Source organism: Mytilus trossulus, chromosome 4 (genome assembly GCF_036588685.1).
Source record: "Mytilus trossulus isolate FHL-02 chromosome 4, PNRI_Mtr1.1.1.hap1, whole genome shotgun sequence".
Taxonomy (NCBI): Eukaryota; Metazoa; Mollusca; class Bivalvia; order Mytilida; family Mytilidae; genus Mytilus; species Mytilus trossulus.
This window is the reverse complement of record NC_086376.1, coordinates 32213868-32320950: the sequence shown is the minus strand read 5'-3', so window position 1 is coordinate 32320950 and position 107083 is coordinate 32213868. Positions and strand designations below refer to the sequence as shown.

At 31.0% G+C, this 107083-nt stretch overlaps 1 protein-coding gene across 8 annotated transcripts; it reads right to left on the bottom strand.

Annotated features, from left to right (window-relative positions):
- Nucleotides 1-9282: 9282 nt before the first annotated feature.
- Nucleotides 9283-91731, bottom strand: LOC134715124 (semaphorin-1A-like). 8 transcript variants are annotated; one of them, XM_063577056.1, is made up of 20 exons: nucleotides 91553-91731; nucleotides 62836-62950; nucleotides 50181-50250; nucleotides 43869-43894; nucleotides 40451-40489; nucleotides 37324-37440; nucleotides 25927-26023; nucleotides 24581-24629; nucleotides 23301-23363; nucleotides 19545-19655; nucleotides 18709-18796; nucleotides 18230-18346; nucleotides 17833-17921; nucleotides 17402-17543; nucleotides 16735-17098; nucleotides 16365-16447; nucleotides 14966-15292; nucleotides 14567-14716; nucleotides 14119-14196; nucleotides 9283-12919 (listed from the first exon to the last, which is right to left on the bottom strand). In XM_063577056.1, the coding sequence occupies exons 6-20, from the start codon at nucleotides 37418-37420 to the stop codon at nucleotides 12531-12533; spliced, it is 2244 nt and encodes a 747-aa protein (XP_063433126.1). In that variant the 5' UTR covers nucleotides 37421-37440; nucleotides 40451-40489; nucleotides 43869-43894; nucleotides 50181-50250; nucleotides 62836-62950; nucleotides 91553-91731; the 3' UTR covers nucleotides 9283-12530. The 8 variants fall into 8 exon arrangements, with proteins under 8 accessions (XP_063433126.1, XP_063433130.1, XP_063433131.1 ...); XM_063577060.1 differs by lacking the exon at nucleotides 91553-91731 and adding an exon at nucleotides 78450-78473; XM_063577061.1 differs by lacking the exon at nucleotides 91553-91731 and adding an exon at nucleotides 65845-65865.
- Between the last annotated feature and the right edge of the window lie 15352 nt (nucleotides 91732-107083).

Genomic DNA, 107083 nt, shown 5'->3' with positions numbered 1-107083 from the left:
TATGTATCAGGTTTCATAAAAGCAATATATGTTATCATTGGAGATACATAAGCCTTAAGTAAAACATCTAGGTTCATAAGTGAAAACGTTAATTTGGGCGTGAATATAAAATTTCAATCCTGGTATCTATGATGAGTTTATTTACAACTACTGGGTCGATGCCACTCCTAGTGGAGATTTATCTCCCCGAGCGTATCCCCAGCCCAGTAGTCAGCACTTCTGTTATCATTGGTATGTACATAATTATAAATTAACTGTTAACAAAACTTTGAATTTTTGAAATACTAAGGCTTTTCTATCTCAGGAATAGATTACCTTAGCTGTATTTGGAAAAAAAATTAAGAATTGATGGTCCTAAATGCTCTTCAACTTTGCACTTTATTTTTACCTTTTTAACATTTTTTATTCGAGCGTCACTGATGAGTCTTTTGTAGACAAAAACGTGTGTCTGGTGTTAATATAAAATTTCAATCCTGGTATCTATGATGAATTTATTTTCCAAAAGTTAACGCTCTGTTTCGTAGATCTTTCTGGACTTCTAGCATTTGTTTTGCTGTGAAATGGCAGTTGCATTTCTCTAGCTCAGTCTTCTTATATTAGGGACTTATCATTATTTATCTGGGAGAGGGGCTGGTCAAAATACAGGGGGGATCAAGTTTATTTCTGTGTGTGGAAAAGGGGGGGGGTTCATTTATTTTTTCATAAATTCAAAGTGGGGGGATCAATATTTTTTACACATGGAAATAAGTATTTCACACACTTCAAAAGACAACATGTCAAGAAGAACATTGCAACAGTCAAATCGAAATATATTTTTAGCACCATTCATATACAGTTAAGTAAGACATCACACGAATTTGGTGATGTAGGTGCTTCATAATCCAAATAATTCAGTCGTTATACATGTATTTCACTCACTTTGATCACTTAATTAACAAGCATTACTGCCAAGTTTTGTTTTAATCAACTAAATAGTTTGAGAGAAAAAGAGTATATTAAATTAAAGCAAAATCTACAGCGATTTGTGCAAAATTTTGTCCAAAAATACAAAGCATTCCGCTTCATGAAAAAATATAGTGTAGAGTAATAAATTCTCCGATAAATGATTAAATATTCATCTTAGAATCTGCATACAGACAGTTGAATATTGAATACAAAATTATTTTGAGATGAAGAACACCACTAATGTAACTTTGTTTTCATTACAAGATCTCTTTGGGTCCATTTATACCTCTAACTCCCGCAATTTTTTTTACTTTTAGGCTAATAAATCAAAATTTTAAGCTACATGTACTATCACACATTCATGAATGAAATGTGACAATAAATGAGTAACTTAATTGTCAGTCAAGCTGAAAGCATGAACTATCTCCATATAAAAGTTTTGCGACTCAATTGACTGATTTTAATAAGGCCTTACATAAAACTTAAGTTTAAGCAGTGTTCAAGAGAAGGACATGCATATACTAGATTCCTCTGAGAAAATAATGTGTTGTTACTGTTTCAAAAAAAGTAATTTTTTAGATTTCCTTAAGATCAAGTTTTCTTAAATAGCACAATACTGGAAATTATAAAAAAAAAGTCAGAAAAAAATTACTCAAAACACTGGCCTTTTTTTCATGAATGAATTTATTTATTTGCAAAAAGTATTTACATGCTATGGCAATCAAAACATACATACTAGTATATGACACAATAATAAACAGCAGAAAACAACACATCATACAAAGTAAAGTAAGAATTTGACTTGCTACCCACTTATATTCATGGAAAAGGCCTCATTGAAGAGTCCTATTTCAAGACAATTTTCCCTCAAATATGTTTTTTGACTTAATCCACTGAGAATATATCATTTTCAATATTTTCGTGAAATAACATGATAAGTGTTTTGCATGTTAAAATTCTGACATGTTTTATAGAGGGGGGGATCAAATTTTTTAAATGTTTTTACTGGAGGAATCAAATAATAGTGAAATATTATAGGGGGATCAAGAAATTTTATATGTTTGATTTCAAAATGACCTTAAAAAAAACCAACAACATTACAATAGATGTAATGATAGTTTGGAAGATGCCTATCTATCTTGGTAGTACATTGGGTCCAAATAAACCTCCCTATTTATTTAAATTATGATAACTCCTTATATAATAACAGATGCATGCCATGTGCATATGAGAGATTATATATATAAGATTACAATTTGATAGTTCTTTATGTAATGAAATTTCCCAAAGGCAAAAACTTGAGATATGATACAATGTCTTTAGAAATTTTGAATTATCTTTCTTTAACCGTTGAGCAAATTGTGTACATATATGTGGATATCTATTTTTCTTTTTTTCTTTTTGGGCTACTTGTTTGTTATCTATATCAACCACACTTGCAATAAAATGCATTAGTATTAAAAAAAAACATACTATAGATTCTTTATCTACGTATTCTTTAAGAACTTAAATAGTTCTCGTTTAACTTCTTTTTTTTTTTTTTTTTATCTCATTGTTTGTATTGTATTATGAAAAAAATTATTGATGTTGTAATGTTTATGCCCTTTGGGGCCCATAATTGGAAAATAAAATATCTTATCTTATCTTATCTTATCTTATATTGTTCGGATAAGCTGTCCACCAGTCGTCATAGATGTGACGACTGCAGTCATTGGCGATAGATTTAGTGTCAAACAGGGTAAAATAAGTAATCTAATTTCGATTCAATGAAAGTTAGTTATAGTTTTTATTATCATAATGACAAATTAGATATCCACCACAGACGAAACATGACAACGTGAATCGTTGATTTACAGTTTTCATTAATGATCCCCGTGATAAACTGATAGCAGTATCGTCTTCTTATGAACTATTTAGCCATTCCCATTGGATAAACATTGCTGTGAGAGGTAATTCTCGGTAATGAAAGGACAATTTATACTATTTTTTTGTAAAACTTTAAAAAAAAAAGAACCTTTGTTTTCAAGAAGTTTCAGTTGCATACTAAAAAATACAGGAAAGCAAATATTACCACATACGTTCACATGATGACATTTATTGACACATAGGTTCGCATGATGGCAATTATTACCACATAAGTTCTTTTATGGAAATATTTACAATATGTTCACATGGTGACAATCATTACCACACACTAATTGGTTCTTATGATGGAAAAAATTACAACATTAGTTTACATGATGGCAAAAATAACCACATAGGTAATTATTATGGCAATAACTATCAAATACGTTCACATGTTGCCATTAATTACCACATAAATTCACATGATGACAAAAATTACCACATATGTTCACATGATGGCAATAATTATCACATATGTTCACATGATGGCATATTTACCACATATGTTCAAATGATGGCAATAATTACCACATATGATCACATGTTGACAATTATTACCTCATAGGTTCACATGCTGGTAATAATTACCACATATGTTCACATATGGCCATTAATTTCCTCATAGTTTCACATGATAGCAATAATTACCACATATGTGCACATGATGCCAATAATAACCTCATAGGTTCACATGATGACAACTAATTACCACATAGGTTTTTATAATGGCAATAATTACCACATAGATTCTAATGATGGCAATAATTACCACATAGTTTCTTATGATGGCAATAATTACTACATAGGTTCTTATAATGGCAATAATTACCACAAAGGTTCACATGATGGCAATAGTTACCTCATACTTCACATGATGACAATAATTACCATATATGTTCACATGATAGCAATATTTACCACATATGTTCACATGATGGCAATATATATACCACACATGTTCACATGAAGGAAATAAGTACCACATAGGAACTTGTGATGGCAACAATTGCCACATAGGTTTTTATATTGGCAATACTTACCATATAGATTCTAATGATGACAATGATTACCACATAGGTTCATATGATGGCAATAATTACCACATAGGTTCTTACGATGGCCATAATTACCACATAGGTTCTTATAATGGCAATAATTACCACATAGGTTCTAATAATGGCAATAATTGACACATAAATTCACATGATGACTAAAATTACCACATATGTTCACATGATGGCAATAATTACCACATTTGTTCACATGATGGCAATATTTACCATATATGTTCACATGTTGACAATTATTACCTCATGGGTTCAAATGATGGCAAAAATTACCACATATGATCACATGTTGACAATTATTACCTCATAGGTTCACATGTTGGCAATAATTACCACATATGTTCACATGTTGACAATTATTACCTCATGGGTTCAAATGATGGCAATAATTACCACATATGATCACATGTTGACAATTATTACCTCATAGGTTCACATGATGACAACATATTACCACATAGGTTTTTATAATGGCAATAATTACCACATAGATTCTAATGATGGCAATAATTACCACATAGTTTCTTATGATGGCATAATTACCACATAGGTTCTTATAATGGTAATAATTACTACATAGGTTCTTATAATGGCAATAATTACCACATAGATTATAATGATGGCAATAATTATCACATAGTTTCTTATGATTGCAATAATTACCACATAGGTTCTTATAATGGCAATAATTACTACATAGGTTCTTATAATGGCAACAATTACCACATAGGTTCACATGATGGCAATAGTTACCACATACTTCACATGATGACAATAATTACCATATATGTTCACATGATGGCAATATTTACCACATATGTTCACATGATGGCAATATATACCACATATGTTCACATGAAGGTAATAAGTATCACATAGGAACTTGTGATGGCAATAATTGCCACATAGGTTTTTATGATGGCAATAATTACCATATATAGTAGATTCTAATGATGGCAATAATTACCATATAGATTTTAATTATGGCAATGATTACCACATAGGTTCTTACGATGGCCATAATTACCACATAGGTTCTTATAATGGCAATTATTACCACATAGGTTCTAATAATGGCAATAATTGACCACATACTTCACATGATGGCAATAATTACCTCATAGGTTCACATGTTGGCAATAGTTGGCACATATGTTCACATGATGGCAATAATTACCACATATGTTCACATGATGCTGCTTATTCTCGATATTAACATGAACCGTCGTACTTTTGACAAATTCTTAATTCATCGAATCACAAACTTAACATATTCTTCAACAACAAAACAATTCAGAAAAAGAAAACTTTAAAGGTTGAAGGAGTACGCATATATACATACACACTTAATTAAAGATTAGTTGATATATATACAAGTTTACGCACATCTTGTTTTTTGTTTGTTTAAAAAAAATACATTTCTTTATTATCAACAGTAGGTATACATTAGTATGCCAACCTGGCTTTCTGTGGTGTACAGAGAAGTCCCTATGTGTTTATCAATTGACATGAAGAACGTTAAATGGAGGAACATACAGGATATGGCATATACAGATATAATATATGATCGTTGAGCGAAAAACCAACATTCGAAAAGGAAGCGTGTGGAATTAAAATTACTTTCAAATAAAAGTGATTAAATAGGACTTTTGCCAATATTTACTGTAATCACAACAAAACTACTTGTATTGCTTTAACACCATTAAATCTGAGAGTAACTGAAGCGTATGACAACGTCAGTCGGCGATCCTTTCAATTTAATACGTATAACTTACATTAAAATAGATAATGTAAAAGAAATGTATAGCTACTTCGTGGATAAGAAAGTCAACAACCCTTGTAAACAGTATACATCAACAATCGGGTTTTTCGAAAATAAAAATAAAATAACACCGGTTTCTCTAGTTTCAATGAAATTTACAAGGTTAGTTCTTTCCATATCTATTTAACAAGGCAGTATCTTGATAAAGTCTGGTTCTAGGGAACATTTCAACGTTCTTGTGCCATGCTCCCGATACGTCAAGGAACCTTGGAAAATCTCTGTGATGGGGTGTATCGCCTATCAGTATCCAAGATAACGTTCATTTCAGTAGCCATAGTAGCATTTCGAATTACTTGTCCTTCATTTCGGTTGGCCTACATTACAGAGCATGTCAATTGTCTGGATAAGTGTTTGGGGTTTTTTTTTTTGGGGGGGGAGGGGGGGAGGAAATTTTGGTAGGGGTTGCAGTCAATTTTATTTTTTTAATTATTATTTGAAAAGACAGTATTATGACACTCTACCACGCTTAACATGTTTGTCTAAAAGAGTTAAACAGTATGATAATTTCTAAAACTCGAACTAAACCTATTGTAAATAATCCTGTACAGTGGGGTTGATAGACCACAAGACAGCATGACAAACTTTCTATAAATCTTCCTGTTATTATATCTCTCGTCTGATCTATATTCGAGATATCAGATAATAAAGATTTCTATAGCCTCACTGATATCTCTCCCATGGGGTCTACCCCCTAAACACGAAAACTGACACAGGGTAAGCTCTGGGTTACTTAGTTAATTTCTCCCTTTTTAAAAGTAAATCTTTCAAAAGATCATAACTTTGAGGACATATTTTGGTTGTCTTTTATATTAGTTGATTTAAGCATTAAATATGACATATACATATTGCTAAAAACCGAGTAAACAAAACTGTTTTGTTACTGCATAATAAGGACAATTTGCGTTATGCTTTTGTAAGTGTTGTCACTGGCTGAAACATACAGTCGTGGTCTGTGATATTTGATTCGTTTTCGACGCAGGTGCAATATAGATAATATGCATTTTGTATAAGCACATTATTTAATTTTGAATCAAACGGTTGCGTTACAATGGATTTCATATTGAAAAGGATAACTAACATTTATGTAATCAAAAATATGGAATAGCGCCAATGTTAAATTATTTGCTAAAATAGTTGTGTCTAGTATGCTTTAAAGCTGTCGCTCATCCTGATGTGTTATCTTGCGATTGGCTTATGCTAGATTTGTACTTCATCAAAATGCAAGTTTACAAAATTCAGCCGAAGCTACAAGTAGTTTTGTCTTTAATGCTCAAAGCTTTCGCTCACCCTGAAATTTAGTCCTGTGATGGGCTTATGATATTTTTGCCCTAAATCAATAATGAAAGTGTTCATGTCTTTCCTTGAATTTCAGCCGAACATACAACATCCGTGTTCCTTCATGTCTTTCATTAAATTTCAGCCGAACCTACAACCTCCGTGTTCCTACGTGTCGGAGATCTTGTTTTTTATACTTATTTTGGTCGCTAGAATACGTTTTTTCCATTTCAGTTTCCATCTTTAGAGTTTGTTTGTTTTATTCGTTCTTGCGTTACACTGAGTATCGCTGACATATGCCTTAGATCTCGTAGTCAACTAACTGATCCTGTTTTTCATTTCTGTAATTGAGTATTAGCTCTTTCTATTGTAAGTGCACGGCATAAATTTCGGAACAAAACATCAAGGAGATTAGAACAAAAATAATGTGCGCTGTTTGAACTATTGTCCTCCTTCTGATTGTGGCATGAATATGTAACACATTTGTTTTAGTTCATTATTTTATACATAAATTAGGCAGTCAGTTTTTTTATGTGAATTGTCAAATACATTTCAGGTCATACTAGCTGTCTATGCGCCATGGGCTTTGCTGGTTGTTGGAGTTTGTACTGGTCAACATACGGTTACCAAGAGTAGTTGATTTTTCTGTCATTTGGTCTGTTGTTTAAATTGTCTTATTGGCAATAAAACACATCTACTTTTTATAATAAAGAAAACTAAGGGATACTTAAAAATCGTTCTCAAAGGGGAATAACTCATAAAAGGAGTCTTCTTGCATTTTTGTTAGCTCTTAACATTCATCTAAAGTGAATTTCCCATTTTGATTCCAATTGGCCAGTTAAAGGATTCCAAATGATGAACAAAGCTCTCCTTTTGGGTCAGGTGAGCTAAATATCGACATTGTTTAAGTGTGATATGCATTTGGTTTTATGAGTGTATCACATCAATACGTTTTGGCTGAGACTACTATGTTTTGGTAATGAAAACAGTTGATACATTCATTTAATATCACAAGATAGCTCCTAGTAATATATAAGTCTTAATCCAGTTCAATGAACACTACATCGGTTCTATTTTTCCAGTTTTAATATTTGTCCCATTTTGAGGAAGACTTCAAATTATTGCAATTTTAAAGGGGTTACAAATAAAATCAAAATGTGTACTAGTTTTTATTTTTTGTGTTTATTTCATATAACTTCCTTGTTGTTGATGGTAGTATATCCATGTAGTGACCTATAATTGCTTTTATGTTGATCATTTAGACTCTTTTTCTTATTGGCAATCGTACCAAACCTATATGTTTATAATAAATACAATATAGTCTCAGTTATGTCCCATCTAAGTCCACACATGTAAATATTGTACAATTCTTAATGAGACATGTGTATATAGGTCTCTGGTTATAATTAGAATCATTATTTTTCTGTCTTTTTGATGTACCTTATTTTTTGCAAAGAAGGACAACAATGAAAAAGAATGTTTTGAATATGTAATGTTTATCTTATGGCTATACCTTAATGTAATATATGAAAGAGGCCTATGGTAATTTGTGTGTTCTGTATAAGGTTATGTTGTCACAAGTTGTTTTGACTATGCTGAAACTGATATCTACACTAGGGTTCTGATTCAAGGGATTTTGGTGTAGATTTTCTCCACTTTAAGCATACATTGTTTTTTCTTTCGTTTGTTTTTAAATTGTACTCTTGTCTTACATTAATATTTAAAGATAACTAATTCATTTTCTTTGGAAGTGTGTTAAATACTTTTTTTTGGAAGAAAAATGGAAACAAGGAGTTTTTATCATTAATCCAATGTTTATTTTTTGGGTTGTTATAATTAGCATTCTTAAATCCTTGCACCAATTTCATTGAATATCAACCCATTCTTCATACCTTTGTGTAACAGAATGAATAGAATAATAAACAAATTTGTTGTTTTATTATTATTTTTAATATTTTTTAAATTCTTTTTTCATTCATTTTCATATCTTTCTGTTGTAATAATATAATACATAATATATATATATTCGTTTAAGACAAATCTAAACTCATGATGATAAAGCAAATGGTATAACAACTCTTTGTCTCAAACCAAAACTAACAAGAAATGAAAGAAAGAATACTTATAGTTTAGAACAAACAAAAAACCCTGTTGTTCACTCCAAAATGTCTGGATAGATAACTCTTTCCAATTTAGACAAAATGTCAGGATAGATAACTCTGTCCAATTAAGACACATGAAGGATTTTTTCTTATAGTTTTTGGTGTAAAAAGCACCTTGGAAAATTCAATTCATTCAACTAATATAACATGGTTGTTCAGAAATCACTCTGGTTTGCAAAGTTTGAAATTAAATTCTTCTAAGATACTGGCCAAAATATATTTAAATAAATGTGTTAAATAGTTGTGCATTTAAATAAAAAAAAAAATAAAAAAAAGATTTTTATTTAACTACACAATCTGTAAATCTTTGCCACTCTTTTCTTCATTTCTTGAAGCTTGTGTAAATACTGTTATACAAAAAAACAATAAAATTTTCAACAACAGAACAGGCATTTACACTATATATATAAAAATAAAACGTTCATAACAAGTTTCCATGACTATAACAATAAATGATATGAGGCTGCATGGAAATATATGACTTTATTAAATGAAATGATTCAACTTCTAGTTGAAATGACACAAAATGTAAATAGTTAAAAAAAAAAAAAAATCCATTTCTATGGAAATTATGAAAGAATTTCCCATTAAAAAAACAGGAGTTAAAAATGTAGCCCCAGCATAAAATTTAAAATTAAATAAGTTTAGAAAACTGTTTATCTAACAAGTTTGGTAGTTGGGATCAAAATTTTTCAATAAAAATTATTATTTCGTTTATAAAACTATGAGATTTCAATTAAATTTGATTTATATTTAACTTTAAGAAAAAGACTTTAAAATAATATTTTTTATTTCCTGAAGTGGGAATCCAATGACAAAATACATTTGTTTTTCATAATCCAAACACTTATGGAAGAAATTTTGAAATTTCAATTCCTGTCATATATTTATATACATGAAAAAATTGGAAAAACTTACAAATGACCAAAAAGGAGAATTATAAAATGTTTTTTAATTCAATGGAGAATGGATGAGAGTAAAAGCAAATTAAAATCTTATTGATGAAATTTGAATACGTGATCTTTTGATGGAATTAACTAATCGTGATATATACTGAATCGATGTGCAAAAGTTTTAACTCTGCGTGATTCTATGTAATATAGATGATTAAATGTGAAACTGTATGACCGCTATTATAAGGTGGGAAATTAATTCCAAGTCTGCCAATATATTAAGTAGATAATTATTTCACTTTAATGAAACAAAATACTATATTCTTTCAACTATTTTACGTTCATTCTTGTCATTGAATGGGTAATAACTAGGAATACCTAAAAAATCGAAGGCTATGCAAAATTGCAAATAAAATATAGGTTATCAAAGCCTTTGAAAAACAATTGTACGTTTATATTAACACTTGAATGTTGTATACCATAAAACAATTAACATTAAGACTTCTTCTAAAATCTTTTGGTAAAATATTCGGCAAAAGCTTTCTTTTTAAATAAATATAATTAAATATCTCAGAATGAAAATATACACATCTCAATAAGTTTACTTATATAATATGACAACCTAATTGTCCATAGCTCATTAATTCACTGATTTCCCGATAGTATCACAACCTTTCATTCTTTCAATTTCTTCTGTTCTTTTCCAAAATATAATTATCTTTTTTCCCTGTATCTTTTCAGCATTAAATTTGATTGTTTGAATTCTTATTGTCAATTTGTTTACTCAAATTTGAAAATAATGTTAAAAGTTCATGCTTGGAAGTGAAAATCAGTAAACTAAAGCCATGTCAACATAGGACAAAACAATACATAAAGTTCTGTCAACAGATGAAACATAACATATGATCAAGGTGTATTGTATATTACATATACATGTGATAAAAACATTCATTGGCAGTTTACTTTTTAAAAATATACATATTTACAAACAAGGCTACTACAAGTTTCCTTCATGTTAATAAAATCAAAATCATTATGCCCGATTAGTGACTTTCTACTTTGCTACATTGGGTTATTTATTTTTTTTCTTCATTTTTTCTCTCTTTTCTTTTTTCTATTTTTTGTCTCCTGTTGTACTATCTTCCACAGATGTTTCCCCACTACAGGTCTACTGTGCAACACAAATGGTAGAATCTGTTGGGATCATAAGCTTTTTATTCTTCCAGTATTTATTATGTCTAACTTATCTAAACAGCTTTTTACATTGAACCAAAAAAGTTAAAGGAAAATTTCACAAATTTAAATCGTTTTTTTGCATTCATAGCATGTTGAATGTAAAAAATTGTTAACATAAATATTCAGATTGTGAAAAAAATTTAATAACATTTTCTGTTTCTAAAGTTGAACCCCCAATTAGGCTGCTGAAGTGAATTTAGTGGAAGATATACATTTTTTTTTAAAAATCTACTAAAACTAATTCTACAATAACCTAACTAAATCTTCTAACCAGGCAATGTCGTTCAAACCAAGGGAAACTACTCTGTTATTGGGGTCTATCCCTTTTTTATGTTAATCTGATCACACCAGAAACTTGTTTTATTGTCACCATGACAACTTGTGATTTAGGAAACTTGTATGCCTATTCTACGAGATCATTTATATAGATTAAATGGCTTTTCTTTTGAGTATAATTGAAAACTTCAATGTACCATTAGTTTTGTTTATTTAGTCCATGTTTGCTTGGCCATTATCCTGTATGCATCAGATTTGATGTTTGTTTCTTCTTCTTTTAAACAGGGAAAGGTTCGATAAAAGAACTGGCTTATGTTTAAAAATGCAAAATACTGCCTTTCTATATATATATAAAATTTATCTACATTTTCATTTTACATAGCAATTGCTGCCCTATAAATAATATGTATTCGAACATTAGTTTATTTTTAAATTGGAAGGTTTTGCATATCATTGTTCTAGATATAAAAACATCTTCCAATCCAAGTTTCGTATAACATCACAGGATCTAGTTTATAATCTTTGGCAACATCATCTCCTTATCTTATATAACGTTGTCCTCATATTTTTGGCCCATGTGTCATTGATTTGCACAATTTTATTATCTCATAGATATGATTGTTGGATATCCTCGAAAGTTCAATCCCTATTTTACGTCATACCATTAATGACTGTTTTTTTGGCATACTGGTCTGTATGTACATATTATGAACAAGTGTATGTACAAATTGATAGCACTATAAATCTGGCAGTAAAACATTTGGAATGTGTAGTTCAGTCTCCGTATCACAAGTAATGAACACAGTCAGTAATTTGTTCAGGCTTAAAATAGTTCATGAACTGGCCTTCTTTTCCCTGGTCCCGGAATTACTTGGAACATGACGTTAGTATCACAGCACTATGTGTGTAATAAAGAACAATTAAAAAATCCTATAAATACACAAGACTACTACACGTATGTTCGGTCTGGAAGTGGTTGCGTTAAGTTAACTACTGTCTTTGCAGGTGCCCCTCCATTGGGAAGGTTTGAGCCCTTAGGCTGAATGTTCACAAGTAAATTTAATTGTTTTACTGAGTTATTTCGCTCAAGGTCTGAATGATTAACATATCTTGGTTCTTTATTGTCCAGAAGTTTATTTGTATGATTTTTCGTTAGAGTGCCATAAATTTCTCCTGGGTTTGCAGTCATTTGATCTCCCTTTCTACAGGAATGTACTTTGTAACCAGCGATGAAACTGATGATTGAAGACAATACTATAGCACAAACAATTCCAATTGCAGTGTCGGCTGCTGAAATTGACGATTCTTTTTTCTCTGTCATTTCTTCTTTTCTAGGAACTGTAAGAAAAATGAAAGACATTAATTATTGCAAACAAAAAATTATAATGAAAATTTCATCAAAGTTGTAAACAACCAATAAAATCTTTGAACCAATCAAGTTTTTTTTTAAATAGAGGTTAAATGTTAAGTCAATTTGAGACAAAAGCTGTCAAGATGCATCATTCAACTGGTTTTTGAAGACTATAAAATACAGCTAATGAACTGTTTTATTCCATCATTCCATGCTTTTAGTATTTCTTATTTTAGGTTCCGAACAAAGGTTCAGAAAAGACAACTAAAACCAAAATATATAACAAATAATAGCAAATTAACGCAAACAAACTAATAGGAGAAACTATAAGATGCAAATTAATTCATTCAATAAAATAAAACTCATTCAAAATTAAAAAATTTAAAAAAATAATGCAAAGAAAATTAAATAAGCTATATAAATTATAATCTGGTTAGATAATGTATATACTGATTATATGACGTAAAATCAAAGCAAGATACAAAACATGTATTCTGTTTCATAAGAAATAAGTACAAAGCTCAGGAGATTATAATAATATGTTCACTACTTTGCTATCTTTCTTTTTAACATTTCACTTAAAATATAATAATCCAAAAACTTTAATTACATGAAATAAGAATTTGAATATTTTTCCAATTTTCCAATTTGATTTCTTGGTTGAAGATTGAAAAGCTATGTCATTATGACAAATGTTTGAATGTTATGTAGTATTTTTTTGTGCAAAACAATAAACAAGTCATTTAAATTTAGTAAAAAAATACCAAAATAAAATTAAAACAAAAGAAGTAAATCAACAAAAACATATACACAAAAGAACTTGAGGTCAAGTCTTCTGATTTTTTTCCAGAATTTCTTCCTTGAGCTTTGTAACCATTTCAAAAGAAAATATACATTGTAATGCTAGTATATGATACAGCACATAATTATTGAGGAATTTACATAGATAAGCAGGTATGAATGACTTGTATGAAAAGCAGCTAATGACTAGTTAGAAAAGCAACTAATACACTACAGCAGAGAGACAAGTTAGAATAACAACACATGAGTACAGGAAGTGACAAAAGCAAGAGACTGGCGGATAACCAGTCACAAAAAGATTTCTGGTTTTAGGCAGGAAATGAGCTGATGTAATGAAGTGCTTTTGCAGCTGAAGTGACATATAAGAAATTGTGCGAATCCTTACCAAGAGGTTTTTTGTCCCCATGAGATGGTTCCTCAGTGGGGTACAAGGGTTCATCACTTAAGAGGGAACCTTCATTTCCTAAAAAAATAAAGTCTTTCTTGAGGAAAAATGGACTTATAGATGGACAAGCGAAATATTTGGGGAAAATAAAATCTTTGAGTTAGATTAAAAAAAAAACGAACTTAAATTCAAAGAAATAAAATAAATGTTTAAATAATATGTCATGCAATAATAAAAGATAACAGAAAGAGATTAATTCACATAAAATACAACAACAATCAAGAAGCACATATACAAATATATGCATATAATTTAAATAACAGAAATAAGAAGTATTATGTTTATATTTACGATATATATCTTTCTAAGTTAAATAGATAATATATGTATATTTCAGCATGGAAAAGGAACGGAAACAGTTGTAGCATATTTTATAATCTCCACTAACCATTTTCTTCAGAATTGTCTGGAACATTGTGTCCTGACTGTAGACCATCCTTTTTGGGGGATTCACACTTGCACTCGCAAGGCTTCTGACTAGTTGTGGGAGGGGCTAATGTAGTGGTAGTAGTTGACTTGGTAGGTACAGTCGTGGTGTCTGTGACAGAAGGGAAAACAAAAACAAATATAAAAACCAAACTCCACATGTACTACATCAAACCAAAACATGCTTAAGAATTTCACTCAAATAGAAAATTCAAAGAATAAATAATAATCAAACAAATGTTTAAAAGCAGAACATATAAAGGAAATAAAATGAAATGATACATTATAAAAATCACCATTGTAACTTTGATAATGATAAAAAAAATAACCAAAATAATAATTCCCTACAACTCATACCAACCTTCAACTCCACAATTCTCATGATGACCGGTCAGGATGCCCTCAAATCCTCGGTCACTTGCCACACACTCATTATTACTCCAAGAGCAGTATGGGTCCTGGAGTCCAATACAAGTTCTACAAGTTTTCATCGTTGCACATCTTTGGAGGGGGATAGAAGCTACATTTGAGTTAGACAAAACAATAAGTTTCTTTACACCCTTCTGGTTGAAGATTTTCATGCTTGTGACTGGTGCTTTGTTCTCAAAGACTTGAATGTCCTCTATGATAACAGATTCGACCTTGGCTCCGTGTCCTTTATTTATTGACTTCAGAACTCTTCCGTCATCTGAGAAAAAAAGCAAGAATCAAAATTACATATTTATACATACAATTAAATAAAATAGAGGATTTGTATCAATCAGTGTTTTATTACATATCTATGTCTACACATGTTAAAACCAGGACAGATGGTCCTTAAAAAACCCTGTACATTGTCATAATAATGGTAGCATGACATCAATTTGTACAAGAGAAAATAATGTTTATAGAATTAATTTAAACTGTTTAAAGGACATTTACAATTCAAATGTTATCATAGCTGACCATTTAAATTTACTTTTGGCGTACCGAATAATTGCATGTTTACAACAGGAAATTAGACCTAATTATTTCCAATTAAACTAAAATAATTTTCAAAAACAGTCCATGTAAATGTTGAATTAATATATTACACTTCGTGTTGTTATTCTTTTGCAAGGAAAAGAAAAGTGAACTTATTTGTAAGGATCAATGCATGATTATGGATAAATCCGATTAGCCCAAGTTTTGTTTTAAAGATTGTTTTTCAATATTTTTCTAACTAGTGAACTTTTTAAAACCTGTTTGACCCATTTAATGCTCTTTTATAAAAAAATATTGGCAAGCAGTTTATTATCTAATTAATAATTATAAACATTATTATGAAATCGTTTAGCTTTGCAAACAATTAATATTGGATAAATTCCAATAAAAAAGTTCAATAACATTTTTTCCTGGCTTCAGTCCAACAAAAATAAAACTTCTAAATCAGTGACAATTTTTTTCCTTAAGTGCTACAATAAATATTCAGAAAGGTTTCATCTTTTACGTAATAAGCATAAATTATAGAAATATGTTTACCTCTAAACACATTACATGCTTATTCTACATTGATATATATATTCTATATCTTAATAATGGGCACTTATCTTGCATTGAAAGAATTTTTTAAATAAAAAAGAAATTTGACACACCTGTTTAGCTAAAAACTTCTTTTCACTATTCAAATTTGGTCTATAAATCATTTTCCTAAATTATGGATAATAATTCAAATTCAAATAAAATATGGTGATTTTTTTTCAATTACATGAGGGGTCTCAACAAACTACTAAAAACCTTACCTGTGCCTATAAAGATGATATCATAGTATCTTCTGTCGGCTGCATGGACCTGCCAATCAACAGCCAAAGCAGTAAACAGGGCACTAAAAAAAAGTCAAAAATGCAAATGAATGGATGTTTTATAAGGCAATAATTTATACTTTTTCAATTAAATTCAATAAAAAGTGAAAATTTTAATGTTGTACCTGAATAAATCAAATTTATATAAAAAAATAATAAGTTATTATAACCCTGAAACTTGTTTAATCAACATTGTTATTTGAATATAGACATTTATTTTATATAAACTATATTTCTTAGAATTTGAAATAAAACTTACTTAATTCCATGCATTGTTACAATATTTCTTAGAATTTGAAATTCAACTTACTTAATTCCATGCATTGTTACAATGGGGGCGCCACCAGCGGCAGGCACAGCTTTATCCATTAATGTATGACTCTTGATGAAATTCAAAGCCTTATCTCCTAATTGATGAGTATCATTGGAGCACTGCTCTGGGTGAGGTACTGGTGTCTCTTGTTGTGGAACAGCCAACCAGTTGTGGGACGGAGATGATTGACCTTTGAACTTTCCTTGGAATGTTTTGACAATGTCGGAATAGCGGAATGCACAAACAGCTGAACCTCGTACACTGTTAGGATGTGTTTGGAAAACAGCATATACCATATCAGTTCTATTAGCACTATGAGTTGTAGACATAGGATTTCCCTGGCCAAGGTCAGATGTTGATTCTGAAAGTCAAAACAATATGTATTTTAAACTGAGAAACTAAGAATTCACATATTTATACCAGACATAAATACAAATCAATTGAATTTTAAATGCTGAAATTTTCAAAAACATGGATGCCAATTTTCTTTCATGACATCAATATTTAATCTCCAATTATCGGAAAATCAATCTTAATTAATCCCCAGTCTATTGATAAAGTTATAAACAAACAGAAGAGACAATATAGATATGTCTTCTTATATTATTTTTCATAAAGAAGATACAATCGCATTTAAATACAGGCTACAAATTATTAAACTTACGAATCAGGTCAAAATGGAATGGATATTCCCCTGGTATAGAACAGTTCAATCTAGCCTTGAAAAATGATGTCCATAAATTCTTCATCAGGTAGTTGCCTCCCTTGTCGTTCTTACAAACTCTAGCCACTCGGGAAAACACAGCCTAAAATATAAGGTCTAAAATGAACTAAGTTGTCAGTAAATTAACATATAATTCATAAGTTTGTTTTGACCAAGACTATGAACACTTAAATGTTAATCAAAACCAAAGAAGGTATCATTTTGAAATGAAAAATAATTTATTATTAAAAAAACTTTAGGTTTATAAACTTTATTTCTAATAATTTTGTTCTACTCTTTATACATCTATCATCAAGATGATTAGTAAGTTTTATATTCAGGATGATTCAACTTTCCCAAAATAATTTTAATGTCATGTCTCGATATCTTACCTTTCCACAGTTGATATGTTCTACGGCAGTCTCTCTAAAGAAGAAGTAAACTTTATCCCCAATGTCAAACGAACTCACGAAGTCTGGATCTAAAGAAAAAGAAATATACACCGTTATTCAACATATAATTTCCCGTAGAAATAAAGTAAACTTATCATGATAATCAGTGAAGATGAGAAATATTAAATCGGTGACTGAATTTTATACAAAAGCATGATATTTAAGTCAGGACACTTAATTATATTAAATGTCCTTTAGAATGAGAGAAAACCGGCTTATTTATTTATAAATTAACAATATCATATGAAATACATAAATCATAAATGTTAATGAGGGCCGCAAAGACATAAATGGTCAATAAATCTAAAAAAAAAATCTGCTGCGGCATAAAACTCACCATTGACTACTTTGGAGTCATGTTGCACTGTTCGTACCATTGAACCCTGGTGTATTTTTAGGATTAATGGATCTCTCTCTGATGCATCAGCGACTGTCCCAGAAAATAACATACCATCTATAAATAGTGAAATAAGAGAATGAAATACAAAATTAAACAAAAAAGAGTAAGTTTTCAGATTGATTACCGGAAGTCAAATGATACTACATTTGTTATCTAATATCTGATATAGATTTACATAATGAGCTAATTTATAATGATTTAAAGTTTTAGGCTTTTATTGATATAGAAGTTATGGTAGTGTGTCAGTTGGACCCCTCTTTACACTTCATGTTTTTTTATGGATACTTCTGACAATCACATAAGAATTAGTACAACAAGTTTCTTGAAAAAACTTTCTCAAGTCATAAGCTCAATCCATCCCCAGAAATTGGGGGATTTACCCATAACCTATATTTAGATTTGTTCTCATTATGTACCTGTATAAACAGCTGTACTATTCTGCATAGGATCAAATGGACTTTTACCAACACCGTCTTCCTCGGTCACCATCTTAAAGGAATCGTCCTAAAAATATCATATATATTTGTTGTTACGACAGAAAGATTTACTTACATCTAATTGACAGTCAAAAAATGACAAGATTATAGATTTTTCTAAGTAGTATTGATCCCATTTCATTTTTTCGGATAAAATATCTCCCCTGCACATTCTTATCAATTCCCAATGAGGCCCACTTAATTTTTTTGTGTAAATAAAGTATTTTCATAATAATCCCCCCAATATATGTTTTATCAGATAAACTGTCGGTATGAATTTTGACCTTTAAACAGTTTCAAACAATCATTTTACTGTCAGGTGTCAAAACAAATTCAAATGTCACATTTATCAAAGGTAGTAATCAGTAAATATACTACTGTGGGTTATTATTAAACCAAGTTGATGCAGTTCAAAATTTATTAGGACTTGATTTTAATTCAATTCAAACTTTTTCATGCAAACTCATCATGAGTGATTCAAACTTCGATACTATTTTTTTTTCTTTGGTATTAAAACTGGAACACAACACAGAACTACATGTCAGTTTTCACGTAGTCTTATTCTAACCCATTTTTGTACATGCACTATAGTTAAGAACGTTAGATCCACATACTATTTTGAACTTTTGTATTCAAATAAATACATACAAATTTGTATTTCAAATAAATGAAAGTTTTTTTTAACCAAGCAGTCTTTTTCTTATACATGTAACTGTTTGCAAATTGTTGCATGATACTCTGAAGTCGCTTTCTTCAAGGTTGTGTATGATACTAACCGGTTGTTTTTTGTAAACTCGACACCTTGGTTTAAATGCATTGGTCCCACAGAGATAGACATCACCGTTATCCTTCTTTCCATATAATCTGATGTAGTTCTGACATTGATCCTGCAAGTAAAAGGAATTCATTTAATTCTGTTGCAAACATTCATAAAATTCTAAGATGAGTTGTTATTTTATTGTATTAGATGCTAAATGCCACAAAATAAGTAAAAAAGATGGAAATCTACCCAGACAGATAAACAAGACTATAGCCTTAAAAAAGACTAAAAAAAAAACAAATCCACAAACCACAATACAAAAAAACTTGAAATCCAGGACTAGATATACCAGATGTACTTTGTCTACAGAATGATTCAACAACTTTTTTTTAAACAGAAGGCCAAAAAAGGCTAAAATATGCATATAGCACATATTTTAATATAATGGGAAGATTCATATTGTATTGTGGACCTGTAATTGTTTTGTAACAAGTTCATTTGTCTTCAAATATTTTAAATACCTAACAGTAAAACATGCCTAACTTCTAATGAGTCGTAAGAGATTGATCAAAACCCATCCATTTAACTATTGTTTTGTAAATATCCTTTGGTCTTTTTAGGGGAATTTCAAAGTCATAATGAATAAAATATAAATTTTGAGCTACATGTAGTCTGCCCTTACAATGTCCAGAATAAAGGTCTAATCGTACTTTATCATAGTTACGTCAAATAGATACCAAGTCCGAGGCATATTTGAGTGTAACAGATAGAAATATGTGGCTTATATCAGGTGTTACTTCAGGTGCGTCACCTTTGATTATCACGACAGACCAGTTAATCCTTTTATCAAAATATGATAGTTGTGTATCTTGTCCATATTCAAATTCAACAAACTTTTATAAATATTTTTGGGCAGTTTCTTTTTGAAGGCGTATTGATTTGTTTTCGGCAATGACTGTTTAACCTCTAAAGTAATTGTTAATTTATAGGAAGCTTGGAGAAGATTGATTCTGGTAATGACTGTTCAATTATTCTCTAGCAAATAAATCAGTGACGGAAAACGTATAAATCAAGAAATGAAAATGTAGTTTCCGACATGATCCAGGATATCAGACATCCCTACTTGTCCTATTACGAGAGGAAGAGCCTTATTCTGTTGACACCAATGGTAATCAATGCAGACATTTTCTTCTCATTTCATATAATGAATCCTGCACTAGAGACAATTCTTAATGACTGAGATCCTGCAGAGAACATAGACTAAAAGTTATGTTGATTGGAAACCATTTCCCAGTTTAGTCAAAGATCAATATCGACAAATACTTTATACGGTTATTAAAATATTTCTTGCCTTGACAAATTGGTAGTATGCAGCTACGATAATGTTTAATAAATCATATAATATAAGCTCTGCAAGTTCAGACAAATTGGTCATAAATTGGGGCTGTTGATGGAAGATATCATTTTTTTTAAACTAATTCTGATATTTTTTTCTGTTTTAAAACTGCATAAGATGAAATACAATAAATGGGAGATTTAAATTTATTTTTCAGAATCTGTATGTAGTGAGACACATTTTGTATTTACCATCATCGAATTCCCTACATTGAGCCCCAAGATTCTCCTGTTAAGAAAAAGGAAATGTATTGGTGTCCCATAACAGCAATCATTGCCATAAATTCTATTTTCCTTTCCTCTAATACCATCTTTATTGCATGTAATGACAAAACTTTTCAATGCTTAAAACAAAGCTGAACCCATTAATGGATTAAAACACATCAACCATCGCTTAAATCTTTTTTTTCAAAACTAGGAACAATTATCCACATAAAAACCATATTAAGAACCATTAATTAAACTGTGACTTTTGATGAAATGACTTTATATTCCTTGATAATTATACATCGATCTGGCCGTGACACAGGTGGTTTGATATCCCATTACAGGTACTGCCACGCCACTTCAAGGTACAGGTGTCACTGCTTTCGTGTCATACCCTCATAAAACGGACAAATTGATTTTTACACCTCTGACAAAATCTGACATTTTTATTCCTGGGTCAGTCAACAATGGATATTGCACATGTAAAATGGTGACCATTGTTTGTTGTTGGCTCTAAAGACTTATTAAACTTGATTATAAGTACAGGATTTAAAAGGACTTTTTGTATGAAGTAAAGGTTACGAGAACTCCAATGAGCGCAGTTAATGAACAAGTATAAATCAGTGTTGTTTTTCAAGGTTTTTTTTCCCCTTTTTTTTTTGTCCTTATAGTTCTGCTAGCTCAATACTTTTCCATGAATTAGAATTTGTTTAAGGAAACTGTGCTTAAAACCAAGTTCGGAATGAGTAAAGTAATGATTCCAAGATGTACTTTTCACGATCATGGAAGATTTATGTATTTGCTTGCTCATCTCTATAACAGCTGCTGTGTTGTACAAATGGATCCCTTCAAATATTACATAATCTACTAATTGAACATGTCAGAAACAGCCTCTCATAACCATCATTATCAATCAGAAAAATGTCACAATCAGCCCTCCATACATGACATGAATAGAAAAGTCATCAGAGTCAAATCTTGTATTATTTGAATTGGTTTTCGCAAGAAATTGTTTTATCTGATCAATAACTTTATATTAGGAAATGACACAGACAGATTAAATTTTATGATATTTCAAGAAATTTGAAAATCAGAAACCCTAACACCAGCAAAAAAATATCTTAACAGCAAAAAAATGTGAGTCAAGCAATGATTAATACAACTTGACCTTTCGTGTTCCTTAAGCTTGAGATAACATTGAGGACGTGTGGCAAAATGTAAATCTAATTTAACATGTAACCAGTGTGTACATGAAATATTAAAGCAAATTTTCTTTTTGACGTTGAACGTAAATTTCCCCGATAAAAACTGTCAGACAAAACAAAGTGCAGTTTACCTAAAAAACATCTGGTATCTCTTTCATAGTTTTTTAAGTTACTATATACTATATTATTATGTAATCTGAGTAAAAGGTTGGTTAACATCTGTGGGGAACAAAATAGGGAGAATTCAACTTTGACATTGCACAGATTTTTAATTTAAGAAAACTTTTGTTTAAGGTCGACCTTGTTGTTTTTAATACCAAATAAATAGACTGAGGAGTCAAAATTCAAAACATCAAATAAAGATTATGTTAAAACCATCACATCAGCCTCTGGTGTACCTATATAACTGGTATAGATTGGTAAATGATCTCAATTTTGGCATATCATTACCAATACACATTACTGACACAATGTTGCATAACAAAGCACATCAGATTAAATAGATGCAAAACAAAATCCCATCTATTATTACGCAATGTATAGGTAATAAAGGACAGTTTATATAAATATGCCACCCAGGAATAGATGACATCATACTATGACTTTAATACTTTGCTTAGTGCAACAGTACATTGATAAATCTTACGAATTCAATTATACGTAAGAAGAGAGCGTTTCTGTGAGTAATTCTTTTCTAACAATAATGGAATAAGATTTTTTGCATATCATGGCAGCTTTTGTTGCAGAAAATCCTTACTTAAGCACCTTCATACTCATGGTTTGAGGGGCTAAAATATTGCTTGACCATACTTTACTTATTTTTTTAAACATTTTCAATTACGATCCTTAAATGCATACTTAAGCAGACTTCTTATAGTACTCATATGATCATTAAAAGTCTGAGGAAAACATATGTAATTATTATTTTGACTCCACACAAAGATATCGCCATCACCGTGACTCACCTCTGAATTTCTCCTCATTAAACAATATTCTTTATCGTATTGTCTTGGATCCCATTCAATTCTCTGTAAAACATAAGAAAATATGATCTTTCTATGTGCTGATTAACGCTGTTTGAAGTTCTGTTATATTATACGGTGATGTTGTTTTTATAGACAACAAATGTCTTCAATTTCATGTTCTGTAGGAAGTAACCTTTCATTTTTTCACTTCTCTAGACATTTTAATACAGCTTATTGCATGTTAGTTTTTGTTTCATCATAATTATGAAGCATTTACTGTGTTGTTCTGTTAATTACTGCATATCTTTCTGTACTTTGGTTCAAATGCTCTTACATATTATTGGCGAAAAATCTATCAGAAAATGTTGATGTGGTGAAAGAAAAGAGGCTTACTTCAAAAGTGCTTGGAGTGTTTTCATATTTTTGAAAATGAAGTTTAGTACTTTACCAGTAGCCAAATTTCCAGTACAGATAATTTACATTAAAACAAAAGATACTATGGCGGGCAATAAAAAATGATAAAAACATATAAGTTAACACTGTGACCAAAAAGATAACAAAAATCAGACAACCAACAAAAAGCCATAATCAAGATTGAGCAATGACATATTCATCTTCACCTTTAAAAGAGGCAGGATTTATTAATAGTATTATCTGGTTCATCAGAAAGAAAGACAATAATTCATGTCAGACGTATAGTGCAGACATCACCCAGAGAAACCCTATTACTTTTTTCCAATTAGCCAACATTAAATCATAAGACTTTGATTGATGAATCTGTATAGAGATATGACAAGTAAAGTCATCCATAGGTTTTGTTATTGTGTCTGTTTCATTGTTTTTGTTTGATAGACCTACACAGTATGAAATGAACATCATAATGAATGTACTCCATATGTAAACCCCACCCATGATGTGATTCTTTATACTTTTTTGCCTGTAAATTAATTAGAAGTTACCAGATGGAGTTAAGATGTTTCTTAAATGAAGATGGTATTTGTAGCTAGAAAGCCCCTGCTGAATTAATCATATGCACTTCTGGAGAGCATACTTTGAACATCTGTCTCCATAGCATACATCAATTTCAAATTCTGGGACTCTACTTCGAGTGACCTAAATTTGTGTTAGTTTACATGTGCCTTATGATGCTTCTTAAAAAATAACTTTCAGATTTTGACATCAATAGATTTCTTTTGCTATGATGCTTATTTATTGGAAAACCAATATTTTCTTCAATTGAGGCCAATTGTAATTCTCTTCCATTATTTTCTAATAATTACCTGCAATTCTTCAGTTAAAGTGTTCATACTCAGATTGTAAACTTTGTTTCTGAAAATTTAAATAAAATGTGCTGTTATAATCACTAAAAAACGTACTAAATAAGCGAGAAAATCATGTGTGCATGCAACTGCACTAAGACCTGCTTTTAAAATTCTAAATGGGTAAAACAGAGCCAATCATGTCAAATTACTTTACATGCACCTTGCATTTACTTTCAGTCATAAACCTTTATTGAACAGAAGACCTGCTGTTGAGCAAAATAATCTTCAGACTTCTTATCATAGTTTTCACATGCTAGGTGCAGTCATACTTAAATCATATTAGTGATAAAATGTGTATGAATACAGATTCTGTAAATCTAGTTTTACTTGAATGCACTTTTATTTTAGTACCAATAAATTGAAGGAAATATGTCTTTTGTCTATTTTATGATCTAGTCTTATACATTGGAAGGGCACAAGCTATATCATACTCAAAAGACAGTTTGCCAAATTTGATGTTTTGGCACTCGTTCACCATCCTACTGAAGTTTTGGAGCGTTACTGATTTGAAAGATGGTCAATGAACAAACAAAACAATATATTTACCACATTTATTTATATTTTATGATGATATTTGTCTAATGGGTTATTACATTATGTGTTTCACACCTTTTTAATTTCCAGCTATAAGGAGACACAGGAGGTGATATATATGACGCCATACATGTCATTATGACAAATACATTTATTTACATTTAAGTATTGCAATTTATAACTTCATTATACTTATTGTGTTTGTCAATTTCTTTCAAAATAAATTCAATTATAGACAGTTTGTATTGTATATGAAAGGTTCTTTCAAAGCTTTTAGATGGGCCAAGGATATCTGTATTTGATCAGGGTTTTACCATGTCTCCAATTGATTTAAAATCACCAGCACAAGTGTTTTTTGTATAGTATGCACTTTAATCTCTACAATCTTTTGCATTTTTATCAAAAGATCATTTCTAATTCTACTTCATTTCTCATGTAATATTTTCACAACTTTATCATTGTTAAAAGGGGCAGAATATACCAAGGAGACATGCTTGGCTAACAATTGGATCTTGCAGGTTTTACTGACCCACTTTTAAGTATGAAAGATTTTTAGTCTCAGAAGTTATACTGTTCGAAACTGTTGATCTGTACCTCCTGGTGAAGGTTTTTTCATGATCTAAGCAGAATGTTCACAGTTTTAACACCTAAACATTATAAAAGTAAAGCTCCTCTTAAATTTTTCTGATGCTTGATATTTTTGATATTTTATGGATCTTACGCATGATTTCTTAGGTTTGTATTGTTTTATTGTCTTGCATGATACATACCTTCCCCCTAATAACATCCATTCTCCATTAGTATCTAACACTTTAAAATGGTCAAGAAAATCTTGATCTCCTTCAAATATCTGCTTTCCATCCACATCTGAAAACATAAAAAAAAATATTCAGATATAATTGTTGTAGTACAAAGTTATGAAACGGATTTTACAAGTATAAAATACACAAATATCTTAAAGAAGGGATAGGTAGTATGTATTATAATGCAGTTACTTGACACTCAAACTGTTATATTAAACATAAAAAAAAGAAATATTGCCCTCGATCAAAAGACAAAATATTTGTGGACACACTTTGGTTACATAAAGCCAGAGGCAAAGCATCTCTAGTTGTGACCGCATAACTGATAAAAAATATCTTATTACTAGAAATTCACATTCCAATAATTTTTACATAAATTTGATCAATATGATATTTTTTCATTCTTTTTTTGGGGGGTGTTCAATTCAAAGACATTATTGTTTTTTTGAAAACTGAATATCCACGTAAAACAAGAATGGCCTCTTAATATCCTGCTTCAGATCTAGTTTAAACACTCCTTACAAAATATGATAAACTTCATGAATAGATTTATCATTTCTTATAAAGATTTCATTTTATATCACTTAAAAACAAGTTGAAGCACAGGTAATGCAATAGATCTTCATAAGGACACAGATCACGTATGTGACCTAAAAGGAATAGCGACACACTACATTGGCAAACTTCCAAACCTAATAAAGAAAAAACCAGCTGAATCTTTTTACAAAAGTGAGGTCAACCTGTTTTCTGCATTATTCATGACGTTCTTAAGAAAACCTATCGGCAGAAAATCAAATTCGATGAGTTTCTCGTAAACATCTGTGGGTCCTTTATAAAGTTTTATCCCGAAATCTAATCAAAGTATTAAACTTCTACACCAACTTGTCCTTTAATCGACCAAAAGTGTGCATTTATCCAATTTATAATACAGTTGGATTTTAATGTGGGAAAAAACGAGGAACTGACACAAAATTACTACAGTTGACACGATGTCGTTTGATACTGACCTTCGACAAAGGGAAATTGTTTAAAGATGCTACACACTGTAATAACAAATTTGTTACATCTTGTGCTTATTACCAGTAAAAGTGAACAAGTGTATATAGCCAATATTTTGTAACACAAGATTAAATTTGTAGGTGAATTTAAACTCTAAACATGTCTAAGTGGGGGTGCAATTAAATTGATTAATAAAGAAAAATTTATGAGATAATTTTACACCATTTTTGAAGATGATAAAGCAGCTTTCAATATCGCATGACTACATAAACAGTTTTTTTTTCTTTTTAAATTTTCCAATGACACAGCAAATGTATTTAAAGTCATCACTTTATCTTTCAATATTGATAATTTATTCAAATTACGCCTTTAAAATCTTTAAAATTAGGTTGATTTTTTGACATTCTATCGTTTATTAATAGATGAATATGTACATATTTCATTGAGGATTGAAATCTTAATGTGAGTTTGTAGTAGTGTCACTGAACATCCTGTCTCTTTGAGAGACAGAAAAAAAACCAAGGTGGTCTAAAATTAGAATTTTGTCTCGTAATAATTCTTTCATTTATTGATAAAGCGTAAATTAAGAAAGTTGTTTTTTGTTTTGTTTTGATTTCAATGTACATGTATGAACATTGACAACCACCTAAATTCATAACACGCCAAATGAATTGATGTTCCTCTCTAACAACGTGGATACAAAACTATGCTGAGTTCATTTGGTTTCTGCGCACTTTAATCTTTTATTTTTACATCATAATAACTTGCCTGATATAATTTTTTATTTACTTTTCATTTTTAATATTTGTTTTCATCTTATTTACACTGTAAACTCTTTACACTATGCAAAGCCTACAAAGCTATGCTACGTGAACTTGTAAGAAATTACGTCAGCGACTTAAAACCCAATAGTCTCTGCTCACGTCAATGGATATATAGCCCTAGATATCGACTTTTTTAAAGTGTTGACTAACTCATGATTCCCTGACCACATAATAATATGATTTTAAGCTACTTGTAGTTTGATAAAAGATTAACTATAAGACTTTGACAACACAAATCTATACACACCTTTCACATATTTATAAACAGTAAATGTATTTAGCAAAAATCTATGAAACATATACATTTTAATTCCTGAAGAAACCATAGGTGGGGAAAAGCTTGCCAAATTTTCAACGAAAAACATTTTGTATAACACTGTTTTCTTATTTTCTTTCCCACTTTTCAATATCATGACTGGTTAAATTTTATTGACTATAAGATAAAAAATAATGGCATCTTTTGTTAAACTTTTTAATGTTTTTTTCCTTAACTTATTACCTACAATAATAAAATTATATAATATTCTGACATTTCCTACATGTTAACTGTGTTAACTATTTCCTTTCAGCTGTCTCAGCACTTTTTACAGGCTTTTATTCAATCAAATTTTACATGCAGACAAAAAAGTGGAAGCTATAAAGATCTGAAATAGTATCACTTATATGTTTTGACCTTTTTACTGTTTCTTTATAACAAAAGTTTGAATCATGCAAAACACTTTTTCATTTAAGACACATGCACAGTATAATTTTCTCACATGTAAATATACATGTTAATTTTCCATGTTACAGTTTCAATTCAAATAGAAACATCAAAGACATAACGACCTAGTGAAGATGTATTTTCTAATTACTAGAGTGTTACACCTGGCCTAAGGCATAACGATCTATAACAGGAGTTACTTCCCTTGGGGCACCTGTCTTGTTTGATGTTCTCTCATCAATATTAAAGTTCATTATCCAAGGAGGGATTAATGTTTTTATCTCAATTATCATATTTCATATAATTATCATATTAATTCTATACAACTACCTTATTAACAATAGGTCGGCCATGGGCCAGGTAAATCAATCCTATTGTTTTCCTATTTATCTATTATAAAAGAGCTTCTCTTTGAAGTTTTCTGGTTTGAAACCAGATGTGCATGATTTTGATAAGGATTTTGGCCATTATTTCAAATATGATACATTTGTGTACATAATGATGTTGCGCTTTAATGATTATGATTTTTATCAAATAGGGGTTTTTGTTAATCCACCCAGCTTTTCAAAGGTGTTGATTAATCGTTACTAACCCTGAACCTTTAATTCATTCAAACCACAAACCTATCTAAATATAGTAAATTCACATTGAAAAATCACCTGATTAAGAATAAATTGAAATGACTCATTAGATTAATGGAAAATTAAAGATTCAAAACATTTCCAACCACTCATGCACTTTGAGACCCTCATTATGATTAACAGTTCCGTCGCACTATCAGTAGAGTACTGTCCAACAAGTCAACAAAGCAGAAGTCAGAAATACCATACTCTCTAACAAAAATACCATAGTCTCTAACAACTAGCAAGTATTATTGGTAGTTCTATATATTGATATAAGGAACAAACACCAAAACTCTCAACTTTATCTATCATATTCAGTCTGTCATAAATGTCCTAATACTTGTCCCCCATATAGACCATAACTACACAAATAAATATAGGTGTTATTTACAAGAAAGTGTATTGTAGTAAAAGTTTCTTTATTTATGTACAAACTAGAGTAATGAAAAATTCCAGAAAGAGTTATATTCATCATTAATGGCCAAAAAGTAAAAATAACCAAATAAAAAAACATGTTTTTTGGTCCAAACAAATTATCTTATAAAAAAAAAGGTAGAACTCGTGTATTGGCATCTAGCATCCATTTAATTGTTAGTATGTAAATGTGCATTATGGTTTATAGGCATTTCATTTTTGTTCATAATATCTTATGTTCTTGCACAGGAAACAAATTATTAACATACAAAATGCATAAAAATGGGAGATATTTGTATCTTCAAAGTCTAGAAGTCATAAGTCAATTACTATTAATAAAATTAATAGTCTGCTAAAGATATTATTTATGTAATAACGCATAATCACTAACAGTATCTTACTTATAATATCAATAAAATATGCACATTTAATGATAATTTTTTCTACTATCAAACATTTCATATGCCATAATTACTCTAGTAACCAACCTAAAGTAGACTGTAATATTTTATCAATTTGTAGGTTACTATATCTGATAAGACTACACAGCATTACCGACTCTTTCATAACTTTACAAGACCATCTTACAAAGAAAACAAACACATGCATCTTGTTTATTATTTTGCTACCAGATTATTTGTTGCAATACAATGCACCAGAGACTTTATAAATGGCATATGCACAGTTTTATTGCAATGTAATTGTATTTTAGATAGAAAAGCTGTGGAAATCTGCATCTTAAAGATTCTGACATCTGCTTTATTTTTGACATGCATCTAAAATAGTGTATTTTAAATCTTGCAGTTGCTGAAACATTTTTTATGTCTTTATTCTACAAAACTGAAAAGTTTCATTGATTTTCAAATTAATTTAAAGCTATGTTATTCATTTTAAACGTCCCATTTCTTCATGTGATTTTTGTACTAAATGTTAAGCTATGTTATTCATTCTAAATGTCACATTTTCTAACATCTGGAGCTATTAATACATTGGAATAAAATTGTATTGTTGACGATCTTTGTTGCGGTAACAAGATGTCGATTGAACTTTCTTACAACTTCCTTCTTAACGAGAAAACTAGGTATCTTTATTTAAAGCTTTTATCAGATAATTAGAAAATCTTTACAATTCTGGGTAAGAGAAATGTTCAGAGCTTTACTCCAGGTAGCTTGTCCTTAAGATTTTATTTTAAACTTTAACGTGAATCGGCACAAAGCTACGGCTTTAACTACATCTACAGTAATCCTTTCTAACAATCATTTGACCTAGATACAACCATTCAAGTTGAGTGTAAGCAGGTTTATAAAAGATTGTTTAAAAAAGGGGGATATTCAGATTATACGGTTGTTTGTCCTTGATCATGAACTTTTAAAATTTAAATCAAAACTATCATTTGCAAACCCATACACATCATTACATATTTCAAGTGCAAACCATGTTTTATCTGAGATAAGGTGTATGCATGTTTTTTGCTATAAAAGATGAAAAATCAAAAGAAATCTGATGTCTGGAGTCTTGAGTCGTTTGACAAATGTCAAAATTACCGTAATTTATGATGGTCTTAAGGTATAAAATATCAGTTGTATCAGCAAATCTTCATACTTCGTAGACATTATCTATTTATCTACCTTAAATCACCACAGAAAACCCTTCTTTAACCACAATGGACAATTTTCTGATCAACATGTAAAATATGGTCATTTGTAAATCAATTTACTTACAAGATTTCCTCTAATACTATAGAAATAATTTTCTAATTAAAAGTATAATTCCCTCCACTTAGTATACCGGAGAGGTGCAATTTGTGTGTAATGATCTATTTCCTTTATTATTCTTTATTTCCCTTAACAATCTAATTTATACGGATGTTCCTACTTCATTTTGACGATCTTTTCAATTTTTAGCCATATATGAGATTGTATTGACAAAAGCTGTTTCAAAAACTTTTCAAAATTTTAACCACAATCACAAACACGGACAATTCATGAGGTTTTTGTGTATTCTGACAAATCAAAGGGAGAGCTTCGACTATTATCATTTTCACAACTTTACCTATATTTCAACTTTTCGATCATTTGTAAAAAACAATTTTATAATTACATAATCACATTTCAAAAGAGGTGTTTGAAGAATAAAGTAATTTTACAAGTTAATAAATTATAATAAACACAACTAAATAGTGTGTTGATAAGTATATTTTTAATTGAAGTCAATATCCCTTCCTTAGAAAAGTGCCGATATTTGTGTTCTTGTGTCATTAAATAAAGTAGAAAGCAAATATTACCTTACAATATACCTATTAACATGGGTATTGATTAATTGATAATTTACCTGTTCAGGTGTGTTAAAGGCACCTGCCAGTCTTTATGTGCTGCAATTTGTATTACACTATTGACTTCTGCAGTTGCTTACCAGAGGGAGGCATAAATTAGTTTTAAATAGTTTTATGGACAATTTAATGAGCGAACATAATTAAAAATTAATTAAGCTTTAGCTCTGCTGGTTTTTTTAATCAATAGATCATTCAGACTTATAAGAGAGGCAACATATTATTGAACAATGAACTGTATGCTGAATGGGGTTCTATAAGTTTAAGAACTTAGTCAAGGCAGCCCCACAGGATATGGATTGATTGATAATTATATTCTCTATGTCCAGTGGGAAATACTTCATGTGAACAGAAAATGTTAGATCTGTGTCTAAAGGAAGCTATCGAGAACAAATTTCTTATAATTGATGAAAATTGTACTGAAAGAATGAAACATGAATTTTTCATAAAAAATTTAACCAGGATATATCCATGTTGTAATTTTCCTGAATTGCATAATTTCACAAAATCATTCTTCATAAAAGTTTTATCAACCAGTCCTGTCTACGAATAGACAACAAAAAACCGACATATCACCTGATTTTATTGTTCTGTACTTTACATGTATTACCTACTAAATATATATTGCATGGATTAATTATGCACACATAAATCAAAATAGCTACTTGTCATATGAAATGTCAAGCAACTTGATGACAATGACTACTGATTGTCCTCGATTTGCCGATAGACTAACGGTGCCAGTGATCATATGCTTCACTGCTGTTGACAAAAACATTTCATTGCACTCACTTTTACCGATCTCAATCAGAGCTTTGAGCAAGGCCATCTACACACGATCTTATGAATAATTAAATGGCGCTCTTGTTAGCATTCAAAATCAAATTAATCTATACAACTACACAGTACTTAATTTCCCTTCAACCAAAGGACGATCTTTCAATGACAATTCTTGTGGCTTCCGTCAAACTGGGGCCAGTTAATAGCTATGAACCCCAAGAACAGGAGACTTGTCACAGTGGCACTGAGTGGTCAATCCTTACTTAGTGTAGGTAGACTTAATTGCAAACCTTTCCAATGTCAGTTCTACACCACACGTCAAGTCATACGATATTCATGTACTTTTAAATGTGCCTTATGAATATCTGATCATAAATTAATGTAAAATTATTGAATTTATTGTGAAAAATTTGATTGAAATTTAAAATCAATCATTATTTTTATGTATCACCTTCATTAACCTTGAGAATATTTATTTCTTCCCCCCTTTTTAATATTCATATTATTCATTCTCTTATTCCTTCCTTTAAATCAAATTTTAACATGCACAATCTTGATCGGAATATATTATTAAAATTTCAAAATGGAAACTTTAAATTAAAATTGAATGTCAAATTCACAGCATGATATTTAAGTGGATAGAAAAAAAACAACTTTAAATCAGTCGATTTGGACCAGTGACACTTGGACAATATCGTGTCCTAAGGAGTACAGACCATCTGACACTGAAACTGACAATTCTGACGCCTGGTGGTGACATATATTACACTATATATTAGCTTTCTGTTAGTGTCAGCTGAACTTGTAGCCTTCAAATTGCCTAAGATTTTATAACTGTAGACTTTTCAAATTAAGAGTGACAGCCATTTTGTCTATTTCAATTGACAGATGACAATACACAACAAGATTGTAGCGGATATAATCCAAACATGAGAAAAGGGGATTTTTTTTTACAAAACGTCCGCCATGCAAACATTACATGTATTAAAAGGTACATGTATATTAGTTTTTACCATGTTTGTTATAAACTTAAACATTTATTTATTTCTAGACTTAACTGGAAAACCAATTATTCAGGAATAAGACAATACTTTTTTCCCCACCTCTACTATCAATTCTGGTTACTCTAATTCTGTGAATATTTGAAAAAGATGATTGATTTTTGTAAGCTTAATGTCCAGTGGCTAATTTTTATCCACATTCAGGACAATTTTTGTTAATCTAGAGAACAGACTGTCATTAGAATATGATGGCATGAAAACAAAGAACTATTTTTTGATGGATTACTTTTTCATTGGCATCAATTAGTCTGTGTGTAATTAATCTTTAATCCCAGTATGTAATCAGGATGTAACAGATAATCATAGATTACAGTGCCAATATACCTATCCTAGATAACTTTTTTATCAAGTAATGAAGCTCTTTATCAGTGAGGTTCTCGAGGGAAGGGATTATAATAAATGTTGTACAAAACATATGTTAAACCATAACAATGTTTATAGAATGACGAAAGAATGAGTAAATATAAGGTGAGAAAGGAAGAAAGAATGTTTAAAGAAAGCTGTCACAACATTTTTTTCAGCTTTTATTCAATAATACAAACCAGTTATAAATATGAATAAATTAAATGCTATATGTCTTTCTAATTCACACTGTTGACCCATTCCAAGGAGCAAATATGGATTATCTAATTTTATCGCTATTTTGTGCATTTTTCGTTTGATCTTTTTTTGTGATAATTTTCATATCATGCTTCTCGCTTGAGATGAAAAAATTATCACTAGAAACTAAGGAGGCCATGTGGCGTTGCTTACGAAATTGACATTGAAATTGACAACGTTGTCATAGGTAAAATAGCGATAAACAGATTATCATTGGTCATCTCAACTCGATTGCTTTTCTCGCTTTCGCTGTTCCAGCTCAAGCGAGAAAATCAATCTCGTTGAGATAATCGACGATAATCTATAAGTATACATGTTATTATTCTATGTTTTACAAAATTAAAGAATATCAAAAAGGTAGATAAGATTCTACCCATTTTGGCCAGTTGTCAGACTGATTATTTGACTAATTAATCCGTGTAATGACTTCCCATCCTTCAGGCTTCATACATTCCATGGTTGATGAAGATATTCATATGGGTCAGCTAAGATGGTGATAATTTACATTCCCTCCTGCCAAAAATTACACCAACACAACTCTATAGCTACATTTGTAGCAGAGAATCACTTAATTCTTTCCAGAATTTGATCTTGACCAATGGTTCTTAGTTGTTTAACCAAAAAATGAACTTTAGTTACCTTTTAGAAATTTAAGGTGTTCAGAAAAATATACATTTGTAAGACAAGATAAGAATTTCATAAAATACTAGGTTTATTTTTGTCAACATGACTGCATTCTAAAAATTACAACAGTAAGATCAGGACTTCCCCCTCCAGATAATTTGTGGCTAGATATAAAGATACATGTAAGTGCACATTCATATTTTTTGGCCAGTGGTCAAATGATGATTTACAATTAGATTATTGATAATTAGACCAGAATATACCCCCTGTCCAATTCTAGTATATAGATGTAGTGGTGATTTACTTGATTTTGGCCACTGGTCAAACAATGACATAGAATTAGATTGACCATAATTAAACCTGATGATAGTGCACCACAGGATTCACACTTTATGATCTTATCAACAAATTACATGGTCAGTTAGTGGTCACTATAGACTTATCTCTGCTGTAATGAGGATTTGATGGCCAGTCAGTGGTCAGGGAATCTGCTTTATCACTTTAGATTAGAGGTCATTGTTTACATAAACCCCCTGAAACTATATCTTACTTAGCACTAGGATAATGAATGGGCTAAGCAGGGGGTAACATATGCCCTCAATGTACAAATATCCATGGTTTGCATTCCAAAATAGAATCCTGCATTTCTGAAGTAATGGGTACTGTACCGGTACATCTTTTAAAAAATTTAGGAAAACAACTTTTATGTATTCATTTGCTCCCACTCAAACAATTTTCAATCTCATTCAATTTTTAATTTCACAAATGATGTAAGTTACAATGATTTAAAATGACGATTTTATGTTTTAAAATGGTCTGATCTGATGATGAGTGTCTGATAACTAAACAAGTAGATAAAACTGCATGAAAACTTGAAGACTGATGCATTTTGTTTGATATTAGATCACATCTGTCTCATAGCTACCATCCCTATAGTGTATGAATAAAACACAAAACATATGCAAAAACATGTCAGTTTTATGAAAATGACAAATGTTCTATTTTGTCAGAATGTCAGAAAAGAAAAAAAATCTTCTTATATTACAGTAAGCTGGTTAGAAAAGGTGTAAAATTTGGTAATATATTATATGGTAAAATGCAAATGAGGTAAGGTGAAAAATAACAAATAAGATATTTATCAAGCCTATCCTAGTGATACGGAGAACCGAATCATAATAGCGTAAGATGTAACACTTTAAAATTCATCCTTCACTTCATGCATCAATGGCCTTGAGTCTAAAATTTAACCAAGTTGGTTACAATATTTAAGATCTCCTTTTCACTTGAAGTAGAGATTTGTGACTAGGCAATCAGAGATCCCTCAATTCATGACTTAAAACTTTGAAACCAATTTAAGGTGACATTTGATCAACTGACACTAATATTGCTTTTAGTAAAAGCTTATTACTTTTTGGGATATACATGTATATCTCAAGATTGATTTTTCCTTCTGAGACATGTTAATTAGAAATAAGTTTTAATCCTTAATCTCATTTATATTTCTTTTCAATTAGGTTATTATGCAAGATCCCAAGCTGACAAAATTTTGTTTCGAGATTACTTTTACTCTTATGAAAAAATAAATTCTGGAAATTTGACATATTCTGAAAACATGATATAATATTATTTTGAATTTCGTGATGACAATGATTTTTTTTATCGTAAATGAATTTCCCAATATTTAGTTTATTTCTTTTTCCTGTTATGCAAATTTGCAATCTTTTTATCAGTAAAAAAAACAAAACATCCTGTATCATTTTCATTAACTAATCATCCTTTTTAAAGAAATATATCCTTAAAAATAATGTAAAAAGTGAATAACCGTCCAATTAACTGATCGACCTATAACGGATCACTAGTGCCATCTAAGTTTTATTGAACTTTCTATTGATATAACATGTCAACTTTCAAGTGCTTTTATCTAAGGAAAGTTCAAGTAGTTAGGCCAATCCACACCTGTGTCATCAAAATCACTACCCTCAAATATAATGGTCCTAACTTTCAATTGCTATCATAAAATTTTATGCTCCAGTTTTATTTGTTTTGATGAGTTCATATCCCCAATAACTTTTATCAAGTGTGCAAAATATACTATTCTCTTTTCAATAGCAAAAAATCTTCCACTCAATATTTTAAGATTTTAGTGTTCATGTTGTTCAATCTTGTACTTTTCTGTGTAAATATTTACAGAACATTGTATGTCGTCCTATGAACATTTTGATCTAACCTTTATCTTTTTCTCGAAAAAATTGAATAATTCATAAAAGTTTTACTATTTTTCTACAAGATGTTAGTATTTAGTAAGCTATACAAACGTTTTCAGTGAAACACATATATATGTTTAAGATTCAGAATCACAGCAGTTACTGCTATTTTTTAAAATATTTTATAATCGATATAAACTTACCAGTTGTTTTTAATATCAGGTTCGCTGAATTGTCAAAAAATGCTACAGATAGTCCCAGGATAGCTAATAATACTGTTAATTCTCCTAATAAATCCATCCTGTTTTGGCACTTAAAAGCTGTAAAAAGATGTTATTTTGTTAACCTTAATATCTTTAGACTAAAATCAATATTTTCTCACTAAATATATGTTGTATAAGTAAAATCCAAATTGTACAATATGAAATATAGAAAACACACTGTTTATGTGACACAGATGTTGGTATCAAAGGTTTCCACTGTTCAGGTAAATGTATGAAGATAAAAATTCACTGAATGTCAAATGTTTTACTTGTCAATGCATAATCCATGAATCTACAATATTTGACATTTCTTTTTACAATTATCAAAATCCTTCTGGTAACAAATATTTCCAGTATATAAAAAAACAAGTTATAACTCTAGGGCCATGTGTGATGATTATAAATCTGTTGATAGTAAACTGTTGTTGTATAGTGTAAACCTGAACTACTCTCTGATTGGCTGACTGTCAAATCATTCCATGGGGCATTCAATGGGGTTAATCAAGCAGAAAAATAATTACACACACTATAAAACAAAACAATAGCTTTGTGACAAAGCAAAATCAATTATCTTTTTAATTAGATCATTCTTTGTTTGTAGAAACAGTTAAAATAATTACTTATCATATTTTAATATTGTCTATTGATTTTTATATAACCTTAGGTACCCTCTTTTCCCTTTGATTGACAGCCTTAATATGGGGTTTTGTAAACATAAGTTAGTATAATACTTTATACAAAAGTAAACTATTGAAAAACATTTGCCTCAATCAAATCCTTTTTAGCAACTATCACTTCATGTTTATTTAGTGACCGAAAAGAAAATGTATTTGTTCAAACTTGATAAACAAATGGTTTCAAGAAAGCAAAGGGTCTTTTTCGCTTTAGTCTTTACTCCAAATTTCTTTTTAAATTTTTAATCCCCCATTTCAACAAATCTTTTAAAAACTATTGTCAACATTAAAATGGTAAATTAGTCGGAGCTTTTAGTTTGTAATGAATTTTGGAAGTATATCACGCCATATTGAGGTCGACAGTGCTGGGGGTTCAGATTTCACCGCAGGGGACATAACAAGTTTCCTAATGTTTACATACAGAATTACACAAACAATTAGATTTATTTCACTTTCATTGTCTTAAGTGTATACACCAAAACAAAGAGTGGAGACACAAGGAGAAGGTTTTGTAATTGATCCCTTCCCCTAGAACAATAGCGTTACTAAGTTAAGCACACTCTATAATTAACACTTAATTCTATAGAAACTGTTTAATTGTATTAGTAACTTACACCTTGGTAATTAAACAAATTAGATGAAACTCAATTTGAAAAAGACTTTGATCTAGAGTTCAAAATGTGTATTTGTTCTGGTTAAACTGTTCGTTTCAACCTTAAAAGTCATAGTAAATAAATAATGCATCAATTTTTTATGTAAAACAAATATTAAAATAAGTCAGTAAAACTGAAATTGATTAATTTAGAATAAATTCTAATTGACTACAGAATTAAGGAGTTTAAGAATATCAATATTCTGTTCAAGTACAATAGATTTTTCTAATGAACTTAAAGTTATTTAAATAATTTAACAACAAAATACGAAAGAAGCAAGATAGTTAAAAAAAAAAGGTGAGGAAAACCAGTTACTCTTTTACTTTTCAATATTGTTCTTAGTAAAATTATTTTAGATTTATATGTTTGTGTCTTGGGGTTTTATTAATATAGTGTATTCTATTAAATTTGGTTAAGAAATTAAAATTTGATATCTAAAATAAAGTTCAAATGAAACTTTAAAAAGTCCTGTTCAATCAGCTGTTTAAATAATTGAGAAAAAACACTGTTGTTGAAATCGTAACAGTGATTACTTCGCACTGCACCCGATATTTCCAAATGTACGAGTGTCATTTAATTTACCCAATATTACACAAAAGTGTGAGGATTGATAAGTCAACATTTAGGTAGATAACCACCCGTACACACAGGTAAAAAGGGAAGCACTATGAGTCACGATAGCGTATATTTGCTTACCGGGAAAGCAATACTCAAAACTGATCAAGGTCACAGGGACTTTGATCGGTGGTGTAAAACCCTCTGTACGTCTTTAAATACACTTCCTTCAAAATCAAAGAAAAGATAAAAGGTGTCAAAAGTAAGCGAGCCTAAATGATAACAATGTACTTTAATTTTTGTTTCTATTTGCTGCAAGCAAAGTCAAAAAATAAAAACCTACAAAAGGTGATCAAAAATGGTTACTTTGTTATAGTCAATCAAATCTTTTTAAATCGCTCTTTGTGTAAAAAAGTGGTGTTGATGCCCTAGGTTCTTAACGACTGTGAAATAATGACTGTAGTAATTATATATTTATATTTGGCTTTGTAAAGGCATTCTATTATTAATATATATATATTGACTAATATGCTAGCCTAGATCAAAAGGCACACATACAAACATGCATTACAAGTCAACCATACAGCCTTACAGAATACATGATATAATGTGTGTTATTCAAATTTCGGTCCATATTCAGAACTGAAAGTATATAGAGAATAAGCAAAGATCCATGTGAGAGAACTTAATAAAACATCTAAATGCCAATACCAATCTTAATCATATTTGATACAGATATTAAGTTCCTGAATTTAAAGGTAAATTGACTTTGCTATCTTATAAACTGCCAGCAAAACTAAGAAGGTTAAATGTTGTTTGTTAAATGACTGGTCCACTAAGTAAAACGTGCAGATGTGCATATCATTCAAAAATTCTAGCCTCTTATAATTTTGACAATATAGAGTCTTTTTCCTTTCGGCCAAATAAAGACCTATTACATACAGACTAAGCTTTACTGATAATTTGTACATAAGTGTGTAAGTGAGAGTTTTTCTTTAAGTGATGGTCTGTATTATGCATCGACAAAATAGTGACAACTTTCCAAAGTTGTATTACCAAGCATTGTACATAAATGTGATAGTAAGGATCGTGCATACAAGCTATGATTAGAATTTCATATTTTGTCATTTAGCAAAATGTGACAACAATTAACTTCACATTTAAAAACAACAAAACAAAACTTACCAGTATTCAAGTTGACATTAACTATTGTTCAGATAGCACCTAGAATGAAAAAAATATCTTTAATGTTTCTTTTGTTACTTGAAAGGTACTGAAAGCTTAAATACTGTAACAGCAGTCAGACCTATACAAGGAATAGTTTACAATAACTTACAAACCTCAGGAGCAGCCAGGGCTCACATTACCAGATGACAAGAGAGGAGATCTTACTTCCCTAATCTTTCACTTAGTTTTTCAACAGTGCTAAAAGTGAAAACAAGTCTCCCGTTATAGTTCAAACTTCAACCCCAGGTTGGACTATAAATATATACTCAGTTTTAAGTGCTTGGTGAAAATTGTAATTTTGCTTGCAGGACCTATTGCGTATTGATATTCAGATGACCATTGTAATAAGCTTGGCAAATATCAAGTGAGAGTTGACGGCTTGATATTAGTACAGATGCATGACACTTTATTAAATAAGCAAATTTAGAGAAAATGTACCTTTCCAGGATCACTCAACAATAAAGCCAGATGAACAAGGATTTACACTTAGCTTAAGTATCACTGTTCAACGTAATATGAAAATTTAAAGGAAAGTTGGGAAACCCAAGTGTACCTCAATGAAACAACACCACAATGACACAAAAAATAAAACACATCTACAGGTTAACATATAAGTCTTCAATAATAGTCTTAGTATGTGTCTATGAACAATATCTCTAAATTGCAACCCTGTATATTGAACACCTTTCGCACAGTGCAGAAATCAGAAAAAATAGACTTTTTCCAACATGATCGAAATACAAAACAAATATAATATATATAAGAGAAGTTTGTAAAATGAATGAATTAGATATGTTAGATATAGGTCCGAATTCTCATTTTTAGTGAAAAGCTATTTTTGCAAGTCACAGCACCTTAAGCTAAAGGCTTAACTTATAATTGCTACAACTATTACATCATTCTTACTACAGCTTCAAAATATTGCATCAGCAACAGGATGTTAAACTATAGGCGTAAGTCGTTAATGCAGCTATTCTGGTTTTTATGTAAGTCGTTAATGCTGCTATTTTAGTTCATGTTATATTATGTGCGCTCTATTTATCATCTTGACGTTTGATCAATTTTTTGCACAGCACTAGGACTTGCGGCATGTTCAATTAAGATTTGTGAAAAGAAACCAATCGCCAATCAATTTTTCCCATTACGTCGTCAAGTTTTCAATCTGGTGCATCATGCATAAACCCTTTAATCCTTTCTTTACATGCAACATGTTGTATCATGGTTATTAATGCCTGCACTTGATGGCATCCACATGCATTAGCAGGTTACATGCAATAATAGTGTGCAGGTATGTAATTATCAAGGGACAGGTAAACAATCTAATGAACCTGATTACAGGTAAAAAGGAAGCTTACAGCGTACACCTGTAATCAATTGTTAAGAAAACAGGTTCACCTGTACGAACACGTAATGCTACAAAGTTTCTATTATTAATGCATATAAGTTACTTTAACCTTACTGTACCTTTTTTTTGTCACAAAAATTTATGCAAAATTGTTTAACTCCTATATTTCCAGATTTGTTTTTTCTTGCACAAACTTAAGTAAACATTATAGTATTCTTGATAGTAAACAATTAGGAGGGAATCAGCCAATGGAAATAGCTGGGCTCATTTTCTCCCATAATCCACTTGTTCCCAAACTTCGATGCGATAATGTTTTATAAATCCGATCTTCCTCTCACCTGGATAAGTGTTGATTAAATTTTTACAGGTGAACGAGATTTGATGATTTAGGACGGGTCAAGTTGTCCAACTGTGCTTGACCACAGGGCTATTTTTTACAATTTTTTGGCTATGTCATTATTACAAATCAAACAAAGATTTTTATCCAGTCTATCGCCTGATCTAATGAAAATAATAGCCGATTTTAGGAGATGAAATCTTTCACTGATCATTTAACAAACATTATAACATATTTTATAAGAAGTTATAACATTTTAAAGCAAAACTGAATAAGTGGATAGAAATGAAATTATATACGTCTTAATCTAAACAAAATGTAGGACTGTTAACTTAAATCAAAAAGGCTTAGCAAAATTATATATATGTTTTAATAAGGGAATAATTGGAACTAATTTTTTTCCAAACTAACAACCTATGTTAAAATTACAGTCATTTTTGCCCACAAGACCGACAAAAGCTAACTTTCTGGAATCAAATGGCGGCAGACATCCATGACACCTATTTGTGGTATTGTTAAGGATTGGAGATGTATTCATAGTCATCAGTGACATAAAATATTTATTTCTTAAATGATCTTTTGAGGTCTACCTTCAATAAAAATAAATATTCATGTGCACACTATTCTGTAAAATACAAACAACATCTGCAGGTCTACATGTATGCATTAATCATTGGTGTATACTAGGGAAATGTATTTTTGACATGCATGTTTTATTGCAGTAAGTGTCTTTGGTCACACAGTACATAATTAGTACTTTCTTACAGGTACAGGTTCTTAGTACAGATTTAATTGCTCAAAATGCAATCACACTGCACAGTTTTAACCTTGACTGAAAAATGGGTTACTATAAATTAAAGGTCAAGTTCAGATCGACCTGATCATAGGTTTCAAAATGAAGCACTTTTCGTAGTTACTTCCAACATGGTTTAATCTCCAGATCAAGTTTGACTTAATTTATAGAAAGGATTAATTTTGTTACAAAAATTTATACAATGATGGACTAAGACAGCTAAGATTATCACAGTAAAATTACAAATTTTAGGCTTTAAATGTGTGTTTTCAATATGCATTCAACAGTGAAATATTTAAAGTGGTGGTGGTCATTTCAAATTTTTTGATTGCTGCTCATACCACAGTTTAGGGAACCAGTCTTATCATCATTTCTGCAATATATAACCTACGCTAGGTTTTCGTAGAAGATGCTTTTAGCATGAATTCCCCATCCTGTTATGTACAAATTTTAAACAGTAACAGCCATGCTAAATTTCAGAATTGCAACCAAACCACAATGTTTTTTAAAAATATGACCATACATCATCATCTCTGTATAATACATGTATTAATCAATGTCACTTTTCAATTTATTCACAACTTTTCTAGAGGAGGAGATTTAGGACTTTATTTATCAAACAGACAGTCACACTTTGTTTCCTTCTTTTTTTTTGGTGTTATTTTACTTTTACATTGACAAATACTTTGTTTTAGTCAAAGTACGTAATCCATTGTTGAGAACCATATGTTGTCCTCTGGTTCTTTTTGGTTCTTTGTTGGGTTCCGAAAAATATACACCTAACAACTCACTTAAGTGGTATCCAAAAAAATCTTGACTGACCTATTGTGAAGAAAGTTGATTGAACTTTCCAATAAAAGTCACCTCTTTCTTGACCTTAAATGACAAACAAAAGACTTACCATAAATGGTCTTGTCATTTTTCTCCCTAAAATAGAATATAATATTCTGTACAAATCTTCATATACAAAATTTTAATGTAATCACAAATTAATAGTCTTTTATCGTAAAGAACATTAATACAAAAATGAAAAATTAAGTAGTCTTTTTCAACAAAATGAAAAATGAAGTAGTCTTTTTTCTTAAAAGTCTCAACAATTATACCACCACAGAGTATGGGACATAATATATCAGAGGTAACTCTACCTTCAGCCATGTATTAATTCATGTGAATGTTGTCTTGACCTAAGGTAAAAGAAGGGAAAGAAGAATGTTCTCATATCTACTGAGGATCTTACAAAAAAGCATGTCTTGGATTTGCCGTGAGGTGTGGGAGTCACCTCATTCTTGACAACCATGTATTGACATTTGTGATCCTACACATAAGCATGAGAAAAAGGTAAAATGCAGTTCTGGTATAAATAATTGAGCTAACAATAACCTGGCAGCACAATAAAAACAGAAAAGACATGTAAAGGTAAAATTTCATACAATAGACCATAGTCTTCAGGGGGGAGGACTAGAGGAATTAAACCCGTGTCTTCTTTGATGATTTCACCTCACTGATCTATTTCCTTGAAACCTTTTAATGAATCTCTGGAGTCTTTAGAGAAATGAAAAAAAAATCATAGAGGCTTTTACGCCATAAACACCGATTTTTAAAGGACATAAGCACTACCATCAATAATATATGAACAAAGACTACATATATATCTTAAGAGGTTACTAAATAACTATGCTTTATATTTTGGTGTCTTTCCAGCTCAGTTTTAGATCTTTTAGATAAACAATCTAAATCATTGCCAATTTGATCTATAACTAAAAATGCTTAAAAAACCTCAAGATAATGAACATACATAGACACCAATAAACAATTGCAATTTTAGTCCAAAGTTTCCATCATTATTGTGAAATAAGGGTTAGAATAAGTAAAAGTTTAGACTCAGTCACTTCTAACACATATTTCATCTTTTGAGAATGCAACAAGTTCTTGACCAAAATCATTTTGCAAAAAATCTGTAATAATTACATTAGATGTAAGTTTCATTATAATACGTTATTCTGATTGGCTAACATGTTATTCCGTGGACAATTGCATCAGACAATAACATTTATCATGCATGATGACAAGAGGTCCCACAAAAAAGTGCACAGGTCAATTAAATAAAACTGGATAAAAATCGTGTTTTCATGATTTAAGCTAAAAAAATGTAATTATAAGTATTGAATACTTCTTTTTGAAACTTTATAGGGTTGTAAAAGCGTTGACCGTGCGTACATTTTTAGAATGAAGCGCTTCCGCGCTTCATACAAAATGTACTTCGGTCAACGCTTTTACCACCCAATAAATTTACAAAAAGAAGCATTCAATTCTTAATTAAAAAAAAAATTAAGATTAAATTAGGCAATACATGCACTATATACACAGATATTTATAATCATGCAGATGACTACATGTATTTTGGACCTTTAAAAAAGTATCTTCTTATTTAGGTCTAGAATTTTTACGAATGTGCTTTGACAAAATAAACAAGACTTAATTAGATGCATAAATATCATGTAAGAAGACAAAATATCTATATTCAGTTCACTGGTATTTGACCTATATAATAAATGCAAATTTAGTGTCCAGTTGATCATCTTGATTTGCCAATTAGTTTTCTGGCAGACAACATGTAATTACAACTCATCATAAAATATAATGCTATGATTACCACAAATATGATATCGATTTGTTTTTGTCAAATTTTTGATGGTGTCGTTAAAATATGATTAGTTATCTATATTCCAATCTGTCAAAGCCTGACATGGTGTTGTTGTTATATATGTCCGAACTATAATGATTTTTCCCCGTCATAAAAGAACTGATGTATATCTTTCCAGGGGTATGACATCAAGATCATAATACGATGGTCCATAAAACTTGGCTGTGGTGTCAAATGACTTTGACCTGAACAGGAAGTGGACTGGGCTAGAAATTGTCAACAGCAGACGACACGTCCAGGGACAAGCAAATATGGAAAGTCATAAAGATGACCACTGATTGCCAAATATCTGGAAGGTTTTTGCAGATATTTTGCCCCACACTGCATGATTTGCGTCACTACCTGGTTAATATAAACCTTCCTTGATCCCTCCAATAAATTATGGAAATTTTATAAATGTTTAAATTTCAATTCACTTGCTTTGATAAGAGTTTCTTTATCAAAACTTAGATGATTTTGATGTCATCATAAAGGGTTAAAGTCATAATTCATCCAAGGTTGAAATTTTATATTCCTATGCAGTGGTCTCTATTTACTATCAGTAAGGTAAACTATCTTTTTTTAATAAAACAAACAAAACTGTACTTAAATCTTGTGGAAAAAATAGTCCAGTTAACTTGTCAGAAATTGCCTCGAGGCCTTGAATCTGAGGTCTTAGTATACATGCATTCATCTATGACAACAAGACAGCTGACAACAATTTACAAATTTATAACTGTACTTTAAAATCTTTATAAAATTTATCATTTTTCTCCTTTCCTAAATAATTAGATGACGTCATATTATACCAACAGAGACAGAATGATATAGTGTTGAATGGATGGCCCTACAATCTGTATAGTAAATCAGCCTTCAGTCCTATTTCAGGGTTGCTCGTGTTCTGATTTCAACCATATACTGACCTCAAAAACAATGAATGAATGATAACAGAACTGTGATCTCATTTTCATATGACAGTCCATGATATAACTTTATCCTTGAACAGCTCATGGTTTCACTTATGGCCATTGGAATCTGCTATATATAAAATTTTACAGAAGAAAAATCCATTCTAGCAATCATTTGTTTTGCAAGGCCACTGATAGAACTTCCCATGATTTCTTAAAATCTTAATTTTCAGGACAAAAAGTTTGATAAGAATTCAATGTTAATTTTTCATTTGGCAAACAAAAATTGAAACAAGATGGTAAGATCTCCTACCAGTATTTCAATTCCTAATCAAGATCTGTGTTGCCATACATTTCATCAGAGTGTTATGTTTATACATTATTTTAATAAACATGTCACTCTAAGCAATTCCAACTGTATACAGAATCCAGGTAGATTTGAAGATAAATTGAGGTATAATTTTGTGACACCAACATGGGGCCTGCTCCATTCTTCGTTATGAGTATGTTATGTGCAACTCATGTTAGAACATTGTGTTACATTAGGGAAGAAAAGGACTCCTTAAGCATCATTTGAGAGGGGGGGATAGGACTTTTATCGGGACTCCGGGATCAGATGTTTTTAAGCTCGGGATTTTGGGATTGACCCTTTCCGGATCCGGGAATTTTTTTTTCGAATTTCGGGACTTCGAGATTACGTGTTTTTAAGCTCGGGATTTTGTGATCAGGACCCTCCTACCCTCCATCATTTGAGAAAAGAAGGCTCATTCCACATGCATGTCAGGGCTTAATTTTCTACTCTACCCAGATCTCAATATCCTTCATTTTGCTATCTCATCCAAACTCCATTTGAATTTGCATTTAATATTCATTTTTTTTTTTTTTATTTAACCCATGTCTATTCCTTGGGGTTTCTATGCCAATATTTTAAATCAATCTTTGGGTTTTGAATTTAATAACTATACAGGTCAGGTTGACATTGCAAATTCATTTCCCTCTTCACTCTATGAACACCCATTCTCAAATGAAATTGAAAACAATAATCAAGAAATCATCATCTATTTCTTAAAAATTTGTTCACATATTCAAAGCTTTAGAATGTTCCATCAAATTTTATTTTAACATGTTTCTTGTCAGTTTCTACTTCAAAAACCTCTCAACTATATAACAAACATTGATCTAAAATTAAATTTAACTACAGAACTTCAATCCAGTTTTCTCTTTGCTGTCTCTCCATAAATTTGATTACCAGTGAAACATCATTGAACCAAGAATGGTATTCCAATACAAGTAATTGAATTACAAAACAATAAACCTCTTTTTTATTTCTGTCGGAACTTTCAGAGAGAGAAATCATCTGAAGAAATCGAGAGTTTTTCTCACACAAAAGAACATTTCCGAAGCAGTAATTATACTAGGGAGTTTATTATGTGTTATTTCAGACATCAGTAAGTGGTAAAAGTTCCGGCACTGTAATTTTTGCCAACATTTGACAAGAAAACAGCCATATGAATTGATATAATTTTACATGCAACTGTTAATTTTAAGTATTAGCCAAGAAATACTCATTTTATTGTAAAGTTGTGGTGAAGCGATAATTGGTTTGAAAAATCAATACAAAAAAATCAGAATTAAACTATTATATATCATATATAAAATCTCCATGAGATCTACACCTGGCTTTAAACATATTCCCAAGTGTAAAGAAATTTAACATCCACAATATATATTTTGTAATATTGTGTAAAAGTCTTTTGTACGACAATTAATGGAGGGATTTTAAGATTAAATCACGTTTACCAACATGTTTAATACAAATTGGATAGGATTAAGCGTGGATCTTACAATATGGTTTTCTATCTGCTAGATTTGTACTTACTTAACTATATACATTATATTGACAAGGATGAACAAAACGGGATCATCATTATTATAAAGATTAGTAAAAGTTACGCCAAAGGCATTTTGCATATTTGATCACTTGGAAAACAAAAATTCTTAAGAAACTACGGCTGGTTACCATTATTTTTAAGATGCTTAATATTTATTACAAAATCAATGTGGTATATTTCAGCTTTTTCTTACTGTTATGAACAATACTTCTGATCCTGAATTATTTCCCACTGAAAACTTTAAAATAGGCCTAATTTACCACAGGGAATAGTTGAACAAATGTCAAACAAGTTCTAAAACTATTTTGTTAAAAGATTTTGAAAGAATATCGCTCAGGCTTTTTTTAAAGCAACATTAATGTACATGTAAACAAAACTCAATGTTTCCAAAGTCTATAGATGAGATTCTTCCCTAGAAGGCATGTAGCTTGCCACAGGAAGGGACAAAGCCATGTGCTGACTGAAAGAAAAGCAGAAAGGTAGATGAATTGATATCAGAGTCTGCGCCAAAAACTTTTTTAACTACTATTCCGAAGACCAATATCCTGACATTTTTCTTATTGGTCCAAACAAAGTTTTGCAAAAACTTACTAGTCTGAATGAATTAGTCTGGGGCATGGGACTAGTGGCTAACCTTGCAGACTAGTTACCTTCTGTAGAAATGATGTACCAGACTTTACTTGTAATGGTCGAAGTGAAGTGTGATATTAGACAGTGTAGAAGCATCAAGAGGAAAGACACTCAGTGACCTCTCAGTTTCAACTGTTGTTTATACTGCTATCTTGAACAATATTAAGCAACAGAATGAATCATGACTATTCCAATAATCTATAAGAGCAAGTTTAACCACAAATCTCCTTGATTTTAATAAAATGTAGAGTTTTTAACAAAGATAAATGCATTATGTTTTAGCAACTCATAGTGTGAATATTTGGGTTTTTTAAAAATGCCGACTGATTACCATAAAATCTGCTCTTTGGTTGGGTTGTTGTCTCTTTGACATATTTCCATTTCCATTCTTAATTCTATGATTCTATGTTCATTCTATTTGTTTTCAGTATGTGCTAAGTTCAAAACTTTCAAAGATTAAGATTTAACACAGAAGAAAATATGTTTTGAACTAACATATATTGAAATGAGCAGATTTAAAAGTTGATCGACATATTACAAATGTACCTAATTTGAAACTAAATGCAATTCCAACTCAAATGTCCTATTTCATTGTTCAATTAGGGTTCAAAATAATCTAAATATCAATGAATTAATAAGCCAACGTAATGTGTCAGGTAGCTTGGGCACTCTAAACTGTGTAAATAACAACCAAATTGTTTTTACAATAATTTGTTATATTTTTCTTGAAACAGCTTACATGTGAAGAAAAAATGTGAAGAGAAAAAGAAAAGAATCCACACCTTCCAAAAAAGAAGTAAAACTGACCTTTCTGTCATAAAATTGGTTATTTGGGGAATATTGATTTTATTTTTAATTCGACGAACTCTCATCGATATTTAGAGAGTTGATAGCTAAGGTCTTTTGGTCTAACAAGTTATAAATTAAAGTGTATATTTGTAACTCAATAAAATGAAACCTAAAAAATACAAAAAATAAAAATAAAGGGTCAAAGTGACCTCTACAATGTCAAAATTATCCTTGGTCAATTTTTAAAAACACTTTAAAAACAGTCACTTGAAAAATTAAAGAATTTCACACCTAAATTCAAAATAACATACCAGAAAATGGCATGCCCCCAGTAAACATGAACATATATGGCCACAGGCTTAATTCAGAGTCTCCTTCACCCTGCAAGTAGAAAAATAATACAATATCCTGACGAAGCAGATTTAAAATGTCCACTCAACCAACTAACCAGCTTAATTAGTGAAAAGGAATATAATATCACCTGTTTTAAGGATTACATCTTACTTAACTATCTGTAATCATTCTCTTAGTCCACAACAAGATTACTTAATCCATTGTCGTCACTGTATTGCCCCCTTTTTAATTTCTTTGTATGTCAAGATGGGTTTAAATTCTTTACAATAAATTCTGATTATATCTTTGTTTTGTTTTCATTTGACACTTGCACCCCTTCTCTCTGCAATGTTTCAAAAAACAAACTGAAGAGTTTATACAAATTTCAAATATTGTTTATTATTTCTGTTCAGTAAGAAATAAATAACCCAATTTCTTGCTGTGCAGTTTGAAATAACAAACGATAAAAACATTTAAAGTGTTTAGACTAAAAACATTATAAACCTTTCTATACTCTCTGCAGTAACAACAACACACGAGCAAGCCTGTAAACAGCCATCCATGTTAATTATTAGCAGGTAAAGCCTGAGTGTTGAGTATGACTGCAGCAGAAAATGCAGGATAGTTGTTTGGGTAAGATAACATTAAAAAAAATTGAAATAAGTCAGGAATCTGATGTTCAGTGGTTGTTGTCTGTTTATGTGACTCATAAGTGTTTTTAATTTTTTGTTTTTATATAGATTAGACCCATAGTTTTCCTGTTTGAATGGTTTAACACTTGTAATTTTTGCCTTTATAGCTTGTTGTTCAGTTTGAGCCAAGGCCTCATGTTGAAGGCTGTATCTTAACCTATTATGGTTTACTTTTATAAATTGTAACATGGATGGGGAGTTGTCTCATTGGCACAACTGTCCATTCAAGTCACAATTTATAAAAGTAAACCATTATAGGTACAGTCTCTAAGGCTCACGGTCCAGCAGCAAGCTATAAAGGGCCATAAAAAAGACTAGTGTAAAACCATTCCAATAGGAAAACCAAAGGTCTAATCTTTACAAAAACAAGAAACGAGCACTTATAAACCACATCAACAAACAAGAACTATCTTTAAAAAAGATATCCGACGTATTTAAATATTTGAGTATATTCACCAAAACCATGGGGAAATCTCACATGCGTAGGTGCGTTCTAAAAGTCATGTACGTTCGTACAACAAAGTTTACATATAATTGTCCCGAACACAGCTGTCATGGATGCAAAGAGCTATTGGAGAAACAATTATTTTAATAAAAATATAAATCTTTGTAAGATCAAGTTGAAATATTTATAGTTTTTCATTTTCTTTCCATCACAATATAATTAACGAGACGTTTTTTTAAACACAACCAAATCACCCACCATGACAGCATTTTGTCCAATCACAGAAAGAATTTTCAAGCATGCATATATATTCTGTTGCCATAGTTAAGCGTCCTTAAGTTCAAAGGGCACAAACCGAAACTATAACAGCCACTGAACATCAGATTCAATAAATCATGTTTCAAGTTTGAAAACTAACTTGACCAAAAAATTTAGTATATTACAGGATAGAAGAAAGAATACAGTGACAGACTTTCAGACCAGAAAACATAATACCATTTACACAATCTTATGTAGAGGCGGGATAATTAAATTTCATGTTTATATACATTTATTAAAAAAAATTCTTAAACTAATACATTGGGTGTTTCTAATTGATTTTAACCAATTAATGCATATAAAATATGTTTTTGTCTGATATTTTGGCGTCACTTCTCACAACATGTAAATTATCATAAATAAGTGACAGGATAACACTTTAGTATATTTTTATAATTTTGTATAATTTTAACCAAGACATGTGTTTTCTTACTGTGGCTTTAGAAAATGAACTGAATAACTTTTTCATAAAGGATATAAAAAAAACCTACTATAGTACACATCATAAAGTTTTGATATTAACATCACTATAAACACGAGTCTATGAACCATATATAGACATTTTATTTCTTTACACATTTATAGTTGTTTTGGTTTGATATGACACATCTTCATTGCTAGTCCACCTACTACTATTGGTGTTCGACACACAAAAATACACGTAAAAATCACATTTAATAAAATTAACATTGATATCCTTGGTACAAAGTTGTTAGTATTCACAATCAAGACACATGAATTCAAAATAGAAAGTCGTGGGGATTTATATATATCATTTCTCAAAGTCTTAGTAACTTAGTATTTTGAAATGATATGCAAGAACATGAATGGAATCTTAAATTGGATTACATCAAAGTTCTTGTACCAATGATTTATTTGTTTTGTGGTCTTCTAACCTTAACCCTTGACCTGAAATTCGCCAAAACTTTATTTTATCCTAAATTTCATGCAATGAATACATTTTTTTTCATCTTCAAGATAATTTTAGAAGATTAAAAGTTAAAACTACTGCAAATAGTAGAACTCAATCTTTGACTATGAAACAAGAATATCAGAATTTCAAATCTTGAACGGGTCTTTAAATCTCATTTGATATAAAAAAATAACACATTTGAGACCTGTTTTATATATCTTAATTTCTCTTTAAAGTTTTTAACAAGGTTCATGCAAAATAATAATTATAGATTATAGTCTGCATGTTTTGTGTGTGTAGCTTTCAGTGTGCAGCTATTCACAGATCAATATCTCCCTTTCAGCCATGCTCTTTACAACTCTCCCCCCCCCTCCTTTTGTTACCTTAAGTTCTATTTCACCTCCTTTTTATTAATTTCCTCGACTTTATACTTCTTCATAAAACCTCACTTTCTTCTATTTGATTATCTTTTCCCCAATCTTTTACTTATCTCCCTTGAACAAAATTAATACAAGCATATTTCTACAAAATATATTTTTATCAACTTAAAAGTGGTTCACAAGGTAAAAATGGCAATCAAAATAAAATTTTTGAATTTGTTTTTTCAGAAGATGCTTATCATGCATAATCAACTTTTCAACAGAAACGGAGTAAATCAATCATTTTGGAGGAAAGTTGCAATAGAAAATGCAATGTATAAAGTTTCAAGGTATATTGAAAAAAATCAATGTGCATGCATATATTAGGGGGGATATGACCTTTATTGGGACTCCAAGATCGGCTGTTTTTAAGCTCGGGATTTCAGGATTGACCCTTTCGGGATACGGGAATTCTTTTTTTTTTTAACCCCGGGATTTCAGGATCAGGACCCCTCCTACCATCCCTCATATATGGCTATAAATGTCAGGGGGAAATCTCTTCAGATTATTTTCATTGTAACATTTCTGATTGACTTTCAGAGCACTTAACAAAATGAAAGCAGTGGGTTAGAAGTAATTGTTTCTTCAATAATTAATCAAATAAAAGAAAATCACTCTGAAAAATAATTCCAATTAAGACAGCACTTGAAAACAAATGTTTGTATAAAACATAAATTTTAGATTACAATAGAATCGGCAAAAAATATTCTCCTGAGGAGACTCTGATATACAACTAAAGATTAGAAAATATTTATGAAAAATAGGGGATGTTAGACCTATGGGGGATATAAATCTATGGTACCAATAAAGGTTTTAGTGCTTAGACTATATTAACTGAAATCACTGCCATACTAGTGGGAGAGTTAGGCCTGCTAAAAAACATGGTTGAAATCACTGCTTTGTTAGCAAAAGTGATTGTACAAACTTAGAAAATCCTCCGCCTCCCCAATGGAGCTACATATATGGTAAAGTACATAGACTTTTAAAAGTCCAGCTCCTGGCGTAGCCTTTGTGGTTATATTAAAAAGTTAAATGAAAAAAAAACTTGTACCCAAGTGAGATATCCTATCACAACTTTTCTTTAATATTAAAAATTGAAATGAAAAAGTTTGCACCCAAGTGAAATGTCCTATCACTATATTGATCAGGGTGTTGTCTTTCCCTTTGTGTGTGTGTGTGCTGAAATAATCGGTATAAAATTAGTATAATTTAGGTTATCCATCATACTTAAAAGAAAGAAATATCAAAGATAACAGCTAACACACTTGTTTATATAACATAAACAAAGTTTGTTTAATTTATTATATCATAATCATTTTTATTATTTATACATGTTCAAGCAAAAAAAATGACAAAAACTTCAGTACTTGAAAACATGTCTCTTTGACAAATTGCATATTATTTTCAACAGAATATTCTTTATACACCCTGTTTTTATCTATCGAGTGTCAAAAATATCTTGTAAATGATCAGAAAAAGCTTTGATAATAAAAATATAGTTTATCTTTTTGTCTCCACAAAGAAATAGAAAGTTTATGTTGTGAAGGCCTTGTGTCCATGTTTTTATGTCCAGAGCAATGACCACTGGCTATTTAACAAGTGGACATAACACATTAAATCCAGGTGTCAGATGTTTATAAGTATATACTCTGGATATTGATATGTTTAGTTATTACTATTATCAAACAGGTTCATAATGTTTTATAACTGTAATAATGGCAATATTAATTGTTTGTTGATCCAAAAAAGGGATTCAATCCATTTTCGTAATTAAAGTAAACAGTTAATGTTTGTCCAAAGGGGATAATAGAATCTATATTCCAGACAATGAAGAAAGATAATACATAGTTTTATGTCTGGTTCAAATGTCAAGAGTACGAGGCTTTTACTTTCTGGGAATAAAAAAACATTATAGACTTCGGTTTGTCTTAAAATAGCTTTGATATATTGTCTATTTACAGCAGTAAAATGTTAATAACTAAGTGAGGTGTTTAAGTGCCAGGTAACTGCTACGATGATCATAGAATTATATGGGTAAAGGGAAATTGAAGAATTTGTATATTTTTTGTTCAATATATGTCATCAAGAAAAAATGTTATTGTGGGGTAGGAACTGTTTACCCTTCTAGAGTACCTTATATTACTCCCAGTCTAGCTAGTTGGTGTTTCTGTTCAGTGGCAGATCCAGCCATTTCAAAAAGGGGGGGGGGGTCCAACTATATGTCCCCATTCAAATGCATTGATCGGCCAAAAATAAGGGGGGTTCCAACCCCCGGACCCCCCCCCCCCCCTGGATCCGCCACTGCTGTTGCTTAACCTTTACTATTCTCAGTAGTGTTTTGAAGACTAGAATCTTTCTTCAATTAGTCTGTTTGGTATGACATATGTTTTTTTTTATTTCTGCAAATGTATCTTGTCCCTTATTTTAAGTTTTAAAAATACATGCTTATAGATTCCGTGTTAAATGAACCTTGAAAGGACAGTAATTATTAGGGAGGTAAAACTTGCATGGTGTTACCCAGTCCAGCAAAAACTTGATGACAAATGTAAACTGACAATTGTTTCAAATCATTATCTAGAAAGACTCTCCAATCAACAAGTTTAGATGAAATGTACACATAATAATTGGAATATTCTTCTATATGCAGCATTTTTTGAAAATACAATAATGCATGCAAACATTTCTGAATCTTAACAGTATTTTTCTTTAAAAATAATTTAGCAAAGACAATTTTTGCAACATCAGCTAAAAATCTATCTCAAAAGTAATATGAAGTGGTCCTTGAGAAATTAATCACATAAAAGGTACAGAAACTGATCTGCATTGGACAATTCTATTATTTACTTTGATAAACTGAATGTAATTTACAAGATGATGGTCTGTCTATACAACAAAAAGAGAAGATCATGGCCTGTTTACACAACAAAAAGAAACTTGTTTTCTATCAATTATTTCTGTTTAATTTAATCAGTGTAATCTTACCAGTGTTTAGACTGAACAAAAGAGATATGTGACCAGAATTTGATGTAAAAGCTAATTTTATTTGTGTTGGGAGAAGTGGTTTGTGTTTAGTCAGGAGTTGATGGATCTTTTTTAATAAAGGGATTTATTATTTTTCATGCAATCTAAAACCCATGATAAGGGTAACAAGAGATATGTCAAGTTTTAGGTTATATTTAAGAGAAACGCCTGCAAATTCATCTATTAAATAAATCATTTTGTTTTCTAAATAGAACACTTGCATATGCAAACATAATGTAATAGAACTGTTCCATGTTAAACTAAGTTCAACCTTTTATCTTGAAGTGGAGAGGGAGGATGTGATGTAACTTCCATGTTTTTGTGTACGTGTACAGGGGCGGATCCAGGATTTTCAGTTAGGGGGGGGCGCAAATTTTAATTTTCGCTGAGCGCAGCGAGGCGAAAAATTTTTGGAGGTTTTTTTTAGGTAAAATTATTGAAATATTCTTCTTAAGGGGTGAAATGTAGATAGCTCGAACTATTGTGTGTTAAAAAAAGAGAGGAATTCAAGTTTAAAGCTGAAACAGCCTTAATCCACATCTGACAACAATCTACAGATAGACGGGCGGACAGACGGACGCAAAGTGAGACGAGACAGATCACAATTGCTCACCTAACCAGTATATTTTTCAAACGAAAAGTTCTACTTTTACCAGCGATTTTTAATTGTCCTTTCATACTATCTGTTTTTTATTTTTTTTTATTTTCAGAGGTCGTGCCAGACTTCACTGTGTTCGCCACAAACAACTAAATTTAGAATGAGATGCATTTACGCAGATATTTTTATTTACTTGGGATCCCAAGCATACGGTAATACGGTACATAATTCGGCTAAATATTTAGGTTGCAAGGGAGAAATAAATATAGACACAGAGATACAAGTTAATGAACTAACCTTTCGCTTAAAACAGTATTTCTATCTTTCATTACGGATATTATAAAAGAATCTCACCTGCCGACTGTTTTCTAGACCGTGTCATGATGAAATTGTGAAAGTGATTTAGGGATGTTTTGGAACTTCGATTATCAAACAAATTTATTATAAAAACCGCAAACACAATGTTATAGCTGTTTTTACTTTAACAGCTAAAAACCTATTATATCTGTCGTCTGGACCAATATCTATTTATATATGAATTAGTCCCACGATGAAAGCACATTTCAAAGAGATTAGCCAATTTGGTACAAAGAAATATTTACATATTCATAAAACTTTTAACATCATAATCAATGACGATTGTCCTGACATATTTGAATTTTCTGTAGACCGCAGTTTACAGTAAAGGTTGGATTATAAAACTGATATTGTATGAGGGGTACTGTGCCCCAGAATTGTGGGTAATTTATACCATTGGTATTACTATAATGTGTTAACAGTTTCCACTTTTTGCTGTTTTTATTTTTACCATTTCTTCAACCTAGACATTTTTCTTCTAGCATTTGGTTTTAGTAATGAAAATTAGTATACCATAATAATAACTACTCTCTAGAGGTGGGGAACAATTGTAGATGAGAAAAAATCTAACCTTATAGATTCCAAATAATTTGAAACATTTTGACATATTTCTGATTCTAAGTTATAACTATGAAGGATCCCAGGCTCCTTAGTTATTTACTTCTGATGTGGTTTGGAACATCAGGATGCACTTAGACATACATCTGTACTAAGCAATCTTCAACAAGCTTTACCCACCCTTAATTGATATACCCTTTTTACCTAACCCCATTATGAGACAGTTATATGATAATTAGTAGATCATTATGTAACAAATATCATTGTGGTAGAAAAATGAGGTTTGTAAGACCAAATTTTGTGGACAAAATATACCATTGACAAGTAATAATTAGCCAGTAAGTACCTTGTCATACTGCCTTAATGTTCTTATCAAGCCATTCAACTCATATAGATAATTAAATACATTTACGTAGGTAATAAATCAGGGATCAACATTTAAAATGACCACTGGCTAGATGTAAAACTGGACATTATCTATGTGGTTGTATGTTGTTTTTTATTGTTATCTTAATTAGGTCAGATCAAAGGAATTGGCCATAGTGGACATCAAATACAAGCAATAATACAATGTTTAAAGTAAACTAATTTTGACAATACAAAGGACACCTCTTGATATCTTGATGGCTATTTAAGATAAGAAATAAATAATAAATAAACAATTTTTCAACCAATTAAAAGCTTTCTAAATCCCTTTAAAGGGTATTATCTCCCTTGTATTGTATAATGTAAGAGATTGATCTTTAATTTATTTCCAATAAAGTTAATATAATTTTCAAATAAAACACTGTTGAATGAAGGCGAACAATCAAAGTTCTCAAATTCTTAAGAAGGGTGAGGTGACTTGTGGTTAATTTGATTAAATTTCAAAAGTTGTGGCTATTTAGTTCATGTTCAAATTAAAATGTTCCTTGGTGCTATTTCTTTTGAACCTATAGAAAAGATTGATTGTTTTCTTTATCTTTTAATTCATCTTTAATGAATCTAAAGTTTAAAAATAGGGCATCAAGATTCATAATCCAAGCCACATATCACTAATTCACCATAATATTTTCTTTAAAATTAGCATTTGCTAATGCTAGGCAAAGCCATTCATATTAAGTGTGGAACAGACTAGGCCAGTCTTTTTAGGACATTTCTTTACATTAATAAAAAAATGAGGTAACATAAAGCACACAACATTGTTTTAAAACTCAACTTGAATTGTATTATAAATTTTCAAAGGAAACAAACATTTTCTTCACTTCCCCTTTGAAATTACCGGTAATAATTACATTTTTTTCTCAGAAGATGTTGAAAAAAAAATATCAACAAAAAAAACCTCCCATACCCCCAGAAGACAAAAGGTCAGTGCCTTATTCCTGTCCTTCAAAAAAAGGTTAATATTCTTCTTTCAGAAGAATGTGTATTACCTAAATTAAATCATAGCTCAACAGAACCTATATCTTTTTTGATAATTTAAATTTTTACGATCATTTTTGAGACCTAATTAACAAATTTTCTAAATTCCTCTAATATTCAAACACAAACAAACACTTGTGATTTACAAAGAAATGCTATAAAAATACCAAGTATTATGAAGATGCTCCATTGCGATACAAAAACACTACTTGAAAGTTAAATTCTTTTAAGACAGAATCGGTACTTGTATATTATATAACTTAGAGTAAATTCCACAGTTTACATGTTCAATGACGATTGAGAAATACTTAAATAGTTGTAAGCATAATGTTCCTGATTTTTTCTATTTTTTAATTTCATTGAAATTTTAAAAGTTATGAGCTTTTGTTGTTATTGTAATTATGATTTATGGATTTCCTTTGAAGTTGGCAAGATAATTTTTTTACATTCTGCAATTGATTAAAATTTGCATGGTTGCTTTTGACTGAGCTACTCCTGTCTGTCTAAACCTCCTGGTTGAGATAGCTTGAGTGATTTTCAAACCCCCTGGGTAGGACTACACACAGATAGTTTTTTTTTTTAAAAGTAGTTTCCAACCCCCCTGGGAAAGACAGCATACATGCATGGTTTTCAGTAAATTTCCGCCCCCTGTGTCTGATAGCAGAACAGTATCTAATCTTTTTCAGAGAACTTTAAATTATTTTGAATCTTTTCAAATTGCAAGAATCGTCCAACTTATTATGCATGACTTGGAATTCAGACATCCTCAGATAGGATGTCTAATTATCTCTCACTCAGGAGAACCATCCTAAGATAATATCTCATATCATTTTTAACTTAGTTAAACCTCCTCTGATACTACTAATCTTATCCTTCAGATTCTTCCTTCTCTAAACGCAAATTCTGATCCAGCTGCTTTTTTTAACACACATAATTCCTATATATGTAACATCAAATTTGAGAAAATCAGACTCCGGAAGTAAAATTAAGCAGTATCTTATGGTCAGGGTAAATACAATTCATGAAAGAATATACTAACAGAACTTGAACAATATCTGCTTTACTTCTGTTGTGGTGTTGCTGTCTCTAGATGTTTACCATGTCTCTATCTGCTGTCTCCTATAATTGTTTTAGTATAAATTAGGCTGTTGATTTTTTCTTTAATTAGATTCACAATTTGTTATGCACTGACCTTTTAAAGTTACTTTAACAGTAAGAGTTTTGCTCTGTGTTGAAGGCTGTATGGTTAATTGTTGTTGTTAACACCCTTGATCTTTGGCTTTTGTGGGTGAAAACGCATTTTTTCCAATTGGCAATCATTCAACATTTCCTTTTTTTGCTTTATATCTATATTTTCATATAAGTAAGACTCATATATATATAACAATTCAAAGGAAGTAGTTGATTCCTATGTGAAACCAAAATTAGTTTGTAACATTTGGTACCATTTAGAAAAAGAACTATATCTGATAATTTTATTTTCACATCCGTATAACGAGCTTGAAAGTTTTTTTCATCATACTGCTGACCCGACCTATTTTTTGAGAATCCACTTTTTCAATGTTTCCTTTTCCTCTTCCGCTCATTGTGAAATTACAATTTAAATGAATGGACCTATTTAAAGTACAAAAGGATATCCTCTCATCGAGTCAAGTATCCCCTCTTTCCTAAAACAATTGTTACAAATGGACCAAACTTTATATTCATCATTTTCCTTGAAATATGAGATTAATTAGATTATAAACGTATGATTTGAGGATTAATGCAATTTCATTTCCGTGTAAGGTTCGGAAATGTACAATGTTTTATAAGATGCATATCATGTTATACAGGGGTGTTGCATCACTCCTACTTTATTACTCTTCATTAAAATTGTCGCGTGATTTTTACATGATGTACATGTCACATCTAAAGTCTTATCTTAAAAAGGAATAATGTGTAAATACATGTAGATATATCCTGTCTGGTCAGATAATGCACAATTGCCCATGCAAGATTTGTCACGGAAAAATTTGCAATTAGCATCAACATTAGTTGCACATGATAATTGTGGTAAGAATTCCCCCACTCATACAAAATACCTCGTAACTGAAGAGTCTGCGTGGTAAATCTGAAAATAATTTACATTACAATTCAATTTTCTTTTTTAAATTGTCCATGAAACAAATGAAAATTAATTAACTTTAATACTTTTTCCAAATGAATTAGTTAAAAAGAAAATATAACTACAGAAATTAGCTTTATGGCAAATGTAACAATGATAACGAAAGCCTCTAAATATATATTAGTGGAAACAAAGTAGAATTTTTAATACAATGCAGGAACTTGTTAATAGAAGTTGCTGTTGGTTGCTGCAAATAATTGCATATTCACTTTTTTTTCAAAGGGGTTCTCTAACGATATATAAAATTAAAAAAGGAAACGGGGAATGTGTCAAACAACAACAACCCGACCATAGATCAGTCAACAGCCGAAGGCCAATAATGGGTCTTCAATATAGCGAGAAACTCCCATACCCAGGGGAGTCCTTTAGCTGGCCCCTTAAAATATGTATACTAGTTCAGTGATGATGGACCTCATACTTAACTCCGAATTATTCACAAGAAACTGAAATTAAAAATCATACAAGACAAACAAAGGCCAGAGTCTTCTGACTTGGGACAGGTGCAAAAATGCGGCGAGGTTAAACATGTTTGTTAGATTTCAACCCTGCCCCTATACCTCTACCAATGTAGAAAAGTAAAAGCATAACAATAGGCACATTAAAATTCAGTTCAAGAAAAGTCCGAGTCTGATACAAAAGAAAATAAACAAAATGACAATACATAAATAACAACAGACTACTAACAGTTAACTGACATGGCAGCTCCAGACTTCAATTAAACTGATTGAAAGATTATGTCTTAATCATATGAATATCAGGCACAATCCTTCCTGTTAGGGGTTTAGTATCATACTATCATAAAATATATGAGAAGAACATAACCCATATCATGCCAACAACTGCATGCCATAAATACTTATTGTACAGTATTTTATTTTTCAAATGAGTATTTTCTTTTCTTTTATGATTTTCTTCTATATTGACAATTTCATTTAAATTTTCAAATCTATATCAGCAGGTATTGCAATTTAAATAAAAATATTTTTGCATACCTGAAGTTATCTCCCCTTTTTGTATTTAAGAGGTGTCTGCTTCCCATACATCCTTAAGATACTAAAAACAATTTCTTTGTATGAAATTAGCTTTTATTTCTTTGTATAAAATGATTTGTTATTAATGTTTTCTAATACAATAGCTCATGCATTATACATGTATGTCAATTCAGGTTTAAAATACATTGGTTAATATATGATACATGTACATGTAAAAGCGAGAAAAAAAAATAAGTACATTAATATCCATAATATTATTTTCTCCAAGATACGATATTCTGACCATCAACCTATAAAACATGCCTATACAAGTACTCCACCTGCAGATACAGCCTTTAAGTAAAGAAGCACTTCAAGATAATGTGTTTTACCCATAAACTCAAGTCCTTAATATTTACTTAATATTATTTACATTGTGGTTATCTGCAAATATGGTTGTGTATCTATTTGTCGATAATTTTCTACCTGATGTTAACAAAGGGTCATATTTAAAGATTACAAAGGGTTACAATTACTTGCAAATGAAACAGGTCAATAACAAATAGTAGCATACCTCGTTGCAATAATGAAGCGGATGTTCTTGTTTCCCGACTTCAACAACATCTAATTGATTTAAGCTAACTGTGAAGCAATTAAGCTTTGTTCTCTAACAGAGTTCTTATTACCCCTATTTTAAATGACGTAATTGATTTTGCCTGATAAATATTCTGGGACCTGACAGGATCAGTCAATTATGGACATCACTACTTGTTTACCTACGATTCTCCTTAAAAGTCGTATTGTTGTACCATCATTTACTAAGTTCTATCGACGTAATAACTTGTTTACTTCTTATTAAATTCAATTACCACATCGTACTTGTTATGCAATCTGGAAAAAAAATCAACAACATCTTAAGAAAATGTGTCGCTACTTATATATTTAACTGTATAGCTCTTATACTGACAAATCATGTGATAACTAGAAATAAAATACAATTATATGATCATATCATCATTCAATTTGTAATATTCAAAACATTAGTTTTTCTAGTCAGTATAATTTCATTTTACGCTACAAATTCATATAATATCTCTTTAGAGATTCACAAATACCAATTTTCAATGAAACAGAAATAACAGCATTAAAATATTCAGAGGAAAAAGGATGTAATCATTAAGACACAAATTTTCTTTAGTAAGTCTGACACCAGGCTTTTGGTTTTCTTGTATGAATTGTGTCACATTTAGTCTTATTGGTGCCTTTTATAACTTACTATATAGTATATAGTATGGATTTTGCTCATTATTGAAGGCCTGGCATACAGTAACTTTGAATTGCATTTAATGGGTTACAGGTTTCATTGACAATCATACCACATTTCTTTAACCCCTTCACCCCAAATCCAACCTGTGAAGATAGTAACCACCATTCTTTGATGGCCTTTATGACCCTCCATACTTTTAAGAACTGCCCCAGCTGAACGTCCTTTGACAGCAAGGACTAACATATGGCCAAATCCATAAAGGGTCAACTTAAGAATCTAACAATCCAAAATTTATTAATGAACAAGTGTATAGTTACATGAATTTTAAAATCAAAACTGAGATAGAGACAACTAACAATGAAATAAAAGTACATTCAATGATTTGTATAGTAATCCTTGGTACATCCAATATTTGGATTATGATTGATTTATAAACACAAAGACCAGTCAAAACACCATATCAATAATGTCTCACAAAACTTGTTCAATCCCAGTAATTCTTCAATTTCAACAAGCAAAATTTTAACAGATTGGTGCGTTTGATTTCCGCATAATTTCAACCAATCATTTACCTTACAAAATGGAAATCTTGAATTGTGTCAGAACAAAAAAGTATAATGTAAAGTGTTGATTAAATGTCTACAGTAACAATTTGGCTACTGTCTATTCTGTTTCTATCAATCACTATACAATTTGAATCAACACTTTCTTCTCCTGCAAAATGACAACTACCTTTTAAACCTGTTAGCTTAAATCAATGTCTATCTAAAATAATAATTCTTTTTGTTATTACAGCAAATGAAACATAAAATGATAATTCCAGATGCTTTTTTCATAAATACTGATTTATAAAAGACATAGACTACTTTTGTTTGTAATCTATGAAAATAAAACAATTACTGCTATGAAGAAATCGTCAGCAAAAGTACTCCTTATTCATCACGTCTTTAGTGCATTCTTATATCATTTTACATGTGAAAGATTACATGTAGATAATGAATGTGTATGTGACTCAAGTAGTCAATGAACCTTGATCAGTTTTACCTCAATAACCAATACCTACAAAACTTGTACTTCAAAAATCTCCAACTAACACTAGAAAAATAGACCAAATCATTATTCTGTGGGACTTTGTCCTATTATTGGATTCTTTTTTCCTGTACTATTATGCTGCCCATGCCAATTGTGCCCATCAAGGATTTTTTAAAGAAGGGCCAACCATTACCCCCATTAGACAAAATTTGAAATGGAACTGGTAAACAGTCTGTAACTTCATAGGGGGGGGGGGGGGGGGGGGGTTGCAGGCAAAGAAATCCACAAAAGACATCTCAGTTCATTCATTTTCACGGAACTTGTACACATTTTTATTTAGGGGCAACCTGAGGCCTACCTCCAGGTGCAGGATTTTCTTGCTGCATTGAAGAACTAATAGCAGTCTTCAGCTTTTTTCTGCTCTTTGGTCAGGTTGAGTTGTTGTCTCTTTGACATATTCCCCATTTCTATTTTGAAATTTTATTTAAATACATGTTCTTATCAAAAATGAAATTTAAAGATGAAGATTATATTTCCAGATAGAATTGTAGCTTAAAAGCCTCTCAAAAAATAGAAACCTGAATTCATACAATTCCTTTCATTTTGATATCACTAGATTAAAATATCTGGTGAAATAAAACATAACTGCATTGAATACAGTTACATTAATTGCTCTTGCATATATACGGTAACTGCCTTTGAAAATTTGACTCTAAACATTTTGTGACACTTCGACCTTATCATATGATCACTTTCAAAGTTCTTCAAATTTTACAACAACCTGTATTCAAATTTCCTTTGATAACAGGCAAGTGTGCTACTTAATTATTGAAAAGGTTGAGTTCTAGCTATTTGCCACAAGATTTAGTATAGCGAAGTGTACACCTGGACTCCTGGTACTGTATGTATCTGATTACAACTTGTATTTTTTCATTATCTTATTTTAAGTTCTTAATTTATTTAGAGAAAAGAATTATTTTGTAAAGTTTGTTTGATTGTTTGTTTGTTGGAGTTCCAACACCTGATTCAAAAGCATCTTTTAATTTCATGCAAGGAGCCAGAGTTCAAGCAGAGAACCACCAATAATAGATATAATAATCTGCAAAGTTAGACAAGCACACATTATCACCTAAGCTTTGTTCAGACTCACAACCATAGGGGTTAGAGGCATGGGATCTCAAAAGATAAACACCTAGACCTTATATCTGCAGAGACCCTCACATGACCAGCACACACTACATCTAGTTTAGTTAAGACTCACAAAATTAGAGATTAGAGGCAATTAAAGAATCTCAAAGGATAAATAAACTACATAGACCTCATATCTACAGAGACCCCCATTCTAATTAAAACACACAATGAGCACACATTACCAATAGCTTAGTTCAGACTCACTTTACCTTAGAGGTTATAGGCAAGGGATCTCAAAAGATTAACACCTAGACCTCATATCTACAGAGATCCTCATTCTAATTAAAATACATACCTGATATCTACTTCAACATTCACAACATGTTTAAGGAATATTAACCTCCATTCAAGATGTATAGTTCAGGAAGACAAATTCACAAGACAAAATGATGTGCATAAAAAGTGCATACATTAAACAGTTGAAGTTGTCTGAGGTCAACTAACTTTAATTGATAGGGTTAAAATTAAGTGTTTAAAGTACATTTATGTAATTTATCAACTTAACATATAACAATAACATGTGAACATTGTCAATTTCTCTAATTTTAATGCTATTTTCACATTTTTCAGATCAGTGTGAGAAATATATTTCTCCTCTCTAGAGAAAACTCTTTTCTTATGAATTGATTGGTCAAAATTTAATTAGGACATCTAATTTTATTGATTTCTTCTGAAGTTCCTATTGTGACATCTTGAAAAAAGGCAACCATGTCTTATGAGGTAACAACTGTCTACAAATCTCTAGAAAGATAAACTTTTTTAAGATACAGTATCGTTTAAAATTCATAAGAAAAAGAGATTCCTCCAACATATATATGTATCTTGTGTATTACAACTCATTTCTTCCCTCTCAAGTAATGTATATTGATAATTTTATAAAACTCTGCAAGCTGCACATTTCTAACTTTCAAAATCAAACTGTCTCAAGTGGAGAAATATTGCTACACACTTGATGCAGTGTTGGAATCTATATTGTATACCATGTATTAAACAAAATCTAAACCAATTATTAAGTTAAGCATTGATCGTGTTTCCACAGATATCTTATTATGTAACATAGAGAGATGCTGTGTGCAAGCTGCCATTACTTTAGATCATCCTTGCTAATCTTCATTCAAATTACTAATTTATAATGGATTGTTGCATCACTGCATATAAAAGATTACCAATTTTCTCCTTCTTCGGTTGTATTAGCAGTGTTTATAAATAACATGCAGCTTCGTCAAAGCATTAAGTATTAGTTTGACTGCATTGCTAATCAATATTTAAGCATTGTCCATTTCTTTAACATTAGACAAAGCCATCATCTTTGAATTTTTCAGAACTGGAGAGCGATGTTAAAAATTGATGTATAGACAATCCTTGTTAAGGAGCTTCTGAGGGAGTTCGCTAAGTTCGATCTGTAGGTGTTAAGTCATTAGAACTAGAATCCTTAAATCAGTCAATGACAAACAATGCAGAATATTGACATTTTATACAATGCATCATTCAAATTACAACATGACATTACATGCAGAAAGGAATGAACATGTTAAAATATTTATGTGTTCAGAAATTATCATGCATATGTAATCAGTTCTATTTAATTCTATTATATGCAGTTTAAAAAGTTTACAGAAAATCAAAATTGCACTTTTGGAACTCAGTTTCATCCTTGATGAAAGAAAACTAGAGGCTCTCAAGAGCCTGTATCGCTCACCTGGTTCTACTTGGGTTTTTGAAATCATATAAAAAATTATAAAATTTGGCTTAAAGTAACAACACAACCTCATAAGGAAAGGAGTATTCAGGCTATGTTTGATTTAATTCAATTCAGTGGTTCTCTATAAGAAGACTTTTGTATGCATTTCCCATAGGGTCCTATGTTAAACTAAGTCCCCCCCCACTGGCGGCCATCTTGGATGATGGATCAGCTACAAAGTAACAACACTTGGTAAGCACCTCATAAGGAACATTCATGCCATGTTTGGTTTTATTCCATTCAGTGGTTCTCTAAAAGAAGTTATTTGTATGCATTTCCCCTAGGGTCCTATGTTAAACTAAATCCCCTGCTGGCAGCCATCTTGGATGATGGATCGGCTACAAAGTAACAACACTTGGTCAGCACCTCATAAGGAACATGCATGCTTTGTTTGGTTTCATTCCATTCAGTGGTTCTCTAAAAAAAGTCATTTGTATGCATTTCCCATAGGGTCCTATGTTAAACTAAGTCCGCCACTGGCGGCCATCTTGGATGATGGATTGGCTACAAAGTAACAACACTTGGTCAGCACCTCATAAGGAACATTCATGCCATGTTTGGTATCATTTCATTCAGTGGTTCTCTAAAAGAAGTCATTTGTATGCATTTCCCATAGGGTCCTATGTTAAACTAAGTCCCCACTGGCGGCCATCTTGGATGATGTATCAGCTACAAAGTAACAACACTTGGTCAGCACCACATAAGGAACATTCATGCCATGTTTGGTATCATTTCATTCAGTGGTTTTCTGTAAGAAGTCATTTGTATGCATTTCCCATAGGTTCCTATGTTAAACTAAGGCCCCCCGCTGGCGGCCATCTTGGATGATGGATCGGCTACAAAGTAACAACACTTGGGCAGCACCTCATAAAGAACATTCATGCTATGTTTGGTTTCATTATATTCAGTGGTTCTCTAAAAGAAGTCATTTGTATGCATTTCCCATAGGGTCCTATGTTAAACTAAGTCCCCTGCTGGTGGCCATCTTGGATAATGGATTGGCTACAAAGTAACAACACTTGGTCAGCACCTCATAAGGAACATTCATGCTATGTTTGGTTTCATTCCATTCAGAGGTTCTCTAAAAGAAGTCATTTGTATGCATTTCCCATAGGTTCCTATGTTAAACTAAGTCCCCCGCTGGCGGCCATCTTGGATAATGGATCGACTACAAAGTAACAACACTTGGTCAGCACCTCATATGGAACATTCATGCTATGTTTGGTTTCATTCCATTCAGAGGTTCTCTAAAAGAAGTCATTTGTATGCATTTCCCATAGGGTCCTATTTTAAACTAAGTCCCCCGCTGGCAGCCATCCTGGATGATGGATCTGCTACAAAGTAACAACACTTGGGCAGCATCTCATAAGGAACATTCATGCCATGTTTGGGTGTCATTCCATTCAGTGGTTCTCTAAAAGAAGTCATTTGTATGCATTTCCCATAGGTTCCTATGTTAAACTAAGTCCCCCGCTGGCGGTAGTCTTGGATGATGGATCTGCTACATAGTAACAACACTTGGGCAGCACCTCATAAGGAACATTCATGCCATGTTTGGTTTCATTCCATTCAGTGGTTCTCTAAAAGAAGTTATTTGTATGCATTTCCCATAGGTTCCTATGTTAAACTAAGTCCCCCACTGGCAGCCATCTTGGATGATGGATCTGCTACAAAGTAACAACACTTGGGCAGCACCTCATAAGGAACATTCATGCCATGTTTGGGTGTCATTCCATTCAGTGGTTCTCTAAAAGAAGTCATTTGTATGCATTTCCCATAGGTTCCTATGTTAAACTAAGTCCCCCACTGGCGGCCATCTTGGATGATGGATCTGCTACATAGTAACAACACTTGGGCAGCACCTCATAAGGAACATTCATGCCATGTTTGGTTTCATTCCATTCAGTGGTTCTCTAAAAGAAGTCATTTGTATGCATTTCCCATAGGGTCCTATGTTAAACTAAGTCCCCCGCTGGCGGCCATCTTGGATGATGGATTGGCTACAAAGTAACAACACTTGTTCAGCACCTCATAAGGAACATTCATGCCATGTTTGGTTTTATTCCATTCAGTGGTTCTCTAGAAGAAGTTCAAAATGTAAAAAGTTTACGACCACAACAACGGACGACGACGGACGCCAAGTGGTGATAAAAACTCACTTGGCCCTTCGGGCCAGGTGAGCTAAAAAGTACTACAAAATTTTCAAAACTCCAATATAATTTCAAAAAGGGAAGTAAAAAACCCTGAAAAAATTAAATTTAGCCTAAATCCATCAATTGGAAATACTTTAAAATTTTGATGGATTCAGTAGAGGATTATGCCAGGCAATGGGCTAAGCGCGAGAAGGAAGATGTAGACACTCTATCCGAATGGATTAAGGCAGTGAGGTCGTTAATACAAATCAGAATTAAGAAACTGAATGGGTCTATCAATGCCCATGCTACGTCAATCTTTAAAGACCCTAATGTTGCTAAACACCTATCTGACCTCCATGATAAATATGTTGTTGTCCCCGCAGACAAGCCCCAAATAACATCGTTTTTGTCTGTAAAAGTCATTACATTAATTGCTTGATAAACAAATTAGGTATAGACAATTCACTTGGAAACTCAACATATACCCTCACGACACTTACCAAAGAGGAAATCCTGGATAATCATAGGTCTGTTCTTTGTTCCTTTGGTATTTCAACCAAAGATGAAGAACTGGATCTCCCATCACTGTATTGGATACCTAAACTACATAAGTGTCCTTACAAACAACGGTATATTGCTGGGTCTTCCAAGTGCTCCATGAAACCTCTTTCTAAATTATTAACATCTATTTTATCAGCAATCAAAGACGGGCTTGAAAGTTATTGTGAAACTGCCTATTCTAGAGGCAGCGTGAATCAGATGTGGATACTTAAAAATTCCAAAGATCTTTTAGAGTACATTCAATCTAACTTCTTTCATCTTGTAACAGTATTAAAACATTTGACTTTTCTACTCTTTACACAAGTATTCCACATTCCAAACTAAAAGACAAATTGAAAGAGTTGGTATTACTTTACTTCATAAAAAAGATTGGCCAACGTAGGTACAAGTATCTTGTCTTAGAGAGGGATAAATCCTACTTTGTAAAGAATCATTCTGATTCAAACAAAAAATTCTCTGAAACCGATATTATCAAGATGCTTGATTTCTTGATTGACAACATATTTGTTAGGTTCGGAGGACATGTTTTTCAACAGACTGTCGGCATCCCAATGGGAACAAACTGTGCCCCTCTACTTGCCGACTTGTTTCTTTATTATTATGAGGATGACTTCATGCAGGAACTTCTTAGGAAGAAAGATAAGAAGTTAGCAATATCCTTTAACTCTACATTTCGCTATATAGATGACGTTCTTTCACTAAACAATGCAAAATTTGGTGACTATGTGGAACTCATCTATCCCATCGAATTGGAGATAAAGGATACTACAGATACAGTTAAGTCGGCTTCATATCTTGACTTACATCTAGAAATTGACAATGAGGGTCGGTTGAAAACAAAACTTTACGACAAAAGAGATGATTTCAGCTTTCCAATTGTGAACTTTCCATTTCTAAGTAGCAACATTCCAGCAGCACCTGCATAAGGTGTATATATCTCCCAATTGATACGATATTCCCGTGCTTGCATTTCCTATCATGATTTTCTTGATAGAGGGTTACTGCTCACAAGGAAGCTATTAAACCAGGAGTTCCAAATGGTGAAGTTGAAATCATCCCTTCGTAAATTTTACAGACGCCATCACGAGTTGGTTGACTGTTATGGAATAACCGTTTCACAAATGATATTGGATATGTTCCTTACGTCGTAACTACAATCCCCTTCCCTTTCATGAATGTGACCTACTGAATTAGACTATTTACCGGATTTGTAATCACATAAGCAACACGACGGGTGCCACATGTGGAGCAGGATCTGCCTATCCTTCCGGAGCACCTGAGATCACCCCTAGTTTTTGGTGGGGTATGTGTTGTTTATTCTTTAGTTTTCTATGTTGTGTTGTGTGTACTATTGTTTTTCTGTTTTTCTTTTTAATTTTTAGCCTTGGCGTTGTCAGTTTGTTTTAGATTTATGAGTTTGACTGTCCCTTTGGTATCTTTCGTCCCTCTTTTAGCCTACACTTAAAACAATTACCAGAACCAATAGAAAACAACTGACGTGTTCCTTACTTGGTACATGCATTTCAGATATAAAAAAATAGTGGGTAACAAGATAAAATCAGTTCATAGGAGTAATATTGAATAACAATTAAAATAACAATAGTAAAATATTCCACTATAAATAAAATCAAAATAATAATTTTCAAGGAAATTGTTTATACAGTTGTATGATTTTTTTTATGATATAAACAGGAAATAAGCCTACATGTCTCCGTAAAATGTCATTCATTACGTTTCCTATACCCACGTTCACGCCTACCTCATAATAGCACAACAGTGAGTGGAGGTAGGAAATGAAAAAAAAGGAAAATTAACACTTTTCAGCATTTCAAGGTCAAAATCTATTTATATGGTATAAAATAAGAAACTCCTGGAAATTTAAAATCAGACTTAGTTACATTGTAATGCCACATAAGGTAAACAAATAAAAGAAATATCTGCAGGATGTTGTTTACAACTTAACATTGAACTCAATGTCTAAAAATAAAAGTTGCTCTATTTTATACTAAAATCTGCTGGACTTTGTAAATAATTTAATCAAAATAAATATCAGAGTTTTGTAATTATAGTAGGGCCTTTGCATAATATAATTAGTACAGACTAGCAACAGCTGACCCTTCCAGCATCCCAGAGTTTAACACCTTTTGTTAGTAATATTTGTGTTGCATATTATTTTGTGAACTTATGAACTTATTCCTCTTTTCCTTTAGCCAAGGTTTAGGATATGAATAAATGTAGATAATGAGACAACAAACCAATAAAAAACCATGCTTAAAGACATTTACAGGGCATTTTTGGGGTTTCGTTCGTCCCTTTGGTATCTTGTTAATATTTTTTTCATATTAATCAATGGCCAGAAAATTAAATCAGAATATGTGAATCTCCGGAGAAATCAGGGCCTTGTATTATTAAACAGATACCTGTCATGTCGGGTATTAAATTTCTGTACCAAACAGAAAATATAACATGCTTAGAAACTCCTAATCAATCCTACTTTCCTCAGTTAAATCATCAAGTCTGGGAAAGGAAGGTTAAGTTGTCTGGAATTGATTTACGATAGCCCCACTCATATAGACAATATCTATAAACAATCTTAAATCAAGTTTTCCAATCCAGCAAATTTCAATTTCATGTTCTATTCCAAGATATTTGTTAATGTGGTGAAAGTCTATTAAAGCTCTTATATCCATTGCACTTTAGCGATCAAACATATAATGCAGATGTGAGTCATACTTTTTATTTCAAAATTTGTACCGACTGATGAGATTTGTTCCATATACAATTCTGTTCATGTATTATTGCTAATTACGGAACCAAAAAATCACCATGAGCAATAATATGTGATTATAGAAAACGCATGAGTATAACAATTTGATGAATGCACGAACAAGAGCAACATGCAAATCATAAATTAAAAGCTAATAAAAGCTTAATCAAACAGAATTTTCAATATAAATAAAAGGCCAAAGATACTAAAATGGACAATAAGAAATAAATGTGTCATTACATGAGTCAAAGAGAGACCAACAATACCATGGTAAAAATGCATAAAAAGGCAAACAATAGTCTACTTTTAAACACTTCAAGGAATACTTGGACTGCATGAGCAACACCAAAAATCAGAACAATCTCACAGGTGCCTCGGAAAGGTAGGCAAAAAAAATCAAGAATAATGTCTACTTTGTTTAAACTTGCATCTTCTAAGGAAAACTATGATCCATGCTTTAAATCTATGAAGTACATTTTACAAGGTAGAGGATACAAAAAATTATAGACCTTAACTGAAGATATAAAAATTGCAGGCAATTATACATGTTTTGAGCCATTGACTCCCCCCCCCCCCCAAAAAAAAAGAAGAGTTAAAACAAAAGAAATCACAATATAAAAGCAACAAAGCTCATGTTATAAATACCATTTATGTTCACAAATCTTCAACCAATTCTCATACCACATCATCTTGTATCTATTTTATAAAATTTAATAAAAATTAAAATAATGTACACTAACATTATTGAGACAAAAAAGTTTGAGTTTTATCAGTCATGTAAAAATGTTTAAATCACTATTTTTTGAGACAGCCATATAATGCAATAAAATCCTAGATAATCATTTGCATAAGCTTAAAATCAAACAATTTCTGCTTTCCCTGCAAAATATGATTACTTGTAACTATCTGTCTTACTGGTACTGCTTCTAATGCAGAAAATTAATCATTCTTCACAAATTCAATTTATTTCTAAACATTTCCAATTCAAAGATTACAGCCAGACTTATTAAGTTAAGGTCTCCCTTCTGCCCAGTTTAACCTTTCTATCAGAAGATAAAGTCGCTTACTGAACAGAACAGATTACTAAAAGTTAATTCGCCTGATTGGCACTCACTTGTAACTGTATAATACAAATTTACTCAATAGGATGCATTTAACAATCATTATGTATTTCAAACCCTGCTTGTTCAATTTAATAATATCAACCAAATTTACTAGTAATGAATATGTACTGCTATTATTATTTAATTTTCCTTTAGAGTGGTGACTTCATTTATGGCGACTCTAGCCTATAATTAGTGTCACGTTTGGACAAAGGGGCTGGAGTGTCAGCTCGTCAGTTTATTCTAGGTCTGATTTTCAAGGCATAATGGATTTCATAACACTGTACAAAATGTTCATAAATGTCCATCAAAGACCTTGAAATAAAGATTGACTTCAACACTCCCTATAAAGTGTGAAATTTCATGAATGAAAAATAAAAAAATCAAGGATGTTTATACTTAAGATACGCATCTCATTAAATAGAAATATAAGAATAACAAGTTAGTAGTAAATTGAAAGAAGAGATTTTCATTACTTTATTTCAAGGCGTTTACCAAAACATTATTGAATAAAGTGCAACTGTTTCACCTTACAAATGTATTTTATTTGGCTCAATTATGGTTCTCAAGGTATCTTTTTCTTCTGTTTTTGCTTTTGTCTTTTTCTCCTCTATTGTGACAGTTTTATAATGCAATTAATATTCAAAAGTATCTCATTCCATCTACTGCCAAATAATGAACCTAACTTTTTGTTCGTCTAAGTTATTGTAGAGAAATCTAATTTCAATTGTGTGTTACTCTACAGTCAATTTGTTTGAAAAAAATAACACTTTGAAATGGGAAAACAATGAGGTATAAAGCCTGGGAAAATGCAAAACAGGCAACCAAAAGCCTTAAGACGGCGACATTGAGTCCTCTACATCAAACAGTTGTCTATACATTGTCAAAATAGTTAAAATTATCTTTACCAGTTATTCTTTATAAGATTCTAACATGACGTCCTTCAAACGCTTTGAGTACACAGCCGTGGTAAAATATAAATATATAGTTTGGGCTGTTCTGATCATACTCTGACGTCCGACGTTCAGAATGAGCTTCCCGACGTGATAAAACTATGACGTCGGAATATAAGCATTTTACGGAAAAATGCATGCTTGTGAAACCGAAAATCATCACAAACAATGAAGCGTAAACAAAGGATGATAAAATGTGTTATATAAGCCATTTTTTTGTATACTTATAAGACATATAAGTACAATTGTCATTTAGATTCATCCAAACCTATCTACCTATCTAAATATTTATGCCAATATATTCGCTCAGGGTAAAACATTTGTCATTAAGGGCCAATCTGTGGTAAAATCACAATATATTCAAGCCCCTATGAATCATTTCTTAAATATTTTGAAAGGCCATGTAATCCTGTACTTGTGTATATTTCTAATTATTGTAAAATGCAACCTGAACAATGCAATAGCAGACAAAAAACACAGAAAATATAAAATTCAATCACAAAAGCAATAATTTACCCAGGGACCATACAGAAACATAAAAGTTGATGTGGAAGAACAGTCAAAACCATGGAAACAAATTAGAGAATGATAATGGAGAGATAATAGTTCACAAAACACTTCGCATAAAACTGGAACAACCATGATCTCCTTATTTTTATGACTACATGTGCTCTAGAAGGGGTATGCAAAATCTTACCACCAGTGGCACTATGCTAACAATTGTATGTTTCAGCTTAGTTAAAATACTTCCCTTCCAACATTTCTTAAAACAAATCCATACCTAATATGTTTGCCAACAAATTAAATTTTTACATAAGCTCCGTCTGTTCTATGATAGATACAAATTTGTACAAATAAATAACTGATAATTAGAACTGTAATCACAGCACCAGTTCAGTACCAGTCTAAATTCCCAAGTAAAGGTTTCTTATCGGCAGAAATAATGAAGATTTACACATCAGGCAAATTGTATTTATTTGATTAATGGAGAAATTAGTTTTTCTATAGAAAGCAAATAAACCACCATCAAAATGTGTCACTGAATCTACTGAAAACTTGATGGGAATTTATCAAACACGACTTCCTATTTCTGGTTAATTAGTGTCCCAGCTGCTGTGACAATTAATGATTGGACTACAGGGTGACAAAAAGGACATATAAGAGCCAGGGAAAACTAATGGTCAAGAGCTGTAAGGTTGTGGCTGATAGGAACAGTGACAGCATGGCAGGAAAAGGTCATTTACTATGACCAAGAGCAGAAAATTTAGGGGGAAAATTTGACCAATATATCTTGACATATATATATATTATATGATAGATATATAAAATGTTTAGTATGAATCTCAATGATTTTATAACAAGTATAGTACCTTTAAATCCATTGACAATGACCCAAACTGCAAACCTCTTTTTTGGAATTATGTGACAAAATTTATAATGATCAATAAAAATTGTAATTTTGCTGTATAATGCTTGAGATATGATACAATTATAAATCAAACATTATTTTTATACCAGTCCAATAGGACTGAATACTATCATCTTGTATTCTTAAATATGATTCAGAAATTGAGGGCTATTATTTTGCTTTATAAAATAAAATGAAAAGCATGTATACTAAAACTTATTGTCTACTCGTTTCATTCAACTCAGACACTTCAATGACCCTTCGTTTCTTACCCAGGAATTTTCTCATCCCATATTGAACAAGCATTTCCTTTTATAAATGAGCCGCTCTCACCTTAATTTGTCCCGATTCTGACCAATTAAGATCTTATCACGTCTCATCATTATTTCTCTAGCAGTAGGTGGTAGATAAATATAGTAACATATGGTCTATTTTTAGAACACATTTGGATTATTAATTCAAAAAGATGAATTAAAACTTCTTAAATTTACAAAATGTCTGAAGCTAGTATTATCTGATACTATATATGGTAACATATTAATAATACTTCATGATTTAGAATAAAAACCAAATCGGCTTGAATAATTTTTAACAACTTTAAGAAACAAACTTCAGGCAAATAGAAACGCTGGTTAAAATATTATTAATTCTAATCTAATCGTCTTATATATTTAACTGTCTAATCATGGTCTCATTATAAGCAGACAACCTAAAGGCGCAGAAACTAAAAGTGGCCCATATTATAAATAAGTTTTTTCTAAACAAAAAATATTATAAATCTATAAGACCATATCATTTTTGAGTCATAAACTTCATAAAACATTAATATATACTGTATCATATTGACAACATTGAATACGTCGTCTATGGTTCCTCCATTGAGTCATTCAATTTCTACATGTAATATGATGCATTTGTAATGATTCTTAATACGGAATAATTTTAAAATTTAAAATTTTTGATTAATGCATTCAGATCAAATTTGAGATTTTAACTTTTAATAGATATTATAAAAAGACAAGTGATCATGGTTAAATGAACCATTTAAAAATCCTCCTTCTCATTTCTAATTTGTCAAATCTGATGGATTATTTTACATATACAATGTCAATTATTAGAAGTTTATGTTAGTTTGCAATAGTTTTCACAAAACTACATGTATTTTCTTTTTCACAATTAACTTATCTATTTATTCGAATCTTCCGACTCTTGACCTGAGAATTTTCTTCTGAACTTTTGATGTCATACAACTATCACTTTTCCATGGTTGCGTTAAACATTTTCTCTTATGACGTCAGAACCTTCAAAGAAGGCCAGTAATTGCGACAAATAAAGATAAGATGTATTATCATGATTATCAGGGATAATATAGTACTAGTATCTTATTGCACAAGACTGATCTTTATCATTTAGGGAAACATGTCATATATTGTACCGTAGACTCATTTATATCAAATATGAAAAGAAATAACCACACCAGTACAGACTCAATAAAGTACTAGTGGTCTTTTCATAAAAAATCTTACGATAAAAATTAATCGCAAGTTATACTAAAATGTTCATGACTTCTTATTTTTTCTCGTAAGATTTTTTGTGATACCAGTAGTTGATGTACTCAGGTGCTATTTTTTTATTAGTTACAATCATTTCCAGTTTTTATGTAATGTTAGTACATTATCCACACATATAATTTTAGTGTGATCACTTGATTTCTTTATAAGGAAAATTGTGGTTTATATACTACGATAAAATTTTGAATATCATAGGCTACGTATGATACTTATTGAATAGGTTTTTGTAAAGGAACATTTGCTTTTCTAGCTTAATAGCAATATGTCCGAAATTAAGTACAAGATCACTCTAGAGATTGTTAATGAAAAATTGCTTTTTCAGCTATAATATTTTTAATTGACTTTCTTTTGTGTCAAACATTTAAAAAATCCTATCCATTTGAAAATCAGTTGCTAAGTATCAAATTTCAGAAAATGAAATGCAGTTCCATTTTTTAACATTCTGTCCCATATCGTTAATTTAAAATCTTTTCATGTCATATTTGATTTTTCGATGTTATATTTTCCAAAGGAACAGTTCAAATAATTTATCTATGTTAAGATTTTTAACACACATTATTTACTTTTAACAATATTTAAGTTCTCATATGCTTTTATGTAAGTTTACTTAGGTGTTCTTACAAGGACAAAAAGACTAAATATTTAAAATATTTTTACATACTTTAATACAAAAAGTGACACACTTCATCTTTTCTTACAATACATTCACTCCTTCTGATCTGAAAAAAAATTTCCTTTTATTATATTTCACAATGTGGTAATGTATTGCGATACGTTTTGTTATTTACACTTGAATTCACATGTCAGCTTCAAGTAGCGAGACAACACACCACAATTCCCACTGTGGGGGAACAATACCCTCATTCAAATCCCGTAAAAAACAAAATTAAAGGCTCAGAAACCTTCATTATAATATACCCTTGGTATTAAAACATACCAGTAGGAGAGTATTGAAGATTTTATTTTACGATGTGAATCTTATTCTTCCATTTAATTTCTGGACATCAATCTTTGTCGTCTCTCTGACCCTGAAGAATCAAACTTTAAGAAGTCATTATTAACTACTTCTGAGGTGATAAAACATTACAGTCTTATACCCCAAGCATTGGTTAACTATACACACGTAGAAAACATCACAGCCTTATACCCCAAGAATTGGTTAACTATACACACGTAGAAAACATCACAGCCTTATACCCCAAGCATCGGTTTACTATGCACGCATAGAAATAATAAACTTTGAGGTGATAAAACATCACAGCCATATACCCCAAGCATCAGTTCACTATACCCATACGTAAATAATAAACTTTGGCAAGTGAAACTTTAAAAGAAAGTATTATAACTATTCTTTTCATTATTTCAGTTTACATACTAGACAGAACCATGAAGGAATAAGAATTGACAGTACATTCTACAGAATACAGTAGATACTTTCTCAGTCAACACCATTACAGAGGAAATCTTCACAGTGGTCATTATTAGGGTGGACACAGTTAAAGGAGACAATATTCACAATGGACTCCATTACAGAGGACACTATTACAGTGGACATTATTACAGTGGACATTATTACAGATTACAGAAGCACCATCACAGTGGACACTATTAGAGTGGACAACAATACAGTGGACACCATTACAAAGGAAACCTTTGGACACTATTAGTACAGTGGACACTATTAGGGTGGACACAGTTAAAGGAGACAATATCACAGTGGACTCAATTACAGAGGACACTATTACAGTGGACATAATTACAGATTACAGAAGCACCATCACAGTGGACACTATTAGAGTGGACAACAATACAGTGGACACCATTACAAAGGAAACCTTCACAGTGAACACTATTAGGGTGGACACAGTTAAAGGAGACAATATCACAGTGGACTCAAATACAGAGGACACTATAACAGTAGACATTATTACAGATTACAGAAGCACCATCACAGTGGACACTATTAGAGTGGACAACAATACAGTGGACACCATTACAAAGGAAACCTTCACAGTGGACACTATTAGGGTGGACACAGTTAAAGGAGACAATATCACAGTGGACTCAATTACAGAGGACACTATTACAGTGGACATAATTACAGATTACAGAAGCACCATCACAGTGGACACTATTAGAGTGGACAACAATACAGTGGACACCATTACAAAGGAAACCTTCACAGTGGACACTATTAGGGTGGACACAGTTAAAGGAGACAATATCACAGTGGACTCAAATACAGAGGACACTATAACAGTAGACATTATTACAGATTACAGAAGCACCATCACAGTGGCAACTATTAGAGTGGACAACAATATAGTGGACACCATTACAGAATGGACAACAATACAGTGGACACCATTACAGTGGATACATTTTTGGACACTAATGTAAACTAATGAAGTGAAAACCATCATAGTGGACACTATTGCAAATGACATTATAACAGAAGACACATTTAAATTGGACACCATTACCATGGACACACAGACAGTACCACACAGGAAACTATTACAATGAGTGTTGCCTGTTGGAACAAACTATTACAATGAGTGTTGCCTGTTGGAACAAACTATTACAACGAGTGTTGCCTGTTGGAACAAACTATTACAATGAGTGTTGCCCATTGAAACAAACTATTACAATGAATGTTGCCTGCATGTTGGAACAAACTATTACATGAGTGTTGCCTGTTGGAACAAACTATTACAATGAGTGTTGCCTGTTGGAACAAACTATTACAATGAGTGTTGCCTGTTGGAACAAACTATTACAATGAGTGTTGCCTGTTGGAACAAACTATTACAATAAGTGTTGCCTGTTGGAACAAACTATTACAATGAGTGTTGCCTGTCGGAACAAACTATTGGCAAACAATAATTGGCTGCACACTAGTTATAAAAAATGCATATGCTTCAACTTAAAATAATCATATAACAGACTAAATACAAAATAATTCCCTTTCATAGCAGAACATATTGACTAATGTGTTTGTACCCGAGGTCTTTCAAACAGACTGACAGACAAATGGATTTAATGACAGAAGCAGGCAAAAAAAAGCTAGTATACACCAGCTCATGTTATTGTAAAGTACATCATCAGTGGTTGTCTTTTGTCATATAAAAAGAAGATGTGGTATGATTGCCAATGAGAAAACTATTCACAAAAGACCAAAACGACATATCTTTATATTTTATTGTCATTTTAGGGGAATTTAGGCTGTTGCCAAGAAATCTAATAGTCTCTCAGTCTGTTATATGTTTCCATTGTTATTCAAGATAGACCCTGCATATTGAAAAAAAAGGAGATGTAGTATGATTGCCAATGAGACAACTCTTCACAAGAGACCAAAATAACACAGAAATTCACAACTATAGGTCACTGTACAGCCTTTAACAATGAGCAAAGCCCATACCACATAGTCAGCTATAAAAGGCCCTGAAATAACAATGTAAAACAATTCAAACGAGAAAACTAACGGCCTAATGTATTTAAAAATTAAACAAAAAACAAATATGCAACACATAAACAAACGTCAACCACTGAATTACAGAGCCCAGACTTGCATACAGAATGAGGCAGGGTAAAACATGTTAGCAGGATCCCAACCCTCCCCCTAACCTGGAACAGTGGTATAAAAGTATAACATAAGAACGAACTATAAAAATCAGTTGAAAACGGCTTAACTCATCAGATGGACAAAAATACAAGTGGACATGGTACCAGTCTTAAATTTAAGACCATATATTAATCTCTTGATGTCTTTTAGTTATTTTTTATGTTGGGCAGCTGTCTCATTGATGTATAACTAACTTATGACATGTATTCATATAAAGGTAAATGGATTAGTCATAAGTTTGGCTATCGTCACCAACCACAGGGTAAATCCACACGTTAGTGATATCAAATGAACCATTGGTTACTAACAATGTACTCTGGCAAATAATGAAGGAAGCTTGTGCCAAAAAACCTGACTAATTAAAATCAAAGATCTCATTTGATTATTTGGATGTTGAAAAAATGCCATGTGTAAAGATCTGTATCATTCATTATCATATAATTGTCATGAAATTACAAAATACAGCCCCATGGCATCTTCATGATTAGGCTTTTGAACTTTTTGTCTGCCAGATCAACTCACTTTTTTCCTTGTATCCTAAATTGAGAGGTGCAGTGACCCATAATCAAGTACTTAATCAAACAAACTTTATAAGTACCCATTTTTAAAATGTAAACAAATTGTTTTTACGATGTAAACAAAGTGTCAGCATTAACAATGTTCAAATAGGTTTATTGACTCGTGAAAAATATATAAAAGGTCACTATTTTCTTAAAATGTATTAAAATATATTTTATTGACAAGGAAAGTGTTATGCACGCTTGTTTGGTCAAATTCAATAACACCAATCTAATAAAAAGTTCCGCTGAAATTTTCTTAAGTCTGTGTCAAGAAGGAGTTGCATGTCAAAAAGTCAAAACAAACATCCGTAATTACCAGTATTAAGAGTACTTTTCGTATAATTAAAACAAAAATTGGAATATGACATATTTCACTGGTAGAGGTTAATAACGTATACCCTGTACAAATACAACTTTCCATGCATAGAATAAAACACAGCTGCTTATTAATTGGGCAAACTTGCTTTTCATTTCATGTAGTTTGCTTAACAGGCTGTTCACTATAAGGATAGAACATATTTACTTGAAACAAATGAAATGTTGAGAGAAATCAGAGACATATAATATATGTATTATATGTCTCTGGAGAAATCCAGGACAGCTTTTGAATAGACAATGCTGTAAACTATTGATTGATTGATTGATTGTTGTTTAAATGCTACTTTCAACATGTATTAGAGACTATATGCTGCAATTGTCATACCTGTAGCCCGGGTGGGGGGGGGGGGGTTTGATGACCCCCCCTCCCCCTTTGACAACAAATATGCACTGTTAAAGTAAATGTTCTGTTCGAATTGCTGCTGCGACTGTTAAAGTTGAGTTTGTAAGTACAACGAATCCCCCCTTGGAAATGTCTGGCTACGGGCCTGATTGTTATATAATTTGTGTACCACTTTCAGACAAATATGACAGAATTATACTGTTCTGTACTTATAGTGATCTATGAACATCAATTAGCACACTAACATATTTTTCATTTTTACAAAATTTGTAAAAGTTTGAGTTAAGTTCTTAAAAAAAAAAGATTAAAACAGTAATTCATTTTTCAAAATTTCTTTGTTTTTAAAATAAGTTGTCAAAGTATTTCGGTTTAGATTACATCGCCCATTTTCTGTTTTGAATTCCTTAATATAACTATATTTGGATATACATGTACAAATTTATTCCCATAAACTCTGATAATAAACATTAGAAGGAAGTGATTCATTCTTATTTGTATTTTAATCTAAACTCTAAGTAATGGAAAACAAGGATATCTGTATAAGGCATTAAAATAAAAATAGAAATAAGGAAAATAATAGCAGACAGACATAAACCACTCTGAACTTTAAGTAATAGAATACAAGGAAATCTGTATAAAGGCATTACATTAAAATTAGAAATAAGGAACAAAATAGGAGACAGACATAAAACACTCTGGTATCATATAACTTTATACTTGATGTCTGGTCAAAACATTGTGTTTAAATTACAGCATTAAAATGTAAATATAGATTGACGACAAGGTACAATGTGTTACGTACACATTTTTTGTTTATAAAAGTTTGTAATATTAGAACTACAACCAAAATCATACATATATCAACCAATTTTCTTGCATCTATGTTTATATTTTAATGCTGTAATTTAAACAGCTATATGTCTCTTTTTGAATTGTATCAGAGTTACCCAACAGCTTTTGGGTATCAAAACCATTATACAGCTTGTTTTAGGTGACTTTACCACAAACTTGTACGAATTAATTGTGAGCAATTTAGTTTGAACAGCTGAAAAAGAAGAGGACCATTTTCTTCCAAAATTTACCACTGTACAAGACCCAGATGTCAAACCTAGCAAAGTATATAACTCCTCTTCCTAATAACCTGAACGATTACTCCACTTACAAAGATAATGGTGGCAGTTATATATCTACTAGGTTAAGGGAGGGATCACTGCACTTCCCCCTGTCCCAAGAGTCATTATACCATAATGACAATATACAACTTTAGAAACTAGTTTAACTCACTAACCTACCACAGGTTTTTTGTTAGAACAAAAAATTGTTACAGCAGAGTGATTTTCAGCTTGTATTTGATTCTAGATGCCCTGGCAGGCAAGTTTAGGGAGTATGGCAACTAATTTGTCATAGAGTACGGTAAAACTACTACATGTATTCTCTTATTATACATTCTATAATATTATATGGTCTGTAACTCCAACTACAGATAGTTGCGGTATATAATTTGAGCAAATAACTCAACACAACAAAACAATCACTCAAGGGACATAACTCTGAAAAAATTGTTAAATTAGAACTTCATGGGTACATAATGTGTGATATCAAAAATGCCACAAATGCATTGTATAGGCCAGGGTTACAAGCATAAAACCTATGGCAAAAGTAAAGAACTAAAATATGGTACTTAAATAGTTTTTATATGTGCTGACCACAGCTGAATAAAGACATATATAAATATTTTATCTTTATTGTAGTTGAGAATGTGTTGATGGCTCGCTCTCCTTTTTATAAAATTTGCAGAAAAAAATAAAAGTTTTTTTTTAAAATTAAGGAATGTATATCTTTTATCTGAAGCTCCGATTCCTTTTCTATACATGTACATGTATGTATGGTTATACTTTTGGTCCTTTTCAGTAATATCAGCTCTTCAAAGTATTTTGACCTTGAGAGTTTAACTGATGAGGATTATTTGTCTAAATGTGGATCTTAGTACATGTACAGAAAAATTCGTATTGTTAAGTGTCATGGTAAAAATAGTAACACATAAAAAATAGGGAGATTTCTTTTTTACTGGGTGATAATTAGGGTTGTACAAAAGTACTGTTTAGACCTAAACTGATATATAAGGCTTTGAAAAAACTGAATAATAACAAAATCTGATCCTTTTTATAAGTGATGATCTGTGAACATTATTAAAGTACTGATCAAAAAGATTTGTGATGACACTCTATTCACAGCAATGACACCATGACTACTATAGACTAACTATAGTAGCCAATTTGGCGGCATGTTCTAATATTATACTACTATTGTTCTATGTACTTTAAATACCCTGATTTAGTTACAGTACAGGGGGATAAAATTTCAAAAACAAGACGGGAAAGTGTCACGTTTATGTGAAGAAATGGTAATTAGATTATAGATTGCCCTTTCAATAGTAATATGTAGGACAGTCACATTAAAAAAAAACAACATACGATAGTATAGAATTTGTTGGTAAATCTGCTAAACAATTTTGTTTGTCATAATTGTTCATGGAGCCTCTAATACTGGCATTTTGATGTCCATCTGATTACTGAAATTCAGAAATGCACCAGTTATTGTTAAAAAATATATTATTGCAATTTTCAAACATTCTGAAAACAAATTATGCTATGAAAATGTGTATTGTGATACTGGCAGAGTATCCCATTGCAATTTTTGTAAATTGAAAAACAATGAAAAAAATAAAAGCTTTAGTTTTACAGCCCTTTTTTGTTTTAGATAAAAAGTTAAGAGTTTTAAAGTCAGGAAGAAATAGTTAAGTCTGAATATCAGTTTTTAGAAGTTTAATACCATTGTCTGGAGAAGCTTGACATTTATAAACGTATGCATGTATAGAAAAAGTTCATCTTGACATTTATGACTTCCAGCATGAACAAAATGTTTTGGTTGGCATTTCCTGCTTGAGACTCTATAACACAGTGTGATTTGTTAGCAAGACCTTTAATTTGAAAATTTTGCTTGGTATTATATGGAATGTTTGCTTAAGATTCAAATTAAAAATTCAAATGTACAAATTGTTTAATTAGCTAATAAGGAAAAAGTTATAAAGGTTATATGCATGATCATCAGACTCTAATGTTACAAATCAGTTCTAGTGCAGTTAACAGAGTGCAGACTGTTCCATAAAGGAACCAGTTTACTGCTATGCACTTTTTGACACCATGCTAAATTTATATGTTGACACTGACAGTGACAAACGTTATGCATGAAACTGGAATAAAGCCAAGAGGAAAGAAAAGGAAAGTTTGCACAAATGATTGTTGGTGATATAAATTCAGAATTAACAATGAAACAAGAATGCACATGCTGTCATGTCTTGCCTGCTTTACTGATCGATCATGATTGAACTTATGTCCAAAGTATTCAAGAAAAAGGTTATGCAATGAGTATTCCATAAGATAAACATATCAATGATCATAATATATTTATGAAGTCAAGGTCAGATGAACATTGTCAGATAGACATGTACACCTCGTCCATCAATTCAACACATATAGTTAACCAATTGATTACAGCAGTTGATAAATGGACTGATCCATCAAACCTAATATTGACCAAGGAACCATGGAAATGAAGTCAAGGTCAGATGAACCCAGTCAAACAGACTATACACCTCAAAATCATTACATTCAAAAAATGTTCTGACCTATTGCTTAAATTGTCTAAGAAATGCACATAACACAAAAACATTTCTGTACATTGAAAAATGAAACATGATAAAAAGGTCAAGGTCAGATGAAACCTGCTAGAAAGACATGTTAATCTAACAATCATTCCATACACTAAACATAGTTGACAACTTGACCTACCTTATACTACTAATAGTATCTGAGATATGAACTGGACCAGGAAAACTTACTACATGTACATGTATATGGAAAACAAGGATGCTTTTTTTCTAATATAAGAATTAGATGGTACACAAAAACAGAAGACAGTAATAAAATTTGACTTTAAAATTCAGTCCTTCACTGAAGAAGAGAGCAGAAAAGGAACCATCTGTAAATGTTTAATAAATAAACAACTCAGAACTGGTAAAAAAAAAGAATGTGTCCCCAGTACACTGATGCCCCACTTGCACTATCATTTTCTATGTTCAGTGGACTGTGAAATTGGTGGACTTCAACTTCATCAAAAACTACCTTGACCAAAAACTTTAACCTGAAACTGGACAGACAAACGAATGAATGGACGAACAGACCCACAGACCAGAAAACATAAGGCCCCTCTACTATCGTAGGTGGGGCATAAAAAAAATGCTACATTATAAGAATTAGAGAAAAGTATTTTTTAGCATTAAAACAATAATCGCCGACGGCGAATAATCTTCAATAATTGAAGGATCGCTAGAAACCAAAAGAAGAAGAAGAATACAGAGAATAATCAACTTTTTCCATATTGGCAGACTCTTACAAGAATACTTAGACTGAAGTACTACACAGCAACAGACTAGCTAACACCTCTCAAAGTAACCAAAATAACCAGAATTATAATAATAATAGGATGACTCTGTACTCAATACCCAATTACTTCTATTTCTGTGTCTCCTAAACACTCGTCTGTCTGTGTACACACACTTGATGACATTTCTGGCAAACTTACTTTGTTTACAAACACTAAAATGTCTCTATCAGATAACAAATTGCTTTTTTGTGTAAGATGTATTAACTGTCAATTTTGTGTACCTTGTTAATTCTAAACTCATTTTATACTGATGAATTTTTGGCTGGCTTCAAAGACATTGATCCATCAAAGTAAACATGTATTTTCGCAGTTCATGGATTTTTAAGCTGTTGAAAAAAGGTTTATTCGGTTTTTGTGACTTATGAATAGAATATCTCATTTGCTATATATTTAAATTTTCACCAAATCAATTTCCAGGAAACAGTCTAACATAAGTTTTAAAACTTCTTTAAGGCCAAGCAAAATAGTTGTCGGCTCTAAATTGTAGACAGACACATTGTCACAAAAGAGAACGTTAGCTTTAATTTCATTGATGTTTTTTAAACAATAATATCTGGAGAAAATGGAAAATTTGTGTTATTCATAAATTTAAAGAAAATTTAAGATTTAGAAGTTAAAAAAAAACAATTTTTATAAACCTTTAATTGTAGGAGCAAGCAATAACTATAATTTTAACTGATTTTATATGATGGATTCATATGTTTCTCCTCAATTTATAATCTACCATACAGCTATTTCGATGTTTTACCAAAAATTTCACCACATAAAATCAAAACCAAGGCCAACTTAATGCAGACTGTACAGTTTTCTACTGTGTTGCACTATTTTTTTTTAAATTTGCGTTGTTTCCAATTTTGTTTTTGTATTGACGTAATTACCTTCATCAACTATGTGCATCACTGACAATTAATCAATAGATATCGCTGATTTCGTCTGTAACAATGAAATTTCTAATTAACTTTCAGAAACTTTTTCCCAACAACTCCCTGATTTTTCTAATCATTCAACATATTATCAGATGATTTATCTGCTTACTTGTAAAATAAGCTTTTAGGGCAGCTTCTGAGAACCTGCTACTCTAAATTGTTTTCTTTTTTTCTTCAACAATTCAGCAGTATATCAATGAATTGTAACTTAACTGCTTACTTAATAATTGTAAAAGTGGTTTATTAATTAGTTGCAGGAAGTTTTACATAAATAATGACCTCATAATTTTCATCAAAAGATTCATCATGGTGCATATTGCAGGTGCTTTCATTCTAAAATGAAGTTTCAAAAAAATCTTCAAGAATCTTTAAACCACAAATGCTGTAACTGTTTTATTTAACATGTCAGTAATTTGTTAAACAGTTGTTCCTGCTCAAAAAATTATAGAGACTCTTTATCAATTTGTTCCTGCTTAAAAAATTATAGAGCCTTTTTATCATTTTGTTCCTGCTTGAAAATAATTATAGAGCCTTTTTATCATTTTGTTCCTGCTTGAAAATAATTATAGAGCCTTTTTATCATTTTGTTCCTGCTTGAAAATAATTATAGAGCCTTTTTATCATTTTGTTCCTGCTTAAAAAATTATAGAGCCTTTTTATCATTTAGTTCCTGCTTAAAAAATTATAGAGCCTTTTTATCATTTTGTTCCTGCTTTAAAAATTATAGAGCCTTTTTATCATTTTGTTCCTGCTTGAAAATAATTATAGAGCCTTTTTATCATTTTGTTCCTGCTTAAAAAATTATAGAGCCTTTTTATCATTTAGTTCCTGCTTAAAAAATTATAGAGCCTTTTTATCATTTTGTTCCTGCTTGAAAATAATTATAGAGCCTTTTTATCATTTTGTTCCTGCTTGAAAATAATTATAGAGCCTTTTTATCATTTTGTTCCTGCTTAAAAAATTATAGAGCCTTTTTATCATTTAGTTACTGCTTAAAAAATTATAGAGCCTTTTTATCATTTTGTTCCTGCTTTAAAAATTATAGAGCCTTTTTATCATTTTGTTCCTGCTTGAAAATAATTATAGAGCCTTTTTATCATTTTGTTCCTGCTTAAAAAATTATAGAGCCTTTTTATCATTTAGTTCCTGCTTAAAAAATTATAGAGCCTTTTTATCATTTTGTTCCTGCTTTAAAAATTATAGAGCCTTTTTTTCATTTTGTTCCTGCTTAAAAAATTATAGAGCCTTTTTATCATTTTGTTCCTGCTTGAAAATAATTATAGAGCCTTTTTATCATTTTGTTCCTGCTTAAAAAATTAAAGAGCCTTTTTATCATTTTTTTTCATACTTTTCATCCCAATAGTGCAGTAAATTTATTAAAACCTGATGTTAAAGTCAAAGCCAGATGTATTTATTACCTTGCATGATCATCAATACAGGTATTGTCTTACTGAGCAGTTCAGAGAGATTACCAATATTACCAATTACATTAAAACAAAGAATACAATTCTAATCAAGCTACAGGATTAACAATACCCTTATTGTCTTAATGTGCAGTTCAGAAGAGATATTAACAATATTTCTGATAACATTAAAAACAAAGAGTCGTTTCTAATCAAGCTCTCAAGACCTTTTACCTATATCTACCTTGATTGTTTGATACCTATCAATATGTTGGTGCCAGATCAGTGTTTACATACACTTACTGACATTTCACTATCGTTAATTTTAATCTACTATGAACTATTTTGGATCTATTAGTAGGTCAGGGACTTGAGAATTATCGTGCACATGTTATAACATTATTTGATCATCACGGTAATCTGCTTCTGTTTACAAATTATGCATGAAAAAAGAAAATAAGTTATCCGTATGTCATGTTTTTATTGACTTAGTGTCAAAGGCTTATAGATATTAACACAGGTATTATATTGTTTACAGACATGGAGTCCAAATCAACACATGTTATAAGATTTGGTAAACCAGAGGCCCTTGAAGCTTATTTGTACCATTTTCCTTTTTCAATTTCCAATATGCTTTAATGGAATCTAGGTGCACATGCTTTAACCATCAGCAATACTCATAAAATAAGGCATTTTTCAACGCTCATACTTCAAATCAAACTTCTCTTGTTTTCATATGTAGGAGTAGAAGAAAATTGAAAATCATGTATTCATAAATTAAGGTTCAAGTAAAAAGTATCAAATCTTTAAAATCCATTGCATTTTTGTACTAGAATTATAGCATGGGTCAGAACATAAACAAAAACAACATCTATTATCAATATACATTACTTGAGTAAATATTTTGACTGTCTTTTGTCTGTATCAGTTTAGTCTAAAATTGTATATTTTGATTATCAAACAAGATTGTTTAAATTTCTCTCATGTTTAACTGACTATAACATTTTTGTAGAAAGTCACCAAGGTAGAGGCTTTTACTAAAAGTTTCACATTAACTAAAAAAATTAAGATCCATGATAATGCTCAAGGTCAAATGAGTCCTGTCAGAAAGCTATACATTCACCTTACAATTATTCCATACACCAAAAAAAGTTTACCTATTGCCTATGATAATTGAGAAACAGAACAAATAAATCATATCAAAGGGAACATGTGTGCTAAGTTTGAAGTTGATTAAACTTCAACTTCATCAAAAACTACCTTCACCAAAACCTTTAACCTGAAGCGGGACAGACGAATGAACAGACAGATGGATTAACGAACGAACAAACAGACAGACAGACAGACAGACAGACTTAGGAACGGATGCACAGACCAGAAACATAATGGCCCTCTACTATTGTAAGTAGGGCATAAAAACACCACCATTTAATGTTCAATCAACAAATTAAACCCAGCTGTATCATTGTATCAACTCTTACAGATTATAACGGACTTGTCTTCCTCCTCACATCACAGATTTTCCTATTACAAACCAAGTTCAGCTGAGAAACTTCAAAGACTTTTAGATAAACTTTAATCTAGTAATAAATTGGGAAGTTAATTAGGATCCATTTATTTTCTGCATGTCATGTATTGCCATAACATTTTTAAAAATCATTTTCTGTTTGAAGAAATGTAAAAAAAAATTGCTTATATAATGAATTTTTAAAATTGTTTTTATTAGTTTCTATACGATACATCACAAACTTTTCATTAATATTCAAAACCAGTTGCATCTTAATTGATTGAAACATCACAGCAAGTCTTTAAAAACAAATTTCAATCTATGAGATGTACCCAAGCATAAATGTCAAGAATTGTTTACAATATAACTTTACATGGCTTGTAACTTAATCCAAAATGATAAGTAAACACAAATCAAAAGTGTAATTTAAGGATTTTACAGTAGGGCAACTCTGCTGACAGCTTCTACAATAGTAAAACTGTCCATAATCGCAGTCACAAAACCTGGGACGTTTACCTGAGTTTCTGCCAAACCTGTGCGGTTTTTATCTGGTATCAGACTGGCGACACCTTATCTTGTCCTTTACATACATGGTGAAGCTCAGGTCCCCTACACAGGGTTATAACCATACACCCATTCACTTTATGCTTGGAGTGCTTGCTTTGTGCCAGTCTTTTGAAGTATTGTTTTCACGTCTAATAATAAACCAATATTTGGGTCAATAAAATCTAAATATAAGGTTAATACTTCAATTATAATACAATAAAACACAGATTTGGAGAGTTTGTATAGTCATTGAAGAATAGAGATGGTGCCATGTTTTATTATTACGGACAATAAAAAGAATTAAAATCTGTACTATTAAAAAAGTAAGGGTTGTAATCCAAAGTAAATTAAATATCTGTGTGTGGGACTGTGGGTAAGGGAGGCTGGTTTATAAGCTAAGTTCAATAATTAACTTAAAATCAATATTTATACAACTGAATCTTATTTTGTTTTTTCATATCATATATGGATTAAATAGACATATATTAGACCAACAAAATTATGAGACCACTTTCAAACTCAATAAGGGTCAGATGATTACGAAAGTAGTTTGTTTTTTTTGCAGACATTATATAAAAACAAAATTTTGATGTGGTGGCCTTGACCTTTTAACCTCAAAATCAACAAGGGTTTTCAAATTTTATCTATCTAAACTGAGTTTAGTATAATGATTGGCTGCATCAAAAAATTAATTTATGCAACATAGTTTTGTAGTCTGATAGAAATCTTTTATAATTTTTTTTACCAATTCTAAACTTTGAAATTGAAAACATGCTTTCTTCTCTGAAAATTAAGAAATGAATCCTCTTGTTGAGAAATACCCGTAAGTGATAAACAAATAACACAAACTACAGCAGAAGAAGCTTCAGCTCTGTCAGAAGCAACATATGAAATGACATATATCATGTACAGCCATTTTATAGCAACATATGAAATGACATATATCATGTACAGCCATTTTATAGCAAACATATGAAATGACATATATCATGTACAGCCATTTTATAGCAACATATGAAATTACATGTATCCTGTACAGCCATTTTTTAACCACATATGAAATGACATATATCATGTACAGCCATTTTATAGCAACATATGAAATGACATGTATCCTGTACAGCCATTTTTTAGCCACATATGAAATGACATTTATCCTGTACAGCCATTTTTTAGCAACATATGAAATGACATGTATCCTGTACAGCCATTTTTTAGCAACATATGAAATGACATATATCATGTACAGCCATTTTTTAGCAACATATGAAATAACATGTATCTTGTAATAGCCATTGTAATACAACGTTACAAGCAATGCTTGTCAGGAAGGTCTTCAGGGATACTTTTCAGAAAATGTCTATGCAAGATTTTCCTATTAAGAGAGACAGAAATTTAAGAATATTATTCAGACTCAGTCTATCCACTCAGTAACCTGCAATAAACAATGGGATCTCGTCTTTTAACAGGATCCAGTCAAGGTCTGTCAGCACGTTATACTCATTTTACAGGCCTTATCTTGTATATTAATGTTCTTTACAGGTTTGTTCAGAAAAAAACGTTCACACTTTTGACACTATACTATAAATTAGCATACTTAATCAGGATGTTGTGCAATATATATGGTAATAGAGTGGTTTCTTGCTACAAACTAACAATAAATATAGGATACTATATAACTATTACAAAAAGGGATCATTATATGAAAATGTTTATAATATGATAAAACCCATAGCAATTTACTTTGATTTTATCAAATTGTCTGCCCTTTGAATACATTTGCAATGCATTAACGTCAATTTTGACTGTATTTTTTTGCATACATTATCATTAAATGATACTTGCTACATGCTGAGGACATGTAAACTGTGATAGAACATCAGCTTTCTTTAGCCTTGACACACCTAAATCTTATGTTTGCTTGATGCATCAGTAATTATTAGTGCCATATAATTTTAATGATTCCAACTGAAAAAGTTTTAATTTTATTTCAAGAAGATTGGTAATATAAAAAAGAAGATGTGGTATGATTGCCAATGAGACAACTGTCCACAAGAGACCAAAATGATGCAGACATTAACATCTATAGGTCACCGTATGGCCTTCAACAATGAGCAAAGCCCATACCACATAGTCAGCTATAAAAGGCCTGTTAAGACAATGTAAAACAATTCAAACGAGAAAACTAACTGCCTTATTTCAATAATAAAATGAACGAAAAACAAATATGTAACACATAAACGAACGACAACCACTGAATTACAGGCACATAAATAACGTGGAAGGGTTAAACATGTTTAAGCGGGATCCTAACCCTCCCCTAACCTGGGACAGTAGTTTAACAGTACAACCGAAATAAGAACGAACTATAAAAGATTGTCCACAAAAACAGCTGAGATACCACTCTATTCAGTGAATAAGAATTTTATAAAAACAGATGACAATCTTGCACATTTGAAAGCAATAAAAAAATTATAAAAAAAAAAATCTTCAAGGTACATTTAACAAAGAGCTTAAGGAAAGCCATATACCAAAAGCATATGCTATTTTTTCTATTAACCAAAAATAAAAATCCAAATAATCAAACACTCTATTTGAGGATCAATCAATTTTAAACCATTTCTTATTTAAAAAAAAGTTGACTCATGATTCAGAAAGTAATTTTTTGTTAATACTGTTGATTCTAAGTACCCCCCCCCCTTTTCTCATTAAAAAAAAACCAATTCAATGTTGAATTCTAAAATATGACATTGCCTGGTAAAATTACAAAAATTAACTATAAAATCAAGCAACACCTTAAACTTTGAAAAAACAATAACTTTCATGATTAAAGAAAATTATCTATCTTGTCTCAATAACATAATTCTTTAAGAACATATGTCAAAGGGAAATAATTCAATGTATCACAAACTTTACGTACTTGGCAAAAGGAAAAGTACTTTTTTAAGGTAGAAAAAAAGGTACTATAAAAAGAGGTATCACATTACCAACTACCTGTAAAATTCAATTAAGTTTATATGACTTGAACACATGAGATCAGATGGGACTTTTAAAAGACAATCTTAATCACATTACATAGGTAGGTTGGTATCATCTCTCCAATAAATAGAAACATGATCTTAATATACAAAATTATGCAGCGTAACTTTAGATTTATTATTAGAGAATATATCTTTTATACAATAAAATATGTAAATTGACATTCACAAACTGGACCGAAATTTATCTCCTGCGATTTTTTCAATAGATTGATTCAATACACATTTTTTTCTCACCAAAAATATGTCAGAGCCCATACATCTGTCACTATATTTTTGGCAAAATGTAGTTAATGTACCCTGGATACATCATGATTTCCTATATACATACACAACTCTCATTTAAACTGCTGATAAGGTATTCAAGCAGCCCCAACGGTAACTTATCTCGTAATTAACCAGAAATTAAATAAGCCTTTGAACATGCATATTTTTGTAACATAATTTTTTAACCAATTTCATGGATGGAATAAGAGTCAGGTGCGCACACTTAAAATAGCTTCAGTTTTTGTTCAACTAGAGTAGAATCTATGCAACAAGCTGAACACTCTTCATAACATTGGGGAATATCTTATAAGTGTCACAGCTCAAAAAATCTTAATTGTCCAGAAATGTTATAAACCTGTAACCAACATAATTGTTTTGTTTTTCATTGTTAACAGGCTATTATTTCAACTTGGAATTATTATTAACAATGGAATTTTCATAATTTCTTGTGTTAGAAATTTCTAATAAATTCCATGTTTATTCTGTACGTCAATGGTCTGTGCTGCGCAGAACACTTTCTTTTACAAAACAAGATAGTACATTTTCAATAGAATGTACTGTGGTGCGCACAACACTATCTATACAAAATACATTATATGGAAAGTGTTATGAACCTCTCAAAACATTATTATACCAAATCATCATTGAATTTATCAAAAAATTTCCAGCATATTAAAAATTAATTCCAAGTTTAAATAATAGCCTCTTAGTTGCTTTTTTTGTGTGTAAGAAAGAAGTTCTATCAATGTATGTTCAATTTGAAATGAATATTTCAACTTTATATATAATCATTGATGGCTGCTGGCCGGTTCCAGTGACAATATATATGTTTTATAACTGTGTAAAAGTACATTCGAGATGACTTCTTAAAACATTGAAAGTAAAAGTGCTAGGTATTTCTTTTTTTTTGTTTGTAATAAAATCCATGGAATTAGCCAGAAGGGGTTGAATAATGTAAGATTAAATTGCAAATATATATTATGCAAATTTAAAAAAAAACATAATCTCTAAATCTGTAAATTTGAAATAAAAACTTATACTACCTATACATCTTCTTTACACTTCTGTGGTTTCCCTTAATAAGTTGTGTCAGAGTATAATGTACTTTGGCACACTACCTCCCCATTAAAAGCCTTATTGTAACATTTACTCCCATCAATACAGGTTTTATGATTCAACTGCAGTTTTATGCATCTTTCCATGTCAATTTCCTATTTATATTAAGTTTGTTTGTTTTTAATTTGAATTTTAATGTAAACTGTACTTGGAAGACCTACAATTTACAATGAAAGGTCACTTAATGACCTTGTTAAAACTGCTTTTGTTTATGTAATTTATAGTACATTTATATGAAAAATGCAGTGCACTCTTAATGGTTTGACTGTCAAAATAATGACTGCACTTCAGGCAAAGCCTAAAACTGTTGTGACATTCTGTTAAATTGTAACATTTGAACAACTGCATACAATAACTTCTGATAATCAATTTTGAACATTAGCGGTGGATCCAAGGAGAGGGGAACCCTGCTTTTTTATCTTAATGATCAATGCATTTGAATGGGGACATATAGTTAGAACACCCCTCCTTTATCCTTGGTTGGAAACCCCCCATTTTAAAATGACTGAATCCACCCCTGCACACTGAGTCAACAATTTACATAGCACAAGAAAAGATCCTGCAACAAAGTTGAGGGGGGAGAGGGTTGTGTGGGTCATTCCTTTAGTAAAAATAAGGATTCAAGTATGGGTTTAACTGTTTTCTTTACAAAAATCTTATAAATTGATTCTGACAGTTTAGGTACTTTTTAGAGTGGCCTTCCATTTATATAAATTAAAATCAAATTTTTGTACTGAAAAAGTCGTGACTTTCAATCTTTCATTCATGATTCTATCCAATTAGTCAGCAAATCAAAAACAACAGTGAAACATCTTGGTCAACATGGAGTCAACATTTTTTTTAGATACTCAAACATCCACCTTTTGACTGCATCAATGATAAAAAAAAAAATGAAAAGCTCACAAAAGAACCAATTTTTTAATAAATCATTTGTGTCTGATTATTTTCATACTGTAAATTCAGAAATTATTGCGTGTATTTATTATTGCGATTTTGTCATTTTAGACCGAAATGCGATTTTTATTTTTACGATTTTGAGAAAAATCCTGTTTAGTTCATATAAAACATTTAAAAATGCGAGTTTAAATTATTGCGTTTACAACTCTGTCGCATTTTTCGCAATAATAAAAACCTCGCATTAATTTCTGAATTTACAGTATTTGAATATTTCACGATCTGTGACAAACATAAATTGGTATATTAGATTTGAAGAAAATTTATTCTCCACATAAATATTACATATTATGTCACCATTAAATTTCAAAATATTATTATTAATCCCCACCCTTTTTCCACCTTAATTGTACATCCTCATTAATTTTCAAAATCATTACTATTTTTAGTCCTGCATGTGAAATCACTTACATTAAAAAGGATATAATACTTATTGATATATCTAAAGGAAATAATTATAACTGCATAATAATAATCATGAGAAATCGTTAATTTTGGTTTCGTAAAGTAACCACATCCTAAACTAATATTGCTTAACGGAAAGTCTCGACCCTCAAACTTCCATTTTGTTCACAAAATAAACCATTAGTGTTTGTAGTACCTTCTTTCTACATCATCATAAAAGTGAACATAAATATGCATTTTATTATCCCTTTTATGATGGAAATGCAACCTTGAACAATGCACAAAATAAAATGAAAAATCGTCAGAAAATATATACATCTCATAAATTTTATTCACATAAATCATGCCTTTAAAAATTTTTAAAATGATAGTTAAATAATCACAGTTATTCTAGTCTATACAAAAAAAAGCTATTCATTTGTCCCTGAATAACATTGATATTCTTCCTTTCTTTGAGGTACAATAAAGGTTAAATCTTATGTAAAATTTATTTTGGAATGTGATATTCAGCTGAATTGGTTGACCTCTATAAAAAATATTCATACTGAAACTTTGACAAATAATATTCTCCTAACTTCTTGATTATGATACAGTAGTAAGGAAACTATTTTCTTAGGTAAAATAGATTTTTGACAAAATTTTACACTGAAATAACACCTTGCAAATAGGTTTGGCCCTTGAAAACATTGAAGAAAATTTCAAAACTCCAGTGAATTTGTAAAGTTGTGACAGAAATGATTAGAACTATATTATGAAAGTGATAAATTAGCAAATATATACCTTTTTCAATTTTGAGTAGTTAATTAAGAACATGCATTTAATGGTCGTTTCTTGACAACTTTTTCCCCACAAATTTAGGTCTTATCCCTTTTATTTTTATACTTTTGAGGGAACATTTTTGTCTTTTACTAGTGAAAAGAGACTGAATGCTCGAGATATTACCTTCTCATTTAAAAAAATATTTTACCAAGGGCCCCTTCAAAGTGTTAATGATGATAATAAGTCATTTTACAGGTTTTTTATGATTGACGTACATTTGAAACTATAATTATACCCAATTTTATCTATTTTGTTGATCATCTTTCTTAAGTAAGCGAGAACTTAAATACATTTAAATGTCTATAAAGATATTTACATACATATGTTACCAATAACTGTCATTATATTTTCCTTCCTATAAAGGGCAATATTCTATAGCATACTAAACTTTAATGTTAAAGTCTGATCATTTTTTGACATGGTATTAAATTCAGTCTTAAATAAAGTCTACAACAAACAGATTTTAATTTCTAAGTATATATGTCCTTTTAACAATCTTCTAGCCTTTTCATTCTGTCATTTCTGAATGTAGCTTTATGTTCATTTTTTTTATATATATAATACCCAATCCCAATAATTTTCAAGTCACTGAAAGAATGCCAAAGTCAGCAGGTTGGTTTTCAAGAGGAACTTTAAAAAAATTATCATTGGGAATTTTCATTTGAATGCTAGAAAGAAAACTGATTGCTATTTTTTCAAGAAATATTGGAAAACTAAGAAAAACTAAAGTCTCCCAAGATATATATATGCTTAATCAGACAAAATCGCAAGTACATAGTTAGGTACATACCTCTATTATCACCATATACAAGACTTATCACCATATACAAGACTTATCACCATATACAAGACTTATCACCATATGCAAGACTTATCACCATATACAAGACTTATCACCATATACAAGACTTATCACCATATACAAGACTTATCACCATATACAAGACTTATCACCATATGCAAGACTTATCACCATATACAAGACTTATCACCATATACAAGACTTATCACCATATGCAAGACTTATCACCATATGCAAGACTTGTCACCATATGCAAGACTTGTCACCATATGCAAGACTTGTCACCATATGCAAGACTTGTCACCACATGCAAGACTTATCACCATATGCAAGACTTGTCACCATATACAAGACTTATCACCATATGCAAGACTTATCACCATATACAAGACTTATCACCATATACAAGACTTATCACCATATGCAAGACTTGTCACCATATGCAAGACTTATCACCATATGCAAGACTTGTCACCATATGCAAGACTTGTCACCACATGCAAGACTTATCACCATATACAAGACTTGTCACCATATACGGTATTGAAAATCTGCAAGAATTATTGAAATAGATACGTTAAGTAATATTAAATTATGAACAAGTTAAAACTCATTTCATTTTAAGGTAAGAAGTAATAAATGAAAGATCATATGGTACCTATCACACTGAAACTGCAAACAGATCAAATACCAAAAAGCTAATTATAAGGTAAAAGAAGTTCCTGCAAAATACACAAAAATGTAGTATTTAATAAGCCATTTTCAGATGGCTACTATGACATGGACCAAAAAAAAAACATAATAGTCTTGTACTCTGGTGACCATACTTTCAAACATATAAGGCCAAATTTTGAACTTGCTATCTTACAGGATGAGGTTATATTGACACAAACACATTACTCATACTCAAAGCTAAACAATCTTTGCTTTTACATATAAATGCTTTTATAAACACTGCAATTGTTTGCATCTGTCCTTAGTCAGGAACATGATGTTCAGTAGTTGTCATTTGTTAATGTTGTTCATAAGTGTTTTTTGCTTCTCATTTTTTATATAGATTAGACCGTTGGTATTCCAGTTTGAATGGTTTTACACTAGTATTTTTGAGGCCCTTTATAGCTTGCTGTTTGGTTTGGGCCAAGGCTCTATGTTGAAGACCGTTCTTTGACCTATAATGGCTTATTTTTTTTTTATATAAATCATTACTTGGATGGAGAGTTGTCTCGTTGGCACTCATACTACATCTTCTTATATCTATTTTAAAAATGATGAGGAGCAGAAAACAGTTAAAAACTCTAGGAAATAAAGTCATGACTTCTCACAGTTTACACGATAGACAAGAAAGCTGATTTATGCCATGAGACAAACTAGACAATCAGCTGTTAAATAATATCTTTGACCTACTGCTCTTAATATCATAGAGTTTTCTCCCTATAAAGGGGCACAATCCATCTAAGTTTGGTAAAAATAGAAAATATAATTCAAACTCTACAGGGGGGTTCGTGAGTCTTTAAATGAACAGTCATCAATTAATTGAAAGAAATTGAATAAGTTTTACATTAAAATTTGGTATTGAAAAGTAAATAATGTGACAAGGTTATAAACACCCATAATAAATTACAAGTTGCAAAAAGAAAATATTTGGTAATCTTTCCAAATCCTATGTCATAATTCATATTGCAAAACGCTATGTAATGGTGAATGTGTGATTTTCAAGGATTATTATAAATCAAACTTAGTAATGGTATCTATTTCTGACACAAGTAATACTCTGAAAGTGAATATCAGGATAAAATTACAAGTCATATATAACATCTAAAGGGGGTCAGTTCACTAAACTTTATGATGGGTATAGATTACTTTAAATGATATATATAGTTGTTTTTTTTAAAAGAAAATTCATCAAATTTTTCACTCATCTTTTAATTTGGGGGGATACAGGTATTCTAAAAAAAACATCAATTACCTTATTTGAATGGACAGCTGTCTATTGCTTGTACTTTTTCTGGTGAAGATATCACATTGTTAGTATACAAGAAATCTACCGTACTGACCTGAAAAACAAGGCAAAAAATACTGAACTACAAATATATGCTTTTACTAAAAATAGGGTAAATTCCATTCCACTCAGCTATTCATTATTTTAATACATACCCACAATTTTAAACCATAAATACGATTATCCTGTACATTTATATAGAATAAGAAATAGTCAGTTCAATGTTGCTTTTATTTAGCACTAATTTGAATTTATAACAATTTCCACCCTGCTGCAAAATCTTTTCAAATTTGTACAAATTCCTTTTTCATTCTTTTTTTTAAAACATGCCAACATAATTAGGAATCTATATCCATGCAGCTACTGTAAAAGAGATATCAGACAACAATTGTCCAAGAAGACCAATTTGATAAATCAGCAATGGCTTACAAAATGTCAGACAACTAGCCACAAAGATCTTTACATCTTTATATTATAATTTTTCATGACTTTATATCTGTGTTCCTTTAATCAAACACACCAACCTAATAAGAAGTTAACAATGAAGCTACTTCTATGCATGAGTTTAGTTTAAGTTTATAATTATTTATTGGATTGGGAAACAAGTTATTACAACTTACTGGTACATGTATATTAATCCCGTTCCACTTTGTGGATGTCGGTGCTACCTTGTAGCTGCATAAGCCTGCTCTTTTTTCGAAATCTACAAAGGTGTCTTTTAAGTGCTAGAGAACTTGCTCTGTCTTAACACAGGTCAGTCATTTATTGTAGATTTCGGTCTAACTATCACCATTTCTTAAGACCAAACTCACAAATGGTGTCAAGGGAGAGCTGAAAGTCAGTCCCTGAAATTTTCTCCCCAAAAAGGGGATACAACAGTAACCTTTGTGTTAATAGTCAAATGTGCTAACCACTACACCACAGCTCTCTAAATAAGTTTATCAGACACCAAACTACAAATTCATAAGATTTGCAATGACCTGCAAAACATCAGACAACTGGTGAAATGCATCTTTACACCTTGGTTATAAAGGTGCTATAATAATAATAATTTAAGTATTAACAAAACATGCAATATGTCAGAGCTGTTTATAGCTTACTACGCGGTAGTAGTTTTTGATCATTGTCCATTGCTGTATGGTAACCTGTAGTTGTAAACTTGAATAAAACTTCTTTATCGTTTGGTCTCTTGTGGAGAGTTTTCTCATTGGCAATCATACCACATTTTTTGGTGTTCATAAATCTAGTCCAGAGGCTATAATGCTAAGCTACTGTGGTGTACAAGTCTGCCAAACAGACCCCATACAACAAGGTCTTAGGTTATTTTAATTAATCTTCAATGAATTACACAAATCAACAAAGTGATCAAATATCAATTTAATATCAAATCATTCCAACCAAATCAGGACATATTTCCATTTACCAATTATATCACCTTTGATAGATATAACATAATACATGTATATAGATTAATATATCTAAGATATAATAAGATTTTAGTCTGATCATTGAATCAATACCTTATTAAATGATTATCCTGCTATTATATTACTTCTAATCAGGTAATTGATGTTTTTCTCTCATTATTTCAGATCTTATTAAATTAATAACTTTTTTTTTCTGTTGGCTAGGTGTAAGGTCAAAAATATGTATCTTTGTCTCTTTTTTTGCAGAACTCCTGCCACTATTTTCGCTCCGTTTACTTATATTTTACTATATAAATCTCTTACATTAGAACAGAGTGTTTAGCGCTCCTTCTTCATCTAGTATCCTATTTTGAACCAACATATAGAAAATAAGGAGATGTGGACTATGATGGTCAATAAGACAACTTAGCTATCCCCGGAAATTCATATGAAGTGAATGTTAGCAATTATAAGCCTCTTTACTGGCCTCAACAATAAGTGAAACTCATATCATATAGTCAGTGGCGGATTTAGGGGGGCAGGGGGCCTGGGCCCCACCTTTTTTGGAAAACATTTGGTTGCTTATATAGGGAATCATTGAAGCGTGACTGGAGCGGGCCCCCTCTTAGGTCAGTCAGTGGGCCCCCACTTATGTAAATTTCTGGATCCGCCACCGATAGTCGTCTATGAAAGGCATGTGTCAGACTTGAAAAATGTGAAACAACTCAAACAGGATAACAAACAGCCTAATTCATAACAAAAAAATCTATGAAAAACAAAACTGACAGACATGAACCAAAGCCACACTCAACAAAAGGCTCATAACATGGGACAGGCACATGTAAAGTTTATTTTAGACCTTATTTAATTTCCACCACCCCGATCTGCTGAGCAGATGGGTATCTGATTACTTTTCGATATAGTCTACTATTAGATAATAACATGTATCTATAGTTAACTGATCATCAGGTTATCATTTTATATTTATTTCAATGTCATCTGTAATGTCAATACCAATTAGTTTAAGACCTTTTATTTTTGCTTTAGAATAAGTAGACTTAGATCTTATCAAATTTTAAACCACCCAAATGAACTACTTTTATCTTTCGGTATTTAGTCTTCTATTATGCAATATCTATAAATAATCTAATTAATTGATCATTGTTTTTGTTTTCTGATTAATTTTTATGTTTATCTTAGAAAAATCTATATCAATGTCGTAATTAATGGTTTTTTAAAATGATCAGCACTTCTATTTAAAACAGTTTCCAAAGTTTTTAATCATTTCATCTTTCACGTTTTTTGCCCACGTCAAAGACCAAGATATCACCCTCATTTTGCTATTTATCCTCTAATGAACCCATCGTAACCAATCAATTCAAACCAAGACCTTATTAAATTATTATCACCCAAATAATCTTATCATTAAGTTATTAAATGATGACTAGAGTTTATCGTTTAATATTTAGTCTTTTATCAGGTATAAACAATACGTTGTTTGTTGCGCCTCTTCCTGACAAATAGGATTTTGGTTCGACACTTTGATAATGGGGATCAGTTTGAATATTTCCAACAAACAACAAACAGTTTATGCTTGTACAGACTTATCATTTGTACTACATGTACTATTACTTGTTTGTACCTATAAAGGCCATGCATAAAACAAAATTCCCAAAAACTATATTCTTTTTCTAGACTTGCATCTCAAACTCCCAATTTTTTTTTAAGCTTAAGCATAAAAGGTCAACTGAGCTTTTTCTAATTGCTTTGAGTCAGTCACTGTCCATACTCTCTTTTGGGTCCTTTTTACAATTTGAACTTCTTCTAGACAAACTCTGAATTAAATGGCACCAAACATTGCATCAATAATTCCTTATGAGGTGCTGACCAAGTGTTGTTACTTTGTAGCAGATCCATCATCCAAGATGGCCACCAGTTGAGGACTTCATATAACATAGGACCATAATACAAATGTCTTCTTTTAGAGAACCACTGAATGAAATGAAACAAACAATTTATTTAACATGACATGAATGTTCCTTATGAGGTTTTCTTATCCTAAAGTGAAATAACTCAATCAGATCATAGAGCTGAGAGATTCTCAAAATTGAAATAACTGCAAATGCAATGCTTAAGTTAATATGTCATTTGTGCACAATTTCATTTAGAAGTCAATTTCAAACTGTTAAATACTTTCCTTTTTACTTCCATACAGTTTTAGTTTTAGATTGCATATTGAACATTTTGAACTATACAGATCTGTGTAATTGTTCCTTCTATGAAGACTTGCTAAAATAACCCTTATCTGGAAGACACAAATTTGGATATCGTTACTTCATTTTATTTTAGTTTAGACAATTTTAAATAGGAAATTTTGAATTTAATATATGATATTGAGAAACCCACCAAACCATGACATGTTTGTTTTCCCTTCAAAATGTACTTCACAAAACTAAATCATAATTTTATTTACAAAGTCAAAAACATCAAAATAAAGTTTCATGAAATTCCATTAAATGTACAAAACATCTTTAATCTAATTTATCATTTGATGCTTACATTACAAATTAAATGTCTTTCTTTTTCTACACATGCATGTAATCCAATTATATATTATAAAATCAGAACTTTTTAATAACCCTTAAACAACATTTCAATAAGGATTGCCTGTCTCTACAAAAATAAAAGTCATTTTCAAAAATCTTTAATGTTCTAATTATAAACGATGATGGCTTTGACAGTTTTCATACTCTGTTGCCTTGTCTATAAAAACAGCAGAGAAAATTTATCTCCAACATTACTAACATGTCAATTACAAGTTGGCTTGATTTTGCTTTTTAGTAAGATGACATATTATTTCTTTCTATTAACTTAGGCCAAATGCATGTTGTTTCTTTCAAAATGATTGTAGTCACAGCTTCTTAATAATGTGTTTCATATTTCTAATAACAACATATTTCACACTTTTGAGCATTTATAGTACCAGATTACAACAAAAGAATTAACTCATAAAATGATATTAAAGTAATCCCTTTAGAATGTAAAAGTGCTATTAATTAATGAAAATATGTTTATTTAATTGTAGATGTTACTATAGTGATCATTTTTGGTAATAATAACGATGTCTCTCTATCTTTTATGGTTTTCATGATTATTAAAACTAAAAACAAAAACATGATAAAAATTGTCATTGAAAAAGATGATGGAAGACTAAGAGATGATGAATGCCAAGGTAACGTGGCAACCACTATAACACTGTAAGAATAATAGATGCATTTTTACTTCCTTATCTGATCATGTGCAATAAATTTGAAGAAAAGAAAATCTTGATAATATGTGCAACAGGGGCAGATGAAGGGGAAAGGGGTGGAGTTCCAACTATATTTCCACATTCAAATGCATTGAATACAATAGCCACTCTATCTTCACAAGTTTCAAAAACAGGAACAAGAATCCATGAAAATAAATTAAAAATTTAGCAATTTAAAAATATACAATCCCTAAAGCATAGCTGTTCAGATTATAAACAGAATAATAGGTAGTTTCGTTTTCGATACTGACTATATCAAGTGGAATATCTAGACGAGCCTGTTAGGGCGAGTTAAGATATTCCACATGATATAGTCAGTATCAAAAACGAAACTACCAATTATTCTGTTTATTGGTAATTATGACGTCACACAATGTATTGCCTAATAATTTCAGTGATACAGCCAATACAGTGAAAATATAAGAATTACCGAAAAATTGGTGTATCGAGTTGATACAGATGTGACATTGAAAAAGACATGATATTCTCTATTTATATTTCAGGGATCTGTATTTGTTAGGGTTGTTGGGAATTAAAAAGCATGAATTTCACAGTTTTTTTAATTGAGAAATGGGAAAAATAGGATCTGCGGTGCAGATTCCCTTGCCTAATTGTTAACAATAAATCAAAAAATCTTTACACACAAAAATAAATAAAACTTAGGAAAATAAACTCCACAGTAAACCAGGAGTGTACTAAGGTGCACTTGATAAAGTTTTAGGTAGCATTCTGGTTTGGCTTCAAAATCGATTTATTACAGATATGATACAATTTTTTCTATTTTTAATACTGTATGGATATAATGGTTGTCTACTAATTAATGTTTATTTTTATATCTCTGCTACTTCTTTTCTATTATTGGTATACAATACATCAGAATGTGTTAATATTGTGACAAAAATAGTGGCTATTCTTATATTGTTATACATGAATTATATATAATTGATGCAGCTAATTGCTGAGATATTATAAATTTTGTAACAGTCAACTATTGATACTCATTATAACTGCTACCATAACCGCATCTTCGCTAGCCAAGGGTTACGATCCACTCCCAGGGCTAGCAAAGATGCCATAACAGATCATAAAAAATGTGCATAGTAAAATTATTACAAGTCATGTTAAAAAGTTGTTACAAGTATGAAATTATCAATATGGTGTGTAACTGTCAAGAGACTCTCTGTATGAAAATACCGATTTATTCTAAACTTATAATTAATTTGAGGGTGTTTTTTTTAATTTATCTAAGACTTTAAAAAGAAAGTTTCTGGGGAGATTTAAAATTTTATTAAAATTGTTCAAATTTTAACTGTTGCATTTCATTATTGATTTGTTTCTAAAACAGGCATAAAAATTTCATATGCAATCTTCAATGCTCAAGAAAC

Bases quoted from the DNA above. Each gene is read 5' to 3' on its own strand.
- LOC134715124 (XM_063577056.1), bottom strand. From the start codon at position 37,420: ATGGATTTATTAGGAGAATTAACAGTATTATTAGCTATCCTGGGACTA. The intron at 17,099-17,401 runs GTAAGTTTAATA...TTTGACTTTCAG, and splicing joins ATTCCATTTTGACCTGATTC to AATCAACATCTGACCTTGGC. The intron at 14,197-14,566 runs GTTAGTGGAGAT...TTATTTTTTTAG, and splicing joins AGACAATTCTGAAGAAAATG to GAAATGAAGGTTCCCTCTTA.